Source organism: Stegodyphus dumicola, chromosome 2 (genome assembly GCF_044657685.1).
Source record: "Stegodyphus dumicola isolate Sdum_Otavi_A_Nest chromosome 2, ASM4465768v1".
Taxonomy (NCBI): domain Eukaryota; kingdom Metazoa; phylum Arthropoda; class Arachnida; order Araneae; family Eresidae; genus Stegodyphus; species Stegodyphus dumicola.
In genome coordinates, this window is record NC_140769.1 from 150,041,527 (window position 1) to 150,177,610 (window position 136,084).

Consider the following 136,084-nt stretch of genomic DNA (forward strand, 5'->3'; position numbering starts at 1 on the left):
CGTTGTTTTTTCACAATGCGAGAATTATACACACATTCATGCACATTCTTTATTGTTTGATTTCTTTAAATATAATGCAGGGCGATAGTATTGGGTGGCAGCTATTTGATAAATGATTCAACGTTTTTAGTGATTCGAAGCAAAATGCCATTTCGATACTAATAGCCCATCTGGGCTAACGCCCCTTTGGACTAAAAGAAACTAAAGAAAAAAGACACTAAAGATCTAAACTAAAAAACTACGTTCTAGTCGTCCGAAATCATTTCAGATGTATTTAGACTGTTTCCACGAATACCATGCGACATAGTATAATGTAATAATTTAACCTAAATATAAATTAATAAAAGTATAGTATTATACTTTTATTACATATATTTAATATGTATATATTTAATACTTTTGTCTACATATCCTATATTTATTTTTCGGTGCTTATTTCACTAAATTTGTTTTAAAAGTCTAACTGAAAATCCAATTTATCTTCAACGAGAAGAGTGTCACCCACATTTGGCTGACGGGATCCCCACGAAAGCATATCTGTCACCCAGATGTGGGTTGACGTGGTGACGAACATTTTATATATTCTGAATGTTATTTCCGACGATATAAAAGTCTCAGTGGCAGATGCACACTTAAAACTTAACTGTATTAGCGCTCCTGTTATGACGATGACAGGTAAGTACGAAGAGGACAAATTCTTGAGAAGAAACGTCTTATACAGTCTTATGCCGTTTCTTCGTAAACAGTTTCATACTCTAGTTTTTTTTCCGAGAAGACAAATATCGTCTATATTAAGGGATTCAAACATATTCCACTTCTATAATTATCTTCTCAGTTTCTTATGGTCAACAGTTACCCAGATGAAAAGGTTCTTTCGTATTAGTTTTCAGAGCCATTAAAACTGTCTTTCTCGCTAAATATCAAACTCAAATCCTAAATGGATGAAGTCTGCGGGAAAAGATACCCTGTGCAAAGCGCTTGTAACGCTATACCATTATATCTTTTTCAGAAAAAAACATGTGTTATGTTGCTACTTATCCTCACTTGTCTGACCAAGGCCACGAAATTCTTCGTGGCAAAGAGAGCAAGATTACACTTGCCGTTGGCAACCGCCTTGAGCACCTAGCAGATGACAGTGCGATTTGAGTCCGCCCCCAATTTTGATGGTGAGCACACCGGGGCGACAGATCTGAGGGTCTCCCACCCCTCTCCGCTTCCACCAAACCACACGAGAGGACTTTCGGCTGGCCGCATATTTAGAGTGCGTCCATGCCTCACCGACACTATACATTTACAAACATTCATGCCTTCTCCCGAATTCGAATCTGGGCTCTTCAACACGGCAGCCAGCGACGCTAACCACTATACCAGTTGGGCGGCAAAACGAGATATAGAATGGAATAAGTACAAATAAATTTGTTTTTGTTCATTTCACGAAAATGTAAATTAGAGTTAACTGATTATTTTATGAAATATTATTATCGTTATTATGGAGTATAAATAATTTTGTGCAATTATACATTTATAAAAAATTCCAACCGAGCTTAATTCTACTGTAGGGAAGAATGAACTGTTTTCCGGGGGGGGGAACAAGAAATTTAATGAGAAAATAGTCGAAAAAGAGCTATGTTTATTTTTCAAGTCCTTTAAACGCTACGCCCATTATAAATACCATAAACAATTATAAGTTTCTGTAGTTAAATAAAGCATATAATGAATTTCAACCATTTTTGAATCCCTAGAAGACTAAAGCAACCGAAATTTATTTTTGAAGAAAGTTTCTTTAAGCTTACAGAAATTCGACTGAATTGCATTTTTCTTTGACTTAATTATTCCATTTTAAATATTCGATCACATATTTTCACCCATCTTCCAAAACCGATTTATATTAACAACTTGTAACAAGGTCTTTATGCAATTATTAAGTTTATGAAATCGGGAAGTTGGTCTGTTTGTTAGATTTGAGGTAAAAGCTACGACTTGTTTAAGAGAAGGCTACTTCTTTATAAATTACTTTAACAACCTTGATTTTAATGAATCGATAGCGAAAAATAAACATATTAGGAATGCGATGAAAGCGTAGATTCGATCGCGACGTCAATACTGATAACGTTTGAAAGGGAAACTCCATATCGCCAGAGTGGTCTTGACGCAGCTTTTTGCGACATTCATTTAAGTGATAGGGTCAAATTAAAGATTTCTTTCGGTTATTGGTTAGTACACGAAATTATGAAATGCACGTTCGTCTTTTTTTTTTTTCTCCCAGCGATGAAATTTAAACACATTCCTGGGCCAAACATTAAATTCCGAGATAATAATTACTTCCTTGCACGAAGGAATTATGGAACTAATTGCTGATTTAAGTATCACAAAGCACTCATGGGTTATCTGCCTAAGAGCTTTATTTATTTTACAAATGCCAAACATTAGCGCTTAAGCCTTTAGTTCACGAGGCTCTCCAGTAATTTTTAACAATGTTCTCATACCAAGAAATACGTCTAAATAGAGCTACCGCTGTCTTTCTTGGGGGAACTGGGGATAAAACTTTCCTCTTCCCCCAGAATCCTCAATCTGCCAAAAGGTTTACATCATTTGCATATGACAAAGCACAAGAGGGCTGACTGCTTTAGAGGAGGGGTGCTTTTGTGGAGAGCCACAGCGGTAGCAGAACGGATAAAACCTCTAACTACTGGGAATTCGACCTGGGCTTGAGATTTTAGGCGAACGGGTTGGCTTCATGGTAAGTTTTAACGGCTTTCCCTATTGTAACGTGAATAGGTTATATTAGGTTAGTTGAATATGGCTAAGCACAACAGGACTGTCTGCCTAAGGATAGGGATACTTTCATGGAGTACTTTTTAAGGGAAACTAGCTCCATTTAAGTTATACACGGGGAAAACCACTGAAACTAACCCTCCACCAAGCCCATACGCCTGAATTCAAACGCGGGGCGAATTACCAGTATTCAGTGATTGTAATCACTCGACCGCTGGTGGGGCAACAGTCTAAGAAAAGGGATGCCTTCTTTCAGAACTTTCTAACTGAAATTGACTTATACTTAGAGTGCATAGGAGTATGGTGGCGTGGTGGTTATGTGCTTGGTGTATATCCTTGAATTGACATGACTCCTTTTCCTTAAACATAACCTTTATTCACACACACTATAACTTTAAACACAACTGAAATAACAGAACGAATAACAAAAACCACTAAACTAAAATTCAAACATCCTATGCTGCAGCTAAGAGCGAAGTGACCGAGTTCACTGCCGCGTTAGCAGTTTTTACATAAACCACATGACGTGGATTGGCTGCGCACGCAGTCGAACATTAGATTGCCACAGAGTATCCCCCCAGTCACACAGTCATGACACAAAAAGGGTTGGCTGTAAATTTCCAATTTAAGATATGCACATTCAAATAACAGTTATACTTTAAAATTGTACGTGCAAAAAGAAATACAAATATATGAATAGTAATAATACATTTACTATTCTGATTGGAATATATACCCATACAATGCATAACTTAGTTAAACAGAAATAATGAAAAGTTAATAAGCATTTTATATAACTCTCAATACGTATGAAAAAAAAAAGCATTCAAGCATCTATACATTGTAACATTTGCAGCTAACCACAAGAGAAAACTTTAATCATATTACAGTAATTAGTTTTTTAGGAAAATGAACACGACGTCCACTTCGGGTAACTACTTGTTTTGGAACAATTTTTGAGTCTTCGCAGACTTCCTGTGGAAACTGAGGAATTACAGGTGAATTTATACATTCTGACAACATATATGCTGGTTTTAAACAATCGATTGTAACTGTAATCTTTTTGTTATTTACCTCAATAATAAAATTTTTATCCATTCGTTCAACCACAGTATGAGGACCAGTGTAAGGTGTAGTTAGAGATGGTTTAACGGAATCGATACGCAGAAATACACGAGAACAGGTTTGAAGTGCTGGATGTACATAAATTGGTGATTGAATATGCCTAGAGGTTGGAATAGGTCTAACTAAATGCATGACTGATCGAAGTTGTGACACATAAGATTCAGTAGTCGATATAATATTTTTAGCATTCAGCATATCTGTGGCAATCTAATGTTCGACTGCGTGCGCAGCCAATCCACGTCATGTATCCACGTCATAATAGGTGTTTGACGCGCTTCCTGTCTGGTTGCTGAAAGAAGACTGACGTCTGAGCCAGTGTCGCACAAAAATATTCTATTCGATTTCCTGTCTCTAATGAAAAGGCGACGAGACTCAGAGGGTAAAGCGCATGTCCCCACTACACTTGCCCTGGTACACTTCCCTGGAATGTACATGGTGGAACACACTTTTTAGCTTTGTCACCAAATTTATGATGATACAAACAATAGGAACAATTCGAAGCAGCTTTAGCTGAAGGGCTTCGTTTCCCGTTATAGCGATTTTTGGAAATACTGCGTGACCGTCGTAGAGACAAAACCTCGCTACGCAGTTTGCACACTTCCTCCAGCAGGGAATCCAATTTAGAATACTCAGAGACATTGAGAGCTACACGAGAACTTCTCTTACCTGAGCGGGTGTAACTTCTAATATTCTATACGCGATACTGGCAGCTTTCGATGAATCGAGCGGCTCAGCCGACGCTAGAATAGATTGAACATTTGGCGGCATCTGGTGCATGAATAATTCCAGTAACAAAGAGTCAGACACATTGTATTTTATATAGTCAAATACGTAGTCATTATACGTAGAAGTTCTGATGGCTTTCTATCTCCAAGTTGCTCGCCGGTGAGTAATTATTTCATTCGTACTGCTTTCACCACAGCGTTCCGTAATAGCAGCTTTGAGGTCTTCGTAAGAAGCATCTGTACGTTCCCGGAGAATGATATCTCTAACCAACGCAGCAATTTCCGGCGGCAAATGAGCGACGCAGTAGTTAAATCCAGTAGTTAAATGTCTTCGAATCCGTAATATAGGCTTGGGTGCGGCTAAAGCAAAAGTTGCTTCACACATAGCAAACTACAATGCCGGGTCAATCGGATTGTAAATTGGAATCTTGACAGCTGCTGTTTCCTCCATGTCAGCGGCTGAAGGGAAAAAAACACAAAAGTTCTGGAACCAAACTCTTAAACGAACAACCACTATATGCTTGATGCGAGTAGCCGGATCGCCATTTTATGGTCATTGACGCCGGGTCACCATTTTATGGTGGCGTGGTGGTTATGTGCTTGGTGTATATCCTTGAATTGACATGACTCTTTTTCCTTAAACATAACCTTTATTCACACACACCATAACTTTAAACACAACTGAAATAACAGAACGAATAACAAAAAACACTAAAAATTCAAACATCCTATGCTGCAGCAAAGGGCGAAGTGAGCGAGTTCACTGCCGCGCTAGCAGTTTTTACATAAACCACATGACGTGGTTTGGCTGCGCACGCAGTCGAACATTAGATTGCCACAGGAGAAAAACCACAGATACAGGTATAAGAGAGCGGGAAACCAGAATTTCACTATTGGTCATACAGGGTGTAGTCTCGTCGCACTAGATTCTTGACACGGCTTTTGGATTGTCCTGTATTTTGAGTGCCCCCCATCCCGCGCAGACATTATACGGTTATAAATTTTCATGCCTTCTCTGGGATTCGAATCCTGCCCCATCATTATGACAGAAACCTAGAGTTAAGATCCTATCGTCGATTTTCTTTAATTGGGTGAGCGAAAGTTCCAACTTGTTTCAACCAAAAGAATAAGTCATATATTTATATAACAACCGATTTCTTGGGGGGTGGGAAGACAGCTCAGCGAAATATGCCAGAAATGCCTGGCTCCGATTATTATTTATTTTTTAAACATAATTCTCTTTGCAGAATTCAGTAATAGTCAGTAACTCCGTTATAGTTACTTAACACTAAAACTCTTCTTAAGTAGACTCTTCACTCAGACGATTTAGAAAGTGTAGGTTACTTTCTTTTCCCGGAAGTGAAATGTCATTCGAAAGGATCCATTTCAAAAATTCTGAGAAATATAATGCAAGAATGAAATATATTCCAACGTTTGGCGGTCGCAGAGTCACCCAGAAGCTAAGAACGTGCGAAGATGTACACGAGAGATGAATATAGAAAGCTAAACAGTGATAAAGCTGTTTCTTTAAACCTTGTTCTTTTATGACCTCAATCCTAAAAATTTGCAGACATCATGCATTATTATATTCCGGTACTTTGTATGAGTTCGGCTTTTATTACTGGCCTGCTTTTTAAATGCTATTTATGCATTTCGAGGCGATTTTTTAAAATTATTATATTTTGAGAAAGATCGGTGTATTTTAAATTTTATTACGTTATCAGATGACAAAAATAGCGATCTAGTTAATATTTTTTGAAATAATAAACAAAAATCATGAAAAAAATCACTCTACAATAAAGGTTCACACAAAATGCAAGATTTAAAGAAGAAAAAATATCTCCAAATCAAATTTAAAAAAAAATTTAAAAAATTCGAATGCTTTCATATATCAAATCATATTTTATATCACGCACGTCATTTACATACACATACACGTTTAGAGAGCATTTGGGCTAAAAATATTTAAAAACAGCCTATCTTTAGAATTTCCAATAGACAGTCTCGCGCGCTGGAGATAAAATGTTTTTTTTCCGTACAGTTTTGCCATTGCTCGCGTTGAAATCATGAAGTTTGTTAATCAAAAATTCGTTAAAGTTTTACAAAATATGAAACACACAATAAAACAAATTCAAAATCCGGGCTTCCAGGTGTCCATATTCGAGTGGAAGACTACGTTATTCAAAATCATGGCTCTAGGTACCGTTGTTTTTTCACAATGCGAAAAACATGCATACATTCATGCAAATTCTTTATTATTTAAATCCTTTAAATATAATACAAGGCAATATGATTTGGTGGCAACAATTTGAAAAGTGATTCAGACTAGTGATTCAACGCAAAATCCAGTTTCGAGACTAATAGTCCTTCTGAGGCTAATAAAATAGACGGAAACTTAATACAGCTACGCTCCTTTGAGCTGTAAAGAAAATTGCAGGAAAAAGGTACGAGTATTTCGAAATATGCTGATGAAATGATTTGCTGTACTTCAGTGATTATAATAAATGATTGCAGTAGATTATTTACACTACAGCAAAATACACTAGAACTATCATCTACCACAGGAGAAGTCTTCGTGGAGAAGTTTCTGTAAGAAACTGGCTCTTATTCACTTTACATATACAGAATTCCTATGCGGCCAGTCTGTCCTCCAGAATTTCAAGTCGTACCGAATTAGCAGAGTTCAGCGGGCATGTCATTCGAACACTGGTAGTTTTTGCAATAAATGAACCAAACATCAATTAAATCGTGAATGTATAACTATAGGTAATGTTTGTGCGTTGGCTTTTTTTCATCTTCCATTAGAACTACTTAGAGTAGTATCTTTCTCTGAGTAGAATATTACATTATTTTTTAGGCAAAGCAATTTTTTAATTGGAGGTTGCTTAGATTTGTCAGGAAATGATTGTGTATTGCATCGGATGGATTCACAGGGGCTATGCATCCGTTAGGCTAAATTAAATATTACGGAATCAAAGAGGGTTACTTACTATATTAAGTGGAAGGTACTTACGTATTAATTCAACAAAATTGGAGCAATTTGGCGACTTTTTACATGTGAAAAGATAAAAGTTACTTACAGGGTTTTCGCGGCTTTGTTTTAGAAAGATTCCCAAAGTATCGATATTTTTCATAAATTGGTAATTATTATCAACATATGAAAACATAGTGTAAAAATTTGAATTATTGAATAAAGGTTACCTGATGCAATAAAAAAATAAAGCATTTACATTCTTCTTGAAATCTTTCTGTAATGTTTCTGCGTTATTCTTTTCCCGAAGTACACAGCGATCAGTTTTCGCTTAAAAAAAGCATCAGAGAATTGCGAAGGCTCGGCTTCAAGCAAGCACGCGCAAAAGCGGCTTTCTAGAATATCAAGATTTGTTCATAAAAACCGGTGATGAAGGATTGTTATAAGCATGGTTGTCCGAAGAATGGTTATGCGCATGGTTGCCAGATTTTGGCACATTCTGAAAATTTGTCAACTTCTGCTATGATAATTACGTTAATACGTAAGTACCAAGTGGAATGCTTCCATTGTCTAAAAACTTCATTCAGTCACAAGGAATCAAAATTGGAAGGAACTGTCAGTGCTTGACGGATTTTTTTCACTTAGCTGCTAGTGTACGCATCGCAATTTCAGCTGTTATTTTGAAATACAGCTTGGATTAGGAATTATGGCAAAACTTTCCATGGCTATCTCCCTAAGGGCAAGGTTGCCTTAGTGGAAAACTTTTCAGGGAAATTGACTCGTATTTAGGTTACACACGAGATATAAAACAAAGCTTTCATGCAACCAACCCGATAACCGAGATGTGAACTTAAGTCGAACTATCAGTGTTCATTGGTTTTACAATTTGGTCGCTAGTGTGCTAGCAGCTATCGTTAATCATATTTCGGAACGAAAGCACGAGAGTTTTATTTCTGTGTTGCTTTATATTTCGTCTAGAAATTTTTCGGAAAATCTGACTGTCATATGTAACCTTCACATGATGGATTGAAACCTTGAGAAACTGAAATTCAAACTCTGATAGGAACTTAGTATCTTTAAGTATCTTTAATATAAATATGCGCATAACTTTTCTTGAGATAAGTGTGTAAGGTGCGCTTTAGAACTTAATTTCCTTATATAAGCTCACGTAACGTACACAAGATTCGGTTTTAGCGGCGTAATTGACGAACGGAACAGTCAAATTTGGTGATATTTTTTTACAGTGTGTAACTTGATTCAGATATCAACGAAATGTTACTTGTCGTAGGCTTGACGTATTTTTGCCGCGAGCACGTAAATTGAGTCCTCAAGTAATATGCATGTATTTGTATAATTCTGTGCAATTCGATAAGATTCAGTTTCGGTTGAGTATCTGAGTTACAAGACTGAACACCTGCTTTAAAGGATGCAGCTGTAAGCGAGCGTAATGTAAATGTAAGCTGAAAAATTCCGGTTTCTTGTTCGTTAGACTTTACCTACCGAATTGTCACTTTGTTTCATTTTTTCTCTCTCGAATAGTGTTCTCAGTACATGACTTTTCTTTATCTGAATCGACCTCTCAATGGTAGATCAGTTGCACCCCTCATCATTTTTACATGTCATTCCCAGAGTTATGAAATGGTTGTTATATAACAAACCGCTTTACGTTGCATTACATAACGCAGCCGCCGGTGCGGAAACAAATCTCGCCAAACTTGCCGCCATGAATGTCGCCAACGGCCTTCTGATTTAATACGCGATATGCCCGCTCTAAAATTGGAATTTACTTTCCTTTTCTCCCTCCGCACTCTTTAACTCTTCGGCAGTGTATCGTAGAAAGAACGAATGAATACAAAGCAAGTTTACAAACCGGTTTACTTTTCGCCAAGTTCTGATTTTTTTCTCTCCGCGCATATTTGATAGGTGGTTCCAAAACATCCTTTCGGATGGAGGTTTATGTAAAATATTGAGCTTCGAAAGTGCCATAATTTTAAATTACTTGATGCCTTTTTTTTAATAATTTACTGCCTAGGAGTACGTATTTATTGCTAAGAGATTTATAATTAATTTATTTTAGTTTTAGGCACTAGAAAGAAAAGCACAAGTGTATATATTATTTCGAAAAAAAAAAAAAAAAAAATTCTTTCATTTATCACTGAAGAAACACTAACGGAAGATTTCCGAAAGGTGAGTTCTGTCATTTATAAATATTTATAGAAAATATATAATTGAAATTTCTGAGCATGGAAATAAATAATTTTCCATTTTTTAATTAATTATTTCAAACTGTTAATTACTTATAGTTAATAGTTCTCGGCTGAAAGACTGCATGAATAATTTTTTTATTTTAAAGCCGTTTCTTCACTGTTTAAAATTTGCTGCAAGTACTTCATAGTAATTCCATATTTTATATTTATAAATTTTATGAAAAAGTTTGCAATTGTTTGAAAAAAGTGTTTGTCACAGCAAAAAACCTAATTCGGGTTGAAAGATTATAAATTAATAATAAGAGTTTATTGTTATTAAAATTATATGTGTGTTTATATTAAAAGTGTTTAAATTATATTTCTAGTTATGTTCTCTAGCTTAACTGCTAAATCTTAGAATTTTTTTAGGTGCAGCAAATAAATAAAAGTATTATTTTATTTTTTTTTATTTAATTGCTGGCAAAATTTAATAAAAATATTTTAGGCCGTTATAGGAGGTCAATTTAATACAAGGTATCTAATATAACTTATTTGGTTTAGCATAAGTATAATCAACGAGTTTTTTTTTAGTAAAAACTTTTATCAGTAAAAAGTTATCAATAAACTTTTGCCTCCTTGTACGAAATAAAGGGAATTATTGCACTCACGGAAAATTTCTAGCATCATATTTCATCAGAAATATCCATTTTGATCGTTCCCGAATCCATTTTGACTACTTTTTGCGTGACGTCTGTACGTACGGACAGACTCTTTTTACCAAAACAGATGTGAAATGGACTTTTTCGTGACATCTCTACGCACCGTACATACGTATGCATCTCGCATAACTAAAAAAAAAAAAAAAAAAAAAAAAAAAAAAAAAAAAAAAAATTAGCCTTAGAACGTGAAATTTTGCATATGGGACCGTTATAATATTTAATTATGCACCTTCGTTTTTAATTGCAATCTGCAATACCAAAATTATTTTCTTTTTTTCTAATTTCCAAAACATGGTCTTGCCAAAGTAAAATTAAAATATATATATATAATTTTGGACAAACAAAGAAATCTAACTTTTAACGTGGTTTCTCAGTTCCTATACTTATATTTCAAAGCGTTTTATACCTGTTATGAAATCATAAAATTATGAAAATTTTGACTCCCTTACGACATAAGTTGACCGAATAATTTAATTTCAAAATTTGCAATTTTTGATGTTATTTTCAACTTGTCTTGAGAAATCGGTTAATTAGAATAATTCGAGGAAATAAGTTTAAAAGAAGTGCAGCAAAAAATGTGCATCATTTAATAAGCCATACAAGGAAGTTACGTGGTCATCATCAGATTTTTTATACACAAATTAGCCGCAATTAACTTCGGAAAAATTTAACATCATCCAGTCTGTTAGACAAGTGGATGCTGGGGCAAATAGGGTTACAGCTGAAAACATCGCGGCAAAAACATCGCAGACGAAAACGTCGCGGAGAAAACAACGCAAGGCGAAAACGTCGTGCTACAAAACATCGTGGGAGTAAACATCGCAGGTCTAAAAAATTGTGGTACAAAATATCGTCGTCGGAAATAAAGCCGTTCAAAAACTTCGCAGTTTGAAAACATCGTCTTCGAAAATATCGTGGTAAAAAATAAAGTATCTACAAATCATCGCATGACGATAACATCGCCGACATGCTTTATTTTTTTCAGGCTTTTTTTAGATTATACTTTTCATGAAAAATTACCAGTAAAAGCTTAAAAAAGTAATTTATTAATGACCTTTGTTAGTTAACTATGTCGGTTTAAAATTCTGTTAAGTGCTATAAGTTGCATTACTTTTTTATGCTTAAGTTTCCTTCTTACTTTATCAGCAAAAATGTATTAGTTAATAAAAAATATGAAAGTAAAAATTATCCTTCATTCCATCTTGCGCTCAATCATTATAGGAATATCCATTTACAATTACTATTAAAGCCTGAAAAAAAGCATGTCTGCGATGTTATCGTCATGCGATGATTTTTAGATACTTTATTTTTTACCAAGATATTTTCGACGACGATGTTTTTAAATGCGAAGTTTTTGAACCGCTTTATTTTCGATGACGATATTTTGTATCACGATGTTTTAGAACTGCGATGTTTTCTCTTTGCGATGTTTTCTCCCACGATGTTTTGTGGCACGACGTTTTCGCCTTTCGCCTTGCGTTGTTTTCTCCGCGACGTTTTCGTCTGCGATGTTTTTGCCGCGATGTTATCGGCGGACACCGGCAAATAGAGATGAAGTCTTAACCCAGCTATAAATTGTGCTAATGATAATATCGATTATGCTGTTGTGATGCAATGTGTGTATTTGTCTAAAAAAATAATATTTGATAGCCGCGGTCAACCAGTAGTCAGACTCTTCTCGAGGATTTTTAGCGCCTTAGAGCAGCGTTTCTCAATCTGTGGTCTTTCTAGATCTCCAAAAAAGGGTTAAAAAAATTCAAATAAACTGCCTGTACCCCAGTATAGCTGAAAATTCAGAGTCTGGAAATAAGAAATGGCAATCGTCTAAATTAAATAATGAAGAATCTGCATAAAAGTGTCTGTGTTTTTCGCATTGTGATAAAACAACGCTACCTAGAGCCATCCAATTTTGAAAAAAAAAAAAAAAAAAAAAAAAAAGGAGTGTGCCTTCACCCAAATATGGGCGTCTGGAAGCCCGAATTTTGAATTTGTTTTATTATCTATCTCATATTTTGTAAAAGCATTTAAGAATTTTGGGTTAAGAAACTCAACGATTTCAAAACGAGCAATGACAGCACTGTACGAGAAAGAAAAATAAATTATCTATTGCAAATTCTAACGAATGCTCCTTTAAGAAACTATTTTGGGATAGTGCTGTTGAATTGAGTTTTATGGTTTAAGTGCGAATAACATGATATTTAATAACTAAAGGTAGCACACGAAACGTTAAAAACAACGCTCCTTTGGGCGTAATATAAAATCTGAAAGCTTTCAGATTTTCTTTTAATTAATTGTATTTTAGAAAATATAAGTAAATTGACAGAAACATATGCTCAAAAATGCTTTTGAAAGGGAGACTAAGTTCGTTGGCAAAATATTCTAATTTGTGAAAGTGGTCCCCGCTTGAAAAAAAAAGTGTAAGAAAAGCTGTCTGAAACGATCAATATGGTTGGCGCTCATTGTAAATAACAAACACTTATTTATTATTTAAAACGAAATGTACCTTTATTCAGTTGTTGCTTGTAAGAATCTTTTGGCTAATTTTTGGAATATGGTAACAAGTTGTTTGGCGACATTTTGGTAGGGCGATAAAAGTTACTAGTTAGGACTTTAGCAGTGTACATGGATAAAGTCAAGAGTGTGTGCAATGCCATTTTTGTGCAATTCTGGGATATTTTTTTTAAGTGAAAATAGATCGACGTGTACATGGATACCGTGTATGTGCAATTCTTAAAAACGCGGCAAGCAGTGGGCGATTCTGCACTTTCTCCCAATTTCGCACCTAATCTTCGTCATGATTAAGCACTTTTGTTCCATAAAAGTTCTAGCATAAGCGTAATTAGTCTAGCACATTGTTGAAAAAAAAATATTGAGTTAAAAAAAAAAATGCCTTTACTTCGTGAAAACAAAATGGCGTCCAAGAAAAAACTAGCAGGTTACTGTAGCAGGGTTGGTCGCCAAATTTTCGCTAAAAAATCGACAAATTACCATAATCCGAAGATTAACCAATTTTTTAAGTGATTCTGTCTGAAAATCGGCTCCCTAGGCGGCTGCTTATTTCACTTCTGTTTAGAGCTGGCCTATTGTTTGCTATCGACCTATTGGCCATATCTGAACACATATGTAACGTGAATACGAGTCAGTTTTCTTTAAAAAGATCTCTGTGAAGGCATCCCTCCCACTGAGAAGTTCATTCCCTTCCATTTGAGAGCAATTAAAATACTGTTACTTCTAACTACGTATGGTCAAATTGATAAAATTGAATAATTATAACTCAACAAGATTCAGATCTCGGCGAATGAATTAGTTGCGTAGGTTTTTCTTAATGTGCTCCATGTGTAACCTAAATACGACCGAATTTTCCTCAGAAAGTCCTCTGCGAAGGCATCCGCACCTTTGAGATATTTTGATACTTTGGTGTTTTTCCTGGCATTCAGCAGGATGATTCGTTCCTGCTCTTGCCAGTATCCTCAGAGAATTCCGACTGGGCCTGAACATATTGTGGTGCAGTGTTAATGCTTCAACGGTGTGATGTTGAACTCCAATGAAAACGCTAATGACGGAACACCGCAGGAAAATTTTATTGAACGCCCCCCCCCAAAAAAAACAAATATGGCTACATACCATACAGAAGAGAAAAACCTAAATCTTTTCCTTAAAATCAAATTCTATACATTTTACGTGCGAGAGCAATTCGTGGCTCTCGAGCTTGCGTTTTTAACATTGCCAACGATTTAATTATTTTTATAAAGACTATTTTAACAACTATTGAAAACGTATTTGTAAGTTAAAAAATAATAATTTTCAGCTTATGCTCACGAGACATTCCTTGTCCATATAAATCTTCAGTCTCTTCTTCTTTTATGTGACCTTATCACAACTCCTTCCCTCATAAAGGAATTTTTCTTGACTATGGAAGGAAAAATTCTAAATACAATTCACTGCTTTCAAAACACAAGTGGAAACCATTTAAGTGATAATAGAGAAGCCAGTTACATTACCCTGCACTTATTTCTAGACAACATAACCGCATAAATACAACAAAAATAATTTAAACTACTCCTAATGTCTGCCTTATACAAAGCATATTCCTCAAATTTTACTCAATGCTAATACTTAAGATAAAACAGTTAATTCTAAGAATTTTTTTGAAAATGAAACACACAATGCAAACAATTTTGAATCTGCACAAAAATAATTCCAAAACTCTACAAAAATCATTTTCATCCATTTTCATTACTTTTTACCTTACTTTGTATCCACTAGTGATATTCAGTCACTAGACTAGGGCACGACTTAAGCCATCTGCATTACCGTGTAATTTGTCTGGCCTATGAACAATTTCAAAGTTGTACTGTTGGAGACACAATGCCCAGCGAGTCAAACGAGAATTTGATCCCATCATTTTGTTTAAAAAAGTCAACGGATTATGATCCGTCTGGATCTTGAATTTTTGTCCGTCTAAGTAATGACTTAGTTTTTTCAGTCCATAAATAATGGCTAGTTCTCTTTCAATGGTGCTATAATTTCGCTCCGCTTTAGTAAACTTTTTGCTACAGTATAGGGTGTTCCTCCCCATCCTGAATTTGAGACAACACAATACCCGCACCATATAAGCTGGCATCTGTCTACACAATAAATTCTTTAGAAAAATCTGGTGAAAATAAAACCGGACTTTTTACTAGTTTGGTCTTCAGTTTATTGAAAGCCTCGTCGCACGCTTTTGTCCAAATAACTTTTTTTTGTTTTGTTTTTCTCCTTCAAAGCGTCTGTCAAAGGTGCCGCAATACGGGCGTAGTCTTATATGTACCTTGCATAGTAGCCCACAGTACCAAGGTAGCTACGTATCTGTGTTTTAGTAGTGGGGATCGGAAAATCTCTGATTGCTTGAATCTTGGCCTCACTAGGCGACCTTTTCCCAGACCCTACTTCATGACCCAGAAATTTCACATGGTCTTGTGCGAATTTGCATTTCGTGGGCTTAACAGTCAATTTAGCCTCCTGAAGGCGACCTAAAACCACATCCAAATCCTTCATATGTCTGTCCCAAGTCGGCGAAAAGACTGCGATGTCGTCAATATACGGTAGAACAAAATTGTCCAGCCCTCCTAAAACTTGAGCGATCAATTTACAAAAATAGAAAGGCGCATTTAAAAGCCCAAACATCATTTTCTTCGGGATGAAAGATCCAAAAGGCGTCACAAATGCGGCATACCTTCGTGCACGCTCTGTGAGTGGTATCTGGAAGTATCCTTTGGTTAGATCCGTGATCGTGATAAATGGAGCTGCGCTGACTTTTTCTACTACTTCTTCAATATTGGGAAGAGGGAAAAAATTCGGTCATAGTTTCTGAATTTAATTTTCTGTAGTCTACACAAGGACGAGGATCTTTACCTGGGACCTCTACTAAGATCATAGGCGAAGTATAATCAGATTGCCCGACTTCTATGACTCCTAACTCAAGCAACCGCCTAATTTCCTCTTTTAGGATGTCGGTTTGTTTCGCCGACATTCGATAAGGCCTGACTCTAACCGGAGTCTCGCCTACCTGCGGCCGAGCGGTAAAGTCGCTGAACACTGGTAGTTCGGTTCGAGGTTCGAAGCCCGCGAACGGGCTGGCTGCATGGGTGTTTTCGTGGTTTTCCCCATGTGTAACGTGTATACGAGCCAGTTTCCCTTAGAAAGTCCTCCACGAAGGCATCCCTCCCCTTAGGCAGATAGCCCTCGAGGCTTTGCCGTAATTAAATAACCTAACCTAACCTAACCTAACCGGAGTCTCATCCAACAATTTAATATCCGTTTCGACCAAAAACGTACAGCCGGGGTCGGACGAAAACACCGCTCCATACTTCCTTATAACTTCTTGGAATTTTCCTATTTCCTCTGCCGAAGCTCTTTCTTCTAGCTTACTAGCTCCAACTATTTTCCAAAAATCTACCTGAGTTGCATCAGCCAAGGGATAAGGAATATCCACTTCTCCCTCAATATCTTCCATGACCTCCTCCATTACAAGATTCACAAACTCGGGGCCCTGATAATAAGGTTTCATCAAATTTACGTGATAAATGGTGTCACTGCTACGCTTACCTGGAATCTCTACCGTATAATTGGTTTCGGAAATCACACTAGTTACTTTACCTGGCTCTATCCAGTTTACAGCCATTTTGTGTGGTTTAGACGTGGCTAAAACAAGCACGAGATCTCCGACCTTAAACCTTCTCGTAACAGCGTTGCGATCATACCAGAGTTTTCTTTTACTCTGACACTCTTTCATCCTCTCTACAGCCAGCTCCTGACACTTCTTTAATCTGTCTATTAAGTCTAGAACATACTCGACCACAGTGGGGTCTGAACTTTCTTCCTCTAGCCAGTTTTCATACACAATCGTTTGAGGCATTCTCAAATTTTTTCTATGTACTAATTCGCAGGGACTAAAACCTGTGCTCTCATGGCTAACAGTTCTGAGGGCGAACAAAGCACATAGCAAACATTCTTCCCAGTCCTTCCCGCTTTCCAAGCACAAAGCCTTCAATACCCTTTTCAAGATGGAATGCAACCTTTCAACAGAATTGCTTTGAGGGTGACACACAGAAGAATGATACACCTTAATTCCGAACTTACTAAAAAACTCAGATGTAAGTTCACTGGTAAACGATTTACCCAAATCACACTGAATTTCCTTAGGGTAACCTGATCTAGAAAAGATTTGTAGCAAGGCTTGAATCACACATTTAGAGTTTAAATTCTGTACAGGAATGGCATCTGGATATTTGGAAGCAACACAGATAGGCGTAATTAAGTATTTATTTTCACGCGAACTAGGGATCAGAGGTCCTACTGCATCAATATTTAATCTGCTAAACACTTCTGATATAACAGGCACAATCTTCATAGGGGCTTTCTTTTTATCCTTATTGTTACCTACACGCTGACAAATATCGCGCGTCCTCACAAATTCTTCAATTTCCTGGTACCAATTAGGCCAGAAATAGTGTGTCAAAACTCTATCCTTGGTTTTTGTTACCCCTAAATGACCAGAGATTTCCTCGTGGCGTAACTTCAAGATCCCTTTCCTAAAAACGAGAGGCACACACAGCTGACGCTTATCTTCCCCTTTTTTAGAACCTGCCACTCTGAATAGTCTTTCCTTGACTATTATAAACTCTTTCTCATTTTCACTTTCCCCTTTCTTCCACAGGGTCGCTAAACTAGCGCAAGTTTTTTGTGCTTCCAAGAATTCTGTTGGCGAAACATCCGCAAGGATAGACCTTTCTTCTAAACTGATGTCTGCAATTTTAATTGCCTCCTCCGTATTACTGGTTAACTTCCTTTCTTCTGAATGCTCATTATTGACGGCCCTTTCACTTTCTATCTCTTTCTTTTCTTCCGATCTGGAATCTAAGTCTTTTGCACTCGCTCTCTCTAGACTCCTGCGCGCATGCGCCTGACTACGAGTCTCCACAGCATTCAAGAGAACCGGTCGTTCCCTAATTTCCTCAATCAACTGTGCAGTTTTATTCCCTAACAAATAGTACTCTTTATCTAACTCTACCGGAGTAACCGCTGCCTTTGTGGTGACCACACCAAAATCACCTTCAATGGTGACTTTCGCCAAAGGTAAACATTTACATTCTGTGTCCAAAGGCTGTTTCACCCATACAGTTTCCCCTAATAAGTCACTAGTATTAATCCAAGTACTATTACATAGATCTATACCAGCTCCAGTATCTCTCAGATATTCTCTGTCTATCCCATTAATTACTGCTTTCTTGAAATACGGCTCAAAACATTTTCATAAACTCTCCGTTCCTAGATTATTCACTAGATTAGCCTTATTCTTTTCCAGCGATGGACAGTTAGGTCGGATATGTCCGTCCTTTCCACATTGGTAACACCTTATTTTCCGCTGTTTCTCGAAACCTGCTTCATTGAAAACTTGCTTTTTTTTAGGAGCCTCCCTTTTTCTATGCTCCTCTGATTTAATTTTTTGATGACCAGTACTTTTCTGATTATACGAGTAACTACAGTTAGAATTTAAATACCGCTCTCTATCTTTCTCAAATGGTTTCTTTAACCCCGCTGTCTGTTCTAACTTCCTCGTATCTCTTCGCAAAGCCTCATACTTGTCGCATTTCTCTGCTAAAATGGAAGCTGTTATAAATTCTTCCCAATTGTCTAAATAGTGCTCTTATTTCTAGAGTGACTCGCCGCTTAATTTGCTCAGTGAGCATAAGTTCCTTAAGACTTTCAAAATCTTGAACTTTACTGAATCCAACCAATTCTCTAAATACACTTTCAATTCATACACTAAATCCACCCATAGCATTCCTCTTTTCTAGAATGTTCTTAAAATTTTGTTTTTAGTGCCCAAGAACTAAGCTTGAATCTCTGCATGAGTAATTTCTTAACATGCTGATAATCATCCCCTTTATCCGCTGGTTCTCTCACTATTAACTGGGCTACATCGTGAGGTGATAAAGGAATTAATTGCGAGACCCAATCAATCTCATTAACGTTTTCTTTTTGAGCTTGTTTCTCAAATAGCATAAAGAATAATGAAATATCTATATTACTCGGTTCAAAACGCGGTACTAGATCTTTCAAATTAACCTTTTTTCCTCTATATTGTTCAACTTTCGAAACCGTGGAAGCTAGGCTAGTAGTCTGAACCACATTCATCAGTTTTAACCTTTCCAATTCAAAAACTCGCTCTCGTTCCCGTTCCGCTCTCTCTTGTTCACGTTCCCGCTCTGCTCTCTCTTGTTCACGTTCCCGCTCTGCTCTCTCTTGCTCGGCTATTTCTTCTGCTTTTCTCTGCTCAGCCGCAGCCCAAATTCTTGCCGCGTATTCTTTCGCAGCTTCTTCTTCATAGTCCTCGGCATTTAGAATAGCCTGCCTAATTTCTCTTACTCTATTTGCCTGAGACACATTTGTTTCAAAAGAAGAATTCGGTCTGAAAATGGTAAATTTTTTCTTTCATCTGATTTATCCACAAATTTAACTTTATCCGAAAAACAGTTACAGTCCCAGTCAATTGAAAAAGGGTTTTTTCATTTCCCTGGAGATCTTCGTTCAGTTTGTTCAATTTAGCAGTTAGTATATCCGTGATAAAATACACATCGGATAACCAATTATTATCGTCCAATTCTTTATAATCTTCCTTTCCGGATTCCCAAAACTGCTTTACTGGCGAAAGAAGTTCTACAAATCGTTGAAGTACTTTTCCCCTGCTGATTCATCTAAAATCGGAATGAAGCAATAAGATTCCATGTTCGCTATCACGTTCATCAGTCAGCAATAAATTGTTTTATAACGTCTTGCACGTTATCTCTTTTGACTATAAATACTTAGCATATTTTAACAATTAAGAAATATAAATGAATGGTTATTTTAAAAATATTTTTTGTTCATAATACCTAATTCGGGCTGGCGAGCACACATAAAACGATCGATGAGCACAAGGTTGAGCACCGCTGCCATAGAGCATAAAAACAATAGAAAATATTAAAATACTTTTCCGCCGAGTTCAGGGAGTCAATCTACAAGCTTTGAGAGATTTTCGAGTGATCATAAAGAACTTTAATTAGTATTCAGTAAATTTTCACGCACAAAGTTTTCGATATATAAATGCATAAATTTTGCTCTTTAAAATTCAATGGTCTAGCTATATGGATGTTTATTAGCAACGCATCCTTTAAGATCTTTAATAACTTAATGCTACTGTTAAAAATGACGCACCTTTTGTTGCTCTGTTGTCTTAATACTTGTTGATCATTAAGCCAGTTACGCGAAACCATGGGAGTTTGGGTTTATTTGATTATACACTCGAGGGCTATCTGACTAAGGAGAGTGATGCGTTCGTGGAGAACTTTCTAAGGGAAACTGGCTCATATATATGTTACACATGGGAAAACGCCCATGCAGCCAGCACGTTCGCCGGGATTCAAATCCCGGACCGAACTACCAGTGTTCAGCGCTTCAAAATCACGAAAGATACGCTCTGAATTCGATTCTTAGAGGTGGAGTGGTCTAGCTATATGCGTGTTTCCGGGGTTTATCTTATTTTAGAACTTAAATATAAACCATTTTCAATTAGATAACCTTCAGAACAGTATTTCCCGGATTTGTATGCGCTGAACTGGTTTTTGGTAAGACATAAACATTTTGTGAAATAATATTAAATAGTAAATCAAAGTTGGGACGAATACTAAACTTTTTAGGTTTGGTTTACTTAATTATGGCAAAGCCTCAGAGCTATTTGCCTAAGGGAAGAAATGCATTCGCGGAGGACTTTCTAAGGAAAATTGGCTCGTATAACAAGGGGAAAACCACGAAAACGCCCATGCAGCCAACCCGTTCGCGGGATTCGAACGTCGTACCGAACTATCAGTGTTCAGTGACTTTATTGCTCGGCTACTGGTGGTCCCTAAATATTCTAGAATCTTTCAAATAAGAAAAACGTATTTTAATTCTAAACGTTTCAAGAATAAAGCAACATTTTAAATGTGTGTTTAACGAAAAACAAATTTAAGGATAGTCGTTTTACAATACGTGCAGCTATATTTCGTAAAAATGTTTTACAGAAATCGAGAAAATTAAGTACATAATTAAAACTCTTTTATGTGAAAAAAATTGGATAACAATTCAAATTGATACTTCAGTGAACACAGAACCCCATACCTGAGTAGTTCAACTTTTTAACTTTTTGAGAAATATGTTTGATGCAGTTTTTACATACTATGGCAGATGTTTCGTGGACGATTTTCGAAAAAGTGTAGCGTGCCGATTGCAGCAGATATCTTTAGCTGCCTGATTGAAACAGAGTGACTTTAAAGGTCACCAAAAAGTTTTCCAAATGTTTCTGAAATTTCGGTCATCTCATTCTATTTTTTAATGAACACATCAATACAACGTTAATAAAACCAGCATTTCCAATATTTTCATTGAAACGTTTAATGATTTTTTATAGGTTTGAAGGAGGACTCGAGTTTTTTAATCTCGAATCCTTTTCATGAATCGCAGGATTCGAATAGTCTGTTCCTAGGTAAAATTTAGAAGTTTAATCGGAACCGTTTGAAATACATTTTCATCGAACTATATTAATACTGGGTGAAACCAATTGTTTTCATTTCAAAAATTAGGTAATAGAAACGACAAAAATCTTAAGACGAACATGTCTGTTGCACACGCAGAATTGTATGGTAGTAAGAGATAAATTCATTTGCTAAGCGTTACGAAAAGCTTCCTAAAGAATGCATATTTTCTTCCCAAAAGTCTATTCAACATCAAAATACGTATCTTCTTTTTTAAGGGCCTCTTTTGAATATGCTTATTAGAAAAAGTTGAAGGTTACTCTCTAAGAAATTATCTCAAGCTTTTGTGCATGCTCTTGGATTAAATGGTTAGCAGGTTCAGCTGGCAAGCTGGAGATCAATGGTTCGAAAGCACAACTGTTTTATACATTTCTGCTTCCAAAAACCAATTATTTCCTACCCTATATATATATATATATATATATATATATATATATATATATATATATATATATATATATATATTTAATAAATATTACGTGCTCCGTCCTTAGGCACTACACGCAGAGGCCGGGATGCCCCGTGGAGGTGTTCTTAAGCGAAACTGGTTCGTACCACTTTACACATGGGTTAAACCACAAAACGCCAATTCAGCCAGCCCGTTTGCAGAGACTCGAATTCCGGACCAGCCTACCAGTGATCAGAGGCTTTTACCGCTCAGCTGCTGGCGGGTCTCTACACTAAGGTTCAAACTAAAATTGTGGTAGAAATTAATTCGGAAACGTTCGCTGCTCCAAAAACCCGAATAGTCTACAGTTTGAGGCGATTTCTTTTGTAAAAATTTTAAAAGTAGCATCTCAAATGGAATGCAAATATGTTGAAGCCAGTTTCCAAGTATAAATCGATATGTATATGAATGTTTATATTGTTCAATAGGAAACATTGTAGGTACTTTTGCTATAGCAGTACCCAACCATATTCGGCGATTTTAGATTTGCGCCAACATCTCAGCTATAATTTAGCCAAGCTGGTGAAGCGCTAATGTAAAAATAAACAACGCAATGTATAATAATAATAATAATAATAACATATTGTTTCTAAGAATATTTTTCGATAGCCCTCAAGTGCCCTCGAGTGCTTTGGCACGATCGAATAAACCGAACCGAAACCGTATGGATTGACTAAGATGAAGAACGGCGTAGAGTTTTCTTTCGAACGCAATAATATCGATATATTTAGCTTAATTAATAGTAAAAGCAATTTTTCTAAAATGAAACTCAATCACAGGGAAAGGAATCCCAAGGAGATATGAAACGACAGGCCGTGAATTCGTAAAATCCGCAATCAGAAAGTTTGAAAACGTCTAGTTTGCGGCATTTCGTAACAAGAACACCTTGGACACCAGACCAAGGCTTTTCATCGTAAGGACAACGAGTAATACGGAGATAGACTAGTCAAGAACAGCGGGTCATTGACTTCCGCTCATAAATGACACATAAAATAATTTAACAGAACGCGGCGTATGAAGAAGATAGGACCATTTTGAAGGAAAATGAATGATATTCACAGTCTCAGTTAAAATAGGATTTAATGGAATTACCAGCAGGTTTTATGAAAATAAGGAACAATTTATGTAATGTAATAAACGAGTGTTCTGCAGCCCTCTTGGCCGATAATAATCATGGTAAACGCAGCACACCCAACACAGATTAAAACAGAAATACAGTTAAAAACATCGATTCTACCCAATATTTTAATATAAATTCCCAATATTGGAATAACGAGCCAGTTTTTCTTAGAAAGGCCTTCACAAAGGTATATCTCCGCATAGGCGGATAGCCCTCGAGAGTTTTGCCAGAATCAAATAAACCAAACCATATCGAAACTGCAACCGAAAAGTTACCAGATCATTGGCGACTTTGTGAATCGGCGAAAAGCTTTTGTTTGTAAGCTCTATGGCTTATAAGTATTGTTTTATTCATAAACAATAATAAGAAGCATTTTGTGAGAAACAAGAAATTTTATGAGGATATCAAAATTTGTATGGTGGGTATTTACATTTTATTTTGCTGAACAATATCCATGAAACGTACATATATCGATGATAAATTTTTATGGATATTGTTCAGCGAAATGACAGTTGTATATAATGGGTAGATCCACGTGTACTCAAACGCATGTTGTACACCAAAACAAAGGTTGCCTGTTGGCGCGTTTCGAAAGTAGGTCAAAAATATAGCTATGCTACCATATGCAGAAGCCGGAAGTACGGATAATCAGAAAATACTGATTTTTTTTTTTTTTTTTTTTTCTTCAGAATTTCAATTTTAAGAATATTTGCAATAAATTTCTACATTTATTTGATAATATTTCTGAGAATTTAGCAAATAAAATTTTACGAGCTTTAGATATGATAATATTAGGCAGTCATTTCGGTGCTGGAAATAATCCACAATCATCCTTACATTGCGTATTGTTATCAAGGATTATAGTACAAAAAATATCGCAATCAGTATTGTAAAAGTTTGACTTACGTTTATTATTCATTCCAAAACAGAAATTGATATCTTTCTGTAAAATTTATTTCTTTCCAATTATTTTTCTAAATTGCAAATTGTGTAATTTTTATAAAATGTTGCTTAGAAACCCAATGCTTTTTAAAATTAAGTTAGATATATAGATTTGCGATAAACAGATTTAAAATACTGAGTTATCCAGAGACTTTGAATCAAATAATATTTTTTCGAGACTTACGTTAGAAACATTTTAATTAGTAAAGAATGGAATTTTTTTTTCATTATTTCAACAACAGATTTCAGCTTAAACCTGTTTCTAATCAGGTAGTTAGTCTTATGATATTCTCTAAATATTTACTGTAGAGTTACAACATTTCCATGGGATTGTTGAAAGTTACTACTCATTGCATTGCAGTGATCATGTTTATGTCGTAGTTTTTACATTTCTGTTTTTATGTGAGAGTGATGTAAGTAGAGGTTGCATCAAAATACATTTTTACTACGTTGGCACTACACCAAACTAAGAATTTGCAAAACTGTTTTTCAAACCGTGACTGGACCTTTAAAAGCGTCATTCTAAGCAACATTTTTGTGCGTGTGTATCATTTTATTCAGATAAAAGGCTCTGAAGAGCTGTTGAGAGATTTAAGTATAATTTAGTAAATTAATAAATAGGCTTATTACTTTCTTGAACAAAATGAACATATTTAAGCGAAGTTTTGCAGAATTAAGTTACAAATTGATTTTCAAATTGTAATACTTTATGTTTTGGACTTGCACTCTCCATGATCTGATATTGGCATATTATCGATATTATTGTTAATGATCGATAAGTGAAAAGTACTGCAAGTGAAGAAAATGTGATATTCTCTAGATATGCTTAAATTCTCGCAAATCATCAAATTTCTCTCAAAATGAAAATGTTGATTCTTTTTGGAGTTCTTTTGCCTTGATTGTCCCGCTTTTAATATTTGGTAGCCTCTTTTTCAAATTCATTTTTCAATCATGACAAAATATGCAACGCTTTTTTCTTTTTAGTCCAAAGAGGCTTTGTCCTTGAGGGACTATCGTTTTCGTTTTGCGATTTTGCATCTAATCGCTCTGAATGCCCGTTTCACTTTTCAAACTGTTGCCACCAAATATTATCACCCTGTATTATACTTGAAGAAATTAAGTATGAAGAATCTGCATAAATGTATCTTTGTTTCTCGCATTGCGATAAAACAACGGTACCTAGAGCCATCGAATTTTGAATGACGTAATCCTACTGCGAATACAGGCATCTGGAAGCCCAAATTTGAAATTTGGAATTTATTTTATGATTGATTTCCTATTTTGTAACACTTTAACGAATTTTTGATTAACAAACTCAAGGATTTCAAAGCGAGCCATCGCAACATCCAGAAAAAAACATTTTTATCTCCAGCGCGCGAGACTGTATCGGAAATTCTACAGATAGGCTCAATTTAAAATTATTTTGCCATATTGCTCTTGAAGTGAATTTTATGATTTAAGTGCGAAGAACATGATATTTAATAAATAAAGATAACACACATAAAGATAATTCCCCTTTGGACGTAATTTAAAATTTGAAACTTTTCAGTTTTTTAAAAATTTTCAGTCTACTTGAATTAAATGCAACATACTTTCCTCGTGGGTTGCTAATTTTAATAGATTTCGATAAAATAGGAACATACAAATCGCATATTTGCATACTGGCGGTTTTATGAAGAGGGGCTTAAAATCAAACATCACCAGACCTTTTGAGGGTCTTAAGATATGGTGTATGTTTATAAGTTTTTAAATTAAATAGTGATCTGTGTTCCCTTTTAACACTAGGCCCCTCGCGACAGCAACTTATGCGACCCCATAAATTCATCTCTGGAACTGCACGGTATTTACACAGCTGGGAATACTGTTTTCTAACCTTCTGAAAAATATACAGGTAAATGATATGACTTCTTCTGCACTTCCTAATGAAGTGAATCGGAGCCAATTGTCGAGCGCTTAGTATTAAAAAATTAATGCCACACCGCCTTCAAATTATGAACTGTTACAGGAAATAATTGCATAAAGAGAACATCGACGAAATTTGTGTTGACTTGCACATAAGCCACATATCATGTTGTTGCTTACGCTCACTCGTCTGACGTAGTTATCCCAAGCCCTCGAAATTCCTCGTGGCGAGGACGACACCACCGAGACTTAGAAGGCCGTATCACTCCCCTCGCTACGTCATCTTACGTCACGATGAGGAGACCTCTTGCGACTCGTAGCCTTGACCTTTGACTGATATGTTCACGAGCTCTCAGTAGTCATGGTGTGACCGTTCGCCATTGCTGTATTTTTGTATCTCCTGTAGAAAACGTTTTTCTCTTCCTTTTGTTTTACGCTTACGTTTTCGATTAGACACACATCATGCCAGCTAGATGTTGCATCCCTGGATGTAAAGGAAACTAAAAAGGACAGCCCAAAGTGTCAATTTTTCGTTTCCCAAGGGATCCAGATCTTCGAAAGAAATGGATAATGGCGATCCATCGAAAAAACGTCCAGCCTACGAAAGCTTCTAGGGTAAGAAACATATGTTTTCTTGATTACTGATTACTGTCTATCATACTAAATATCAATCTGCTCATTATTTATTTTAATGTATTCTATATCATTCACTATATATTTTATCGTTCACTGTATTTATGCAACTGAATTTTTTGGTCTAGGTAAGAAATATTTTCAAAAGAATTAAGAGGGAAAAAAAATTAGCTGTATATTTTTGTATGCAAAATGTCAGATGATTTGAAAATTTCAGTTGTCACCTTTCACAACTGAATAATAAAACACTTTTTGGTTAACATAAATTTGTAATGAAAAAATTCATGATTATCCTAGTTATAATTCTAATCTTTTTACGAATCGTTAATTTTAGAAAATGTTAATTAAATGGTTAAATAATTTAAGTATTGTAACTAACAAATATTTAGAACATGCCATAGCAATCTAGAGTGATATTGACATAAGAGAACTCCAATATTAATTATAATATGTATTAAAAATGTAGCATTTTAGGCCCAAAATATTTTTAATACTTAGTTCACATAAAAACTGAACAATTGACGTCCGTTCTCAAATTCAGTAATAGTTAAAAGAGACCAATTGTAAAACATTATGAAGTACATTAGTCAAAACTGTATTTATAATTTAAAAAAAGGTAAACAAAAGAAGAAAATTTCAATTAAATATATTCTTGAACTATAATGATAAATATTTTAAAAGTATATGTTCCCTAAAATTTAGCTTCGAATTTAAGCTAATAAAGAATCTGGCAAAACCATCAAATTTTAAAATAACCATATTTTGTTTTCTTGTTATAAGAAGAAATTTTTTGAACTTACTGATTAATGAAAATTCTTGATTTTCAATTAAGCTAATATTTTTTACTTAAATACACCTATTACAACATTTTAGAAAGTTTTAAAAAAAAAGAAATTTTTTCCTTATAGAATTTTTATGAGGATTCTAATTGTCTCTTTTATTTCATTAGGTCTGTGAGCTTCATTTTGCTGCATGTGACATCGAAAGAGTTTCAGAAATCTACGATGAAAGAACTGGCAGAAAAGTGACAGCAATTTTACAGCATCCTCGTCTAGCATGCAATGCTGTTCCTGGAAAAATTGAAATCAGAAGTTTTGATACAGATAATATTGACCTCATTAATACTGACAAGAATTTTATTAGTGCCTTCTGTACGTTACAAGTAACTCCAAATGAACTGGATTCTATTAATGTAATGCCACTCATAACATATCTCACTGGATATTGCGTATATAGATTTCTGAAGACTGTGAAATGTGAGTATTGTCGGGAAACCTAACTTTAGACAAAACTTTGGAATTGGATGAAGAATATCGTTTCATACTGAATATGGACCGAGGCGGATTGCTATGTCCACAACCAGATGTAATAACTGTCGTATCATATACCTATATTGTAGTAAAAAAATTAGTATCTGAAGAACATGAAGACAATTTTTTAAAGGTACGCAATCAGCGATCTCTTGCATGGGCATTAACGTATCAAATTTTAATAGACGGTGAATGCATAACCTATGACCAATGTAATAACCTTAGAAAATATTCTAAATTTTGTTATAAAAGCATCATGCAATACTTTTCTTAAAAATTACTGTAATCAAAAGAATGATGTGCTGAGAAGTGCTTTAAGGAAACGAAAGCTTCAAACTCTAGTAAAATAGATAATTTGTGTTCAGTTTAAATAAGGCCTTAAGTTTATGTAACTGTTTGGTAAGTTTTATTTATGCTTGTATAAAATGTTTTAAATATTAATGAAACATATACATATATTTTTATGGAAATTTGAATGAATTATTTATTTTGTTGTATTATATGCAAACTTCATGATTTAATGGAAATCTAATCTTTAATTAAACATTTAGATGACTTAAATATATTTTAATTGTATTTAACGATTTCTGGTTACAATTGAAAAGAGAAAGTAGTGTTATTAGTTTTGATTAGTGTGATTAAGAATGATAGATAAAGATGTATGAGGTAGTACTTGTGTACCCATAATATTTGCAATATTAATATGCAAATGTATACATTTATTTATTATTAATTAAGTTTTAGGCGTTTTTCTAGAAAAATAAGCATAAACAATTTGCAAAGAAATATTTATAGAGTTAGTTTAATTTCAGTTCTACTAATATAAATAATATGCTATTTGCATTATGTATGATGATCAACAATACTTATGATACCATGCGAATTTATTATAGATGTGTGAAAATGAATTCTATAGAAAGGTCAAAGTAGCAGTTTATTCTTTTTATACGACATTAAGCTTTAGATTTAGCAAACCTCCTTTATATATTTTATAAAGCACGAAATGCACTACTTTTATTTCAATGCTTTATTTCTTATGTGTATATTTTTCTAAATGTAGAAACCTTAATGTTTTGCTGCATCTAATGTGCTAATATGTAATGTAATTGTTATTTCATTTATTGCAAAATCGGATTTATTTAGATGATTTTTTTAAACTCCAGGCATAAATAATGTGCAAATATACATATAAAGCTAATTGTATTGTTATTATAATTTTTGCTGCTAGCATTTAAATTTATATGGAAAGGAATTCACTTGCTACAGTGGTGCAGTAATTTGTTTGAATAATGCATAGTGTTTTTAAAATTTGAGTTTTATTTTAGCTTTTTACCTGTAATTTACTTTATATACTCAACTGAAAAGGCATTTTCATGCTTTTTTAAAGCTCTATAATGTTTTGAGCTTTGAGAAATGGGATAATGCTATTAATTGCTCATTTATTCTTGGAATTAAAAACTGCAGTAATACTAAATAAATAATTGCATTAAAATAAGAGTATTAAAGAAAAGCATGTTTATGTCACTTATCTGCTACATGGAGTTTTTTTCCTTGTGAATTTTTAATATTTTATAATCTTTGAAATGCTAATAAAAATTTGTTTTTTGACGCAAAACTTTTTGCATTCTTTTCTTTACATGGAACTAGGTTTTTTTGGATTAACGAAACTAATGGTAATTTTTGTAAATATATTTTTAGCCAGTAGTATGCTACTGAATATTACTTTGTTAACTTTGCTTTCTAGTTAGATACTAGAAGATAATTATTATATAAAGTTTTAAAATACTGAATTGAAATTTTTTGGAAAATTTAAAAAAATCTAGAAAATTAATATATTAAATTTGGGTCGACGTAAACATGACTAAACATGATATTATCCATCTGAATATAAAAATTAATAATAGTTTCCTTTTATCTATATGGTTTTCTGCAATTCTCTAGGAAAAAAATAACATTCATTATTAAAAGCACAAAATATATAAACACTAGCCAAAACGCCGCTTTCAGATCTGACGCAAAGGAAGTTGTATCTTTCTACTCAACAGCAATGATCATTTTTCCTCCCGACGCTCGAAGGTACGGGGGTCTCCTTGCCGTGACGTCACTTTTCAGTGATACGGCCTTCTTAAGTCTCGGTGGTGTCGGTAGAGCTCGTCTTTTTAACTCGCCACGTGAATATAAACATTCGCGTTTCTATATCCTTTCGAATACTTTTTTAATTCTTTTTCTGCTACTAGGTAGGGTATTTTAGGGTTACTGTGTGAGTTTCTATTAAGTGGAAAGCGTTGAATTCTTTCATGGCGAGTAAGTGATATTTATCAGGCAAATCGTAAATGAGCCAATTAGTGATATGAATGAGAGTGATGATATATTTTCGAAAGAGTTCGACTGCGATATTTGTAGTGATTCTCCTATGGATTTTTTATCAGAGAGTGAGAGTCTGCCTTCCAGTTCATGTGAAAGATTTTGCTATTATTCTTGTAAACAGTCTTTCTTGTATTTTTGTATTAATTTAAAAGTTTATTAATGTATTTTATCAATTAAAACTTCGGAATAATTTGAATAGCTCTTCCAAAAAACATTTTTTAAAGTAAGCAAATTTTTTAATATGTCATGTAAAGTAAAGAAAAAAAAAGATTATCAAACGCTAATATTAACATTTATGATAGCTTAAGTAATAATCTAAAACAGATAAAAATTTATAACATTAGAACGCGAACTTGTTTTTGCGAATAGTTTTCTGAAGTTAGGCTTAGCGGACGCAAAATCCCCGATCTGTGGGATCGACTCTCATCCGTACCGAAGGGAATGCTTAATATTCTTATATGCAAGCCTTTATTTTTATCTTAACACGTTGAGCGCCGCGTGAGCCATCTGTAGCTGATACTAGATTTTCCGTGTGGCTGACACTAGATTTTCTGTTTAGGCCGCGTCAGCCATCTGTGGCTGACACTAGAATTTCCGTTTAGGTCGCGTCAGACATCTGTGGCTGACACTAGATATTCTGTTTAGGCCGCGTCAGCTATCGTTGGTTGACACCAGATTTTCCGTTTAGGCCGCGCCAGCCATCTGTGGCTGCACTAAACTTTCCGTTTAGGTCGCGTCAGCCATTTGTGGCTGACATTAGCCCTTTTCGTTTAGGCCGCGTCGACCGCCGCTAGCTGACAGCGTGTAACATGATATATAACTATAAAATTTACACTGTTTTATGAAATAACACAAAATTTATTTAAAATTTACTTAATTTTGATTCATGATTTGATTTTGATTCATTGGATTTCATTGAAACACGGTAAACATAAAAACGCTTCTCCATTACAGCTGTTACAAAATGTGACAACAGACAACACTCTTTTAGTCTTTTTTCTGGCCATTACTCTACCAGCTTCTATTGCATTTTATCATAACATAATTTGCAATATTTTCGTACTTCAGAGGCTTTTTCCGGTTATCTTCGGAGTTTATGTTGTCGTTTTCTAGATATTCTTGCGTTTTTGTTCGACGGAATGTCTTCTTTTTCACAACTTGTTGCTATATTCTACCGCGATACGAATCACTGGCCCTACAATTCCAGCACTTTTAAGCGAAGCGCATGGCCTGAACGGGATTGCCTAAAACATAAGCGTGGCGCTCAACGTGTTAAAGTATTCCCATAACCGCATAATCATTTCATAAGGCTGTCTTACATAAAATGTTTTTAAACATTGAATAAATATACAATAAAGCCAAAAAATTAGTTTGCCATAGATTTTGAATAAAACTTAAGAAGCAAAACTTTTTGCTTCTGGAAAAGGGCATCCGTCTGTTCGATAGAGCAATAGAAATCGATATCATTCCAAATCGAAGCCAAAGTGAGGGTGCCTTTCCCCTCCCCTTTGCTTGAATTTAAATTTTGCATTAACGCGTTTCTGTTTCATTCGAAACCCTGTCAGTGGTCGATTGGTTAAGACCCCTAAATATTTGATCCAGGTTTGAGACCAGGCGAACGAGGTGGCTGCATGATTGGTTCTCGTAGTTTCCGCGTGTGTAACGTAAATACAAGCCAGTTTTTCTTAGAATGTCCCCTCCCGAATGGCGGGCAGTTGTCTATGATGACATTCGCCATTACTAAGGCGAGAAGTGGTGGCTAATTTATTGTGGAGGCACCTAATAGGCGGTCACCTTTACCTCCTATGAGGAGGACATACAACTTACATCCATGCCTTCTCGAGGATTCGAACCAGGACACTTCGGCTGGTTGCAGTAGGCTTCCGTAACTACTTATCGCAGGCACGCCGCCTCTGGACTTGTTAATTGAATGAGAGGCTGCAGTGGTTAACGTAAGCAGACTACGACACACCATGAGTCTCTGGGGACAAATTTATATCCATACTGATTATGAGCATCACATACCGCAAGATCCCTGCCACCCTGCTAAAAATTACCTTGTGGACACTATCTACTTTAATAGAACACAGAACTCGGGATTTGCAAATGGTGATTTCACTGATGGCTCTAAAACTCCAGGGGGCACGGGAAGCGGATTCTGTATACTTTCTGGAAGAGTTTTAACGTATGAGTGGAAAAGAAAGCTCGCTTCTCAAACTATCTTTCAGGCGGAGCTCATAGCAATCAGGGCAGCTCTGCATCTGAAGAATAATCTCACAGCGCCCAATATCATCTACACAGACTCAGCCGCAAGCCTCGCTGCGATAGCTGGAATTCGTTCTCGCAGTCCTATCGTGAGCAGCACATCGTGAGAGACATTCTAACCTACATGCCTGCTTCGCAAAGACTCTCACTCATCTGAGTCTCCGCTCATACGCGAATACAAGGAAATGAGAGAGCAGGTGTTGTTGCAAAAAAAAAAAAAAAAAGCAGCGGATTTATCCACTTTGCGAGAAGTCCCGACCCTTAGGCCAGTCTCGGACCTAAAGAGTCGGACATTCCATCAGCTCTTAAGAATATGGCAAGAACGTTGGGATCAAGCCTCCACAGGGAGACGTGTTTACAATCTCATTCCCAAGATCAAGACAATAATCGAAACTAATAGCAATTACATGACGTATTTCCTCACTGGTCATGGGCCTTTTCCTTCATACCTCTGCCGCTTTGGCTTGAGAGAGAATGGTAACTGTGAATGTGGGGAGGAGGGTCATTCAGATAATTTTGTGTTCTCCTGCCTACACACAGCACTTAACAGCCTCAAGCAACCAGGAGCCAGATTCTGTCCAAATTGGTTCCAGACTCTACAAAGTAAGAGTTGCCCAGCAGAAACTGAAAACAATAATTGACTACTGTACTAGCAATTACTCTTCTGGCACTGGAAGATATTAGTCGTAAAAGTCTATGTAAGCTAGCTCAATATGTCAGCAACAGAGTATGTGATATGTATGTTCAATATGTAATTTTGTATTTATGTTGTGCCAGGTTCTCATACATAAAGTTCGTACTGTATCTGAATGCTGTAATGTATCTGTACATGTTTATATCTTTTATTCATGATACGTAATTTATACTAAAGATCACGCGTACCACAATTGCATGCTTCTTGTAAACTTTAACTATCATGATAACGTATATGTATGGGTGTATATATCAATATGAGTGAGAGTATGTATACTTTTATTTGTTTCGGAATATATATGGATGTAAGTGTGTATTTATCTGTATATGAGTTTGTATTTATATGTATATACATATATTTGATTGTGCTCTTCTTCAAGCGCCTTGTATGCATATGTATATCTTTTTTTTTTTTTTTCATTTTATAAATGTCGTCTACTCAGCCGGGGCTGGCCAGGGCTGCGGCCTGGTAGTTAGTGGTTGACTCCCGCCGAGTTGGTAACCAATTCTGCATGGATATATTTATACCCGGGTCGGAAGCCAACTCAGCGGTTTACCTTCCCTAACCACTATACCTTAGAAAGTCCTTCACGAAGACATCCTTCAGGCTGGTTGCTCTGGTGTGCTTTGCTTAACCTAACCTCTTACATTTGACATATACAGTTGCCAAATAGGTTAAGCTTGCTTTTTCTATATAAAGACAAATTTTCTAAAGCAAATACAACTTTCATTAAAGAACACTTTTTAAATATTTACGAGGGTAAAAGTACAGTTGCTTGTACGAAGAATAAATGGTAAAGAAAACCATCTAAATGCAAATTTCTTCGCATTTAAAGGTTAAACGAGGTTGGAGTTATGACCTCCGTGGTCCGAAGCTTCGATTTTTTGATAAAGAAAAGTAAGGAAAAGAGCAATTTCAACATCATTCGAACAAAATTGACTTGACTAAATTGACTTGAACAAAATTGACTTTTAAAATGTTCCGCACTGGGAAACTACAGCTCTAGTTATAAAATTAGAATGTTGAATTACCGAAGTTGTGTTTTAATGCAACGTTTTTATTGATTTAACCCGGAAAAGGACGCTGCTTGCTGCTCACGTTATGAATAAATCAATCAAGATTTTTACACCACACCCTGCTACTTAAAACAACTGTGGAATCGCGTTACAAATAAAACAGTTTAAAGCTAATAATACTGAAGCATCATTGGATTCTTTTTTTTTTCTTAGCCTAAAGGCCAATTTTCCCAAAAGGGCTATTAATTTCCTTTTGGCATTTTGCGTTGGTTCATTATAAACGGCGTTTCACTTTTCAAATTGTTGCCACCCAGTATTAAAGCCCTGCATTATATTTATGAAATTAAATAATGAAGAATCTGCATAAATGTATGTATATTTCTCGCACTGTCAAAAAACAACGGTACCTAGAGACATCAAATCTTACTCGAATAGGGGCATCTGAAAGCCCAAATTTGGAATTTGTTTTATTATCTATTTTATATTTTGCAAAACTTTAGCGAATTTTTTATTAACAAACTCAACGATTTCAAAGTAACACTGTACGGGAAAAAAAAAAAAAAAAATGTTTCCTATGTTCAGCGCGCAAGACTCTGTGTCGGAAATTCTAAAGATATGCTCTTTTCATATTATTTTGTGATATTGCTGTTGAATTGAATTTCATGGTTTAACCACGAAGAACATGATGTTTAATAAATAAAGATAACACACAAAGCATTAAAAAAAACCGCTACTTTGGGCGTAATATAAAATATAAAAAGCTTTCAGATTTTTTATTTTTCCTTCTTTTTTTTAAGACGGGAAGTGTCCTTGCCGGATCTCCTTACTGCCAGCCGGATATGCTATCCAGCAACACCACCAAGCCACGTAGAAAGAAAGAAGAAAATACATTCCCTACCGCCAAATCCTGGTAATGACAAATTACCATCCATCACGTTTTAGTTCGGGAGCCACTTGTCGAATCATTATTATTTTCTTTTTTTGGAAGCAGAAAATGGGGAAAATGGGCAGTTGCCGAATCTTTTAAAACTTTCGTCTTTCTTTCTAACATAATATAAGACAGCTCTGCCTAAACGTCAGTCATCATTCTTATGCGTTACGTTAAAATGAGTCGTTAGCATGCCTTCCATTATTCGTTTATATTGATTTATGGACATCTTGGCAAATGAAATGATGTTAAGTCACCGGGACTAATACCTTATCTTAAATGCATGTATCTACTATATCAAATAAACGATTTCTGCCATGCATTAAGATATTCCGTTTTACTGTTCAATATACACCGTGAAATAACATTAACTGTTCTCTAAACGTAAGTAATTTAAATGATGGTATTGTGATATTCTAAGCAGCTTTATTAGAGTACTCCAATATAGTTATTAGAATATAGAAGTAATGTAAATTATGGTATTGTGATGTACCGGGCAGCTTTATTTATTAGCGTATTACAATTAATAATTACAGAAAATTAAAATAATCATTAACTTTAATGTTTTCTTTGATATTCCACCAAATAACAGTTATTTACTAAATAACGGCTTCCGAAGCACATTTAATTTATTTCTGGAACTTTTCTCCTTCCTGCCATGATAAAAATTATAGATATCTGAGGAGTAAATCAGTTGTCAAACTGCTAAAACGTTAGGAAATTAACATTCTAAACAGTAGTTAAAATGCTAAAACTGGCTACATATTAGCAACTGATTATCTGATGACTACGTTCTACAGTTCAGATTCCATTTAAATTCTTAAACTTATCTTGTTTACTGCGATAGTTAAAATAAAACATCAAGGCCAACCGTATAAAATAACACTCATGAACTATTTATATAACCTTGCATTATTTTTTTAACGATCTGGTTGTTTTGATTAAACAGTATTTGGAAATTAGACAGATAATCGAAATGCGTTTGTTCTCTGATTATGTTTTTATGCTAATGCATTAAATCTGTAGGGTATTAGATTTGGCTAATCCTATTACCAGTGCCAGATTAAATCTCTGCAGGCTTTTATTTTATCTGAGGAAATCGAAAACATTGGCCTTATAATATAAAATTTTAATATAATAATTAAAAAAAATCTAAAACCTTTCAATTTTTTAAGCCCAGACGGGCATTCCACCCCTTATTTCCTGACACTTGCACGTTTTGAGAGCATTTAGGCTAACGCCACATTGGACTAAAAATATTTAAAAACAGCATATCTTTAGAATTTCCGATAAATAATAATGCGCGCTGAAGATAAAAATGCTTTATTCCCTACAGTGTTGCCACTGCTCGCTTTGAAATTATTCAGTTTTTCAATCAAAAATTCGTTAAAGTTATACAAAATATGAAATAGGCAATAAAACAAATTTCAAATTTGGGTTTCCAGGTACCAGTGTTTGGTTGGAGGATTATATTATTCAAAATTTGATGACTCTAGGTACCGCTGTTTTTTCAAAATGCGAGAAACATACATTCATGTATATTGTTCATTATTTATTTTGTTTAAGTATAATACAGGGCGGTAATGTTTGGTGGCAACAATCGGAAAAGTGGATACAGCTGTTTTTAGTGATTCGACGCAAAATGCTGTTTCGTTTCTTCTGGGCTAACGGCAGTTAGGGCTTATAATTTAAAATAAAAAAAATTTATTTCTAGTAAAAGAAACAAGCACTAATACAATAATAATTGTCCAGTGAAATAATTTTTGGTATAAAAGCAAAAATATATGTAATTATGGAAATTAATAATCAGACTTAAATTTTTTCATTTCGGTTTTTCGTTTTAGTAAATTGATCAATAAATTAAGCCATTCGAGAATATCCTTTTCTACAGTAAGCATTTTTAAAGACATTAGCTTTTGTCTAAAGGCTAATGTTTCCTATTTCATTTCAAAAACAATTTTTCACTCGTTTTAAAACAGAGGAAGATCTTTCTGCGGTTGCATGACTAACAGGTGTAGTCATGTAAATTCTTAACAATGTTCCAGGTCTAAGGAAAAAAGATGCGATGTTTTTTATTTTTTTATGAACAGGTCCATATTATTCATACTTCGTAAATTTTGTTTTCTCGACATCAAAATAAATTGTGTCAGCTTATCTTCTAGTTCTTCAACATCAATGTCACTGAAGTAATTTTTTTTTTTTAAATTTCTCTTCTGTAATCTGATACGTTCTTTAAAACTTCCAACTTTGTTACAAATATTCGAAATAGTTTGTTAATTTCTTGCTAATTTTTGTATTTCGTGTCAGTTTCACTCCATAGTTTATCGCAAGTAAACACAATACGTATTTATTTCAAAATCAGCTTGACCACTGATATCTTCACTTGTTTGGTTTACACCAAAAAAAAAAAAAAAAAAAACTCTCTGATTTTATTATCTTTCTTGAGCTTTAGGCGTAAAATTTTAGGCCTTACTCATGCTTAATTTTATTTACTCCCTAGTACGAAGAAATGGACGTATTGGAATCACGAAAAATTTATATTTCAATGAAAATATCCATTTTGACCGCTCTCGAATTCATTTGAATGAATTTTTGAGTGACATCTGCACCTACGAGCAGAATAAAAGACCCTTTTTCCAAAACGGATTGTAAAATGGATTCAGAACAGAACATTTTTTCGTAGCGTCTGTATGTACATATGTAGCTCGTATCACTCATAAACAAGGAGCGGTAGAACGTTGAAATTTTGTACATATGATTAGCTATAACATAGAGTTCTGCACCACTCTTTTTTTGTTGCAATCGGTTGCACCAATATATATATATATATATATACTCATATTGTTTCAAAAGAATAAAGTGAATTTAAATACAAATATAATTAATCTTTGCCCCATTGCTGCAAGGAATGAAATTTAAATTGAAACAAACATGTAAATACGTAAAAAAGCAAATTTAAAGTTAAAATAATTAAAAAAATGTGCAAACATATAACAGAATTAATTTTCGAACTAATCTACAATATCATTTAAATTCAGATAGCATAAGTAAATCAAGTACAAAACCAAATCATGAAAAAAAATTCACCAATTTAGCAAATTAAAATTAATCTAAAAAATTTTTTAAAAATGCATAAGTGAATGATTGTTGAGCAGGCAGGAGACAGACTTATGAAGGGGAAGTTTGCCTCCAAACCTAACTCTTCAATCATTCAATTCGTGTTTCGTCATTCATGCAGGCAAGGGTAAAAGCCAAAACCAAAAGTAAATACATAGTGAAAAATGTTCAAAAAGAAATACCAATAAAGTGGTACCTTGAGAAATTAGCAATTAAAAATTAAAGGTCTAAAAGGAAAATTACCAATAATGAAGTATTTTGAGAAATAAGCAATGTAAAGTCTAGTATTAAATTAATTTTTTTTTAATGAAATTTTCCAGAAAAATTTAGAAACCAATGCATTTTAGAAACCCTTGTCTACAGAAACCTCCCCGACACGAATATGCATATAAATCAAAAAGAAACTAAAAAGGAACAAGACATAATTTATATATTTTCCATTACCCTCCAGCTAAGGTTTAAGGTAATGTTATCATACCATAAAGAGCCAAAAAATTATAAAGTTAATGCCTGCCTTTTTAATATATAAATTAATAAATTTTGGTGGTACTTGGTTATCAACTTGAACATTAATTAGCTTTATTATTTCTTCCTTTAAATCTTCTATTTCAGTACATATATTTTTTATTCTGATTATTTGGCTATGAAATGTGTTTTCTATTACTTTTCTAGAGATATTAGAGTTCCAATTAATTAGCTTAATAGTAGGAAAATGGAAATTCCTTCTTTTATCATATAATTTAATTTTGCTGTGTTTAATAATTAGCAGGTCTAGGTATTCAATAGTATCTTGATTCGTTTTCATTTTATTAAGTGTTAAACTATTTGGGTAAATTTTGAATTGCTCAAAAGCAGAATTATTATTGAAAGTTATAATATCATCTATGTATCTAAATGTATGTGCAAATAGCTTTAATTTATTCTTATTTAAACTTAGTTGGAATTTATATTCATAAGTAAAAAGAAATAGGTTACATATTTGTGTAGAATTGTTTGCGCCCATAGGAATTCCTCTCACTTGCTGAAAGATCTTATTATTGAATTTAATGTAGTTATTAAATAATGCACAGTTCAGATAAGTATTCCATCTTTCAATACAAAGGATGTCAAGTATGTCAGGAAAAAACTGTGGGAGTTGCGTTAAACTAGTAAAAATTTCTTCTAATGGTAGAGAAGTATAAAGGTCATAGCAGTTAATGTTCGTGATTTCTAAACTTTTAAATCTGCTGAGAACTGGAGCATTATTATAAATAATCCAACTATAGTTGTGTTGTTTGCTAACGAGTTGTTGGTTTAAATTACAGATTTTTTAAAATTTAATTGCAAGTATGTAATATATATTATTTTCATAATTATTTGTACCATTAGCAATAAATCTAAATTTGAGTGGTGATTTATGAAATTTTGGGAGAGCATATAGATTTGCTAATCTATTGTAGTTAGATGGTTGTGAAATTTGTAGTTTCTTATGAAATGCTTTTAGCTTTTTTGCAATAACATTCTCTTGTATATTGGTGATTGTTTTTTTATAAATTATGAATTAGTTCTATTTAGTTTCTTATTGGTTTTTATAAATTATGTCTTGTTCCTTTTTAGTTTCTTTTTGATTTATATGCATATTCGTGTCGGGGAGGTTTTCTGTAGACAAGGGTTTCTAAAATGCATTGGTTTCTAAATTTTTCTGGAAAATTTAATTTTTTTAAAAATTTAATTTAATACTAGACTTTACATTACTTATTTCTCAAAATACTTCATTATTGGTAATTTTCCTTTTAGACCTTTAATTTTTAATTGCTAATTTCTCAAGGTACCACTTTATTGGTATTTCTTTTTGAACTTTCTTCACTATGTATTTACTTTTGGTTTTGACTTTTACCCTTGCCTGCATGAATGACGAAACACGAATTGAATGATTGAAGAGTTAGGTTTGGAAGCAACTTCCCCTTGATAAGTCTGTCTCCTGCCTGCTCAACAATCATTCACTTATGCATTTTTAAAAAAATTTTTAGATTAATTTTAATTTGCTAAATTGGTGTTTTTTTTTTTTTTTTTTCATGGTTTGGTTTTGTACTTGATTTACTTATGCTATCTGAATTTAAGTGATATTGTAGATCGAAAATTTAATCTTTTATATGTTTGCACATTTTTTTAATTATTTTAACTTTAAATTTACTTTTTTACGTATTTACATATTTGTTTAAATTAAAAATATATATACTCATATATAATAATTTATTTCCTAAACAATATTTATTATTGATATTTTCCCCAAATAAAACCCCTTGTAGCAATAGTATTGTGTAACAACATTCTTGTACGGTGCCATTATGGAGTTGTTGCGTTCGAATTAACATTCATGTGGTTTAGCTCTTATTTTAAGATATTTCTTATCTCCACAGCCTTCAGCAAAAGATGTCTTAATGGAAATAAAATGGGTACGTTATCCTATCTACCGTGAATGTTGGCAAGCATCTAATTATGAAAGCTGGCGCCAATCATTCCTGCGGAATTCTGAAGGAACTGACGTGTTCTTATTTAATAAACAATCTGTATTCGACGCGCTTCCTAAAAACGCTTTCGCCGGTTTCTGCTATTCTTTAGATCAGTGCTTCGCAACCGGTGTGCCGCAATCAAATACATGTATTTGACATTTTGCAATTTTTTATCATGTATTTAATACACAATGACAATTTTTTTCCTTAATAATGTCTATTTTAAATGTTTTTATATATTTCAGTGTTGTGTGGTTGTGTGTGTGATTGTAAGTGTGTCAGCATTTGAATTTTTTCGGCACTTCCTTGATAACTCGGAACTCTTTGGTGTGCCACGAAATTCCAGAAAGATTTTTTGTGCGTCGCAGGTGAGAAAAGGTTGCGGAGCACTGCTATAGATCGTCTGAGTTTACCGAAAGCTCAGATGTATAAACTTCTCGCAGGTAATTTTTATAACTTGTTATTCTTTTGTCCGTCATTTCAGCTGACCATACCATATCGTGTCTATTATTACCCATTTTTTCGATGGCAGCAATTTCATAACTTGGAAAATAATCCACCACTTGCTGTTCTGTAGAAAGGAGGCACCAAAGTTTCAATTTTTTTTAATGCAAAAAAAAACATGAACATCTAATTTATATCCTTGTTTATAAAAAGAAAAGGTTGCTTACCGAGATGCATCGTACCGAAAGGGCAGATGTTATGAGTCTGCTGGTATGTTAAGCGTATCCATAACTGACTTTACATCAGGCTACTTGACGCCTTTTTTTACGGTCGATGGAATAATATAGAATAATACACAAGTACCAAAAAAGGTATACTACATACATAGCAACAAATCAATTTGTTTTTATTACTGTAATCCAACAATTCGCTTTCAGCTTTTTCACCGTTTGTTTTATGCAACAGAATATATTTTTTTCTTTTTTTAACAATTTGTAATTTCTCACCAGTTTCTGTAACAGTTACGTTCGAAGTATTTTAGAAATATATGCTGGATAATAGATTGATTTCAATTATGAAAATCTTGCATAACAGAAGTGAAAAATGTGCTGGTGAAACACATAAATGTATCACAATCTTGTAGATGTTTTAAAACATTGTCGCTTTTACCAGTCGCTTCACTTTTGTTTTCTTTATTCCATCCTGTCGTATGCTGTTCTAAATTTTCTTCCTTTGCGTCACTGGTAGATAATGAAATTCCTACGAATTCCATAGCAGAATGCTTTAACAATTCATTTTGTTTTCTCTCTCTCTTTTTTACTTCTGTTATACATTGATTATACTCGTAGATCTAGAACCTCAACCTTTTTTCTCCTTTATTTATTAAAACTTACATATCTGCTATAAGCTTATACGTACGCATACGTTATCTCGTGCGCATACCTTCAAATAACAATATCTGAAATTTCATTTCGATTGGTTGAGTGAATAGGCTTCTATTGGTTGTGATATATAGAGAAAGCTTGACCATTGACCATCCTTTATTTGGGAACACCTGCTAATTCGTGTAAACAAAATTCTGAGTCATTTTGAAAGTACATTATTATTATAAGTAACAGTTAACCAACCCTACATAATCACTGTTTGCATTATAGTTACATCGCTACATAGTATTTTCTTCATGTAGCATGTGTGGCGTATATATCTCAGTTGCCAGCCCACAAAACGTCTCTTCCAGCAAACAAATAAAGAAACGAGGTGTAGATTTATCTTTTGCATGCATGTTGCATACTTATCACGAATCATAATGCGGCCAAGAGAAAAATCTGATTTTTCCATCCCTGACTTCGTGACCTTGTTCATCTATTTTCGCGTTTTAAATCCTGTTGATCGCTCAGCTTTCCCTTGAATTCGCTTCTTTTTATAAAATGAAGACTAGGAATATTCTTTCAGAAGCACTCTTTCATGCTGGTAGATTACCTCTTCAGTGGTTTCCTTTAAATGTTCTGTATAGCTAATCATCACTCGACAGCCCGGATTTCGATGCACTTTATGTAAGCATTATTTATAGTATAATAGTGTAGATCTGATTAAACATAAATATAAATAATTTAAGATATGAATTCAGTTTTACTTCCTTGTTTTTGTTTGCTTTTAAAGTGATTGAATTATGTGGTTTTTATGCCTTTTGTTAATATGCATGCAAAAGTTACAGAATAATCAACAATTTAGAAGTGGCCATTTAAGCCTACTGAACCGCCATTTGTTTACATTTGAAACGCAGAACAATAGTTAATTCAGTTTCTGCACCTTCAATGTCTTTTTGCCGAGTGGAACTGAAAATAAACTTTCACTTTTGTGCACCGAAAAAATCGGCATTCTTAATCGCTGGCCGAATTGCTTGTTTTTGCGTAGAAACTAATTTTAACTGTAAAAATTGGTTTTTTTTAACTGTATTTGTTGTTTTATGCTTTTCCATATTTTGCAATTTTTAATGACGATGTTTTGAGTTTTTACGCATTTTTGCGTTGCCGCGAAGTGAGAACTGAATTAATTCAATAAGAAATGTATCTCTAATGAAATTCGAGGAAATACGGTCAAATGAAATGCAGCAAATAAACGCGTATAACTTAATAAGCCATACAAGGAAGTTATGAGGTAACCACATCGGGTTTTTATATCTACTTGATTTCAGTACTACTATGAAAGAATCGCCTGGAAATTTAGTGCTAAGCGATTATTTTAACTAAAATGATAATTTTTAATTATGCTGTTTGTTTTTATATTTTTAATTAGCAGCGAGGCATTGTAAATTACCTATAAGCAAGATTTAACTAGCATTAAATCTAAAAATAACGTATACGAAAACTAATAGGCATCATGTAAATGAAATTGAGTAGAATTCACAGAAACTGAAAGCATTAAGGGAAAGTGTTTTATGAACAACCTGTATATTTGTGGGTATTAACGTTTACTTTACATGTAATATTGTTAATGCCGAAAACTTAACCCAGGCCTCGATTAAATCAAACTATGGCCCTAGGCATAGAGCTAAGGGACCCCAGTGCCTCGTCTATTTCTCATCTGTATGAGGAAAAAACAGGGTTAGGATGATTTAAGGCGTTTCTTATACCTCATGTCTTAGGCCAGGGTCTTGTGGCCTGACAACCCATGTAAATACCATTAAATTTCGCTGCTTTCTCCTACCAGCTACATGGAAATTACCAGCTGCACGTTTGAGAAGCCGAGTAATAACGTGTATTTTCTTTTAATTGCAGAAAAGAAGTAAGTACTTCAACACTTGGGAAGAAGAATTGAAAGGCAATGCCTCCGGAATATGGATCATGCCAGCCATACGAAAGTGTAGCAAATACATTTTCATGGTCTTTGACAGGGGAACAAGAGACACCTTTGCTGAGAATACAAAGTAAGAATTAAGATGTTCTTCTTTAGTTAAATTATAATATAGTAGAACTTTCATGTATCGTTTCCACAAGTATCACTTTGTCAAATGTATCATTCGCAAATTGTCTCGAATGGAATTCTATACTTACTTACGGAAACTTACGGAAAATCCCGTCGACCATTTTTGCCTGTTAAAGAAAAGACGCCAAACTACGCGACTTTCCGCTGAAAATGGAAAAGTCTTCTTCAAACACGCTGGGTTTGGTGTAACCTTGATTACACGTGTTAGTTATTGTTCTTGAGTAAAGGACTCCTATAAAAATTATACCTCCTAAAAATATTTCGCGAGACTTAAATTTTCTCGCAAAAATTAAAACCTAGCGAAAATAATTACTTTTACATTATATCTCCTTAGTAAAAAATTAATGGAAATTTAATAATTTATTTTATGATAATAAATTTGAAAGAAAATAAGAATAGAACGTTTTTTCTTGTATTTAGTAATTTTTTTTTCTGGTCTGGCGCGATTGGCACCGTCTGCTGTCGTCGACGGGATTTTCCGTAAGTACTTTATAAGGTTAGAAGCCTACCAAGGCCGAGTGGCAAATTCGCTAACCACTGGTAGTTCGGTTCGGTACCCAAATTCCGCCAAAACGGCTGGCTACATGAGTTTTTCTCGTAATTTACCAAATCTGTAACGTGTATACTAGCCAGGTTCCCTTATTAAGTACTCCACGAAGGCATACTTCTTCCAAGGCAGATAGCTCTCCTCGAGTGTTTTGCCATAATCAAATAAGCCAATAAATAAGTAATATTATTTATTCCCGCATCCAATATTTCCTTTAATGTTTATTGTTTCTTCCATAATTCATTCGGAAATCAAATTCCAGGAGCATTATTTCCCACACCGACAGTTCAAGAAAAACTGTAAACGAAATGCTTATTAATTTTTACTTTACGTTTTCTCTAGCAGCATAGTGCTCCGCATATATTTCTTTAGGAGCACAAACGTGCTTTTAGTACCATTTACAAGTGTTATTTTCCTGCCAGTTGCAATAAGTTTATTCCTTCGTTTTCAAGATTGATTCTTCAGTTTGGCTTTACAAGAACTTTAGAGAAAGAAAATAAAGGTTAAAAAAACAACTGAAAAACTTTGAGATTTTATATTATGCCCAAATGGGCGTTTTTTTCATTTACATTCATATACACGTTTCGAAAGCATTTGGGCTAAACATATTTAAAAACAGCATATGTTTAGGATATCCGATAGACATTCTTCTGTGCTGGACATAAACATGTTCTATTCCGTACAATGTTGCCACTGCTCGCTTTCAAATAGTTGAGCTTTTGATTGAAAAATTCGTTAAAGTTTTACAAAATATGAAGTAGATAATAAAACAAATTCGAAATTCGGGCTTTCAGGTGCCCATATTCGGGTAGATTACTACGTTATTCAAATTGGATTGCCTTAGGTACCGCCATTTTTTTACAGTGCATACGTACATTTACGCAGATTCTTCATGATTTAAAATCTTAAAAAGTAAAACAGGACGATAATATTTCGTGGCAATAGTTTGGAAAGTGATTAAGACATTTAAAATGATACGCCAGATAATTAATAATAGCGCATTCGGGTTAACGCCCTTTTGGGCTTTAAGAAAAAGTGATCTAGATGGTAAGTAGCGCTTTCTTGAGATTCTAATTGATAAATTCAAAAATATAACTAGTTAATGGTTTGTTTATCTTGTGCAGCATTCTAATTATATTAGATAATTATATAACAGGTATGTAGAGTTTACATGACGTTCTCTGTAATCGCAAATACGTGCATCAATTATTTTTTTAACTTTACGTGTTTTAATAGATCTGTTAACCTTTCCTAAGTGTATAGTTTTGACTTTCCGTTTCTAATAAAAACAGCATAAATGACAAATAAACTTCAAAACTTTCATGATTATCTATGCGATTGTAGCATTGAAAGGTTTAAAATTTTCCTCTCTTGCATAAGTGCTTGGAATACGTTAAATATAATTACAAGTTTTCATTTTCGCATACTTCTCAAAAACAATTTTTTAAATTATCTTGAAACCATATGCATCTTTATTGTGTGAAATCAATGCCAATTATTTACCGGTTACAATTATTAATGTTTCCAAATTTATTACACACACACACACACACACACACACACACCACAAAAAAAAAAAAAAAAAAAAAAAAAAAATGCGCTTAAATGTAATTACAATTTTTAGGGGTTTTGTAGACTTTCGTTTTAAAATTACTGTACCTGTCGAAACGGGGACCGGAAAAATGCCCACAGGAAAAATTCTCACAGAATAATGCTCACAGGTATAAAAGCTCACAGGAAAAAAGCCCACAAGGAAATATGCCTACATAGAAAAAAGCTCACATGGAAAAATGCTCACTTAGAAATACGCTCACACGGAAAAAAGCTCACATGAAATATGCTCACATTAACCTTTTCAGGGGCGATAAATAAAAGCATGAAAACTGTAGTAAAATTTTGTATGTACTGTAATATTTTATACCACTGCCCCTGTACGACATTTTTTTCCTATTGCTAATAATTAATTTTTGTTTCTTTACTCTATTTTTGCATACTTTTGATGTGTATTTATAGAAATATATGTTTGAAGGTAGTTATTTAAGTTTGATCAAATAATTTTTGTTCAAATCGATTAATTATTGATTCAATAATGTAGGGATATTTCGACACATTTTATTTATCAGTGGGCTTATTTCCATGTGAGCATATATCTATGTGAGCTTTTTCCGTGTGAGCATACTTCTAAGTGAGCATTTTCCCATGTGAGCTTTTTTCTGTGTGGGCATATTTCTGCGTGGGCTTTTTTCCTGTGAGCATTTATACCTGTGAGCATTTTTCTGTGAGCATTATTTCTGTGGGCTTTTTTCCTAGAACCTGTCGAAACAGTATTTGCATTCCGAAAAATCTTTGAAATGTAAAGATAATTTGGTTATCTTATCATTTGGGTTATTTATACATTCTTATCATTTAAAATTGTTCTAGCTGTGAAGTCTTAGTTGCCCATTTTAACTTTGATATAAGTATCAGGTTCAATGTTCCTTCTTACCTTCTTCGGGAACATACAAGGACCTGACTCGGAACAGAGAGCTTACTAAAGCTATGTTCATTAATTGTGGTAAGTAGACAGGATACGCATGAAGGGTATACAAAACCGTTCATTTTTCTCTATATACAATAACTTCCGTACTTCGGAATACACTGACCCGCTACTTGGGGTCTAACGTAAAAGTATAAAAATAAAACTATAATTTAACTTTAAACTAATAAACGTGGAAGATTGGCCTTATATTAACAGGAAGCGTATGTAGTACAGAGAACTGTGAACACTACAATACGTTTTAAAATTTATCAAGAGAATTAAAACCTCTGGCTTGGAAGGCAAACAGCAACTGCGTAACTTCTAAGGTAAGCGGCCTGCTTTGACTCACTGCTTCCTCTCTCTCGCTTGGCAAAAAGCCACAACTTAAATACTTGGCGTTCGCCAGACAAACTTTGCATAAAAACCTTAACGCTTATAATTCTGGCCGGAAGTAGAAAATAAGAAGTGATAGTAAAGATTTAAAATAAAATAAACGTTAGTAAAACTTAAGATCCTTACATACTTCCCGCCAGAGTTAATTAGTTTGAAACTGAGGTCTAAAACGACCTTGTTGAAAACTTTTAGCTCTAGAATCTAACGCGAGGCCAATCTTTTACAAACATACTTCGCTAGAAACTAGAAATTTAAAAGAAAGAAATTTGTTTTTTTTTTTTACAATAGCAGCTCCCAGGATATACAACAATTTTTTTTCATCTGTACTGCATCTAAACAGGAGCTTTTATTCAATTCTGGTTCCTTCCAGAGATCTGGAAGGAAAACTAGTTTAATGAAATGTTACACAATGAAATGGCAAGTAACATATACAATTATACTTCTCTTAACATTCTTATTTCATTCATGACTATTTTAATTATCTCTCCCCGTGCTCTCTGACATGTGTTGTAAAAGAACACCAAACACGAATGTGTTTCTGTCTACGTGTTCCACACTTCCTCCTACAATCAAAACACTAACGTGTTAAAATTCAACATAACAAGACCTCTTAACACACCCTAATTTCAACTCTAAACCCTGAGGTACTATTCTGAAAGTGGCTAACTCTGAAGTGTAGCGTCAGAGAGCCTAACTACATCATTCAACCTTTAACACATATTCGCCATGCTTTAGTCTTTTTACAGTCACACGAATAAAAAAATTTTAACATTCACTTTTACCATATCGCGGTATTTCTTAACATTTAAAATAACAGTTCACATTGTATATAAGAACATATCAATATGCCGTTAATTTTACACATTTGAAAACATACATTAGTAGTACATTGTTAACTTCTATTCTTTTCAAAGCAAGTGCCAATTCTTTCTACATTGAAATACTACATTTCAAAAAGTCTTTCAGACTAAAACTTCTCTCTTGCTAGAATGTTTTAAATAAAATTTATACAATAACTTTTTTCAATATTTAAGTCTTTACACAACGCTATTATACATCAACTTTAGTTTTACGCGCGAGTAATTGAAAAACATAATATCAAAATCGGTAACAACTGATTTCTCGCCCTTTTGGCGATAAAGGTAGACCTCGCATGAGGTAAAACTTCTTGAAATCTGCCACTTGCAGTAAGAATGAAAGATTAACTTAAGTTTGCAAAGTAACATAAAATTTTACTTATCTTTGTGATATTCGGACATTCTTTTCTGGGCCCAGTCCTTAACGGCAGTGCAGATAGTTGTTTGATTTATCCTCCTTCTTGTACGGGCTCGCCCTTCAGTGCTTTCTTCTGGAAGCTTCCTTTTTTCACCAGTTCGGCCACCCTTGAATACCTTCTTTTTCTCCTCTGCTTGTGGTCTTGGCCGTTTGATGGCAGCTGGTGTTGGCGGAACCGGGAAACTTCTTTCGTGTTCTTGCTTGGACCTCGTTGCTGGCCGTTCAAATTTTCCTTGTACTTTTTCCTCCGCCGCTGATGGCCCTTCCGCAGTTCGGCGACATTTGCTGCGGAGAGTCCTGTCGGATGAGTAGATCTTCCGTTTTAGAGCCGGGTTATAGTTGCCGTCATATCTCCTGGTTCTCTTCACATACGTCGTCCTTCTCCCTTCTTCATTCTGGGGGTGTTCGTGAACTCTCTTTTCTGGACGGTGGAACGGCTTCTTTTTCTTGCTACCTTCAATTTTTCCGCGGGGCAATTTTCTTTTCACTTGCTCCTGCCTCTTATTGGCTTGCCCTTGTACTTGTCGTTTTCCCACCTCTGGAGCTTGTGCCTGCGGTGTCTGCCGTGCCGGATCCTGCAAAAGATCTGAAAATATTTGCATTTTATTACGATCGAAGTAGGGCTTGATTTGATTAATGTTTGCGGAACAGGTTTCACCATTTCTGGCTTTTAACACTACTACAGCGTGAGTTATTTTTTCTATAACATATGGTCCTTCAAATCGTGGAAAAAATTTGGCAGTTTTATCTTCTGGTGCTGAAGAAAGTGAATGCTTAATTTTTAAAACTTCATCCCCTACTTTATAAGTTACTCCCCGTCGTTTCAAATCATAATAGAGCTTCTGTTTTCTTTGTGCTACTTCCGTATTCTTCTTTGCTTCCTTAATTAGTTTTTCTATATCACCCATTTTAAATTCTGGGGCTCTTTGTTGCACATAAAATAATTTATCTAACGGTGTTATAATCTTTCTGCCTAGAAATAACTCAGCAGGAGTTTTGCCCGTTGTATCATGTTTTGCGGTCCTAAGGGCGAAAGCAAATTCATTGACATAGTTATCCCAGCTTTTATGAAAATTTTTAACATAACTACGGATAATTTTCACTATATTTCTATTGACCCGTTCCGCTATATTTGATTGCGGCCGATACGGGACCATTTTTAAATGACGTATGCCCAGTTTTTGGCACATGTCTTCAAATATATTACTTACAAATTGAGGACCATTATCCGATATAACTTTTAGGGGCGCCCCGTATTTTAAAATATATTTATTTAAAATAGAATCAGTAACTAATTTCGCGGAGGCTCGTTTTAAGGGAACAATTTCGGTCCATTTACTAAAATGATCAACCATAACAAGGAGATAGCGACTTTTATTTAACTGACTTTTTGGGAAAGGGCCCAATAAATCGATGCCAATTATTTCATTTGGAAATTCGGATTTAATACTATTTAGAAACCCGGCCGGGCGGAAATTAATATAATTAACTGCTTGACATGTTGGGCAGGACTGGACATACGCCCTTGTTAACTTTTGCAGTTCAGGAAAGTAGACTGCCTCGCGTACGCGTTGGATAGTTTTTCGAATACCAGCATGCGAAGCTAAAGGGCTGTCATGGAGCTCCTGCAGGATATTTAATCTAAGACTAGCTGGGATAACAGGTCGAAATTCGTTGTTGGAATTCGTAGTTTTTGTATAGAATAATAGACCATCTATTAGTTCGTAATGGGCCGCCCTATTTCTTATCGCCACAATATCTTGGCGGCTAAAATTTTCAGGATCCTTCAAATACTCATAAATGCTTCCAAACTCAGGATCCTTACCCAGTTCGGTTATTACAGTTTCTCGGGAATTTATTGTACATGCTGTAGGCATTGCCACCTTTACTGTATTACCTTGTTCGTCTATTTTAATTCTTGATAGGGCATCTGCTACGATATTTTCCTTTCCAGGGGTATGCTTGATTACCAGATTATATTCTTGCAGCTTGAGTGCCCATCTTATTAACCTTGGGGATAAATTTTTCCCTGAGTACAATCTAGTTACCGCCGCATGATCAGAGTACACTGTTATCGGCGCCTTTCGAAAATAGACTCGGAACTTTTGCACTGCTAACAGAACTGCAAGTGCCTCTCTCTCGGTCGCGGAATAGTTTCTTTGTGTTTGATTTAAAGTTCGGCTAAAAAATGCCACGGGCTGCTGATTTTGCGAAAGTACCGCTCCTACCGCATAATCCGAAGCATCCGCTGAAATTTCTAAATTCTCATCCTTTTCTGGAAATTTCAACACAGGGGCTTGCGTTAATGCTTGTTTTAATTTTTCGAAAGCACTATTGGCTTCGGCCGTCCACGAGAATCTTGCCTTTTTCCTTTTTAATTTTAATAATGGCTCAGCGATAGCCGCAAAATCTTTTATAAAGGACCTATAATATGAACAAAGTCCTAGAAAAGAAGAGAGCTTCTTCGCCGTGTTTGGAGTCGGATACTTTTGTACAGGAATTATTTTTGATTCGTCTGTCTCTATTCCTTTCTGAGATATTTTGTAACCTAAATATTTTAATTCAGGGGCTGCAAATTTGCACTTTTCGACATTAACTTTTAGACCGGCCTCATTTAATAAAGAAAACACCTGTACATGTTGGTCGAGATTATCACTAGTAATAATGATATCGTCTAAATAGATAAATGTGGACTTTCCAAGAACAGGTCTTAACACAATGTCCATGCATCGCTGAAATGTTGCCGGGGCCCCTGAAAGGCCAAACGGCATACGCAAAAATGCATAAGTGCCAGACTTGGTTATAAAAGCAGTCTTTGGCACGTCCTCATGCCTAACCCCTATTTGAAAATAACCAGTCGTTAAGTCTAAAGTCGTCATAAATTTGGTTGATTTTATGTTCCTTAGAATTTCTTCTATAATCGGTAACGGATATACCGGATATTTAGTTAAGGAGTTTAATTTACGGTAATCAATAGCGAATCTCCATCTTTTTGGATGCGTCAAAGGATAGTCATTATTTTTCTTACATAAAACCACCGGGCTAGCATAACTACTTGGGATGGGCGTTATGATCCTTTTACGTAGCATATCGGTAATATGCCATTCTATAATTTTTTCCTTATTCTTATCATACCGGTATGGTTTTTGACGAACTGGCATTGCATCTCCGGTGTCAATACTATGGTTAGTAACCTGAGTAAATCCTGGAATATCACTAAATAACGAAGCAAATTCACTTACCACTTGTCGGATTCTTCCTTGCTCGTCATTAGGGAGGTGGTCAAGTTTTAACATCGGCGGTTCAGCGTTTTCTGTACGAACTGGTTTCATTGTCAGCTTAAGGGACACTTCATTAAAATCCAGCGTAGCTTGTGCTTCTGAAAGAAAATCTATTCCTAAAATTAAATGTCCTTGCAGATTCTTTACTATAAAAAACATCACCTTTACTTGTTCGTCCTTGATACGGATATACAAAGGTACTTTACCTACGCACTTACATTTTTCTCCTTGCGCCGCTAACACTGTCGTATTATCCGCATTATATATGCTGTATTTGCGATAATACTTCCTAAAAAAATCTTCTGCCACACAGGAACACTGCGCGCCGGTATCCAGGAGTGCGGTGGCTGGGATATTATTCACCAAGACTTCAATCTTCGGAAGAGTCAAATTTTTCACCATTACTGTATTTAACTTGTAGGAAGAGGGGTTTTCGTGGCCTTCGGATTTCCGCACCCTCTCGTCAGCAGAAATCCGTTTTAGTTTAAATTATTTTTCCTTTCCGTGCTTTCCTTCTTTTTCCACTGGCCTTGAGACTTTTTTCCTGGGTTGCTATTGAACTGTCGACGTTCACCGGCTTTTCTTGAATGCTCGGGTTTCCTTGCCCACTGATTCGCTTTTTCTCCGTAGCCGTGTGCTTGAGTTTGCTGTAGTCTTGGCGTACCAAATTGGTTTCGCTGTTGATATTGACGTCTTCTTTCGACGTCCGCCGTTGTTCTACTTTCAAACTGGATTGCTAGCTCAAATAACTTTTCCAGTGTAGTCGGATTTCTTAATTCAATAAAGTCTTGCACTTGGGGCAGTAACCTCGGCAAAATCACTTGAATTATTTCAGGATCCGGACGGTTTCCATACAAGAGTTTGAAAACGTGAATTTTTCTTAAAATAAAGCTCGAGAGGTTTTCGATTCTTTGTTGATATATACTGAAATGTTCCGTTTCTAATTTCGCACGATCCCTTACAACAGGGAAGGCTCTTAGTAGGGCAGTCTTGAAATTTTCGTAAGTATAGGTGGGACATCCTGCTTGACCCAAGAGACTTCTGCCTATACATTTGAACCAGTTAAGCGCTTGGCCCCTCAAAGCGCTGGTAGCTAAGGTAACTTTTTGAAACTCGTGCACGGAGTAGAGCATGAAGTGGTCATCCAATTTTTCCAAAAAACTGGTTACCGGTGAGTTTCCATTAAATGTTGCTTCTGGTTTCATCGAAGCGCGCATGGTCTGGACGATGTAACCAAATCCTTCCAGGGCGGCAGCTGGCATTTCTGGATTCTGAGCCGTTTCTGCAGGCAGCACAGGTTCTTCTTGAAACTCGGCCATGGTTATTCTTCTTCGTTGGGCGCCACTATCAGGTTCAATGTTCCTTCTTACCTTCTTCGGGAACATACAAGGACCTGACTCGGAACAGAGAGCTTACTAAAGCTATGTTCACTAATTGTGGTAAGTAGACAGGATACGCATGAAGGGTATACAAAACCGTTCATTTTTCTCTATATACAATAACTTCCGTACTTCGGAATACACTGACCCGCTACTTGGGGTCTAACGTAAAAGTATAAAAATAAAACTATAATTTAACTTTAAACTAATAAACGTGGAAGATTGGCCTTATATTAACAGGAAGCGTATGTAGTACAGAGAACTGTGAACACTACAATACGTTTTAAAATTTATCAAGAGGATTAAAACCTCTGGCCTGGAAGGCAAACAGCAACTGCGTAACTTCTAAGGTAAGCGGCCTGCTTTGACTCACTGCTTCCTCTCTCTCGCTTGGCAAAAAGCCACAACTTAAATACTTGGCGTTCGCCAGACAAACTTTGCATAAAAACCTTAACGCTTATAATTCTGGCCGGAAGTAGAAAATAAGAAGTGATAGTAAAGATTTAAAATAAAATAAACGTTAGTAAAACTTAAGATCCTTACATAAGAACTTCTGCGAGAGAAATAAGTTAAAATGAGACAGGGAAATGACTAAAAGAAATATTATGAGGTAATAAAAAATGATAACTTTCGACAGGTGCGGGTAAAAGTAAGGGTAATACCCGACCGTCAAAATTAATTACCAGCTAATGTTCGTACTTACTAGCCGTCCGAGCAATAAAAGTCACTGAATACTGGTAGTTCGGTTTGAGGTTCGAATTCCGCGAACCGGCTGGCTGCATGGGTGTTTTCGTGATTTTCTCTATGTGTATCCGAGCTATGTGTATATTTCTCTATGTGTATACGAGCCAGTTTTAATTAGAAAGTCCTCCACGAAGGCATCCATCCCTTCAGGTAGATAGCCCTCGAGTGCCTTGCCATAAACGAATCAATCAAATGAAACCAAACCCTACTCACTAGCCTTCTGTAAGAGTTCTTATAAGAGGAATGACGGCGTCGAACATTTTTGATTTAAAAGCTGTGTTTGTTCCACGCCGCAAAATCAGCTTCGCTATCATCAGCTGTCCATCATGCGCTTCCCAAGCAAAGATATCTTGGTATTTTGTACAAGTGAATTTTATATATGCATTACAAGAGTATAACAGTGCCATATATCGATGATGTTGCAAATGCCATAACTTGAAAATGAATTATCAATAATTTCATTGAAGTTTTAAAGTAAATTTCAATTTAAATATTGCGTCTGAAGGCAAAAGCCAACGATTACACACTAAAAGTTCTAAAAATAATTTGAAATGCCATGGATTCGAGTTTTTTGACGCTGATGTGCAATTGCTTGGAACAGACTAGATTCTAAAGGAGCTTTGGTACAATTAAAAGGAATACATTCTTCTTAAATATTAATTTATTTCCCGATCTGCCTGACGTATATTCGTTTTTGGTTAGTTCAAACTTCTGTGTTACTTAATAATTCCATCCTTAAAAAAATTACTTCTTTGCTTCAAACCACCAAAAAATGTAATATATTTTTTTTTCAAACGTATATTGTTATTATTATATCAGATTTTATATGTTCGTGTGTACTTAATTATGCTGATTCAAAATGGCTCTTATAAAATAATGTTTCTTTTCCTAACATCAGAAGGCTCAAGAAGAGCATGAAAGCTTTAAAAAAACTTCCACTTTTGCTTAAAATCTCCATTCATGCGTTTTAGTTTTTCCAACAGACAGTCATTTTTGGAAAAAAACGATTTCCTAGGCTTATCTTTTGTCTCGGTGCTAAGAATGTAGAGTAGGGTGTTTGCGTTTCCTTTGTTTAATTGACTACAGGAGAACATACGAAGGTTATCTGGTAATGAAAGATATTTCTTTTGTTGTTTATTGGTTTGATTTATTTAATTATGGCAAAACACTCGAGGGCATTCTGCCTAAGGAGAGGGATCTGCCTTTGTGGAGATCTTTCTAACCGAAACTGCCTCGTATACAGGTTACGAATGGAGAAAACAACGGAAACGCGCATGAAGCCAACCCGTTCTCCGGGTTTCGTACCCCGGACCGAACTAAAGTATTCAGCGACGTTACTGCCCGACGGCTGGTGGGCCTGTGTCTTTTGTGGACAAATTACTGCTGTTGTTGTTGTGACATACCTCACTTCTCTTACGATAACATTCAGCCCAACGTGCGTCATATTGCAGCCCAACAACAGCATGCACATCAGACGGTGAAGAATATTATTTCACCTGCATGGGGAGGGGAGGGAGAATCTTTCACAAACATCTTAGCCATACAAATTGTACATAAATATATTCTTTTTTTAGATCAACATATATATAAGTACATGAGTAAAAAGACTCGTTCTTTTGTGTCCTGTTGCATAAACTGCTTACATATTATTATTTTTTTCCATTGGCGGGCATTTAAGCCGACTTGGGCTTGACTTCTGCTAAGGCAGGAAGTGGTAGCCACTTTATTCTGGAAGCATATAAAAGGTGGGCCACCTTTACTTCCTGCGAAAGGGGCTGTGAGTTACAACCATGCCTTCTACGGGATTCGAACCCGGGCCCTTCGGTATCACAGTAGGCTCCCCTATCCACTTGGTGAGAAAACGTTACAAGGCTATATATGGAGGTCACAAAAAGTTCCTAGAATGCTTTGCACCTAGAGTCTCGTACATTACTGTTTTGCTCAATAGCAGCTATAATCAGCAAACCCTCGATTAAGCGTATGATCAACTCATCCAGACGATTGACGTAGCTTGTCGTACAGCTTACAAAACCAAAGCGTATAAGAGCAACCCTAGAACACACTGGTGGACACAAGACCTACAAAAAGAACGAAGCCGTCTAAGAGCTTTATGAAGGCGTGCGCAAGTCACCCAAGAACAAGCTCTTAAAAACTTACGTATGCAGGACTTTAGGAGGGCGTGTGCCATCTATAAAAAACACATATACCTTCATGGAGAACTTTTTGTACCGAAACTACGCATTCTTATGGACAAGCTTACAAAATCTCGATGAATAAAGTGTTCAGGCTACCTTACTTCCACGGAGTATCCGTCCCACTGCCAATTCAACAGCAGAGGTAGCCAAATTTCTCCTTGACAGTATCTTTTCTGATGACAATCCGGATGAAGACCCGGAAAAGCATCGTTCCCTACGACATAATTTTGAGCATTACTCTACATTTGGTATGCAAGACACTGAACCACCTCCGTCCAGAGCAAAGGTTGACCGCGTCATAAAAGCACTCTCACCTCGTAAAGCACCAGTTCCGGATGGGGTAGATAATCAAGTGATTAAAACCATCTTCCAAAAATTCCCAGTCTTAATCTTGTCTTTTCTGACTGCATGCTGGCGTCTCCGGTATTTTCCCCTGGTACTAAGACGGCCGAACTGGCCCTTTTTCTAAAGTCAGGAAAAGACTCTTTCCTTCCATCCTCATGTAGGCCAGTTTGTCTCCTGCCTCCTCTGGGTAAATTACTTGAGCGAGTTGTACTCGGCAGACTCGTGTACTTCATTGAGCGACCTAAAAGCATTCATCAAAATCAATTCGGTTTCAAGCCAGGTATGTCCACGGAGCACGCATTGAGTCAGCTGTCGGATATAATACTCACTAACAAAATGGAAGATAGGCACACAGCAGTCGTATCCCTCGATATTCAAGGAGCTTTCGACTCGCTGTGGTGGCCCGACATCATGAACAGTTTGGATGCCCTCAAATGATCTGCTTCCATAAGACACCTGATTCGCAGCTATCTTGACAAAAGACAAGTTTTAATGACGTTAGACAGAGAATTGGTAAGGAAGTGTCTTAAGAGGGGATATCCGCAAGGTTCGTGTCTTGGACCCATTCTTTGGAACATAGTTGCTAATTCAGTTTTTGCAGTCTTTGAAAACAAAGAAGGAGTAAGGCTTTTAGCATACGCAGACGACTTTTACTCATTGTAGCAGGTCTAAGCGACCTTGAAACGCATACTCAGGATAGCCTAAATTTATTTGCTGACTGGATGAGAGAGCATAAACTGAAACTCTCGGTGCCTAAAACACAAGCACTCATAATTAGTGGAGGCTCTCCATTACGTAGAAACCCCTGTCTTAAACTCTTGGGGTCCTCCATTAAATGTGTTAAACAACTTAAGTACCTAGGAGTAGTAATAGATAATAGACTTTCCAAGCAACCACACATCTCTTCTTTAAATTTAAGAATCAATAGACTGACTACTTCCATGCGATCAACAACCTCGTTAAGATGATGTATCCCATGCCACTTGCTTAGAATATGGTACAAAACAGTGGTGGAAAGAATTATTCTGTATGCCGCTGCTATTTGGGGAACTAACATCTCTTCCCAAATGAGACATTCACTACTCTCTATACAGCGACACCAGCTTCTTCTCATTTGCAAGGCTTATCGTACCACGTCCACGGCAGCCTTACAAATATCACAGGCACGCCGCCTCTAGACTTGTTAGCTGAACGAGAGGCTGCAGTAGTTAACGTAAGTACGACACACTATGAGTCTCTGGGGACAAATCCATATCCATACTAATTATGAGCATCACATACCGCAAGCTCCCTGCCACCATGCTAAAAATAACCTTCTGGCCACTATCTACTTTAATAGAACACAGTACGCGGGATTTGAAAATCGTGTTTTCACTGATGGCTCTAAAACTCCAGGGGACACGGGAAGCGGATACTGTATACTTTCTGGAGGAGCTTTAACGTATGAGTGGAAAAGAAAGCTCGCTTCTGAAAACTCTGTCTTTCAGGCGGAGCTCATAGCAATCAAGGCAGCTCTTCTGCATCTGAAGAATAATCTCACAGTGCCCAATATCATCTACACAGACTCAGCTTCAAGCCTCGCTGCGATAGCTGGAATTCGTTCTCGCAGTCCTATCGTGAGCAGCATTAGAGACATTCTAACCCACATGCCTGCTTCGCAAAGACTCTCACTCATCTGGGTCCCCGCTCATACGCGAATACAAGGAAATGAGAGAGCAGGTGTTGTTGCAAAAAAAGCAGCGGATTCATCCACTTTGCGAGAAGTCCCGACCCTTAGGCCAGTCTCGGACCTAAAGAGTCGGACATTCCATCAGCTCTTAAGAATATGGCAAGAACGTTGGGATCAAGCCTCCACAGGGAGACGTGTTTACAATCTCATTCCCAAGATCAAGACAATAATCGAAACTAATAGCAATTACATGACGTATTTCCTCACTGGTCATGGGCCTTTTCCTTCATACCTCTGCCGCTTTGGCTTGAGAGAGAATGGTAACTGTGAATGTGGGGAGGAGGGTCATTCAGATAATTTTGTGTTCTCCTGCCTACACACAGCACTTAACAGCCTCAAGCAACCAGGAGCCAGATTCTGTCCAAATTGGTTCCAGACTCTACAAAGTAAGAGTTGCCCAGCAGAAACTGAAAACAATAATTGACTACTGTACTAGCAATTACTCTTCTGGCACTGGAAGATATTAGTCGTAAAAGTCTATGTAAGCTAGCTCAATATGTCAGCAACAGAGTATGTGATATGTATGTTCAATATGTAATTTTGTATTTATGTTGTGCCAGGTTCTCATACATAAAGTTCGTACTGTATCTGAATGCTGTAATGTATCTGTACATGTTTATATCTTTTATTCATGATACGTAATTTATACTAAAGATCACGCGTACCACAATTGCATGCTTCTTGTAAACTTTAACTATCATGATAACGTATGTGTATGGGTGTATATATCAATATGAGTGAGAGTATGTATACTTTTATTTGTTTCGAAATACTTATGTGTGTAAGTAGGTATATATCTGTATATGTGTTTGTATTTATATGTATATACATATATTTTGATTGTACTCTTCTTCAAGTGCCTTGTATGCATATGTATATATTTCTTTCTACATTGTTGTACTCTTCTTCAAGTACCTTGTATGCATATGTATATCTCTTTTTTGAATTTTATGAATGTCGTCTGCTCAGCCGGGAGCTAGTGGTTGACTCCCGCCGAGTTGGTAAGCAATTCTGCATGGGTATCTTTACCTGGGTTGGAAGCCAACTTAGCGGTTTACCTCCCCTATCCACTATACCGTCTGGGCGGCTGCTTACATATGTATATTAAACGTTCTTGTAAATGAATACATCCTTCAATAAGACTTTAATGCCTACGAAGTATTTTTACAAAAACAAGCCAAAAGTTCTAAACTTTTTAGTCGTTAAATGTTTTAAATCTAATAAAATTCCTAATATACGATATATCAGGATATCATTTCAACACATCATGTTTTCTAATTCGGCAAGAAATTGATCAACAATTAAAAAGAAAGTGTCAGTTCGGTAGTTATCCTTTGCTCCTCGTAATTTATATTAGAAAGAAATCTTTCTTCGCGCCTGTCTGAGTAAAGTTTTAACTGCAGGAAGTCCTCTCTATGAGAATCACAAACGGTTCCAAGCGATTTTGGTTGTCTCTGGAGGTGCATCTCTTAAAAAAGACAAATATTGGTGATAACAAGCTATCGATTTGTTGGTTTAACTTATTCAGAACTCTTTGAGTCTCTAAAAGAAAAATACGATCGCAGAATGGCGGAATGTCGGCTTATTAATGTAATATTAATCCAATTTTAATGAATCATAAAGAATAATATGGCAGATGGAAAGAAATTATTTTAACTATTTTAATACTTAATTTTCTCAATTATTTTATATAGAGCATTTAGAATTTTTAGGGACAGGAAACGTGAAAAAATCACCAGTACTCTCGCTGTGTTCGGAACTTTCGATTACCAGCGCCGGACATGCTAAGGCATGTAGAAAGGGAAAAAAATATATTATATTATAAGTAAATAATACTTTAGAATACGGAAAGCTGATCTGATATTGCCGCCCAACTATGATAATGGTTAGCGACGCTGACTGCCGTAACGAAGGGCCCGAGTTTGAATATCGGAGAAGGCAGGGATTTTATGTAAATGTATAGTGTCTATATGGCATAGGGACACTCTAAATATGCTGCGAACTGAAAGTCATCTCGAGTGGTTGGTGGTAGGAAAAGAGGGGTGAAAAATCCTAGGAGCCGTACGCCCGGCTTGCTCTCCTTCAAAATTGGAGGGGGGGAAACTAAGCAAAGTCACCTGTATAGTGCACAAGGCTCTTGCCAACGACAGGTGCAATCTTGCACTACTTGCCACGATGAATTTTGTAAACTTATTCTGATATTATTATCAGATAAATGAGATAAATCACAACAACCACGGATCTGATAATTTAAATCTCCCCTAAAAAAAAACTACAAAAACCTTACCCTGTAAATTTTGTTTAGTAATTTCAAAAGCACTCGTTATTCACATATTGAAAATTACATACTTGATTTTTCTTATGGTTAATCACTTTTATTTCCTGAAACTTCAGAAATCAATCGATCATCTTATTATTTTCTAAATTAGGTTGCACAGTAGGAAACATGGTAAGCCCCGAAGGGGAGAAACCGAGATGTAAGTGAAATAACAAAATCCTTAATTTGGTGTATTCCTTGAACTTAATAGAACATATGAATAGGTCTTTTCAATCTATAACACATGATAAAAGCATAAGATGGATAACAGGTGATACTCTGACAACGATTACTTTGTGCCATATCAGTCGGGTCTACTTGGCATTTCATTAGCTCATTAGGCACTTGACTATAAAAATCGATAGCAGATACTGTCCAGGACTTGAATCTCAAAATTTGCTGGATTCCTGCTGGATTCAAACTCTGCTGGATGTCAGGGTTTCGTGCATCATATTGCAGCACCGCGCTGGAGACAACCACTGCTACTGGGATAGGCCACAAGGACGACATGCAACCTGGGATTCTACTGGGGGGGGGTTATACAGCATCGCACGTTTCCTCCTCATCAGCACTGAGCAGGCGTAAGAAGGAATGCAAATTTCCTAATAGTTTGAACACTTCAGCGGAATTTGGAGCAGAGAATACCCAACTCGTAGCTTGGAGCCATACGTGGCTCTCGCAATGTTTTGATGTGGCTCGCGTCGCACGTTATGTCCTTTCTCAGAATTGTGAAATCAGTTGCCAAAAGGGAGGAAAGTCGAATTCCAGCAACGCCACGCACTCAAAGGCGCAGCCAACCTCTTTTTTTATGTTAGACCTTGCGCGGCAACATTGCTCTCAATGATCCAAGCGTCATCATTGACGTCAATAGGTTGTGTCAAATTGAATTGAATTGAATGTTGCATTTCATTCGTATAAAATTCACGAGAAACTGGGTTACCCAACTACGTGCCATTTATAATTTTATGACACACGATTTTTATTTAAGCCTCGGGAAAAATAACAATAGCATTATCTCAGTGTGTAATTTCTAAATTCATAGCCCTTCTCGGCTATCGTTCCTTTAGGCTAAAAATCTTCAGTATTCTTATTAACAGAAGGACAAAAACAAACTTGTTTTGTGAAGATAAAAATATACTGAATCAAAACAAGTAATTAAAATTACGTCCAAAGCGGCGTTTTTAGTCCTCTACGAGGAATCCCGCTTCTTAAGCTAACGCCATAGTGTGCTCTGTCATAGTCAACTAAACCAAAATAAGAATACCGTTCTTTTGCTGTCTGTAACTATTGCAAAATATAAATGGTGTGTATGGGATAAATTCAAAGAAAAATTAACAAAATTGGCATTGCATCATATTTAACGATTTTACTTTCATTAATGATGATTTATCGCATTTTTATCAGCTAAAAAATAATCGAACTCAGCAATGAACTCTTTTGTCACTAAGAAATAATTATTTGCTGGGAGAAAAATATTTCATTATTACCCTATAGAAGAAATTTTCATCTACATTAACTATTTTATTACTTCTAACAGCGTTTCTTAAACTTTTTCCAGTAATTAATATTTTTAATCAGTTTACGAAATATGACATTTTAATACTTTTCCTCTTTTATATCCTCTAACTTTTATAGTCAATATTCAAGATTTATGAAATCCTCGGCACTCGCGTTATTCAGCTTGGATTTTTATAATTTCATTCATCAAATCCTATAATTCCAAATTAATTATCTTCTTGAAATAATCGTCACGTGGCACTACAAAGTTTTTCCAGTGCGTTTTGATTAAATATTTTATGGTCATTGCTTTTTTTCAGTACTTATTAATTTTAATATAATATAAATATGTCAACCCTCGATATAGTGTTTGATTATTAGTTCATTTTATGTCTTTATTTGGGTCTAATACATGAACGAGAAAGTAATCGATACAGGAACCGTTTATAACCCATTTGACTGGACTTTCATCGGAAGTATCATAACCTTTATCGAAGTATTTATCGTGATAATTTGATCGCGAGATACTCATGTTAACATTCTAGATTTGCCAACTATCCCACCCCCGCTTTACCAAACTTTAATTAGAATGAACTTCGTTGAGTCATCTCGTGGCTGTTGACGTCAACCATTCGAATTCATTCTGTACTTGTTTCCCTTTGGTGCCATCATTAGATATAATTTGATAGCAAAATTGAATCAAGTTCACAGATGTTTTAACAGCTTCTTTTCTTTCGCGAGTTTGTTTGCCCTCTGTCCTACTTTTTCAGTGATAGCCACTGAAACATTTTTTTCCGTCAGAAACTATTGAAGGAAAAATTGCTAACATAATTTTAGGCGTTTAAAAAATTTATAGAACTTTTAAGTAAGGTTTTTAAATGTTTACCTAATTTGGTTTAAACAAATCCCGCTATACAAAGGGTGTTCACACATTTGTGTAGTGAGTTTTTGCAAAGATTTATATATAAACAAACCTTTGAATTTTATTTTCTAATTTGTTCAGTTTGATAGCTCTTTTTCTGAACTATCATATTACATCTTGAATTTTAAGATAAATGTCCTTTACTTGAAATATCAAGGTTGATTTTATTCCACTCCTCCTTCACAATCGTCCAGAGTCCATCCACTGTTTGGAGATACCGCTTATAAAAAGCTTGTTTTAAAAGTCCAGATGCACAGTAATCCGTAGGATACACACCAGGGAACTTGGGATGCATTTAAAGGGAATAGCTTCAATTCCGCTTTCATTTCTCACTTTTTCAAGAAATAGACCAGTAGATTTAGAGATATGGCTTGGAGCCTTATCCCGATGAAACTTGACACAGTGAAGATTGCTTGGATAAAGAGATGGAATTTCTTCTTTGAAAATAGGTATTAAAATATATTTTTGATAGTAATCTGAATTCATTTTGACACTTTTTTCTACTTTCTTTAAGTTTTCCGTTATAAGAGAATCTAGTAATAACAATAAAACCTGTAGAAAAACTTTCCTGAACGAACATATTTAAGTCTTTTTTTTCTCCTCTTTTTCGGTAGTAAATCGATCTTTTTCTATTGCAGTCAAATGAGTATAACCAAGCCTCACCAACTGCAACTTTATATTTCCATTTTCTCCCTGCCAAGTAATTTTAACAGCAATCTGCACATAGTTTTACGCTGAGAAACATGTTTCGGCGTTAAACGATGAACATCGTGTTTTTTTTTTTTTTTTTTTTTTTTTTTTTTTTTTTTTTTTTGTTTTTGTTTTTGTTTCGATTAGCTTTAAATTAGATTTTATAATTTTGTTCACAGTTCCTACAGAGATATTTAAAGATTTTGTAATAGCTCTTTGGGGGTTTGGATTTTCCTTTAAAACGTGAGATGCGACTTTAGATTTAATAAGCGCTATGCGTACCTTTGTTAGGCATACATTTTTTGCCTTTTTCCCAGTCAGATATGAACTATGACGTTTCTTTTCTTTCATTTAATTATATCACTTATTTTGCGTGTAGAAATATTAAAAACCATGCTTTTCACATCTTTTTTTAATAACTGAATAAGATTATTTCTCTTCAGACAGCGCAAAAATATAGCCTTCTATCCATTGTTTATTTCTCAGCGACATTTTAAAGAAAAAAGTGTTTTTAATATTGCAGACGATAATTAAACCTTTTTGCAATTAGATGCTAGTCATGTTTACATTTTAAAATTAATATTTAAATTCATGGAGGAAATCAAAATCGTTTCAAAAATATCTGAACACCCTCTGTAGTATTTTCATGCTCTTGACAATCAGTACACTTTATGATTCATATAAATTAAGCAGATTAGTAATTTAAAGCAAAATATACCTTCCAGTTTTTTTTTTGTGGTTTATGAAAACAACTTAACCCCTGACTCCCCCCCTGAAACGCGGCGTCCAAAAGGGCTACTTATTATCGCCTAAGCTTGAAATAAGCCCTGTTTACTTCATTACAGTAAAAAGAACTCTCCTAATTAGGTTTCAAAATTACTTCAACGGAGAAGTTACGAAATAGGCCAAAAAAAGAAAAAAACAACTAAACTTGATAAAACACTTTTTCTTTGTATGCGCAACAAAGCCGCCCACTAGTTGCAGTCAAGTGGCTATTATATCATTTATATATAATTAATATTTCACCATCAATAAATCTGATAGCGGAAGACGAAACGATATCAAATAATTTTAAAATGTCTGTATAATCTTTTAAAATACATTTATATTTTCTTTTTTCTGCCATCGTTAATTCTTCAAATTCGTTGAAATTTACAGCTCCATATTGGGCTACCGTAAGCTTTTAGCCTGTTCAGCTTATACAGGTTGGTTCAAAACTATATGTCAAAAATGTAAAGGTAGGTAAGGGGACCTAAATAAGCAGATTTCGTATAGGAATGTGTGTGCGGTAATGCTGCGTTGAATCGGTTGAGAGCGCTGATGAGTACGACGTATAAAAGCGCTGCGCTAGCTGGCCTAAGGGGACTCATTCAGGAATCTGGAAAGAGCAGGAGTAGTGCATCTCCCGCTGCATACCAGAATAACCAACAAAATGTCAAAGTATCAATTTTTCATTTTCCTCACGGATCTCGAGCAGCATACATCGTTACACCAATGCGGAGCTTGCCGACATGTATTTCATGTATGGGGCTGCACAAGCAAATGGATTAGCTGCACAAAGAATGTATAAGGAGCAATTCTATATTACCTGAAATTTTGGTCGATGTTCCTCTAGCTGTTCGCGGACGAATGTCGTTCCAGCACGATGGAGCCCTAGCTCTCTTCAGCCGGAACGTAAGGAATCGCCTGGACGCTGTCTACGGCCAGCATTGGATAGAACGGGGAGGGCCACCGCGTTCTCCTGATTTAGCTTGCTTGGATTTCTTCTTTTGGGGTCATATTAAAGGTCTCGTGTACCCGGGAGTCCCGTCATACCTACAGAAGATCTTTTTGCCCGCTTGTCTATTGCTGCTTGAAATGCCTCACGTCTTTTCTAATGTACGCCGATCCATGAGCCGTTACGGTGAATCTTGTATCGCTGTTGGTGGCCGTTCTTTCGAGCACCTAAATTATAAACTGTTATAATTTTTTTTTCTTTTGTCTTTACTTGTCTTTTCAGTTTCCTGTGATTCATACTGCTTTACATGCTAGCGCTTTAATGTGGCACTACCGCACACACATTCATATACGAAATCTACTTATTCATGTCCCCTCTACCCGCCTTTACATTTTTGACATACAGTTTTGAATCACCCTGTATATAGACACTTCAGCTTATATATAGGTGGCGAACTTTTCTATAAATATGACCGACATTTTTCTTAAAAATGTGTGGCGATCTGTCTTCGAAAATCTGTACATTTAACACATTCAGACTTATGTATTGAAAAGTACCAATAGTGGAGGGGGTATTAAACCAACATGATATTTTATGAATAATAGTTATTAAAACATAGGCACAGAAAAATACAAATTAAATTTGATTTTATAGCATTATTATTAATGAAGAGTTGCGTCTGCATGTCTCGAAACAAGCATTCATAATGTGGTGTGCATCCAAACAAAGACAATGATAATGAACGTTCAGTACATCAGTTAGTAAGTTGAAAACGATGTTAATCTTCGTCATGTTTAAATATAAAAAATCTGATTCACATAAGAATGCAGATCCAAGAGCAAGAGTAGATACATTCCCTACATTTGGTGATACTGAATTACTTCCTGGATTAGAAGTATTTCCAGAAACATTCCTCAAGTTCCTGGCTTGTAAGGTTAGATCAGCTAGTAGAGTTATGATTTCGTTTTCGAACGCCTTTTGTCCGTATCTGCATATTTATCACCATCTACGAGAATAATCGTAAATGGCTAAACTGAGTTTACTTTCCAGTTACGAAATAACTCGTTATTAATCGCCTTGCTAAAATCACCGAGTTATTGCCGAAGCAAATGCATGCAATTGTTTGGCTTATAGGGTATCCGCCGAAAACGTCGCGACAAAAATATCGCGGACGTAAACGTCGTCGTACAAAACATCGTAGGAGAAAACATCACAAAGAGAAAACATCGCAGTTCTAAAACATCGTGGTACAAAATATCGTGGTCGAAAATAAAGCGGTTATAAAACTTCGCAGTTTAAAATCATCGTCGTCAAAAATATCGTGGTAAAAAAGTAAAGTACCTACAAATCATCGCATGACGATAACATCGCACATATGCGTTTTCAGGATCTGAAAGTTATAAATGCATGTTCGTATAAAGATCGTAGAGCACAAGAAAGAAAGAAGGATTCTTTTACTCCTATATTTCATATATTTGAATGAATTAATAAATTTTGCTGAAAAAAAGAAGGAAAATTAAGCCTTTAGAAAATTAATGAAACTTCAAAAAGCTTAATAGAATTTTGAATTTATATAGTTAATTAACAAAGGTCATTAATAAATTACGCTTTTTTTATAAACTGATAATTTTTCATGAAAAATACAGTCTAAAAATGCTTAAAAAAAGGAAGATAAATAACTGCATTGTACCTCTATAAAAATTCCTTAGTTAATGATCAAATTATTTTCTTTCACATTTGTTAATCTGATATTGTTTTAATGAAAATTATATATTGTTTTGTTTCCGTTCATTCTTAAAATGTCGTTAACATTTTTATGTATAGCGTGCAATCAATTTTTTGGATGTCGATTTGTTAGTTATAACGAAAGTCAGTTACATAATATGTTACTATGCGATTTGAAAAACGTATGTGTGCGATGTTATCGTCATGCGATGATTTTTAGGTACTTACCACGCAACTTCTTCAATTTTTACCACGATATTTTCCACGACATGTTTTTAAACTTCGAAGTTTTTGAACCGCTTTATTTTCGACCACGATATTTTGTACCACGATATTTTAGAACTGCGATATTTTCTCTCACGGTATTTTGTACGGCGACGTTTTCTTCTTGCGTTGTTTTCTCCGCGACGTTTTTGCCACGATATTTTCGGCTGTAACCGGCTTACAGAGACTAAATGATATACTCAATTATTTCTCAAAACGTAGATACAATAATTAGATGTTTAGAACTCGTAAAAATTTTTTTATTTAGTTTATTCACTTGTGGAATATTATCAACAACCTATCCTAATTCTTTGGGCTTCGTGTAAAGTAGAACTATGCATGCGCAGAACGGGTTGAGTACTGAAAACAGAAGAGAAACACGCCAGGTGAAACATAAAATTAGTAACACAACAACCTTCAGATTGGCATAGATTCATGTCAAGATCTCAATCGATTTCGAAGGCAAACAGGTCTCTTCATCAGGAGCAAAGAAATCTGCAAGACTGATAATTAGATGTTTAGAACCCAAAACAACTTTTTATTTAGTTTATTCACTTGTGAAATTCTATATACAAACTATTCAAATACTACGTACTTCGTGTAAGACTAATGTAAAGTAATGGTAGAGTTTGCGTGCAAGCGCAAAACGGGTTGAATATTGAAAACAGAAGAGAAGCATAAAATTCGTAACACAACAAACTTGAGTTTCGTGTGCAGATTTCTTTGCTCCTGACGAAGAGGGACTTGTACTTGTTTGCCCTCGAAACCCACTGAGATCTTTACGTGGATGTACACAAAACTCAAGGTTGTTGTGTTACTAATTTTATGTGTTCAGTATCGTTTATTCAGTTGCGAGTTATCCAGTAAATGGCGCAGAGAGCAAAAATATTATTTCATATGCCAACTACGAGTGTAGTCGTTTGAATTTATTTATTGCTAAAGGTAATCTGTTATATTTATATTTAAATAATAAAACTACAGAAAATTATAATGAAAGTAAGATCTTGGCGCCATATCGGCTTTGGCAGCAAGTGTGTTAAATGTGTCAGAAATTTTTGCGGCAATGCGTTTTACATTTAAATCCTGTTTAAAAGGAAAAGAACAAATAATAAACAATAACTTTTTGACGTTTTCAAAATCATGAAATCTGACATCAGAGTCTTTAATCTCCTTTTTACTTTCAACACTGTATATTCCAATGTTAAAATTTTAATTTTGATATTTTTGTTGGTGATCGGACATATCTTGAAAGGGATTCAAACTGGTTTGTTAAAGGTATCTTATTAGCATAATAAATGTTGTTTTGTAAGCATTAATGCAACTGATCGTTTCAGTTATTGTCTTGTTTCTCTTGCAATTCTAAATTCATTTTTAACCTAGTAACAGGACTAGACTAAAGGTTTGTTCGTTATATCCGGAGGTTCGCTATAAATCGGCTTCATCGTTGTGGTGGAGTTCGACTGTATTTACTTTTTCACAGCAGGTGGTGAGTGTATACCAAAATGATGGTTAAACCTCTCCGGCACGCTACCTTTTAAAGTTGGAGTTTTGATATAAAAAAAAAGTAGGCAGTCTAATTAGGCTAGAGGAGTACACAAGTAAAATTTTGTGAAGATAGCACTTATCTTTTAATTCTGTGGATGTGCCCAAAGTGGGCACACTGATTGAATAGAGCTTCGAAAAGAGTGCTGAAACGAGCATTGTTGTTAATGAACTGACCGATGAGATGCGACGAAACAAAGAATACAGACTCTCAGTTGTCTTATATTATCGGTGAGCCCGCTCTGGGCACACCTAGGGTTCGCCGTTTGATTTTAGGCAAGATTTCACGGTAAAAATTTAAAACTAATATAGAATAAGGAGATTAGCATACAGCAAAAAAATAACATAGAAATTTCTTTTCAAACAATTCCTTTTTTTACCCTAAAAATATCTGGAAGATTCCTTTGAAAAATGAGGGTATTAAGAAACTAAATATGGCTAAAGTATATGGACTGGTTTGTGTTGAGCTGCCATCTACTATAAATAAAGAAGGTTCAGAGTAACCTATAAATCCTTTTTCATTCAATTTTTCTGTGCGTACAGAAGGAAATTTTTAGGTGTTTCCAGAACGGACACACTGTGCCGCAAAGGGTTAAATAATAAAGAGTGTGAATACACTAAAAATATACTGAATAAATGTCGCGTGTGTTTAATGCACTCAAACACGAAACACGTCGGTTGGCTAATAAAGCTTATTTATTCGAAAAAGCATAAAAAACGTAAAAACGTTCAAAAAAATATTGATACCATAATAATCAGAAAATTGACGCCGATAACCAGAAACACCATTTTAAGTCCGATCGAATGCTAAATTTCGATAATGCTTTCTTCGTTTCTCATTTGCAAGAATGAGTGCAAACTGGAAAACCTAACTCTGCTTAATGAAAGAAATTAATCTATTAATTCTCTCTAGCAAAATGAATATGAATAAGCCAATAAAATAAATGTTATATTGTAATAAAGCTAACAGAGAAATGACAAAATTTTATCTTGAATTCTTTAACCTTCATTACTTAGATTCGACTCTGGTTATAAATTACCCGTGGAACTCCTGGAAGTTGTTGAATATTATGATGAGATAGGATCTGAGATACTTCGGTAAGCAGAACTCATTTCCATTTTGAAATTTCACACCAGCAATCTACCCACTTGAAAATGTGGAACTGGATCTTTTAAAATAGTCCGACAATATTTCGGGTTTCACATTATCTTCTTTTTTACCAGTGTAACATGGTACAAGAACTTGATACCTGCCATCACACAGAAATATTTGCATGTAAAAGATGTATGTGCTTCTCGTTTAAAGAAAGATTTTATTCCTATCATTTACAAGATCATTCCAAGACATCCTTTTTAGCCCCTCCCCCCCGAAAAAAATAGAATGTTCAAACACTAAATTTATTCTCATCTGTATTCGTGAAAATTCTTACCTGTATTTAAACATTAATTATAAATAAGTTTCCAGTTCATATTTTTCTGGAAGTTACTGTTATTCGAAACATTTCTTTAATTATAGAAATAAAATGCTGACGCACATTCTGTGTGTTATATAATTGGTAGGTTTTCTATATTCGTACGCAAGATAAAATCAGATTTTGGATCTTGAGATCTGATATGTCAGATTTTATCCTGCAGCTAAATATGACCATTATCCTAAGGATCATATGGATGATTTTACAGAAACAGTCTGTACTGGCTTAATGCAGAAATATCTAATCAAGACCACGTCTTACGACAAGTCATAGTATTAATAACTGATTTCAACGTAAGCCTTTATATTTAGCTGATTTCAGGCACTGATTCATTACAAATGTCTAGTTCTTTGCATTCTTTCATATATATTAACAATTGTTTTCACTTTTTATGTGTTTGTAATTATCGCAAATTTTATCTTGCAGAAACAAATTATTTCATTCCTAAGCGCTACATCTTCTCCATCTTGTCATTCACTGCCTGCTGTCTTGCTGTATCTTACAATATAAATCTCAGTATCGCTATCATTTCAATGGTCAAACATCATGTGGAATATAATCACACAACAGAGAGCAATGCATCACAGCTACCGTTAAGAGATGTACAGGTAAGCAGTACTGACGTTTTCTTTTCCAAATTTCGAAAAGAAATCCATCTCATGGCCGACGTTTTAAAAAAAATTGTTTTAGATATTGTGATAGTTTTTTATTCAAGTTAACAATATGAATAAAAAGTTTCCTTTTTCGAGTTCATGATATTTAATTTTTTAAAATAGAACCATAGAAAATATCAAGTGTTAAGACAATTTTGCGTTTTCCTTCGGAAATGACAATATCATAACAATTGAATATTCGCTAATTAGATAGAAATTGTTTTGGTACTTTCGTATTAACCCTACCCCCTTGGAACAATTTGGCGATTTGTTTACAGATGAAAAGATAAAAGTTATTTATATGGGTACAAGTTGGTAGTTTTCGCGACTTTTGCTTTAAAAAAAGTTCCCCAGACTATCGATATTTATTCTAAGTTGGCCAACACTATCAACCTATGAAAAGCAAACGTACTTTAGTAATTTAAGATACAAATTTTAATTATTAAATAAGTATTACTTGATGCTTTAAAAAATAAAACACTTACATTTTTCTCCAAGGTCTTTCCATAATTTTTTGTGCTGTTCTGCTTCCAAGTACACAGCGATCTGTTTACACTTCAAGAAACATCAGAGAATCGCAAAAATATAACATCGCGTAGTTTTCGGTAAGCAGTAACACTGTTTATCTACCGAATGCATCTCTTCAGTCTTCCCTTTAGAGATTTTACGTCAGTATTCTGTATTCTTGATGAAATTTTACCGCAGTTTCTTCCATCCTGAAAAATTCCATAAGCGCATGTTTTAAAATTAAGCTTAAGGCATAAAATATCACGATTTGTTTATAAAAGCCGTTGATATATAACAAAAAGAAAGCATGCGAAAATGATGACGTTGCTTGATTGAGGGTTTATTATGAGCTTAGTTGCCGGAAGAATCGTTATGTGCTTGGATGCCAGATTTTGGCACATTCTGAAAATTTGGGGAAACACATAAGCACCATTTCTTTTTTCTGAGCTATGTAGAAGCATATCTTCAAATTTTGGTTATATTTATAGATTTAAAATCGAAAATTTATTTTTCTAACCGCGCATTATTTTTGTCTTCTTGACAATCGATTGGAATTTATTTTTTAATAATCATTAAAATGAATTTATGAAAACAAATAAAAGAATAAAAAACAGCACATTTTAAGCGGTTTGTTTACAGAATTGGGCTCGCACATATGAACTCTTACCTTTATTAAGGACTTTAGCTAATCAGAAAATCAAAGTTAAGCATTATTTTTTAATATTTTATTACGAACGGTAATCAACATAAAAGCTTATATTTTCTTCTTTGAAGTTTGACGCAGTTTTGAATGAAAGCGACCATTATTGGACGTACAAAATATGAAGTTGATAAAATAATAAAGAAAAAAAAAACATTTGACTTAATCGCTTTCTCATTTTATAGACATTCGTGTCTAATATATGTGATATCAGACGACTCAATTCTTTTATCCACGCAAAAACTTTTACTGAGCTTCAGCAGGAGTACAATGCAATACACAGTGCCATGAATCGTCTGTGCTTGCATTTCTGTCACCCAAGGTAATAGAAATAAAACTAGACTGTCGTCTCGAAACAACAAAAGATAGGTCGTAAAGAACTAACTTTGCCGAGTATGCAGTTAGGATTGTAAATCAACTACATTAAAAACTAAATCTAGTTTAAATGCTGTAAAATAAGTTTAAATACATAAGATTCTGAGATTGAAGCTTGAATTGGCTTATCTATGAGATACTGTCATATTCAAGATGATGATTTCGAAAAGTGTTTCATTTAAATTATAACATATTGCAACGAAAACAGCCTGCGATATTAAAAGAACTGCACTTGATACCAGTTTTAAGATACAAAAATATTCTTTAATATAAAGTACTAAAAATGATAACTTATTGTGTTATTTACAATTTTAAGTGATTATAATATTGATCTTTCGTTAATAAGTTTTACATTCTTTATAGGTTACGACAATATTATTAAAACGGTAACTACAGAATTGTATTATTTTGCAGATTCGTAAGAAGAGTAAAAGGATGAGACAGTTCTTTTGGTGTTTACATTTAATATTTTGTATATGACCACTAACTTATTTCTTTGTGGCTTAGGACTATTGAAAGTGGCTCGGGAATTGTTAAAAGAATAACACTCTGTTCGTCAAAATTAAACGACAGTGTCGGGAATAAAATTGAACAGTTCATAAAAGAACATTATTAAACCTAAATTACCATTTTTTCCATGGATTAATCTAAAAATACTGAAAGTCAGATTTGTAGAAATTTAAAAATGATGGTCACCTGTTTTACAAAAGCACGTCAAGTTAGATCTTTTTCCGGATTCCGAATCACTGCAAGTGCTTTTCGGATTTATCAAGTTCCTGTCTTCAAAAATTCTAAATGTCTAGTGATAATAATAATTCGCCACGACCAGGATCTGGCGACTGGGGCAGTCGCTCTTTAACTGAGGGAATATGTAAGATATTTTCTCCCTCTTTTGAGCATATCTTCTTCCCTCTCTAAAGCATATCTTACCCTTTGCACTCGAGCGGTGCCTCTCAGGCACCACTGCATGTGATCCGATAACTCGAGCGGTGCGTGAGAGGCACCATTCGAATCGATGTGTTTATTTGTGTTTGACCTAAGGAATATCGCTTGAGAGATCTACTTGGCCTTTTGTAGATCATATTACGAGGTGTTTGAATAGCTATAAGGATGTCTTATCTCAAATAAAGGTTGTCTTTGCAATGCTTATGCGATTAAATGTCTTAGCTCAAAAATGCTTGCGACCGCGGCTAGGACTCTGTCTTCGACATCAGTTCGAACTCAACCTTCTTGCCGATCGCAGTATTTCTTTCAAAGTTACTGAGCCCAATAAGTATGGAACACGACGAAGAAGTTACTTCTAGCGAAGATGAGTTTAATTTTTCGGCAATAACGAACGAAATTACATCACTACATAGACAACTTGCCCATGAGAACGAAGACGGAAGTGATAAAGATAGTGACGACGTTAGAGGAGCAAGAAGACGAAAAATACGAATAATCGATAGTGAATCTGGAAGCCAAAGTGATTGTACAGAAGAGACTGAACCTTCAGAATGGACAGTGTGCACAGAAAAGCGCCTCGAGCGCAAAGGGTTAATTCGAAACGCGTCCTACTGGTAATCGGGAGGTCCAGAGTTCGAAGACCGACTAAGGTACTGCAAATTGTTCACGTTCCTGACTTTGAAAATTCTAAAGATCTTTGCAGCCTAACATCTTGATTTCATAGAACTTGTCAAATATTTCGCATAACTGAAAAACCATTAGCAGTAGATTTTATAACATCTATTTGTACACCTTCTTTTTTTGTTGCAGTCCGCTACAACAAACGTTTTTGTAGAATTATCGACAATTTAAAAGTGTGGTTTCGCTAGGCCTAACGTGGCGGTTATATGTCTACATTTGGTACTCAAAGTAGTGTAGTGAATTAAGTCAGTTTGTGCATGACATTCAGTGGATTTTTACCCAGAGGAATCAAAAGTTAACTTGAAATTTTTGTGCATCAAAAATTTTATTTTGACTGCCCGTAGGCGGAATTGCTTGTTTTAGTGTTTTAGGTTTTTCTGTACTTCACTGTTCTTAATGAAGCTGTTTTGAGTTTTTATGTGTTTTTGCCTTGCCACGAAGTAAGAACTTGATTGACTGAATGAGAAATATATCTCTAATGAAATTCGGAGAAATAAGTTTCAACGAAATGCAGCCAAAAAATATGTATAATGTAATATATGCTGTACAAGGAAATCATGTGTTGTCCACATCAGAATTTTAAGTTGAAACATTCTTCAAAAATTTATTTCGATATCTACTCTTATTTTTATTCGTTTAAGCAAGACGAAATTTTACTCCATGCTATTAAATAAATATCTAATATTTGGTATTTTTACAGGATGGACAATTGCAATGGAGCGCAGACATTGAAGGAGTGGCTTTGGGTGCAGTCTACTATGGCCAGCTGGTGTCGTTTATTCCCGGGGGTCGAATGGCCGAATTATACGGAGGGAAAAAAATGCTTATTCTTTGTACCTTGGTTAGCTCCTTAGCGACAATCATGTCACCAATCTCCGCAGTTTGGAGCCCATATGTTTTCATCGTCGTCAGAATTTTGGTGGGCATTGGAACTGTAAGTACTGATTTCTTCTCTTCGATAGATCGCAAGTGCTGAACTCGATAAACGTGTGAGACATTTCAGAATGTTATTTTCTGACACGTAAAACAAATTAAAATATCATATATACAAATTTAAATAATAATTAAAGAAATTTTTATAAATAAAGCTTTTATTTAAAATTCACTAAAGAATTAATGAACTAAGAAAAATAATTTATCGTATAGTTAAAGGAAACAAGAGGTTAAAGTATTTTCTTTACAAAATTCATCTGTACTTTTATATCACAATGAATAAAAGCTGGGCGCCTTGACAAATTTATACAATTAAGGGCTCATATGTTTGACAATGCCATTCGATTATTAGATTTCATGATTTAAGCGTCCACTCTTTTAATATTCGTGACATAAAATTGTAGATGAATTTTATTAAGAAATTATTTAATCTCTTGTTCCCGTTAAATTGCATGGTAAATTATTTTTATACTTTTAGTTATTATTTTATGATTTTTAAACAAAAGCTAATTTTATATAAAAAAAACTTTAAAAAATATTTTACATTCTTTTAAGTTTGGGTTTTTTAGTTTGAATATCATGTTATCAATCCATTTATTCAATTTAAAAATTACTCTTCAACGTTGAATGATCCCGCTTACATTACTAACAATTTTGCTGCGTCAAATGATAGAAATATTCCTGCGATTTTGCTTCAAATCAGAAAATCAGAAATTAGCCAAATCAGAAATTAACACATTGCTGACTGGCAGTTTTTCTCAGAGTATATCTCATGTCAACGGCTGTTATTTCGGAATTGGACGTAGAAGTAAAACAATGTAAATAAACTTTTTATAATAGCTTAATATATGAATGAATTGTATATAATATTTCATTTTTAATATTTCTTTTTGGCATTATAAACGGTTAGCAATCACTTGCGTGTAACCTACGTACACAACAGAACACTACGCAGCGTAGCAAATATACCTTGCTACGTTGCGTTTTCCATATAAAGAGCACATTCTACACGATCTAGTTGGATTTTTTTTTTTTTTTTTTTTTTTTTCTCCGTAAGTTTTGAATGTTTTGAGCAAAGTGCAGTTTGTGAGAAAGAATGCTAATTGTTTTCCCACTTTAAACGTTTTCGCATGATACGCCAACGATTCCTTTCATGTGTTTATTGTAGTGTAATATGCATGTAGGTTTAACCGTATCATCCATAGAATTTCTTTTTCGCTTGCCACTTGAGTTCAGAGAAGCATCATGAATGGTTGCCATTATGCGCACTATGTCTCTTCATCCTTCCACGCGATAAGAACAATAGATTCTTTCCGTACAAAAGTCGTTTCTACTTTGCTTACACTTTTGGTCTTTTTTGCTGGAATGTTTTTCTCGTATGGTATCACAAACTAGTGTTTTCATTTTTAGTAATACTTCGGCTATATAAACGCTGTTATAATAATATTGTTGGTATATTTGATCGCAATGACCAAGGTATCACTCCACAGGCAGTACGGTTTCTTGCAGCTTTTTTACCTTTCCCGAATAGACTTCCAAGTTGCACGTACCCATTCTCACTTCGAAAAAGCTATCTAACTAAAATTGCATATTATGTTATCTTTGCTGGATTATACTTTCTGAAGCTAAGGCGCCGTCTGTAAGGTACCATTACTTCGTCTAGAGCTAACTCCTTTTTCGATATGTACAGGGATTGAAATTTCGGAATAATCTAATACAAAAGTGGTCTAATTTTGAAAAGCCTGTTTTCAGTAGATGTGTTTCGTGTATTGTCGTTCAGATGAAAAACCAAGAATTTGGTCAAATCTCATTCTGAATTTGTCATATATATGTATGAAATATAGGTGTTTCAACCAAAGGATCCGTTAACCCAGAATCTCTCCAATGGGGGTTTTTGGTTTGGCCCGTCAGTATCAATAATCTGAAAAATTTTTATTTCGTTAGTAGTAACACCTACCCATGGTAAAGTATTCACAAAGTTTATATGGAATTCTTTCATTTGAGAGCGGCACAAATCGGTTTGCATAAAAATTAAAGAAAAAAAAAAACTACAAAAAGATAAAGCCCAATTGATACTCAGCGTATCATCAGTTTTTAACAGTTACTCCAGGAATGTTTGAATAAGCTAAGGTTGATGTTATATTATCCTCGATCCACTCTTCTTTCAAATAATTGCCACTATCAGATTCCATTGCATTTCTTCTTCGTCGTTTCGGTGGCCTAATATCAGATTCATCACTGTCTTCCGATAAAGTATCATTTCTTTCAAAATCACTGGGTCAATCATATAAATCATCCACACATCATTTATTGAAGGATTCTTCATCTTTGCGTTCCATCGTGGTAGGAATTTCTTTTTTTATAGCAGAGAGACACAACTCGACGGGTTTTATTAGCTAACTATTAATTAAAGAAGCTCCCGGTACGCTCTGATCTACAACAATTACACTCTGATTTCCAAGAATGTACTTACCGAACGAGGCTAACGCGAAACGAAGACTCACCAATCACGAGTTTACTCGTGGCCGGTCAGCAACGTTTTGACATGACATCATCAGTTTACTTGTGGCCACAAGTCAGCAACATTTTGGCATGACGACACCTTCTTCAAACGCTAAAATGCGAACACTATGTATATCAAATCTGTAAACTATAAATAGCGTTTTACTAACACATATCCACACAATGAGAGAAAGTCGATCTGTTTCGTGTAACTAAAGTCATGTTAAATATGCTGCATATTTTGATATTTAACACTAGAAAGACTGAAACTTTGTATATACCTATATTGCTCAAAAAGCAGTCAAAATGACTGCGTTGTGAAAGAATAACTAATGTGTAAAGAAATTTGTTTAAAATTAATTTTTAATATTTCTTATATTATTTACAGTTATGTAACAAGTTATTAGTAAATATTAACAATAAAAAATTTACTTCACTTTGGAAAAAAAGTAATTTATGCATTATTATTTGAACATTTTTTGCAAAGGAAAGTGGAAATCTTTTTATGTGTACATCTTCCGCAAACATACTTTTGACATTTTTCACATATATTATTTGTTTTGTTGTTGTGGCAAAGTCGTACTTGACAAATTTGCATAGCCTGTTGGCCCTTTCACACCCTTGAAAATAGAAGTAGATGGTAACCTTCCGGAAATACTGTCAATTTTTTGTCAAATTTTGACCACACACTACCATCGGCATGCAGCAGTTTATGTCTCCTGAAAGATGTTTTCAGTTTCTTCATAAGATTCTCTGATCTATTTAGCACTCTACACCTTTTTCTGGGCATATTGATGACCCTTTCATTTTCATCATTGGTGATCAACTCTTCATCGCTATCTTCAGTGTCAGATGTTTCACTTTGAATATAATCCGCTTCATCTTCAGATGATAGTTCAGAATTTGCTGCATCTGATTATATATAGGGGCACTCTTCACTTATGTTCATTAGCTCTTTCAATAACTCACTTCTATTCGAGATTTCTTTCGTGAATTTAGGGCGCAAAAGAAGTAAAATAAACAACTTTTTAGAACAAGTAATCATTGCATAAAGATTCGAATAACAAGTACTACTTTAGCTTATTGAGAAATTGAAACTCATCAAGTATAACCCTAAATCGTCAATTTATTATGTACTTGTATGTTACCATGTGACTGTAATCGAAAAAAAATGAAAACTGTTATTTCAATACAGAGCCGAAGTGGTCATATAAGAAATTTACTCAATTCATAATAAGAGTCATTTTATTTTTTAAAATTTCCCAAGTAGTCAAAATGACTGCTTTGGGGCAATATAGGTATAACATATATATATATACCGGAAATTAAAGAGGGGGAGGTAACTACAATTATTAATAAACGCATTTATATGTTGTACAAAATTCTAAGAAATTGTGTCATCATATACATAATTGTTTTTCTAACTGAAATTAAAAAGCAATCAAAATGACTTCCTTGGGCAATCTAGTGTTAATTCGTATAGCACATACCTATTATAAGTTATTGTAGTGTATCTACAAAAGAAATACTGCAAAGCTGAAATGAAGAATGTTGTTTTCTTACAATTCGTCCTTTTACTGACGCCAAAGGAAGGGGACTTCTTTTGTCAAGACCACTAATTTTAAATTAAAGAAAATAATTTTTCAGTATTTGCAATAGTAATCGCAGCTTTTTAGGAATATTTTCCTCTACAAGAGGCCTGTCACCGTTATCATGTAAAAAAATAGTACATTCCTAATGCAAATTTTCAGATTCATCGCCCAGGCCTGAATTTTTCTTTCCCGAAGAATATTCACAAACAAAGTGATCAATATCTCCTGTATAGATATTTGTAAAATATCGTAGGAACTGTTTTTTGTTTTCTGATTTTAAAATAATATCGTTATTTTCATAGGGCCCCATCATTCCCATTGTGTTCTTCATGCTAGCCCGTTGGATTCCTCAAACGGAAAGAAGTTTCCATGCTTCATTCATTTTGTCTGGCTACGGAGTTGGTTCCTTCTTGGCTGTCATAGTCTCTGGAGCTCTTTGCGGGACGACATTCTTGAATGGTTGGCCGTCAGTCTTTTACACTGGTGGTAAGTTCCTTAACGTGCTGTTCATCAATTTTTTTAAAATACAAATATATTAACTGTTAGGGGTGATACGAAAGATTACTTAGATTTGGTAACTTATCAACATTAGAAATACCAAAGCAAATTTCTGTACTTTACGAACGATACATAAAGTTCGTACACAGTGTACCGCTTTCTTATTTCTACTGCCCATTGCAACTCTGTTCTTCATTTCACGTTTCATTGTGTCATAGGCCTATTAACAGGAAAGTATTGAATGTTCTTATTAGTGTGATGCATAACCAATTTTGCTGTGATTATTAATGCTTGGAAGTTATTGTTACGAATTTTGTACCTAAGTTAAAAATTTTAGCAAAATTATAGACATTTAGCATTTTTTTGCATACTGTAACGTGGAAATCTAAAGGGGCGATGCTTTTTCGAGGAGCAAGTCAATTTAACGTTCAGTAAATGGCTGTCTCGTTGGTCTGGAGAGATATCGCCAAGCTGGTGACGGTTTGTTTTGCGCGAAATTTGGCGACGAATCGCCAAAAGTTGCCATAACCATTTGGCGACATTTCGGTCCGATCCCTGTATCACCGTAATGTGTATTGTAATTGAATTATTGTACTTGATTCCATATGCAACTGTAACCATTCCGGCCCTCATATGCCTTCCAGTAATTTTGAGAAGTACTAGAGATTTCTGGGCGGCCGGGTGAAAATTATATAAGACCGAAGACAGCATTTGCTATCAGTTCTTAGTCCAGAGTCGATTACGGAGTATTGAGAGATCTCCTTGTTAGCGTCGCTTTTTGGATGCGCCTTCCATTGCGCTGTGTCTAACGTTCTTAGCAATTTGGGGTTTAGTTACTGATTGTACTCTGTGATATTGTGAAGAGCTGTACTAGTATTTTCGTGAAAAGTTCCAGAGGAGGTTTTTTTTTTGTTTTTGTTTTTTTTTTTTTTTGTTTTTTGTAAAGTAAATTTTATCAACCTATCACCAATTCTTTGCACATTCAATCAGTTAGGAATCCGTGCGTGCGCAATATTATGTTAATAAACATAAAGATTTATAAATGATTCCTTAATTATAAATGCGTGAGAACAAATATCCATTTCATTAGTTAAATTAAAAAGAAAAGGAGTTTTTAACCATTTGGCGGCCGTGATATTAAGAAATTCTTTCATTCCAAATACGCTCGATACCTTCTAGTTGTAAATTTGTATTGCGAGTTGTACTCCTTTGCGCTCAATGCGGTGCGTAACTGGAATGCGAGCTGAGGTCATTGATGACCATCAGAACGTTAATAAAAGTGAATTTCTATACTTGTTTGTTTTTCGTGTTGTTGGAAATTATTGGAAATAACCGGTTTGTAACTTTCTTTTCCTTCAGGCTTCTTTGGTATCTTGTGGTGTTTTGTATGTGCGTACATGATGTCGGAAACTCCCACAAGACATCCGAATATAAGCATTGAAGAAATATCTTATATTCGTAATGGGCTTGAGACGGCGAAGAGAGAAAAGGTAGGTAAAAATACTATTTCTTGGCTTGTAATAATTAATTAATTAATTAATTTTTGATTCCTTAATTTCATGTGGTATAGCTCAGATGCATCAATAACACAACAGCATAGCATAACAAAAGATCAATACAAGGTCTGCTGTATAAGTACTAGATATTCTGATTATAGTCTTTGGAACAAACAATTTATTTCATTTTTCTGTCAGTTTTGAGGGCTTAAAAATAAACATTAAAAATTAAAATAGAAGAAGGGTCATTAAATTAATTATGTCAAAGGTTAAAAAAAATCTGATGTGTACACCACATGACTTCCTTGTACGGAATATTAAATTATACGCATTTCTTTCTTGCATTTCTTTTAAACTTATTGGATTTAATTAAATCTACTTCGCTGACAGCGCATAAACCACAATAGAATAAAGGTATTCTTTAAAATTTACTCTATTTATTGTGTCTTAATTCACTCTATTTGTTTAACATAGCGACACTCTGGCACTAGGTTCACTTAACAGTATTATATTTCATTCATATTATAACTCAGAATGCACAAAATGTATATCATTTAAAGAATTATCTAATCGTTGCCACATGTTCTTTTCAAATACTATAATAAAGTTAGAACGATGTAAAAAAGAAATTAAGCAAACAAAACAAAAAAGAAAAAGTTTTTCACAGACGACTGAGTATTTCTCATTCAATTAATTCAGTTTTCACTTCGCAACAAGACAAAAATACATAAAAGCTCAAAATATCTGTATTAAAAATTACTAATTATTAAAAATTAAATTACTAATTATTAAAAATTAAATTACTAATTATTAAAAATTAAGTAAATCTTAAACGCTTATTTCCTCGAAAAAATTCCAGAAAGGATTTAGCATTATTTAATTCGCAATAATAAATGAAGGCGTTATTTTTGTTGTTGCGAAGCTTAGTCTCTCTAAATTGGCAACAAATCTACAATTCTGCTGTTTCAAATGTAAACAAATATGTCCGCCATGTTATTTAAAACTTAACCGCACTTAAACAGCTTTTAAATTGTTGATAATTGTACAAATATTGCTTCCAGAATTACGAAAGGCATAAAAACCTTAACCGGAAGATAAAAACAACATAATTCAATAATTTTTAAAGCAAAAAATGTACAATTTACAAACATATAAGAGTAAAGAAATTGAGATCACTGTGCCGAGTAACAGAGTGGATATATATATATATAAATATAGTATTTATATACGTTTGGTGCGGCCGATTGCAACCAAAATACGAGGTGCACATCTACATGTTATAGCAGTCCTATATACAAAATTTCAACATTCTGAGGCTACTCGTTTTTGAGTTATGCGAGATACGTACGTACATACGTTCGTACAGACGCCACGAAAAATTCTCTTTAGAATTAATTTTAAAGCAGTTTTATTATTTTTTTGGAGGAAACGAGTCTTTTATTCTGTCCTTACGTACAGATATCACGCAAAAACATAGTTAAATTGCATTCGATAGCGGTCAAAATGGATATTTTCGTTGAAATATGCTGCTTGAAACTTTTCGCGATTGCAATACTTCCTTTTTACTTCGTACAAGGAAGCAACAAAAAGATAGAACATAAAATTGTGAGGTAAAATTTTTTAATACTTTCAGAAGGACTAGCCTTGAATTAAATTATGAAGCGAAACTGATGAATGTGAAAGGTTTAAAGATCTAATCCACCGGTTCAAGAAATTTTTCTGCACTGGTAGAAGAATAAAAATTTTACATGTATTCAAATATCTTGCAATGATTAGAAATAAAAGATGTCTCACGTTTTCATTCATTTTTATTTTGAGCATAAACATAAAATGTCATTCATTTCTTATGTATTGTAAATTTGTACTGGTATTTATGGTATAGATAAGCTTTTACATCGATTCAAACTTCCATAGGAAAATTCGATGGATGTGCTTAAATTTAATGTAATTGTACATTTATTGTAATATTATTTACCACAGTCTCGTTTCCGTTCTCCAGTTTACAGATTTTTCAACTTTATTCCAATCAGAAAGCAGAATACAACTAACCTCAAACAATAAACTCATTTAGAGCCGCCCAGACGGTTTAGGGTAGACGACTGCAATACCGACGGGCCCGGGTTCAAATCCCGTTGAAGGCATGGATGTAAATTGCCTGTCCCCTCAAGGTAACGGTGGCCACCAGTAGCCTAAAAATTGGGGGTTTTGCGCCAGGAGGAGCTGAGCGCCTGGCCAATGAAGTCACACAGAGGGCGGGGCCAAGGACAACGTCATCCATGATATCACACTGGTCTAGAGTTGAGGTGAGTTGTTTTTAGATTGCTGGTGTAGTTATAGACCTCCTGCTTTTCATTTAAAGTTAGTTTTTTAAAAATTGGCAACGGGAAATATTTTCTGCATCTTAATTTTGATGATATGGCGATGCTGCCCACTATGGATGAAAAAGTGAATTATATGTTTTCGAAATATATTTTTAAGTCTGGTGTTAAAATTATTCAACGCGCGACTCTGAAAACAATGTAAAAGAAACAAATATAAAAAAGAATTGATGACATGATGAACATGATGAACATTTTCATGACATGATGAACTATCCTTTAATGACAGTTCATCATGTCATGAAAATGAAACTACAAGATAATTTGTTTTTATTACTCAATTTTATTCTGATACTTTTATCCTTTCTAGTTTTCCATGAAAATTTAACTTATTTCGTAGGTTTTCTGTTCATAATAACATATTCATTTACTGTCATATTTCTTTTAATACTTAACGTTTCTAATTTGTAATATTTTATTTAATTTCAACATACTATTTTTTCATACCTTTCATAAATTTCAGCACATCCTGATTTTTAACTTATATGTTATATTTCACAAATGTTCCCGCACATGCTGTTTATTTGTTACATTACTTAATTTTAGATTCAATTTCACACTTTTTTTAACGTTATAATGTTCAATATATTCTGAATTTTAACTTCATTTACTTTTTTTAAACCATTCTAGTATTATATACACACTTTAACTTAGTGGTTTGAAACTCTATTTAAAAAGAAACGTTTATTTTTCGTGATCATAGTTCTTTTACTAAATTTTCTACAGAATTTTTATATCTTTCACATGTTCAAGAATATCTTCCTTACATTACCGAATATTTTTTTAAAAAACTTAAGTCTATAACTGTTAATTGCTTTTCTTACGTTCATGATTTCCTTTCTGTGTTTATATTTCTTAATTCTAGTTTAACTTATTTATTATAATGTTTCTATTTCTGTCTCAGAGCCCACCAGCGGCCGAGCGGTAAAGTCGCTGAACACTGGTAGTTTGGTCCGAGGTTCAAATCCCGCGAACGGGCTGGCTGCATGGGCGTTTTCGTGGTTTTCCCCATGTGTAACGTGTATACGAGCCAGTTTCCCTTGGAAAGTCCTCCACGAAAGGCATCCCTCCCCTTAGGCAGATAGCCCTCGAGGCTTTGCCATAATCACACATACACATACACACTATTTCTGTCTCATCACTCGTAATTCCAACATTTTATTCAATTTTATTCATTTTAACGATATGGATTGTTTTCATTTACTCCATATTCAAATATTTCCTTACAATTTTTTAAATACTTGTTTTATTCTCCGATCATAATAGATCATCTACAGGTTTTACTCAGAAATTTCCAATCACAACTTTACAGTTTAGTACCATTTATATCTAAATGTATTTCTTTCTCATATAGTTTTATGGTCTTCAAAGTTTCTAACATCATGTTTAGTTTTAAATCCCGATTACCTTTAAGTGTGTTGATAATTTTCATTTCTAATTTTACATCCACGTTCAGTGTTTCATCCACGTATACCAAAATATTTCTTACATCTTCTGATATTTAGTGTATGTAATATGTCAGTACTTCAAATGAATTTACACTGCTCACACTATTATTTTTTCATGTTTTAGAGACACTGACTATACTAATTTTACCTTTTTCCTACACTAATTGCATCTATGTCTGCACTCATGAAAAAATAGCAATTGTTTTGCATCACGTGCATAAAGAAATTCTTAAAAACAACTTTTTCAATATCGTACTCAAATTACTATTTTTCATGTAAAAAGAATTTAGAGAGACATATGAAGACATATGATAATTTAAAACGACATGAAACTTTACATGTTAGACATTGCACTGAATGTTTGGACGTCTTTTCAAGTAAGAAGGATTTGAACATATGAAATCCCATAAAACATATTTCAAATGTAGTAGCTGTCCAAAACGATTTACTGATGATAATGCTTTGAAACAGCATGAAACTTATCATCTTAGAAACTGTACTCATTGTTCACAAGTGTTTAAAAGAAAAAGTGATCTGCTACATCACATTCGAGTAGAACATGATGTGACACGAGCCCTGCAAATACGAAGAAAAGTTGACCCTGTTAATGCATGTAAGTCTACTAAAATCACGTCTTAATGGTGTGTTCTCAACTGAGTCGATTTTCTCTAATACAGACAATGATCATGACTTAAATGTGTTTCTTGAATAAAATTGCAACCTGTAGAAAAATTGATTTCTGATGTAGACACATATCGATGTCTGAAATGGTATTTAGTAGTTACCGTTAAAATGAGTCGCGAGAATAAAAATGGAGACACTGAATACATTTATCCGCATTTTCGAAGCAACTGCTTGCAATTATTTATACGACATGATATAGAAAGAGAGATTGACGAAGCCTTCCGAAAAAATAAAAAAGAGCTTTGATAAATTTAATGAACGTGGCTCAATGTGAGTCTTGGAAAAAGTTATTCAATGCGAACTAAATATTGTAAGATATGGACCTCTTTCTTCCAGTATTTAGTTATTCAACTATCAATATCATGAATGAAATTCATGTCTTACATCGGATTAAAAAGAAATATTCTGAATCTAAATGCTTATGCCTGTTTAAGTAAACAGGCCTCTTAAACTTTACCAGCATCTATGACATTACCAAGTGAACCGAAGAAAGGTAGAATAAGAGATATTTTACCCCAATCTATATTATATTTCTAAAATATTTAAACTTTTATGCATCCCCGAATACAGACGAAAACTACATAGACTGTAGAATTAGCGTGAAAAATTTGCAAAGCCTTTGCCGGAATTCGAACTCTAGACCTCTCCAATAGCATTGAATTTGCTTCCAGTTCCACGAAGGCATACGAGGAGGAGGAAGAAAATACCTTATAAGATATTATTCTGTTTGCATGTATTAGATAAACCATTCATGAATGATACTTGTAGTAATGCTTAGAACTTCAAAAAAGTGAGAATTCACTATGTTAATACATGTATCATCAGTTCTTTACATTAATCAATGTAATATCATCATTCAATACATGTATATGTATTAAATTTTAATAGTCTTACTTTTAATTAAGACACAATAACACGCCGAATAAATACAAATTCAGAAGTTGAATAACTAAATACTGGAAGAAAGAGGTCCATATCTTACAATATTTAGTTCGCATTGAATAACTTTTTCCAAGACTCACATTGAGCCACGTTCATTAAATTTATCAAAGCTCTTTTTTATTTTTTCGGAAGGCTTCGTCAATCTCTCTTTCTATATCATGTCGTATAAATAATTGCAAGCAGTTGCTTCGAAAATGCGGATAAATGTATTCAGTGTCTCCATTTTTATTCTCGCGACTCATTTTAACGGTAACTACTAAATACCATTTCAGACATCGATATGTGTCTACATCAGAAATCAATTTTTCTACAGGTTGCAATTTTATTCAAGAAACACATTTAAGTCATGATCATTGTCTGTATTAGAGAAAATCGACTCAGTTGAGAACACACCATTAAGACGTGATTTTAGTAGACTTACATGCATTAACAGGGTCAACTTTTCTTCGTATTTGCAGGGCTCGTGTCACTTCATGTTCTACTCGAATGTGATGTAGCAGATCACTTTTTCTTTTAAACACTTGTGAACAATGAGTACAGTTTCTAAGATGATAAGTTTCATGCTGTTTCAAAGCATTATCATCAGTAAATCGTTTTGGACAGCTACTACATTTGAAATATGTTTTATGGGATTTCATATGTTCAACGCCCAAACATTCAGTGCAATGTCTAACATGTAAAGTTTCATGTCGTTTTAAATTATCATATGTCTTCATATGTTTCTCTAAATCCTTTTTACATGAAAAATAGCAATTTGAGTACGATATTGAAAAAGTTGTTTTTAAGAATTTCTTTATGCACGTGATGCAAAACAATTGCTATTTTTTCATGAGTGCAGACATAGATGCAATTAGTGTAGGAAAAAGGTAAAATTAGTATAGTCAGTGTCTCTAAAACATGAAAAAATAATAGTGTGAGCAGTGTAAATTCATTTGAAGTACTGACATATTACATATACTAAATATCAGAAGATGTAAGAAATATTTTGGTATACGTGGATGAAACACTGAACGTGGATGTAAAATTAGAAATGAAAATTATCAACACACTTAAAGGTAATCAGGATTTAAAACTAAACATGACGTTAGAAACTTTGAAGACCATAAAACTATATGAGAAAGAAATACATTTAGATATAAATGGTACTAAACTGTAAAGTTGTGATTGGAAATTTCTGAGTAAAACCTGTAGATGATCTATTATGATCGGAGAATAAAACAAGTATTTAAAAAATTGTAAGGAAATATTTGAATATGGAGTAAATGAAAACAATCCATATCGTTAAAATGAATGAAATTGGATAAAATGTTGGAATTACGAGTGATGAGACAGAAATAGAAACATTATAATAAATAAGTTAAACTAGAATTAAGAAATATAAACACAGAAGGGAAATCATGAACGTAAGAAAAGCAATTAACAGTTATAGACTTAAGTTTTTAAAATAATATTCGGTAATGTAAGGAAGATATTGTTGAACATGTGAAAGATATTAGAAAATCTGTAGAAAATTTAGTAAAAGAACTAAGATTACGAAAAATAAACGTTTCTTTTTAAATAGAATTTCAAACCACTAAGTTAAAGTGTGTATAGAATACTAGAATGGTTTAAAAAAAGTAAATGAAGTTAAAATTCAGAATATATTGAGCATTATAACGTTAAAAAAAGTGTGAAATTGCATCTAAAATTAAGTAATGTAACAAATAAACAGCATGTGCGGGAACATTTGTGAAATATAACATATAAGTTAAAAATCAGGGTATGCTGAAATTTATGAAAGGTATGAAAAAATAGTATGTTGAAATTAAATAAAATATTACAAATTAGAAACGTTAAGTATTAAAAAAATATGACAGTAAATGAATATGTTATTATGAACAGAAAGCATACGAAATAAGTTAAATTTTCATGAAAAACTAGAAAGAATAAAAGTATCAGAATAAAATTGAGTAATAAAAACAAATTATCTTGTAGTTTCATTTTCATGACATGATGAACTATCATTAAAGGAAAGTCTTTTTTATATTTGTTTCTTTTACATTGTTTTCAGAGTCGCGCGTTGTATAATTTTAACACCAGACTCAAAAATATATTTCGAAAACATATAATTCACTTTTTCATCCATAGTGGGCAGCATCGCCATATCATCAAAATTAAGATGCAGAAAATATTTCCCGTTGCCAATTTTTAAAAAACTAACTTAAAATGAAAAACAGGAGGTCTACAACTCAATCAGCAATCTAAAAACAACTCACCTCAACTCGAGACCACGCCCCTAGTGTGATGTCATGGAAGACGTTGTGCTTGGCCCCGCCCTCTGTGTGACGTCATTGGCCACGCCCTCAGCCTCAAAATTACACAAATTTAGCTTTGTGTAATTTTGAAAATAAATATCATTTTATTTTATTTATACCTTCATCATATAAAAATAATAAAATTAAAGTGCCTGAAATAATGAATGTAATAGTTTTATTTTCAAACTTTTGCATAACACGTCTCGGCCCAAAGCTGTATCTCATTTCGATCGCCCTGGACTTCTTTGAAAATAAAGGTTTGGTTTGGTTTCTTTAATTATGGTAAAGCATTCTCGGGCTACCTGCCTAAAGGAAGGAATGTCTTCGGGAAGCACTTTTTAAGGAAAAACTGGCTCTTATACACGTTGCACATTTGATAAAAGGGGAATGGCAGTCTGTCTCTGAATAGCTCAATTGGTTAAGTTCCTGGTCCTTAAAGTTCCTGGTCAAACTTGGTTAAATTGAAGATCTTGAAGTCTCTGGTCAAGCTTGGGTTTCGACTATGCTTGAATTCTTGATAGTACAATGATCAGTGTCACCGTTTGTCACACAGAAAACCAGAATTCGAAGGTTCGAATCCCTTCGAACGGGCTGGTTGCATGAGCGTTCTCGTGGTTTTTCCTAAGTGTAATGTGTATACGAGCAAGTTTCCTTAGAAAGTCCTCCACGAAGATATCCCTCTCCTTAGACAAATAGCCCTTGAGTACTTTGCCATAAAACCAAACCAAACCAGAACTAACCAGAATTCCATTCACCACTGAAGAAACCGTTTTCCTTTCCCTCCCTTTCCCTGCAGTTCCAAACATGTCTGTATTAAATACATAAATATTACTGACACACTTTATTTCATTTCTCTTTTTTTAGAAATTGAAGCTTTATGGCAGAGTTGCACTCAGTAACTCCATTATTCTCATTTTACCAGCCGTATTTCTTTCATCCATTCCTATATGTCACTGCCTGGTAAATCTTGCAATATCTCCAATAGTTGTGTCTAATAACGGCAGAACAAAAAAAAAAAAAAAAAAAAAAAAAAAAAACCTTAACTATGTGACTGTTACTAACTTTATTTTCTAAATTTTCCAATATTTTCTGACGAAAGATTTTAATTTACTAAAATGTCACGATCGACTTGAATTTTTTAAATTAAAATGTAGTTTTTGAAAATCTGAAAAGAGAGTAAAAAATTTGTTTTGTGAAATTTACTTTCAAAATATTAGTCTATTTATGTAAAATGAATGTTTTTAATATGTTATAATGTTGATTCTCACACTATTTCGAGTTTCTAAGTAGCAATGCATTGAAATTAGAGTAAATGGAAAGAAAGTGATTTTTAAGTGTAAAACGAACAAAATTATGGTATTTGTATTCAAAAACTTGAAGTAATAATACTTAAAACCAGAAATAAATTATATTCAAAAACCAGTAGTACCTTACATCTTAAAGAAGATGAGGTGTTGAATGCTAACATAAGCTGAAAACCAAATTTTTGCGTCAAATAAATGCCCTAACACTAGATGTAAAGAAAATGTTTTTAATAAAATACTAATTAAATTAAAATGCTAATTAAATTAAAATTAAAAATACTATAAGGTATTTCTCCCGCCTTCCTAGCTTGCCTTGGTGGTGTAGTGGTTCTGCACGCTGGGCCGGTGTTCCAGAGGTCCGTGGTTCGATTCCCGGCGAAGGCATTTGCTCATTTTTCATCTCTCCGGCTTTTCCAATTAACCTAATGTCTCTATAGTACCATTCCAGAGAATACACGAACGAAAATCATGAGAGCCTTAACTACTTAAATTAGATTACGTTATTTCAATTTGTTTAGCTCATTTTTTTGTTTCAGATACTAAGGATACCTTGGAAAGAAATGGCTCTTTCAGTTCCTTTGTGGGCATTGGCAATTGGATTTTTCGGTCAGTTCTGGTTACTAGGATTCTTTTCTACAGTGCACGCTCTGTACATGGGAACCGTGCTGCAGTTACCCATAGCTAAGGTATCTCTTTTTATTTTAAAATATACGTGTTTTAGAAAAGACATTTTATAATATGACAATAAAAAACAAAATAAAAAAATGTACTTTTCCATTGACATATTTTAGTGTAATTGTCTCAGGTTTATCATGAATTCCATATCAAAACATGTTTCTCTAGAGTATCGGAATGAAAGGCATTCGAAATAGGAAAGTTACATCGCCAGAAAATATTTATTATACGAGCGTTTCTGTAATGAGTGTTGCAATGTTTGATTGATAGCTGGTGATGTTATTGTAACATGAAACTAGTTTATAGTTTTGTAACATGCAAGATTCTCATACTGTGAAATATTAAATCCGAAATTGCTCTAATCTTGCAACTTTTCATTTTTTGATTAGCGAACAATTTTACTCAGCTTATAGATATATAGAGTATTTCATCACCGTTTAAAGAACCTCAAAGCATGTATTTTTGTCAGAATAAGGAAATACGAAAACCAAAATTGCAATCCGTAACCTTTAAATCACAATTTAACATCTTGAAAAGTTTCTCATAAAAGTAACAGAAAAGTTTCTCATAAAAGTCTCATAAAAGTAAATAGTCTTTTAATAACTTTTCTTGATTCTGGTATTACAGAATTCTTTTTTTCTCTGTGTTTTTTTTTCCTTCACAGTGTATATGCTATTAATTTTTATTTATGGTAATCTTGTACTTCGATAGGATTTAATGTGAAACGAAAGATCATTGGCTATGCATATGATTTATTTTTAAGATGCAGCAATTCACTTTTTAACGGATGACTTAACATTCCTTATATATTCTGAATTACATTTTACGTACTATTGAACTAATACTATCATAGCTATTAGACCATAAATTTTCCTTCTTGTGTTTTCTGTAGACATGCTGATGAACGGGGAGGGTAACTTAATATCATGCCGCAATACATATATTTAAACAAAGTCTAATTAATCAGTAAAACGGTTAATATGCGTCCGAATAATCGGTAATAGAGTATAAAACTTTATATTTAGAATTTACTATGTAAAATGGTGAAGTGATATGATAATAGAAAAATTTCGATAATTTTTTTTATCGTAAATTAACTCACATGGGGATTTGAGCACTTATTTAAGAAATAAAATATTTAATTTTTTCGAGACGTAACTATGAATTAATTTCACTGCATTGTTAACGCATGATGCTTTCAACAGGTATTTCAGTCAAGCGCAAGTTTCTGCTCAGATGCGAAATCAGAGACCTGAAATAATAATTACTTGAAAGATAATTCATTTGACGTACTTAAAAAAATTATGAAAAATAGTCGGAACTAAACAGAATTGACTGTTCTACAGTGTGGGATGTTATAAAAATAAAGAGCATATGACATTTAAAATCTGTCAGGCATTTTAAAGAAATCTTTCTACATTTATTAATAGATATCTCTTATTTATTAAGATAAACATGTTTACTATCTGTTTCCTTTACAAAAAGAATGGTGTTTTATCCTGTCTACCTCATCTCCTGAGAGCTTTTGCCACTTGTATTGCCAGTTATCCCGTTGATATTTTACTAAAAAAAGAACTGGTCAGCGTTGGATTCGTCCGAAAAGGAGCTACAATAATAAGTAAGTATTGCATGTGAAACAATTCAAGCTCTACTGAAAATTTCTTTAATATTTTCATCTCAGCTGCATAAAATCTGGCAAATTTGAATCACTATAATTCTCATTGTATTTCGTTGGACTGTAAAGCATTTTTATGATTTAATGATTTGATCAATAAAATATACTACTGATAACAATTTTAATTAAAGCAACCGGCTCATAATTTAATGTCAGACGAAAAAAGACGTGAAATTTTAATTAAAGCAAAACCTTGCAGAAAACGTACATTTCTTATCATAAGCTTGACATTAGTGGCATCAATAGCTATCCAAATCGCGGATCTCCAATTGCAGCCTGTTAATACATCTTGCATCGTATAACTGGAAAAGAATGAAAGAATAAGCCCGTGTGGCGTTGAAATTCGAAATGAGAACTGCTTTCTTAAATTTACTAAATGCGACTCTTTAAGAATAGATACAGTTAATCAATGATGTTTCAAAGAATTGAAAATGTTTGAAAACGCGTTCCGAATTAAACTGAAATTTCAGAAATCTCATATTGAGTAACAGCTTAAATTCATTTCTGTGGAATAAATTTAGCTTTTTAAAATTAAATCCAAGTACAATGATACCAGTCAAGGCTATTGTTCAGTAGTGATCTGTGGATCTTTAAGATTCAACCCATAGGTCACCAAAGTTGAGTGGTGGAGTAAATTTAAACAAAAGTATAAATTAAAATTGAATCGAAGCACAATAATATCTGTTAAGACTGTTGGTCATCGATGATCTACAGCTTGATGGTCAATGGAGGCGAACAAATAAGTCGCTGGAGTAAATTTATTTTAAGATAAAAATATTAAAATGAAGGACAACGGTACCTTTCAGTATTTCACTTCTCTTCGAATTAACAAATCTGTGACCGAAGTGATGCAGTAAATTAACATATATTTTAAAATTAAAACGAAATCACAGCACGCTTATAACCCGTGAAACCATGGGTGATTACATTGGGGCTAGTGCAGTAAATTTAGATATACAGGGTGTTTATAAAGTCCCGGACCCATTTTGATGTTTAATAACTCATAAAATAATAAAGATAGATTAAAATTAATAACATAAATGCTTAGATAGACTCAAAAAGTTTCATGACCCTTGTCAATAAACTTCTACGTGTGCCTCTTTCGTCGCACGGAGAATAGCAAGTCGATATTCAATTTCACGTCAGGTACCGGCAAGCATGTCGGCATCCACAGAGGCTATTGCGGTTGTAATTCTGGCTTTTAGGTCATCCATGTTCGACACTCTCCTCCTTTAAACGTTATCCTTTACAAATCCCCAAAGGAAAAAGTCCATAACATTGCAATAGTTGCCAAAAACAAAAGAGAGAAAAATGCAATTATTAAGCAGACGATATTTAGAAAAGTATAGATATTTAGACTGGAAAATGAAATTATCTGAAATTAACCACACGCGCAGACGATATTTACAAACGTAAAGATATTCAAACCTGAAAAAGAAAATATATAAGTCATTCCATAAATAAATGCCATAAGTTTGTTTATATCTTCATTATTTTAAGAGTTATTAAACATCAAAATAGGTCCGGGACTTTATAAACACCCTGTATAAACAAATTCGAACTAAACTGAAACACTGATGTTCGTCAAGCCGTTTGATTGATTCAGTCAGTACCCTTTAAAGTCATCTATGACTTGCGGGTTTAGGGTCACTTGGGACCAACTCATAAATTAGTGATTTAGTGAAACAATGTAGTAAGTTTATATAAATATCTAAAATAGATGCTGATCGATGCGATTCATGGGTGTTGGTTATTTGTGACGACAGGTTGAGAATCATTTGGGGATTCAACGCACAGGCCACCATTATGAGGTAGAGCAATAAATTTGGTTAGATAATAAAATTAAATCGAAGCTCGCCAAAAGTGCACATCAATGCAAGTAACCGATGAGTTACAGACTTTACGCCTTTATGGTAGATGTTTACAAACATAAGCCCTCATGTGCTGTCACCCATTTACATAGTATGCCTTGTTTGGCAACATGACAGTATCAAATCTTCAGATACGTTTTCTCTAGAAGAAAGAATTGTGTACATAAGAGATCATTTGCGTCGGTGAAAGAAACACAAACACATTAACAGATCTATGATACGTAATAAAATGCATGACATATCAGTAGAAAGAAAGTAAAATATGCAGATTCAAGTCTGGGTTAGAAAACAATGACCAGAATAGTAGTGAAAACAGTTGGTAGGTAATTTGAAAATATTTTTAATCCAGTGAGGAAAAAACATTTTATCACGTAAGCAGCCACAGAAAATGTAACTAAACATTTGCTGAAGCTACGTGGGTAAATGACACGTAACCTGTTTAAAAGTTAGTTTCCATTTAGGAATAGAGGTGCAAGTCATGAGACTCCCTGACAAGTTCACGTAAGAGTTCATAAAGTAACTGAAACATAGACTTTACATAAGTTACAAAATAATTCCTGAAAATACTATGTTTCTGAGAGAACAAATTCATTATTCACAAAATCTATTGATGAGAGTTCCTGTGAAAATTAAGAGAACCAATTTATGCAAATTATTTGCGATTTATGCAAAAGTCTAGGCAAGATACTAGCTCAAACAGGAGATGCATAACTTATAATTGCACGGTTAATAGTCAAGTAGATTAGCCGTTTTTGCGTTAAATTTAAATTAGATCCACATCCCAGAAATGGGCATAACTTGCGAATTTTCATTTTTGTCTTTCGAACTTCATTGCTAAATGTGTATAGTTCCTAGAGGAGTTCTTGATCGAGCATAACTTCTAGGTATCTCGCATAAGTGGCATTTCTTTACATGTTTTCTTGCCTGTCTACGATGAATAGTTGAGATTTATAGCCTTTTATTAGGATTCTGCACTTTGTACACCAGGTTCTGATGCTGGAGTTTTTTTATTGCTAAATTTGGTGTTGGATCATTTTGTGTTCATGGAAAATATATCACTTAGATCACGAAGAAAAGATATAGTAAAGGTCTTAATATGGAACCTTGTAGCACCTCAGCTGCGATCTTCTTGGTTGTGGAGAAGACTTGATCATGAGTATAATTTCTCTATTTATGCCAATAGTCACAAGCTTGTAAGAGGTGTATTATGCCAGATGTGACTTACGTTCTTTTATTTTTAAAAATGAGCTACCCAATATGGTACAATGCAGTAGCACTTTATAGTTAAAAAGTTATACGGATAACATTGGTACCAGGCAAACTGTTCTTCATTAGTAGCATACAGGCTGACGATCAGTGTCTAGTGACCTAAGGGTTGATAATCGTTGTTCGTATTTAATAAAGTTAGATATATAATATTAATAAATATGGATATGTATGGGGTAATGCAGTGAATTTAGGTAGATTTTTGTGATGCAGTAAATTTAGGTAGATTTTTAAATTAAAATGAATGTGAAGCTCACCACTGCCTGACAATACTCTTCAGAATTGATCTTTTCATTTTACAGTTTAACTAACAGTTAATTTATTGAGCTTACTTAAATGATGAAAGAATTTAATGGAATAATTAATTTATGTTGTGTATATGTAATTTAATTAATCTCGCATCTCCATTTGCAGATACAGTTGTATCTTGTGGAGCTTTCTTGGGCATCACTATCGTCGGGCGCAACGTCACAGCAACTACCCTTCTGTTTATTCTAGGTGGAGTTCTTGGAGAATTCGTTACTTTCGGGGTTTGCATGGCCTGCATAGATATAGCACCTTCACTTTCAGGTAAAGTTCCAGTTCCCACGAATTCGCTTATTTTGTATTTGAAGTATGTTTTAATCAGAAATGGTGTTATTTGTTACATTCTATTACGAAATACAACATATTTATATTACAAAGGAAGCTAACAGGTTATTTATTTGCTCGTAACTTAGTGCAGTCTCTGTCGTCTTACTCAGAAAAGTCGATTCGATTCTGTCAACTCAAGAACAACCGCAATATTGTAACCATTTGTATGCTATTTGTCCGCCGTATGCCGCTAAACAGCGGCTACCCGAGACAATATGACAGCTACAAAGTTTTTAAAGATATTCTTCAGTACCTGACACTTTCACATTATTAACTGATCCTTTCAGCTTATTTAAATTACGTGATTGAAATAGCGGTACATTAGATTTACTGTTTTGTCATGTCTCATTGTTCCTTTGGATTTACGCTCGTTTGCAAACTAAGGCACGATTCGGAACACTTTTTTAACTTCTATGAACTATCCTGAAAATTCTGAGCGGTTTGCAGTGATGCATTGGAGCTTTGAATTGGTTAAAAGATATCCAATGTCACTGCACATCTGTAAGTGGTTTGCTCAGAAGATACTGCCCAAGACTACGCCTTTATTGCTCTGATTTGTGTTTGCCTAATAATTCACTCTCATTTCAAAACGCTCACGGGTACACTGTATGGCCGTCTGCTACAGGCAGCAGAAAATGGTTTGAGTAATTTGTCTCCAGTTGTTTTCAAGATCTAGTTTCGAAGTTCTTGTCGAGATGTGGACGCCACTGATAGTTAACAGAAGTTAGTATAGATTCTTAGATCGGCTTTAGCTTATGCAACTTTACTATCAACAAGTTTTGATGGAGTATGCCCTGTGACAGATTATTTTTGCTATCATCTTTAAATTCCTTGACTTTTCACCCCACTGTGTGAGTTCCGACTTTTTACCTCCACTATGTGAGAGAGGATAGATTTTGTTTCCTTTAAAATTGATGTTACTTAAAATAGCTACCCTTTTTCTGTGGTTAAATATTTCTCTTTCTTTAGCACACTTCTGACGATACTATTCTGAAGAAGGCTTACTGTGATTTTTTTCACAAACCTCTCAAAGAAATTGAATGATCACCCCTATCGGACCTTATGTAACATAAAAAAAATCAGATAGTCCTTTGCCTTTTCCATCTGAGAAACAAGAACAATATTCACCAACAGAAGTCATGTTTTTTATTTGACCTGCACCGACGTTTACAAACAGTTACTTGTATTTTTTATTACTTGTATTACTTGTTAAATTATTACCATACTTTTACAAAGTCGTACCAAAATATTTTAAATCTTTGCTTTACATTTGCGCATTTTTCCGAATGTATAACATTGATGTAAGCCTGTGAATTCATAGAAATGTCTGCATGAAAACTTCATTTTAAGCAAAGAGATTTCATCAGCTTTGATGTAATAAATTAATTAGCATTTAATTCTTCAAATTATTCTCTGAATGATTGTTCAAAAATATTTATGCTGATAAGAAGATAAAAACAAGTCATTATTAGATACTAAAAATTGCTGAATAGAATATATTATTATTACAAAATTTTGTCTTATTCAACTAACGAAAATCTCTTGAAAACTTTGAATTTAGAGGAAGTACAAGGAGGTCAGATCTGTTTCCGATAATCTGTAGTTTTGATGAGATGAACTTCTGTCATAACAGATATTTCTCTTTTTATCAAAGCCAGATTCTGCTTGAATTCCTGGTGTTATTGATTTGTAGCTGTTATTTATTTTAATACTTAAAATCTTGGTCTTCATTATAATTCAGATCACAACGAAGTCAATTCGTGTTTAAGGTTTCCATCTAACATAATAATATTTTGAAAAATCCATTATTGGGAAAGTTCCATATTTTTTATTGGATATTGGGAAAGATTTTTGCATGGATAAAATTAATCCATAAGTGTAACTAATTTTTGAAAGTTTTATAATTTATTACTGAGTCCGAATCTAAATTTTATTGAACTTAGAGATGATTATTACAAGAATGATCAGCATATTATAAAAGTGTTCTTAAAAACAAGAAAATGAAAATAATGCACGGTTAAGCCCACTGTTTAAATTACATTCTAAGAACACATGTTTTCAGAACTCGCGTACTAAATATTGAATCAATGAATATATAAAATATTTAACCAAAATTAAAGGCACTGAAAAGAATTCCTAGTGATAATCTTCAGAAAAGTAATCATAAATATTTAATTTATATTGGTAATAAATGCATGAAAATACTGATAAGCTTAGTTAACAGAAAAGTCTCACTTAAATATTTACATATAAATTAATATGCTGCCATTTAGGAGAAGTATATTGGAAAGTATTTTAGAAGTACAAAGAGATGAAGTTTGTTAGATGTAGAGAAATATGAATATTTTCATCGAAATGAATTTAAAATGCTTAACAGAAGAGGTGATTCACTTCCAATGATTTTATTACTGCTAGTGTGCATAACAATATAGCAATCATTTTGACCTAACAAGATTAAGGAAAGTTCTCTTGGGCTTTCATCTTCGAGGAAGAATGTCACTGGAATAACAGTTTTTCTGATGGTCACAAGCAAAATAAGTATTACTTATTACTTGAACTGTTCTGCAGATCATCATGGAAGAGGAAACAGAAAACAAAGTAAATTAGTTTAAAATGCTAGCTTTGAAGTCTTGGTTTAGTCTGCAAAATAGACTAATGCGCTAAGTATGAATGTAAGGTAAATCCGGCTCGATTTCGCAGTCCTAACTTTGCAGTCTCAGCCCATTACCTATGCATTCAAGCTATGCAGTCCAATACTTAATACGTTCAAGGAGTGCAGTCCAGTACTAGTACCTATACGCAGTCTCAGTTCAGAACCTATGCATTCACCAGTACGTATTCGCAGTCTCGTACCAGTAACTATTCGCAGTATCAGTCGAATACCTATGCATTTAAGCAACATTAGTTATATCAGCTTATTTCATTTCTTGACTAAAAATATTCGTTTCTGAAACAATAAAAGCACGATAAGATTAGTCAATGCTAAGTGCTTTGAATCTTCAGAAGCCAAAGTGGTGTACTCGGTGCTTGCGTGTTTAAGAGGGAAGACAGTTGAAAGCTTATTTCATTTCTTGACTAAAAATATTCGTTTCTGAAACAATAAAAGCACGGTAAGATTAGTCAATGCTAAGTGCTTTGAATCTTCAGAAGCCAAAGTGGTGTACTCGGTGCTTGCGTGTTTAAGAGGGAAGACAGTTAAAAGCTTATTTCATTTCTTGGCTAAAAATATTCGTTTCTCAAACAATAAAAGCACGATAAGATTAGTCAATGCTAAGTGCTTTGAATCTTCAGAAGCCAAAGTGGTGTACTCGGTGCTTGTGTGTTTAAGAGGGAAGAAAGTTAAAAGTTGGAGTCAGCGTATGTTTAGTATTTTTTTGTTACCAAACGAATTACTAGTGTGTCTTTGCAACAATAGATGGCGCTGCTGCCTGATGATTCAATTCTGGTTGCTATGGTAACGAACTTTCAATTCATAACTTACACTGGTGTGCAAAAACTAAGGACGAAGTCGAAAAATTAGCATATCAGCTGAACGAAGGGACAGAGCGGACAGAAAGACCAATCAGGAGATTAAGTAAGGTGATGTACGGTAGCACATGCGCAGATATGCAGGTAGACGTAATGGGGGAGTGTCTGAGTAGTATGAAGCATGTTGTCGGTGTAAGATCGGTATTTCTGGCAAAGAGATTGCACGCCGTATAGCAGTTAAAATCACACCGAGTTGCTGCCTCAGCGAGAAATGGCGAATAATCAATCTGTTAGACGACATCTGGATGCTTTTACTCGAGGTCGACTCATTGGGAAGTTGGAGAAAGGCCGCAGTGTGACAAGTGTGGCTGCAGAGTTCGGAATTGCTCACAGCATCGTTTCACGACTTTGGAGACAATTTCAAACTACAGGAACAGCTATTCGGGGGTTTAGTAGTGGTCGTCCACGAGGAACCACACCCGCAGATGACCGGTATATTGCCTTACAGGCCAGAAGAAACAGGCGGCAGACAGCGGGAGAAATCGCTAGACACACGACACAGGCGACTGGACGACCGATATCGCGTTTTACCGTGGCCAGAAGACTGCACGGTGGTGGTCTGTTTGCACGACGCCCTGTACGGTGTGTACCTCTAACGCCTGCCCATCGGAGAAGGCGTTCTCTGTGGTGCCGGGAACACCGGAATTGGAGAGACACTGAATGAGGACGAGTACTCTTTACAGATGAGAGCAGATTCAGTCTGAGTAGCGATTCTCATCGCATACTCATCTGGAGAGAGCGGGGAAGCCGCAATCATCCCTGCAACATCATTGAAAGGGACAGGTATGGAGGTGGCGGTGTTCTCGTTTGGGGAGGCATCATGCTTGGTAGTCGTACAGACCATAGAGCTGTAATGTACTAGAGAGAGAAACGGCAACCCTGAAGGGGAACAGGAATGCGAACCACGTGACATTTGGAACATTTCCCAAATCGTATTTCCCGCGGATCTTTCTTGCCATTACAGTTCTATGGAGAATTTGTGAGAAGCAAGTGTTTTGCGTGTAAGCGCATTGTTTCGGACTTCAAAAATGATACTTTCGTGCTCCGCATATGGATGTAATTCCAGATATGTGAAAGATGGAGGAGTAACATTTCACAACTGAGCTTTTTCTAATGTTTTAAAACCTAATTTTATAAAATGTAGAGGTTTTTTTTATCCACTCTACTTGCCTTTTTCTAATAAAAAATAGATTTTCTAATTTTATATAATATATGCATACTTGAAATAACATTTAAATAAAAGTATTTTAATAAAAGTATTTAATATGTATGTTTCTAATAACTGTTTTCTGAAAAAAATGTTAAAATTTTAGTAATACAATATAATTTTAATTAGTCTAGTATTCTGCTTTGGCGACATTTTTTATACGCCAACAGACTGCTTTGAATGCGTTTGTTTATATATTCTTTGTATGCGTTTGCTCATGCGGACATGTGCGAAGTAGTAATGTATGTATTTAATACTTGGTAATGTTGATGTAACACTGTGTAAGAACTGCATAAAATTATGTTTTTTTTTGGAGGGGGACATGAATGACTTTATTTTATCCCCTTTTCTTGCATCCAAATATAACAAATTTGTTTACCTTCAGTCACGTATTTTCTTTCTTATATCATGTTTCTGGCATTTATTCAAATATTAAGAATTTGTTAAGTATTAAGAAAATAGCAATTATATAGCAGTTAAATTTCAAAACTTTAATAGTTTTAAGTTTCGTTTTAAAAATAATGAACATTATTTAAATTTTACCTTCTAAAATTATTTAAAATAAGTGCGACTACATTGTGCAACGTGCATAATATATATATATATTTGCTAGTAAAAGGAAGTCTTAATTTACCACGTTTTAGTTTCATAATTTAATTATTTACTCTCTCTCTTCCTTTTAACTTAGATCTGCTATATTGACATTCATTTTTAGTTCATTTTATTTAATATCTTTCTCACATTGTTTTGCCTACTCTGTAGTTCTCTGTAATACACCGTATTAACATTAAATTTCCTTTTCGTATTAACATTAAATTTCCTTTTCGTATTAATATTAAATTTCCTTTTCGTATTAATATTAAATTTTCTTTTTTGTACTATTTTCTGTTTTCACTCATTCTTCTTATGTTATCTATTTTTTTATTTTTTATTCTGTCCTAAATACTAAAAATGCCTTCTTTTTTATTTATTTATTTTACTTATTTATTTTTTAGTTTGCTATTAGTTTATTATTTATTATTTAGTTTATTATTTAGTTATTAGTTTATTATTTAGTTTGTTCTCTCCAGTTTTTTTTATTTTATTTTAAATTTTGTAGACGCCGATGGACATATTGCAAAATATTATTCTACAGCATGAAAATTATTTAAATTTTAAAAATTAAAATTTAAAATAAAGTTAAATTTTAAAATAAAGTCCAATTTTAGGGAAATTATTAATTTTGGCTGGTGTTTATCGATCTAACCTCTTCTGCAAATTCAACGGCAGCTTCTGCGAAATGACGTCTTTCCAAGTTCGCATTTCGAACTGAGAGAAAAGAGAGGAAAAAAATCGCCAGCCATGGCGATAGTACGCCAAAGTCTGGATTCAGTTCCATTTCATGCCCAAACACCTGCAGCTCATTCCTGTGCCACTTTTTCACACGGTTTTGAATGGCGATGCTCCGTCTAGTATATAACAGGTCTATGGTACAGACCTTCACATCTTCGACGCAGGTTCAGTCAACGGGACCCGTTATTGTAACGAGATTCTTCTTCCATATGTGCGTCTTTTTAGAGGCGCTATGGGTCCGCAGTTCCTTTTCATGGACGACAATGCACCATGTCATCGCACAGTAGCTGCCGAACAGCTCTTAGAGAGTGAGGATATGGAACGTATGGATTGGCCGGCACGATCTCCGGATCTCAATCCCATCGAGCATGTATGGGATTTTCTTAGGCAGACGCTTGGCAGCTCGTACCTTACCACCAGTAACGATTCCGGAGCTTCGAATGGCGCTGGAAGACGAATGGGCAGCAATGACTCAACAACTCATCGACACCCTCATTCTCAGCATGGGCAGACGCTGTGAAAACTGCCTAGCAGTCAGGAGAGATCATATCCCCTATTAAAGACCGGATGTTTCTTGCTGGACACCCATCACAGGGATGTTTCGGCCTTCAGTCGCATTGCGCTCCATGCTACTTTTTCAATAAAGCTTCTTTTTATCCCTCTGCTTTCTCTTTTAGTAAGTGTTGCTTACATTACTCATGTCCTTACGTATTGGGGATCTTAAGGTATTAAATGTGTTGATTTGGAAAGCTTTTGTACAAAGTTATATTGAAAAAACCGTCTCGTCCTTAATTTTTGCACACCAGTGTATGTGATTTGTATTCTATTCCTTTTTGTTTTTTAATTGCTACGGTGCTAAGAGTGACGTGTGCTGTGTCGTCACGGAGACGGCATTTCTTTTTTTTAAAAGTGTTATGTAAAATAAACAAGTGATATTACAGTCCGCTAACCCTTTTTTTTTTTTTTTTTTTTTTTTTTTTGTGAACATATTCTTAACAGCGTAGTTTACGAAAGACAATTTTTTTCTGCTGCACTGGCATCTAGAAATGATACGTATTCAGGAGAAAATAGTACTGTGTACATGCAAGCAAAATTTATGAACCAGAACAGCTATTTATTCTAAAATTAATTTACTAATTTAATATATGTAATCATTGGTTGGCGAACTGCATGTTGCTTTCTGTTTCTGAAGATCTTTTTATTAAAACCGTCTGTCATAGATGACAGCGTATGCACTTTTTTCTCTCAGTCATACGACGAGACTGTACATTTCCTTTGCATATGTGTTTATGTTGATTCAAGTATTTTTTTTTTTAGATTAACTCGTATTTCTTATTTTTGTTAGCTTACCAAAAAGAATTGCTTACTATTATGAGTTAATTGTTGTGGAATAATATCTGATCTTTATGAGATTTAAAGTATCTGTAATATTTACATGTATAATTAGGTGTAGATATCGAAATGCTATTTTTTTAAACAGGGAATATCATTTCATCTTCGCACAGCTAGTTAAACTCAACAAAGCTAAATAAAAATCATTGACAAACTGAACTAAGATTAAATTTTAAGATGATTTCGGTATTTTTAATCTAAAATGTAAGAGGATTCGGAGGGAATGATTAACATAAATGTTGTAATTATTCATTTAGTTTTTATTAGATCCGGAATGAAAGTGAAGATTTTCAAGTATATGCATTTAAAGAATTCGTAGCTTGTATTTTCAGACTGACATTATTGTCTTGTTTATTTTCAAAACTTTAGTATATATTTTTTTCTTTTTGAATATATATTTATCTGTGTAATTATAAGAAAAATTTGTTTTATTCAATTACTTATTTTTTAGGTACCGTCAGCGGGATCATTAATATTGTTGGGGTATTTCCTTTCTTTATGATACCAGCATTAGTCGGATATATGACAAATTATGAGGTACGATTCATCTTTTCTGCTTATTTTATTTGCATTATATTTTACACTATGTACACTGGTGTCCAAAATTACTTTACATAACACAAAAGCACATATTTCTAAAACTACCTGTTCAATAAAATTTAACGGATTTATTTAAATAATTTAATAATTATATTTATTCAATAATAAATTTAAATAATTAAATTTATTTAAATCACAACACATAAGTACAAACTGGAAAATTGAATATGAATGTATATAACAAAAAATTAATTATTTCGTAAGGTCTTTTTCCCTGCTTACCGCGTGCCTTCGTGGTGTAACTGCAAAACATATCCGGCTAGCATCGGAGGGTATAGAGTTCGAATCCCGGCTAGGGCATTACTCATTTTTCATGTTTCCAGCTTCGATAAACATACTGACTAAACAATATTATGAAATAAGTGTGAAAGTATATGAGACAGTGAAATTTTAAGAAAATTGTGTACTTCAAAAGCAACTGCGGACAGTTGAAATTACTAAGGAATGTGATTTTCTGCCACCGGTAGGCTCTTTAAATCGCTGAAATACGTTGGAAACATTTCGATGCTTTTTAATTCATATCGCTGATACAAAAAGATCTTATAGTGGATTTTTCAGTAGTTATACTATTTGTGCTCAAATAAGGTGATCTGTTGGGCCAATTTATTCATTCATTTCCTCCAACTTCTAGAAACTTTGGAAAACGGATGACTGGACTTTGTAAAACGATTCAAGAAGAGTGGGCGAAAATTGACATAATGGTGTTAAGATAAAGTTAGCTTTATAGAAAATTCGGCAGTGAAAAATCAAGGCTATTAGAAGGAAGAAAATCGCTACAAGAAATACGCCATTTATGCATGAAAATTAACTATCAAAATCGTATCCGAAAAGTGCTGGATACCCTCTGTGTCACAAAAAAAAAAAGCATTAAGTCGAGAAATGGCAAATCTTAAATTGAAAATTTAAAACAGACCAGACCTTTTAGGATTCGAAAAATAATCTGTATATAATACAGAATTAAATTCATATAGATTATTTTACTGAGAAATAATTTTACATAAAGAAAAATTGCGTGCTTCCTTATTATAGCGGTCTTGAGGTTTAATCACTAAGCAACCGAGATATCTCGCCCAAATCTCGCTACATGTTCTTGCATAAACATCATGCATTTTTTGAAAGGATTTCTAATTAGCATTGGTTTTCTGAAAATATCTTTTGCTTGTTTTGTGAATATGCTGTTAACAGTCTTTAGTTTACCAAATAAAGAGCTGGATGACGTATCATTTTTTCAAGAAAGAGGTCATTAACCTGACAAACGAGTATGCAAAAATGACCACAACATGAAACTGTCTTTTAATAACGAAACCATTTCGAGGTTCAGTGTTAAAAGTGTAAAATACAGAAGAGCCTCCGTATTGCATATTAGTTCAATAGTTCCAGAATATCGTTTGTCACTGTTATTAGATTTATGTATTCTTGGGCAGAGGAGATGATGTCCATCAAATGGTGTGATAAACAGCTTAATATGTGATGTGATGTGATGTGAGGATCCCAGCCCGACACTCCTGGCAGACTTACATCGCCCTATGGCCTTTTTTCAGGCTGCGTCAGACCAAGCCAGAAACAACAACAGCTCCAACAAAACAATATCAAAATAGTTACTAAAAGGCAACCAAGGAAAATAATACAAGTACATTCGAAAATATATACTATAATAATCTTTTCTTACTTTTCGAATTAACAGCTTAATATGTGTGAAAATACTGCAACTAATTGAAGCAATTACATGCGGGAAGTGTATTCCGCACATCTGATGCAAAGATTCAATGGACAAATAGGTGGTCCTCATAAAATGTTTGAAACTGATAAAAGTTTGTCTGTCTAAAAAAAGAACAACAACGCAGAGTACTCCCAGAACATTGGATTTTTGGAGGAGTATGCCGAGAAGATGGCGAGTGCTTTATCGTTCAAATTTCGAATGCTGGTACACTTATGAAGAAAATTATTCAACATTTGCAAGATCAATCAACGATCTATTCAGACTGTTGGAAGACATGTAAAATGGAGCAGCTTGAAGAAGCTGGTCACAGTCACATTTTTATAAACCATAAGTACAGTTTCGTAGACCGAATTATGAGTGATCACACTTAAAATGTGGAAAGATTGTGGGTTTTAGCCAAGTGACTCGGTATCACCTCGTAAAGTAGCTTTCGGAATTTTTATGGTAAAAAATGACGTTTTTGATGAATTGTTGAAAGCAGTTTCGGAAATAACGATTATTAGAAATATTCTTGGGAAACAATATGTGAATATTTATTGTTATTATTATATATTTTGTCTTTTATTTATGCATTCGCGCTTCGTGACCTTGATGAAATCACAGCTGGGATCTTGGCGTAATTCTAAGGTCGCCAAATAAGGTCGGAGGCCGTTATAATAACGAAGTACCATGGAAGTTAATCATGGAAAAGATTTAAAAACTTGCTTTGGTTTTATATTTCCCTAATGATTAAACTACTAATTAAGACACAATAACACGCCGAATAAATACTGATTCAGAAGTCAAACAACAAAAATCAGCGTTAATTCTTAAAATTTTCACAGGACTAGTTTCGATGGTTTTACCGAACCATCATCTTCAGCTGCAAAACCGCAAATGAACAAGATAGGAAATAATGTTTAGATAAGATAAGAAAGCCTGGACAAGAATAAGCAAGTGGCGCCATCTGTTGGCGAAACCAGAACTAAAACATAATTTCTTTAAAAGCCGAAGGCAAATTTGGATTGGAATTAGGATCGTTAACTAGAACAGAAAGATTTTTATGAATGTGAAATGCCTCTAGAAAATCCAGTTCTCCAATGGAAGATGTTTTTTGAATAATTTTGGCAGCAGAAAAATTGAAAGTGTGATTTTCGGACCAACAATGTTGAGCAACAGAAGACTTCTGTGTTTCCTTTTTTCTAACATATGCCTCATGTTCTTTGACGCGAAATTTTAAGGCTCTCTTAGTTTGGCCAATGTTTAGTTTGGCACTGGCAAGGAATCCTATAAATACCCCAGGAATTCATATCCGGAATGGGGTCCTTGAGTATAGAAGTTGGAATTTTATTGATGGGAGAGTAAACAACCCGAAAGTTAAATTTCTGCAAAATATGTGCAACTTTATAGCTAATTGATGGAAAGAAGGGAATGACAACAGAATTTTTATAATCTCCTAAAATAAGAGTGTGGCTTTTAGTGTGTTGAGATGAGAATTTTTTAACTGCTTGATTAATAATGTTGGGTGAAAAGCCCCTGTCAATAGCTATTGCTTTTAAATAATTATTATGAATCAAAATTGTTTGAAACTTTAAACTTCCCGGCATGGTTCCGCTACGTAGACGATACTTTTACCCTGTTTGAAGGTAATAAAGATGATTTAAATAGAGTTCTTTCAACAATGAATTCTATTGATCCTGCTATTCAGTTCACTTTTGAACTTGAGACTTGCAATTCTCTTCCGTTTCTCGACATTCTGGTCACACGTAACACATCCAACTTCAATATTACAGTTTACCGTAAACCTTCATCGGTTTGCCTTCCACCACACTTTAAATCATCTCATCCGACTAAACAAAAGTTAGCTTCATTTTATTCCTATGTTTTCCGTGCTCTTCAAGTTTGCTCCTCCAAACTAGCCCTTGATGAAGAACTAAATTATTTAAAAGCAATAGCTATTGACAGGGGCTTTTCACCCAACATTATTAATCAAGCAGTTAAAAAATTCTCATCTCAACACACTAAAAGCCACACTCTTATTTTAGGAGATTATAAAAATTCTGTTGTCATTCCCTTCTTTCCATCAATTAGCTATAAAGTTGCACATATTTTGCAGAAATTTAACTTTCGGGTTGTTTATTCTCCCATCAATAAAATTCCAACTTCTATACTCAAGGACCCCATTCCGGATATGAATTCCTGGGGTATTTATAGGATTCCTTGCCAGTGCCAAACTAAACATTGGCCAAACTAAGAGAGCCTTAAAATTTCGCGTCAAAGAACATGAGGCATATGTTAGAAAAAAGGAAACACAGAAGTCTTCTGTTGCTCAACATTGTTGGTCCGAAAATCACACTTTCAATTTTTCTGCTGCCAAAATTATTCAAAAAACATCTTCCATTGGAGAACTGGATTTTCTAGAGGCATTTCACATTCATAAAAATCTTTCTGTTCTAGTTAACGATCCTAATTCCAATCCAAATTTGCCTTCGGCTTTTAAAGAAATTATGTTTTAGTTCTGGTTTCGCCAACAGATGGCGCCACTTGCTTATTCTTCTCCAGGCTTTCTTATCTTATCTAAACATTATTTCCTATCTTGTTCATTTGCGGTTTTGCAGCTGAAGATGATGGTTCGGTAAAACCATCGAAACTAGTCCTGTGAAAATTTTGTGAATTAACGCTGATTTTTGTTGTTTGACTTCTGAATCAGATTAAACTACTATTTCATTTGTTTTTCATTTTCAGTTGTTAATTATAACTAATTTATGCTTTATCTTTACAGAATTCCAACGAACAGTGGAAAAAAGTTTTCTACATGACGATATCTATCGTTTCTGTGTCAACTTTGCTTTTTGTTATTTTTGGTGACCTGAAGCCACAGTCATGGGGTATAGCTCCACAGTCCGAAAATAAACGCAAGAAGAAAGAGGATGTTGCCGAATCCGATGACCTGACAGAATCGAAGCATTTCCTTCACTCGATATAAATGTTACATTTTACATATTTTTTCCGTTTGTTTTAGACTTTGGCCAGAGCCTCTATTTTAACTATTTGATTATTCTAAACATAGTTGTTGTTGACACATTTATGTATATATTTCGAAGGATTTTCTATATTTATTTTTTAAATAAATTCTGAATAGATTTTTTACATCGGAATGATAGTTCCATTTTGGTCTCATTTAAGCTTTCGTAAATGTTCGTTTCACGAGACATTAACTTCCTGGTATAGGATTGTTAACATTATTTTTAATCAATAATACAATATTTGACTGTTACATTGTTTGTTATCAGTAACACAATATTCATGATTCAGTCATGCAATGGTGTTTGCACTGGAATTCCTTCTGAACATTGTTATAAAACAGCTTTTTCATGGAACTCTCATCTATTAGAAAACACACAATGTGAAATAATGATATTATAGTATTGTGATGTTTAGAATACTCGGATAAAAATGATACATAGTGCCACTATTTCGAGATAAATATAATATAAATCACTGTCACTCTCACTGCATTGTAATATATCACATTTCATGATGGTACAGTTTTATATTAGTTTTTATAGATCAATGTATAGATTGCCTTTCAAAAATTAAGCTTGCTGAGATAGATTTAGCATAACACACTGATTGAAAGACTCATTGACAATGCAATTCAGTGTAGTTACATGGGTATAATAATATAATTAAAGAAAATATTTATTAGTTAACTGATCACTTTATAATATCAGATTATGTCGCATAGCAAAGAGCAATAACTTCCAGTCATATAAAAGAAGAGCAAATTGCAGCTATTAAAGAATATTTAAAGCAGCAGATATATCTCCTCCAAAACGTTATCTTGAAGGCTATGACCTAGACTTTTTGCCTCCTGGTGCAGCATCTGCGGCACCTATATTCTGCCCCCATTACCTCCTTCAATTTTAAAATCTACCGCTCATTGCAGTTATACCAGTTGCACCAGCTGTACTGAAGCCATTCGAATAGACTGGCTGCCCCATGCAAAGCAGTATGCACTGGCAATACAGAGCACACTGGATGCTACGTGCAAGGCATAAAGAAAGGACTCAATGATCTAATCACTGTACTCAACCATCGTTGCAACAACCTTTATGAATACGTGCAGGTAGGTGTGGTATCGTTAAGAAAATCTGGCTTCTGCCATCGGCTGCTACGCTAAACGGTGCTGTTAAAATTGCTTATTTTAAATTTGATATTTTAAATGCATTTTAACATGATTCTAAGACAAATCTTGTTTTAACCACAGAGAATACACTGGATCATTGCATAACGTTTCCGTTGCATGTCGACACTAGTTTAATTTTGTACCGGACATTAGCTCTCAAAGGAACAGAATTCAGGGTGCTAGACCAAACATTACTACTCTTTGTTATGCGCCTTTGCTCAGTGTTTTAGCAAATATCGCCTTTCCTATTATTTTGATAGCCACTGCTCGGAAAGTCGGTGCGATTATTCAACAATGACGTTTAGGCAGAAATGCATTTGTCATCAGAGGATGTAGCTCTTTGACAATTTGAACCTGATTATTTGGATAATTGTCCCATTCATCTGGATTTATTTCCGTCAAAAAATGACAAAATCACCCACAGCAAGAAAATAAAAAGTTGTGGATTGAACGAAGGTGTTGAGCAAATTACACTTTTCGTTGTTTCCAGAACCTTTGGTTTTTCAGATATGTTTTGTCAGTTTGAATGCTAAGGCTAAAAAGTAAAATTAAACTGGTGATATCATGCGACTTGGACAGAAATTTAATAATGGTCCAATGTATTCTTTACAAATGAATCAAAATTTGCCCTAAAATTTGGCAATGTTTAAAGCTACAGAAGGAAAAAGTATTCACAACTAGTTGAATAAAATCGTTGAATATTATGTTTACAACTGTTCTACCTCAAGCCTATCTTAATGCGTCAACATTCAGAATCTTCCGATGCATTTTTTGAGTCACAAGAAAGCTAATCTAAACCAAATACACCGTTAATATTCTGTGAGAAATTTTCTTTGGATTCAGACTCATGGGCTCAAATGAGTCATTTTCAGTCCACTCCAAATTTCCTTATTGTCTGGGGAGCTAATCACTTGTAGCGCAACATTTGATATTTATGTATCCTATCGGCAACAAAGCAAATTTCGCCCAAAATTGCCCGAGAGCTTTTCTCTGTAAGAATTTGCATCACAATATCTGATTTTTCACCCACATATGACGTGAGATACTCGTTCCGATGACTACTGAACGGCGCTGCATGTTATTTTCTGGTATACACAGCTATCGTATGACCCCTTTTCAGCCAGTCTTGCGTTCAGCTTTATATAGAAAGTATCAGAAGTTCCAAACCTTTTTTTTTTGGTTCGATAAAGAATTTAAAACAAAACCATTTTGCGCATGTTTAAAAATAAAATCCGCCGAAAGTATTATGTTTTAATAAAAGTTTTCTAAGTAAAGTTTTCGAGCCTTATCCCCCAACTACAATTCTTTTACACTGATGTGCAAAATTCAGGACGAGGCAGAGAAATTAGCATAAAAGCGGAACAAGGCAATAGAGCAGACCGAAAGATCGAGTTTCTATTACCATGTGATTCGGCCAACAAGCAATCTAGGAGATATCATCAGGATGACTTAATCTGGGGTGGCATCATTGGGAAGCTGGAAGAAGGTCGAAGTATGACATGTGTAGCAGAGGAGTTAGGTATCGCACAAAGTATCGTTTCTCGAGCTTAAAGAGCATTTGAGACAACAAAAACAGCTGTTCGAGAGTTCAGCAGTAGTCGTCCACGAGTAACAAGGCCGACGGACAACCGGTATATTGTTCTACTGGCGAGAAGAGACCGGCAGCAGACAAGTGAACGTCCGATATCACGTTTTAACGCGACCAAGGAGACTGCATCAATGTGGTCTATATTTACGACAACCAATACGGTGTGTGTAAGTAACACCTGATCATCGGAAACGCCGGTTTCTGTGGTGCCGGGAACACAAATGGAGAAGAGTGGAGGCCATGTCATCCTGAAATGCAATCACTGTTGTGCGAGATGGTCATATATATAGGAGTTCAAAGTTAAATTTCAAAGGTCTGCGCTCAGGCATGAGCCATGAAGGCTTCTCTTTTGTGGCTGTCTTTTTATGGAGGTGTTACTATACTGGATGAAGTTACCTCCATTTTTGAAATAATCTTTCATTAGATGGAGTAGGATGAATGAGCATTTTACTTTCCTGAATGCTTTTAAAACTCCTGGCCAACCACAGCAGGTAAAATGCATTCTGCAAGTCTAAGCAAAGGACTGTGGACAGGAGTTTAGTTATCTTTGTTCTTTTTAACAGTTTTTTTAGAAGGTGGAATATGTGCAAGGTGGAATAACTTGGACGAAAGCCGAAATAATTCGAGCTAATAGTGTATGCCTTATGATTATAATAGTTTACTCTTGTTCTAACGTTTTCAACTGGTTTGCATATTGGTGTAGAGGATAATGGGACGATAAGCTTTCGGGTTGGAAGGATCTCTGTTCCTCTATGCGAAAAGCACTATTTGGCTGACTTTTAGACAATCTGGAAATGTAGAAAATTGTAAGCATTTGTTGAAGAATTTTTTGAAGAATGATGGAAAAGCTTTGTGCATCAGTTTGATGATTCTATTATCGATCGGTCTGCACTTGATGCCTTTCTTTCGTTTAAGTTGCCATATTTACCTTAATCTGTTTCCTTTTTTACAATACTCCTGGTATTGTTAATGGCATTTACCCACTTTCGGAGGCATAATCGACGAGGATGATATTCCATAGTTTGTTATCCCCTGGTTTAGAAGTAAACTTTTGGCACACAGAGTCAGTATCAGAAAGTATTCGCAGTGTGGCGGAGCGGCATTTTCTAGCAAAATGCCGCTCCGCTAAAAAACATTGACAGCAGCTATTCTCTGCAATTATATAACTTATTACAGGTATTCCTAAATTTTGGGAATAGTAGACCTGATATTAAAAAAATGTAAACTGAAGTTGTTAAGTTTTGATAAACTGGTTATTGATCATTGGTCATGATGAACACTCAAGCTCCTGCGCTGACAAGAATGCCTTTATTTATTCGTGATAATTCCTTTTCCATAGGAATAAATGCTGCTTAAAATTATTAAAGCGCAACGTGCTGTTTAGAGCTTCAAGCTGGCATTTACCATGTCTAGTTGTGAAAAACCTGTCCTTACTCTATAGAGTTATTAGGATTTTTGGAAGCCGTAGAGATGAAAAATTAGCAACCGCCTTCGCTGGGAATCGAACCACGGACCTCTGGAATACCGGCCCAGCGTGCTACCGTTACACCACGAAGGCACGCTAGGGAAGTGGGAGAAATACCTTATAACTCTCTTAGATTTTTTAATTTTTGATAGTATCATAATTACTTAGGTTACGAATTAACTCAAACTGAAATTTGTCCACTGACAAAAAGAAGTTATGTACAGTCCTTAAGATAAAGATGACCAGCGTTTCGGGCTTGAATTGTGCAAGTATCTGGTTTCAAACTGTGGTAAACTCTAAAACCCTAAATTGCGCAATTGAAACACCAGAGTTATTTTGTTTTAGTTAGTGCTTCTGGTATTAGCTTAGGTGTTTATCATCAAAAGCGTGTAATTGTCCCCAATTATCTAAATCGTGGTCAATTACTGTCACAGAAGCTCAAAAGATCAAGAACCGGGTTAGAAATTTTCTATCTTATTTGAACCGAACTCACGATTGTGTTTTACTAACAAACTATGGGGTATTAAGGATTAAGCAGAGGAGGACCTTCTTTTTAAAAGTTTATAATCTTTTTCTACGTAGTCTTGATGAATATTTAGATACTTCAAGGAAAACAAATTCCCTTATATTCCCCAAGCATTTTAGCCTTGGGACCCACATTCGTATATACAGTACACGCCACTTAATGTGACCAAGTTTGTCCACAGCTATTTTGAAAACAGTATAATAACAAATTAAACAATGATAAAAATATCCTTCAAAACGGCAATGCACTTTAATTAATTTAGTATAAATATAACTAGAAATATACAAACACTTACATTTACAGCATTTTAATTAGAAAAAAATGTAGTTGCTAGGAAATTGCCTGCAAGTGTCACGCAAAAGTCAATTTAAGAATTCTTCATAATGTTTTTGAAATTATGTGACAGATAATGTTCCTTTTATCTTAATACTCAGAAAGTATTTCTCATCACAGTATTCGTAGGGAGTTCACAAATTTCATCTTCATCTCCTTCAGAAGATTTATCACATGATATGTTTGAATTTGTTTAAAAAAGCAGCTGATAATATCTTCTTCTGTCATTAGTATCACAACTTGAATTTTTTTACTAGTATCCGGCCATGCGTTAAATTTCTTACAATTCATGTTAATTGGTATGTTACTTTTTATTCTTCAACTTTCTGTAATTCATCATATCGATAGGAAAGCAATTGCTGCTAAAATCTTCTAGAATTAAATTAGTCGTTACGGTGTACTAACTTCTGATTAATTCCGTAGTGCTGCCATCTATTGACTGAGACTTAACAATTAAATGAATTTATTTTTCTTCTATTCCAAAACATTTTCAACAAAATTGTACAGTTTTGAAACCTCTAAAAGGTTGAAATAATAGCGGGCAAGAAGGCAGATTTTTCGGTACTCAAAACTGAAAGTTTACTCTTGGTCTCACTCGCAAATACCCACTGAAGGTTCAGAAACTGACCTCATTCACTATTCTGCTAAGTTTCAAATATAAACAAATATGGCTTCTATGGTTAAAAACTTGGTTTAGCCACACTTAAACAATTTTTAAATTGTTTCTACAACCATTGCATGCAGATTAATTAAAGGCATAAAACCCTTAACCGGAAGATAAGAACAACATAATCCAATCATTTTGAAATCAAAAAATGCACAATTTACCAACATATAAGACTAAAACAAGCTGAGCTCACTGATCCGAGTAACACAGTGGGTATATTTATATGCTTTCGGTGCGGCCGATTGCAGCCAAAAAGGGAGGTGAACAACTATATCTCACAGTAGTCCTATGTACCAAATTTCAACGTTCTGAGGCTACTCGTTTTTGAGTTATGATAGATAAATACATACGTACGAACGCACAGATGTCACAAAAAGATCTCTTCTGAATCTATTTTAAACCCTTTCTGCAACTCGCTTTGAAGAAAAGAGTCCTTTATTCTGTCCTTAACTTACAGATGTCACGCAAAAACATCGTTAAATTGCATTCGATAGCGGTCAAAATGGATATTTTGTTCGAAATACGATACCCGAAAATTTTCGCGATTACAATACTTCTACTTCGTACAAGGAAAGAAAAACAATGCTTGAATACATTAGTATAATGTCTTTGTACATTTAACTATATTACAATTTACGTTATTTCAATTTTATTTGTTATTTATCTAAAAGGCATTTTTACAGATTCTCTACAAATATATCTAAAAGGCATTTTTAGAGATTTATTTTATTATACATTATTTGCTGAGTATATAAAGCTATGATTAAAAATATTATAACAGGTCAATGATTTAATATAGTTATTTCTGATGAATGTAAAAAATATAATGGGTAATTTATCTTTGCGTAAAGGCGCGAACAGTGGCTTGGCAAATGCGGCCAAGAGCAGGAGACTGACGTTAATTACGGAAGGGGAAAGTAAACAGCTGGGTCAGGGATCATAAGAGGAGATATATTTTTTTTTAAATAGTGTTTTTAGGTCTCATTCAGTATCAGTATATCAGTATATTATTAACGTAATTAATGAAAGCTATTTGAAACCAAAATAGGATTTGCATTAGTAAATTATAGTTAAGAATAATGGCCCCCATTGTTCTGATTATTACTGGAATAATTTAAAGATTAAATCCGATAGTATCTTAAGATGTTTTTGCAGTTGGGAAAACAAGAATATAACTCATTTCGATTCACCTTTCTTTTCTTTATGAATGACGAATATCTGTTTGCCATACACGTGATCAAATAGGGAATAAGTGTTTAATCCCTAAGATTATAAGTATTGATTAACATTTCCTATAACTACTTCTAATTGAGGCTTTCTAAGAGCAACCCCCTTAATTTTGACTCGCAGCTTTTAATTTTAGACTAAAATATGAGCATAGAATCTACCTTTAAACAATGGGATATTTTTTAAACACTGTGGCATGAAAGTGCCTAGTAATAAGCGTCGCTAAGAATCATTTTTTTAGCGTCGCTAAGAATCATCTTCTGGATTCTCATATTGATTTTTTTCCAAAAAATATTAAAAGCTGCAATTGACGAGTATGAGCAATGCATAATACATACATATAAAACGTAAGCATACCATAAAGAAAAATGAACCCCCAACAAAAGCTGATCGACTGCTATTGAACTCTAAAGAGGGGTTTATCAGAGGGAAAATGACAATTAAAATCAATTAAAATTCCATTTAATTGATTTTAATTATTTATTTACTGTATCGATTTATTACTTATTATAATGGATTGGAATATTTGAATATGAATTAGCTGAATATTTAAGAAAAATATTATGACTGCGAGAATAGGAAAAAAAATCATTTCTTGAATATTTACTTTTTATAGAATGCAGATGAATTTATTTTTACTCAAAATCAAAATTTAGTAGCTAATTAATCTGTCCTCTATCGAGCACTTTAGTTCAGTGATCCGTATTAATGTGCGCTTTTTTTAAAAAAATTTAAATGCTTCAAGAATAATTAGAAAAGGTCATAATTCTCTTCTTACCCTTAAATTCTTCAATAAAAAAACTGCATTTTCAGCTATAACCATGTGAAATAATTTTCTAAATATAATTCAAAGCATGAAAAATAAGGTACATAAACAGCTTGGAAATGGAACTAGCACTGAGATTCTCTTTAAGAAATATGGTGAAGCTTAACAAAAAGTCTACGAAGTGAGTGAAGTAATTCCGTAGAATATTTTCTAACTCTTTATGATTAAATTGCACTCAATTATACTTTATAAACGACATGTAAATACTATTTAATGTATATGTGGGGATGTGTGTGTGTGTGTGTGTGTGTGGCTCACTAGCGGCTGAGCTGTAAAGTCGTTGAACTCTGGCAGGTCGATCCGGGGTTCGAATCCTGATCGACGGGGATGGCTGTATTGGCGTTTTCGAGGTTTTCCCCACGTGTAACGTGCATAAGAGTCAGTTTTGCTTAGAAAGTTCTCCGCGAGGCACCCTTAACCTTAGGCAAATAACCGTCGAATGCTTTGCTATAATCAAACAAACCAGACCAAACAATAGATATATAAATAAGTAGCTTAAAAAACTGCTATATTTTATGTATACTTATCAAGTAGTATTTCAATATATATAATGATTAAAAGAAAGGAAAAGTCGGATCCTAACTGATTGTATATAATGTAATCCCTATGAAGGCCCTAACAATTCTTTCTCACTTAAAGTCGTAACCCAAAAAGAGAACAAATTAAACTTCAGATGCGTATACAATACTGAATCTAATACAAAGAATACAAAATATAAAAATAAATTATATATGTACGAAACCTAACTAACTATTTATATTGATATTACGTAAATATACGCATGGTAATGAACATTGTATAATAAAGATATTTTATACCTTGTTCTATATTTGGTTCCATTTATATATACCTATACATAGATATATATATAATTTAAGAATTCCATTTAAGGATTATAGTAGTAGTTAATACTACTAGATATAAAACACAAAAGTGCATCAATAATGTATTTTTCAGTATTATTTAACTTCATTCTTAAGAATTTTCTGCAGTCTAGTTTGCGTTATTTTATTCATAAGTCTCAAATAAAAACAATTATTGTTTATATGCCATTAGAAAATTAACCAAAAAGCAGCGACCACAATGTAATTGAGAAACAGTCCTTAGCCGTTAAAAGGTTGAAAGCCATTCGGTTATGACTATTATCTCACATACTCAGCTACTTCGCATACATGGAACATAGCATTTGAAATGAAAAACTCAATATTTACTACAAATTCATTCGTGTAACAAATATCTGTCTTTCTACACCTATGGCTTTAAAAAAAGATGTTATTTATCTTACAGTTTATCGTTAAGTAATACATTTTCATTGTACAAAATTGTATTCATTCGAAGAATTCAATTTGTATTTTCCTCTGTATAAAACTGAATGTAGAGAAGTTAGATGTTTAAACGACCCTCACATTTTCTCAAGACCACGAGCAAGATTATCCCCTACTTGTCAGCCCCCCTGTGAAAAAAGGGGTTCTAAATTTACGACCTGACCGCATATGAGGGTATTTCGCGTGAACTTAGGTCTTTGCCTCGGGTGAAAAAATATCTATACAGGGCTTTGCTTCTTACTACAAATATTATTATGAAATTATTTGTGTTCTATTGAACATACGTGTTATTTGCCCCTAATAATTTTCCATTCTGCTTATCCTTCCGTAAAAGTTGTCTTAATGGAAAAGAATGGTACTCTCCTATTTTCGGAACCGCGTTCAGAAATGTATATATGTACGTACATATATACATGTATACATGAACAAATATATCGATACATACATATGCCGAACATACATATGCGGATGTGCATGTATGTGTGTATACACCCACACATACATGCACATCCACACAAACACAACGTGCACACATACTGTAACGGACTCAGATAGGTAATTTTAGTAGAATTGTAAGTAAAATTGTTGTATTTCTTTTGTAAGGTGAAAACTCTGAAGCGAAGCTATGCCATTGAAGTAAGAGTACAGGTGAGAGTGCATTTAACATTGAGTAAATAGGTATCTCGGTTATTTGGCGAGATATTGCCAAGCTGACAACGGTCTTAGCGACTTATTTTGTCACCCCATTTGGCGTGGAAACGGTTTCGGAGTCTTATAAGATAATTTTCATTCGCCAAATTTGGCGACATTTTGGTCCGGTCCCTGTATTATTGCAAAATGTATTGAAACTGAATTAATATAATTGATCATTGTATTAGCTGTAACCGTAATTCGACCCTCACATCGCTTTTTAGTAATTTCGAGAAGCAAAAAGTACTAGAAATATCTCAGCGGCCGGTTGAAAACTATTTAGGGCCGAAGAGAGAGCATTTGCTCTCAGTTGCTTACGTATTCTTCAAATATCTGTTAAATATACGTATGTAGTATCCGTTAGTTCAACACAGCCACCAGAGGGCATCACGTATGAGCCGACAGCGAGAGCAAAAGATAGATAGATGTTGATTGGTGGGAACAAAAGAGCTCTGTTAAAATAGCAAGCGCGAGTAGGCGCTGTGTAGCTATTTAAATAAAGTCATGCAGAACTGTATTTGTATATAACAAGCGCGAGAACGCGCAACGGTACTGTTATTTAATTCAAATCTGTAGCTTATCAATTATTATTCATTAAATGTCTGTGGTGTGGAAGTGTTATTTACTTGAGGGTATGATCTTCAACTCCCCACCCACATGTATGAAAGCGGTTTCTCTTGAATTAAAAAAAATTGAATTATTGAAATTAAAATAACAATTAATATAATATTGCGCAATGTTCGTTAGATACAGAAAGAGATAACCGTAATACAGATAACTTAAATGAGCAATTAAAAATACATTATAAAATAGAAGAGTCCGTCATTCATAATTACAATATCCTCTATATTGTATAGATTTAGCAGTTAAGAAACAAATTATATGTACAAGAGAAAGTAATCATTATTAACCTCGTTAGAAGGTTTTTTTTCCAAAATGTTTGTTATATTTCATATTAGATTGCACTCACACTTGAATATAATCACTATACAAATTTTGAAAAAATGGTTATTTTCTGTTATTTATGAAAAAAAAACTGAAAATTTTAGATAGAAATTAAAAAATCATCCCTCACTGACAAGGAAACAATAATAGTAAAAGCATATTTTTGATTTTATGTTATATATACTAAACATAACCAAACAGTGAAGTAGAATAGTTGGAAAATATTCTATTTGTAGTAATATATGGTTAAATATGTTAGCCAACACTAAAAAAATTTAAACAAAAATACACTATTCAAGGAAAAATGGTATAATACAAATTCTATGAGACTAATTTTTTAAACTCTTACTCTACATCACGCGTAATAATGCACAAACTCTGCATACAAAATTTCAAGTGATTCTATAACGAACATTTAGAGTTATCATGGTTGCTGTAAACATAAAGAATTAAAAGAGCCCTTAAAGTTTTCAGACTAACGTTCCACGATAAACATACAGAACTCTCCAAGTTGCCAAACGAAAATGAGAAAACACATAATAAAAATACTTTGCCAGGTTCTCCAGACATATTGAAATACTCAAAATTATTTTATTAAAAAATAACATAAAAAAGAGTGAAAATTGCATCTTTAATTTGCAATTTAAACTTAGACTTCCAGTGCGGCAGACAGCAACTTCGGGGTTGTTGCCTGTCAGAAAAACTGATATATCTCCACTTCTAATCAACATATCAAGAACCAAAAAAAAAAGCTGTTTTTGATAGGTAAGAATATGACCTTTAAAAAATGTTAAATAACAAAAATTGAGATATTTTAGCCAAAATCAGTCTTTTGAATGAAGTTGAGTCTAAAATCCTAGACTATAAAACCCTTGAATTAAAAAATGAAGACTTTGATATTAAAAAATGAAATAACATTCGAAAATAACTCTACAACTTAGCATTCTATAGTAAAGTAAAAAACAAATAATTATACCTGATATCTGCTGGGCAAAACTGTACTTTTAATTTACCACCTTTTTATTCATAACTGAATGAATTATTAAGTTATAAAATTTAGTTCAAGTCAAGATTTTCATATGAATGTGGAGAGTAAAGCTGAGAATTGGTTAAAAATAGAACTAGGAAATTGTTTTATCCTTCTGTCTGTAGCATTGTCAACAGCTAAATTAATCTAAAGCAACGAATTTTAAATGATATATTTTGAAAAGCTTAATTGTTAGGGATTTTAATACCAGTAAATTGCGAAAAATAAAATAATAATCTGAAATGCTTACCAGTAAATTTGCAATTTTGTAAAAAGATATGTATCATTAATGTAAGCTTTTTTCCCCTTCCGCTGACAATACATGCAATGTTTTTACAATATGTTACTTTAAAGGTTTGGTTTGGTTTATGTGATTACGGCAACGCCTCGAGGGCTATCTGCCTAAGGGAAGGGATGGCTTCGTGGAGGGGAAGGATGGCTTTTCTAAAGGAAACTGGCTCGTATACACGTTACAAATGGAGAAAACTACGTAAATGCCTATGAAGCCAGCCCGTTTCCAGGATTCGAACTTCGGTTCGAACTACCAATGTTCAGCGACTTTATCGCTGGCCGGCTGGTGGTCCCATGTTGCTCTAAAGAGAACATGAAAGTAAATTAGACTAAATTCAACTTGATTTTCGTAGGAAAGAGAACTCGGAAATTTTTTAGTCGTTAGTAAATTTCGTTTTAGTATTCAATATATTCTCAGTGTATGTATTTGTTCTTTGACAAATAAAAATCCTTTATTTCGTACCTGGCAGTTAGTTTATTATGATTAAAAATTTATGTAATTAAAAATTGGGTTAGAAAAAAAAATCTCGTAGAATTTAGTTTTTGTTGTTGAGACTAATCTCGCTTGTCTAATATCAAAACAAGCCCACGAAATTCATCGTGGCAAGGACACAAAATTGCGCCTGTTGTTGGGAAGAGCTTGACTTTGCTCAGTCCCCCCAATTTTGAAATTTTACTCCTTGATTTTGCATTTTATGGAATATGAACTTACATTGTTTTCAGAAAAATTATTAGCTTTACATCCGATTTTGCTGTTGAGATATTTTAGAGGCAAAAACTATAATTTATATCAATGATGTTACACTGAAATTCAACTTGACGTTCTAATACATCAAAGCACACTTTCAAGTACTGAATTCAAGACACTGTCGTATAAAAATTGCGCATTCGTTTCCGTAATATTTGTAAAATCCTGATTTCAAAAACTGGAATGATAATAATTACGGAATTTTTACGAAAAGGTATTTTCTGCCTCCTTCCAGCATGCCTTCGTGGTGTGCCACTCGGCGCGTATTCGAGAGTTCCAGAGTTCAAGTCCCCGCGAGGGCATTGCACATTTTTCACTTCTCCTGCTTCAAAATAACTGAAGACTCTACAAGTAATGTTCGAACGAAAAGGTGGTTGACAATAATTCGACACCACCAGGATTTGGCGATTGGGTCTCCTAATTCCCAGTATGCAAAAATTATGAATCAATACTAATAAAAAATACTGGCAATCATAACTGTCAAATAGAATACTCTACAAAAGGCCCAGTACAGTGCATCATAATGTAAACTGGTAATTTAATACCATTTATGTGTATAATGCAAACATTCTAAATTACTTAGTACTCTCAAGTTTTATTCTGCACATTACTTAGTATTTAACCAAGTTTCTACTCAAGAATGTTAGTTTTTAGTTTTTTATGTGGTCCAAAGATTGCGCCACATTCTTGGCCTTTATTCATTTTCTTCCTCCTCTTCGCATGCCTTCGTGGTGTAATTGGAAGCAAATTCGACGATTGAAAAAAATAATAATGACTCCGCAATATATATAAAAAACATACCAGATACCATTGACTTGCGTAAGGTTCTGGTTCAGAGAATTGCCCAAGTCCTTGACATCTAATATGAATGATGAAAAACGAATTTGTAATAAAGACCCAAACTGAAGTTTAATATAAGTAGTTATGTCTTATCAAAAACAAAAGTAAAAATTTAATTTATTAAAAAAAAGTAGAGTTTTCCGCAAGGAAAATGGAGGAGGAAATATATTCTAGCATGTATCGCGTGTTCCTAATAACTACCAGACGGATAAATGAAAGTCTGAAACAATTTTGTCAGCAGTTATCTTATTTTACAAAAACTTTTGCTGTGAATTAGGACATCAGAGTTCGGATAAATTATATTTTGATGCGTTAGTTACACATTTAAATGAACGGTTTTCTCAATATTTTCCAGGTAAAGACTAGTATATGACCAATAATTTTATTATAATTAATTATATTTATTATTAATTTTATTATAATTAATATTTAACATATCACAAACTGCTTTGAAATATATTTTATGTTTATGCTGCACCATCTATATTTTATGTTAAGAAAACATATATTTTCAGCAATCTAAATATTAATAATTGTTGAATAACTTAGCTATTTTTCGGACTATTTGGGCCTACATTAGAACAGTTTTCTTGCAGACACAATTTCCAGCTAATTACCGGTACATCGATTTTAAATTTATTAAATTACTGTTAATTGAAAAAGATCAATAAATTTACAGTCTTATACAAATACAATAAATTGATCGTCAAATTAGAGCTAATTTCATAGAAAACAGTATGCATTTTACAAGAACGTAGTTCAAATCTCTATTTATCGAGAAGCAAATTGTGCTACTCCATTTTTGCTAGAATCCATTGCATATGCAAATAAAGTAAAGATAAATAAAAAATGAAAACGAAAACAAAAACCTGCGATGACATCTCTTAATTCAAAGAAAGGGACGAACAAAACAGTACGACAACAAAGCTTTTAAAAATTTTCATTGGTTACATTGCTTTCACAACCAAACTCATTATTCAGTTTGCAAGGTATATTTTAATTTTAAACCAGTTATATTAATTTCAATGTACTTTCCTATCGATTCTTGTTTCCACATACAACTGTCTACCAGAATGAGGTTTTAGAATCGCTTTGAATGCAAATGAGTTGGGAGTAGTATTTAAATGAAGGTTCAACTTTCTTCGCGAGACAGTATTGATAGGAATATCGACCAGAAGATATCGCACTGTGAACGCCGTTTTCTTGCAACAGCACCCTCAGAGAGCCAGAGTACCAGAGTTTCGACTCGAACTGTTCAAAACCGATTCCACCATGTGGATATCTATGCTCGCAGACCTATGGTTTGCGTTTCGTTGACACAGGAGCCCCGTGCTGCCCGTAGAAGGTGAACACAGGAGCATCTCCAGATGGGGACGAGATGGGTAGAGCAACGTGCTCTTCAGGAGTCTCGTTTTAGTGTAAAAAAAAAAAAAAAAAAAAAAAAAAAAAATAGCGGATTCTTATCTGGAGAGAACCTGGTGTGCGGAATACTTCTGCATTTGTGCATGAAAACAGTCGATTTTGGCGAAGGCAGAATAATGGTCTGGGTCGGTATTTCTATCAATGGCCGCATCGACTTGCATATTATCAAGAAGGAAGCACTAACGGCTCAATGATATAGAGATGATATCCTCAGACCTATTTTCGTCTTTTACGCTGCAGCAATCGAGGATGAATTCATTTTCATGGATGATAACGCCGGGCCACATCGTGAGCAGCTAGTAAATAATTTTCGACAAAGGAATCCTTCGAATGAATTGGCCACCATGCTGCCCAGGTGTAAACGGAATAAAGTATATTTGGGACATTTTAGAGGGAAGGGTTGCTAGTCGCGTATCACTCTCAGAAACAATTTAGCCAATTGAAAGCTATATTCTACAAGAGTGGGAGAGAATCCTCCTACTCCCTCACTTATTTTTAGCAATATTGTATGCTACAATGTAACTTGCATGTGTAGCTGCTTCTTGAATACTGTTTACCTTCTTGAAAACATTTTGCTGGCCTGATAATTTTTTACAAAGATTTTTTTTTCCATATTCGGACATTGCTTCGTAATTGGAATTCTTATGCTTGGATGTGAAATGACGGGAAATGTTATATTCTTTGAAGACTGCTACAGCTTCATTGCAGATAAGACACACTGGTTTATCTTTTACAACTGAAAAAAAATATTTCCATGTCCATTCATCATTAAAAGCGCGGCACTCTGAATCAACTTTACGTTTTTTAGTAGCCATTTTGGGGCTATAAATATTTTACGAATAACCCAAACAAGCACTAGCTACGCTATACTTTCACCACTGTTCACTATAATTTCACCACTATTCACAATGACGCTATATGTCCACAATCTTTCAACACGCAATCAATAATATTAGAACTCGCGCCAAAAGAAAAAGCTGCTAGATGGAGCTTAAAATGTGCAGTCTGCCACATGTGAGGTCTAATTCACCCATATTGAATTCCCATATGTCTGCTCCACAAGAAAAAGATAACGCTTGTTGGCACTAATCTACAGCTATAACTAACAAATAACTACCGCTTTTAACACTTTACCGATTGAAAACTGCCTGTGTTTGTTATTTCCTTCGATTTATGTTTTGTAGAACAGAAATAGAGAATGTAAACAGATTACCAGCTCTCTGAAAAAAAGGAAGAAAAAATATAATATTTAAACAAAGTAGAAAAGAAGATGGATACATAATATATGAATATTTCTTTTAATTTGCCTCTGACCGGCAAATTAAAATTATATTCGCGGGCCAGATAGAACCTTCCTGCGGGCCGGAGTTGGCCTATCCCTGGTCTAAGGGAAACTGGATCGTATTGACGAAGTTTTCTGTAAAGCTCAACGAAGAGGGCGCTCACATCCCGTACGCCCAGGAAGCTTCCGTTTCCGGTATTGCTGTGTTTGTTTACGGTGCTGTTGTGAATTTATTTTAGAAGTGTTTAATATTTTGTTTTATTCTGATAAATAGAGGAGTATGAATAAAAGGAAATCGAGTCAGTGTTGTGTGGCCGTGGGCTGTAGCATGAAAGCTAGAACTAATTTATTATCTAAAATAAAAATGTTTTATTTTCCTAGAAATCCATCACGTAGGCGCCTGTGGGAAACTGCCTTTCGTAGAGAAAACTGGACTGCGAGTAATTCATCTACTCTCTGCAGTAATCATTTTATTATGGGTAGGTACATATTTATAAACATTATATATCATACTAATGGATATGTAAACATATATCATTTTGACAAAAATTATAAAGAATGTATCAGCTGTGTTTGGCGATGCTTTGGCGACGATTTTCTCCTGTTGAGGCTATGTTATTATTACCGGGATACTAATGATTCGTTATGTTTTAAGAATTCACGTATTGTTTTAGAATAACGTATTAACTGGATAAGATATAGAATAACGTATTGTTTGAATAGAATTTTTTTCAGGTTTTAAGCATCTAAGAATTTTTAAATATATTAAAATCTTAAAAAGCTTTACATTCATGTTACCAATTTTAAGAGAAAATATTATTTGCTAATGCATTTTTTCCTGTGTTATATTGGTTTATTTTTGGAATTCAAATGAGTTTCAGTACACAAATTGAAATTTACTGAGCATTTGTGTAATATATTTTAACTGTAATTTTTATTCTTAGTTTGCACATAGTATTGTTTATGAAAAATGCAATATTTTAAGAGAGTACATAGAAATGTATTAGTATATGAAGTATCAAAATAGAAGTTAATACTATTTTTTATTCAGTTTCCAATACTATACATATTTTTTCAGGTAAACCATCTAATGATCCTAATCATCCAGATTATGTGCCTTCAATTTTTAAGCACAAAGTTCAGGACAGACAAACAGAAAAAGAAAAAGTTGCTCGTTTTCAGAAGTTAGCAGAACGTAATAAAATAATTCATCAATCATCTGTTACAGGAAATGAAGGTAAATAAATAAAGGCTTAATTCAAAGCATGGTTATATTCAGTCTAATGTTTTAAATCAGAGTTTCTTAAACTCATACAACCAGCAGCAGTAAGGGGTCGCCAAAAATTTTAGCAGTTTTGATATTTCTTTAACTTATAACTAATAATTTTACAATTACCATATATTTCTACTATAAAATAATGTATTTGAATATATAGATAAAGATAAGACAATACAGAGAAAGAAAACGCATTCTTTTTATAATATCATTTTACTACTTGCTTTGCACGTCATTTCATCTGTTACTTATTTAAAATTTTCACAATGTTCTATGTCTTAAAATTAGAAATTAAAGTTAATGACCTGAAACTGCAATAGTATAATACAGTGCAAGTGAAAACTTTTGACGGTTTTACTCACGCATGTGTCAGATTTGCGCAACGCTTATGGGGTCCCACAAAATGTTTGTAAATATTATAGGGTACAGAGGTCGCGACTGAAAAAAGTTTAAGATGCACTGTATTAAATCAAAAACATCTAATTTTTCAGAATTTTGTAGCTGTATAAGCCTAAAAGCGAAGGGTTATGCTATTTAACAAAGATATATCAAGACCTATGCACAGAATTTAATTTTTCTAAAATCCATTATTGACATTAATTTAACATGTAATTACTAAATCACATTGGTTGACAACAATGTATGCATGTTAATAGTATTTTAAGCTCTATAATGGTATTACGAAATCCCGCATTTTTTCAATTTTTCAGGAGAAAAGTGCTTCTAAAATTCTCAAATATTTTGTTTACTGTACATATAACAATGTTCTATGTCTAATGCTTGTCTAACGAATACTTTTCAATTAAGTCAACAGAAGCCCACTTAAATTTTCTTTCCATTTAATATGTAATTTTAGCTTAATATTTGTAATCTCATAAGTAAGTGATGTATTAATAGAGATAGAATAGCAAATGCACTGAAGCTGAAGTACTTCGAAGTAAATTTACAAATTTTTCAAATAAAGATAAAGATCACTAAAATATTGATTACATAGTAGAAGATGTGGGAAACCTTTTAAGAACTATAAAATTACTTCATAATCCAAACATATCTTTATTGCTTGTCGAATACCCACGATAATTGTTGTCGATTATCCACAATTTGATTAAGACATATTACATTTATAATAGTGAATAGAAGCAGCCAAGCAATTTAATTTGGTAATAATTTTTTCTTCATATTTTTATGTTTTATATATATTAATGTGGTCTTTATATTTTTCTTCCTTATAAAATCTAGGAATATCAAGTATTGAAGCATTTGCAGTGGATCATTGTTGCCAGTTTAAAGATGTAATCACAATGACAGATCTTACAAAAGATGATATTGACAAGTTGGAATCATCGAATAAAGCTTTTGCGGCACATCTTGAAATGCTACGGAAAAATGAAAAGTCTTTTTCATCTGTAATTTTGAATTCACAAAAAATGTGTAATTTTTATACAAAATTTCCAAGCACTCAGTTTTTTCTTAGGCTTTTAACATACATCATGTCTGGCTGGATACCTAAAACAAGAACAGTTTTAGAACATCATGAGCAGCTTTTACTCATGATTATGAAATTACGGTTGGGTTTGCTAAATGAAGATTTAGCATATAGATTCAATATAGGCACTTCAACTGCTAGCCGTATATTTCAAGAATGGATTACGAGAATGGCAGTTGTCTTACTTCCTTTCATTCACTGGCCATCAATGAAAACTGTGAAAAAAAATATGCCAAAATGCTTTATTGAAGGAAATCTTGGACAAGTGTCTTGTATTTTGGATTGCACCGAGATATTTATTGATAAAGCTTTTAATTTGGACGTAAGATCCCAAACATTTTCAAACTATAAACACCACAATACTGTAAAATTTATGATTGCATGTTCTCCAACAGGCTGCGTAACTTTCATTTCCAAATTATATGGAGGAAGAATTTCTGACAAAGAAATAACAAAATTAAGTGGTTTTTTAGATAAGGTAGAAAATGGTACTGTTATTTTAACTGATAGAGGTTTCCAGATCGATGAACTTGTTGCTTCAAAAGGGGCAACAGTAATTATGCCTTCCTCAACAAAAGGCAAGCAACAGTTAGGAGCAGCAGAAGTGAACTCCAGAAAAATATCCAGAGTACGAGTACATATCGAAAGATGTATTGGACGATTAAAAACATACAGAATTTTAAAATGTACTTGGCCTATTTCACTTTTAAAAAATTCAACAGCTGACAAAGTGCTTACTGTAATAAGTGCATTGTGCAATATATCTAGGCCTGAATTAATAAAAATTTAGTCTGCTTATTCTTTTGGTCATTATTTATGAAGTAAAGTACATACTTTAGTTTCCATTAAAATATGATTCTTATATGTTATTTGCTTAACTATATTGCAAAAAAATTGACAGACCCATAAAAACAAAGTAAAATTGAATTATTAAATTCTACTTTGGTTTTATGGATATTCAAGTGCAGTTAACAAGATGGCGGGTATCATGATCTTATTGCTACTTCATACAACATCATTTTTTTTTATTCCATGATTATCTTTTCAAACCAATCAGGATCACTTAGAATTACGCTTCTGCTTATTTAGGAAATGCAATCAAAATATTTAGGCACGGACTGAAAGCTTTCACTTACAGTGCACCATAGAAATAAGTCTACATTAATTCAACATTTGAAAAAGCCTTAAATAGAAAGAAATTAAAGCTAGATTTCTGGTGAATTAGAATGGCAATCATGAGTAACTGCAGACTCCTTTGAAGACTGATTTACTATGGCTTTTGTACCACAGGTACACAAAGGAACACATACTTTTAAAAATTGTATTTTAAAATGTTACACACTTGATATTTAAAAAAAGTTAATGAACACGTTACAAATAACAACAAATGGCATGAAATGTATGCTAATTAACTGCAATATTTCCAAAGCATGTATATAAATCTGCTGAAATTCAGTATAATGTAATCACATTATTTAGATACACCAGGCATCATTTATCATCATGGCATGAGCAACATTACCACTAATCAGAATACAGACAGTAATGAATAAAAAATGTCTCACTTATAGTGCTTCTTTAGAAATAAGTATACATTAATTCATCCTTTGAAAATAAAGCAATTAAAGCTACACTTCTGGTGAATTATAGTTGGAATACTGAGCATAAATAACCACAGGCTTCTTTTTATAGACACAAAATTTTATTTTAAAATGTAATACATTTACATTATAAAAAAGTTCAAAAATACACGTTACAAATAACAAGCACTATGAAATGTATTGTTTGCAATGCTAATTAACTGAAGCGATAACAGTATTTCAAATATCAGCTCTACAATATGAGAATAACTTTTTTTTTTCCTACGCATTGCAAATACATTCAGTTCTTACACAACAAAAACTAAAACTGTCATGAAAACTTGCTGTAACAAATACATCCACTCTTTAGCAACAAAACTGAAGATGGTTATAAAGAAACACTAATCAGAAAGTTAAATTTCAAAAGTGAAAATACACATATATATAATCTTATGAAATTTTACATTTTTATATATATATATGAACATCTAGTAATTACATAAAAGGCTGAGTAGGATATAAAATACCCACTTAGATGTAAATACAAAAATGAATGAGTATCACTAGAGAGACTGCTCGTCATACTTGCAAAAATGATATCTGAAAAGAAGAATCGTAATAATCATTTAATAAAAAAACAATAATCACTCAACATATTTGCAAGAAATACAACAGTTCTTTATTTACATATGAAGTATAACACAGTTATATTCCTATGTGCACTTGCAATGTTTTAAAAGTAAAACTGAAACTACGTAATTTAACAAAACAGTAAGTCTTAAAAGAAATGTGAATGCAAAAAGGCTTATGATGATGCAATGACAAAACTGCCACTAAACTTATTCTGATGCCAAGCATTAAACTTGTGTCATATTTACCAGTGTTTAATGGTTTCATTCTCATTATTATTTGTTGGCTAAATTAAATCAAACTAAAAAATCCCAACATTGAGTTCCAAAAACAGAATGTTGTTAACTGCAAAAAAAAAAAGAAAAAAAAAAAAAAAAAAAAAGAAAACAAAAATCTAAAATTGTTCAACTATCACTCAAAAATTATAAGACTGACTCCCAAACAACAGTACAGGTGACAAAATCCTTTAAAAACAACTTAACCTGAAATAAAAATAACACATTCATAGAATAAGTGAATTCAATTAAACAGCATGGAACTGAAATACTGTTTCTTCAAAACACAACATATTAAGAAAGCATTTATGTCTTCATATAGGACGAATAAAACTAACACATTAACAGAATAAATTAAACTTATCTGTAATAAAACTAACACATAACAGAATAAATTAAACTTAGCTGTAATAAAACTAACACATTCATAGAATAAATGAATTTCAATAAACAGCATGGAATAGAAATATTTATTCGACGCATACTATTTAAAAAAGGCATTTATGTACTCATATAGAAAGAATTATAGGAGAGCATACCAGGAAGATTTATTTTAATTCCTAAAACTTGTTTAATAATACTACGATAAAAACTATGGATGTCGGAAATCAAAATGTCGCCAAAGTAGCGATAACAAAACAAATATGGCATTTGGTGTATGTAATTATGGCAAAGCACACTAGGGCTATCTGCCTAAGAGGAGGGTTGCCTTCGTGGAGGACTTTCTAAGGGAAACTGGCTCGTATACACGTTATACATGGGGAAAACCACGAAAACGCCCATGCAGCCAGCCCGTTCGCGGGATTCGAACCTCGGACCGAACTACCAGTGTTCAGCGACTTTACCGCTCGGCCGCTGGTGGGCCTAATATGGCATTTGTTGCATTAAAATTATTCTTTATTATTAAATATAGTAATATTCTCCGCTACTAAAAAACAAGAGATTTAATTATAAATAAAACAAAGATGCAAAAACAAAGATAAAGTTAAGCAAAAAATATGGGGCTGAAATGAAAACTTAAAATTAGAAAATATAGCCTGAAAAACTGCAAAACTCCGTAGAGAATCATTATACCGGAAGTGGAATTCACAGTTCCGGTTGAAAGCTTGTTTGTTGTTGTTTACATCGAAAACTTGGTCAATACACGTTAGACATAGGGAAAACCAGGAAAACGCTCATGTAGTCAGGCATTCATCGAGATTTGAACCCCAGACCAAATTACCAGTATTCAGCGACTTTACCGCTTGGCCGGTAGCAAGCATGTTTTCAAATTCAGTCTGAAAAAAAGGACTATACAAAATTTTAATTTAAGCAAGTTAGTTAAAATTTGTGAGACTTGCCTTGTATGTTTCTAGGTATCATGAAAAAATATGACAAAATAAAAATGTTTATAAAAAATTTAATGTAATATTACTTTTGATTCTGTCATTCCTTACGAAATACATATCAGGAAATCTTCCTTGTTGTTTTTGTTTCGAATGCAATGTGTGTTACACAACGACACGAAATAATGATCAAATTACAATAGTTAGTAAAGTTAAAATAATTTACGAAGACAAAAGTTTTAATTCATATATAAATACTAATACAACGCGAGTAAATATAATAAAACAATGCAAGGGAAAAAAACACCTTGACCGATGAAAAAGTTACGAAGCATCTATTTCTATATCATTGAAAAACAGATAAACTTGTTATTGTTCATAGCAAATATAACTCAACATTGAAATAACTGATATCATATGTAAGACAGACACTTTACAATAAGCCCGGAAGAACGTTCGAAATCGTATTTCCTTTCGATTCTAAGTAAGATTGAATATCACGTGAGGAAGGATATATTCGTCCTTGAAGGCTATCAAGGACAATTCGCTTTTTAAGAGACAGAAAACCCACGAAATATTTTTACTCGATATATGTGTTCTAATTACTTGAGATTCCATTTCTCTCATCCTCATGTAAATGTTATCATTGCAGGTAAACGAGAATCACAGGATAGGAAAAAAATACTGTATTTCTAAACCGATTAAATGCTTCGTTAAGTCCAAGAATGCAATACATTTATGTTTTGGAAATGTTTCTTTACAATGACCTCTAACTTTAGTTAATATTACTTAGATATTTCCAATGGCGAAAGATATAACGAAATCTCATCTCATTAGTTTTTCTTAAATTCTTTTGCGCTGTTGCCATTTTGTAGAAATGAATGATATAAAAAGGGCTTGTGCTTATTTTACCTAATTAATTTTCTGAAAGATTACAAACACTAAAATTAACACAATAATACTATAGTATGTCACAGAAAAAGCGTTCAATTATACTCCAGAATGTAGTCTCATTTCAGCAAATTGTTCTGTTCTTGATAACTAATATGAATGATTTTTTGTTCCCGTAGAATCAGGAGAATTCTTACAGAGATATTATGTCTAAATTTTTTTAATTCTTTCTATTATTATAGCATAAAAAACTGAAGTATGAACTGTTCCCTCCAATTACTCATCAAAGATATAAACTGGATTTTTTGACACATTGTCGTAAATGTTTAGGATGTTTTTACCCCAGTTAATGTTGTTTTCGAAGGGATAATTATCCACATCGGCAATAGAGATCATTCAAAGAGAATTTTAAAGAGAAATATTCGTCACTGATCCTCACCCAGTGAACATATTTTCTATTTCTGGTAGTATTAAAGTGTATATTGAAATTTAAAATATTCAAATCGTTTCAAGATATACATTATAATGAATTTCTTGAAACGAATTGGAAGACTTTCTCGATCATTTCATTAAGCAAATAAACTTCATTTTAATTTAAATATGTTTACACAATAGATTTGTCTTTAAGTTTTCTAAAATTGTAAAATATACAGAATTTTTTTTTTTTAATAAAAATAAATTGAAACTTTGTTATGTTTTTTCTTGCAAATAAGATTTTTCTAATCTTAAACAGGCAAAATAAAATGGATGTTCTTCATTTCACTTACAGTGAATTTATCAGAAATCTGAGATAAAGCTTTTAGATCTCTTTGGGAAAGGCAAAAATCTTAATGAAATTGAAGACCGCTCCCCGTCCTCGCACGCAAAACAAAAAAAAATCTAAAAGCTTTCAGATTTTATATTACGCCCAAAAGGCCGTTTTTTTTTTTTTTTTTTTTTTTTTTTTTTTTTTTTTTTTTTTTAATTTACACACATGTACACGTTTCGAGAGCATTTGGGCTAAAATTATTTAAAACCAGCCTATCTTTAGAATTTTCGATAGACAGTCTTGAACGCAAGCGATAAAAATATTTTTCCTGTTCAGTATTGCTGTATACTTTGAAGTCGTTGAGTTAGTTAACCAAACCTTCTTTAAGAGTTTTACAAAATATGAAATATGTAACGAAACAAATTCGAAATTCAAAATTGATTTCTAAGTGCCCATGTTCGGGTGGAGGACTACGTTATTCAAAACTGTATGGCTCTAGGTATCGTAGTTTTTTCACAATGTCAGAAACATACATACATTCATGCAAATTCTTCATTATTTAATTTCTTGAAATAGAATACTGAGCTATAATATTTGGTTGCAACAAATTGAAAAGTGTTTCAACGTTTTTAGTGATTGGACGTAAAATGTTGTTTCGAGACCAGTAGCCCTTCTAGATAGCTCTTCTTTGGAGTAAAAAAAACCATGACCTATTGCTTTAGTTATCCAAAATCACATCAAATGTGTTTAGACAGTGTTAACGAATACCATAGGACATAGTAGTATAATGTAGTATTTTATCCTAAATATAAATTGATAAAAAGTATAGTATAATGCTTATATTTTAATATATAGAGAAAGTATAGTATAATGTATATATGTAAAGCCCCTTTGCGTTAAAAAAAATGTAAAAAAAAAAAAAAAGAAAGAAAGAAGCAAATGACAGTCGATAGTTGCTTGTAAAAATGACTATTATTTTGTACGATACTAAAAGGAATCATTTATAACCTTTAACGACGAAAATTTTCTATATCTTAAATTATGTATATACAAATAGGGAGACGGCAGTCAGTTTCGTATTACGCACGCTCTGGTTATGGAACGCATACCACTTCGTTTCAGAAGATTTTGAAATATAGTACGACACCATTGTTTTCAGATGATTACTAAATGAAAAAGGGTTTTGTAGTGAAAAAGTGGGAAGCCAAGATATCACACAACACACAATCATTTCGAAGCCCACATGGGAACACATAGCGCAACATTATAAAGGCAATTAAGTACAAGAACGTAATTTTTCCTGTCAGTTTGTAAGGTTTATATTTATTTTAACTAACATTTATTTTAAGTTATCTTTCCTGTCAAGCCTTTACTTTCCCCTAGAATTGCCAATGCCAGACTATGTAAATTGTAGTAGAGCGCGCAGTATATTCAAATTTAGCAGAAGTAAGTTGAATTTAAATAGAAGGAAAACGAGATTGTAAGTGTTCATCTTGAATCGCGAACGGGAAGGTTGCTAGGTAGAAATTTAAGAACCGCGCGTGTCGGCCTTTCTCGACAGATTTTGTTGGATCTCTCAACTGCTTAATTAGTAAGCTCGCTGAATCTCAGCGGTATTGTAGAACGCGGTTAGGTTAGTTTAAGATCTCAGAGCCTTGTGGATAGTGACCTCGTTATTTATTCATCTAGTCATTATTTTTCAGTTTTACATTCTGCTTCAGTTAAACCGTCCGGTCGGCGTAGTTTGTGAGCGTCAAGTGGACGCAGCTGTTATTTTTAAAGTTGAATAAAAAGGGCTTTAAACCCTTCTTACTTGTCTGTGTAAGTTCAAACTTCGTAGCAGTCACTACCACAGTTGCTGAC

The 136,084-nt window shown here is 34.0% G+C and overlaps 3 protein-coding genes across 4 annotated transcripts; all 3 read left to right on the forward strand.

Moving 5' to 3' along the window:
* Positions 1 to 9,375: 9,375 nt before the first annotated feature.
* Positions 9,376 to 109,777, forward strand: LOC118205698 (sodium-dependent phosphate transport protein 3-like). Of its 2 annotated transcripts, none has more exons than XM_085811256.1 (11): positions 9,376 to 9,783; positions 44,050 to 44,198; positions 71,236 to 71,417; positions 75,371 to 75,604; positions 80,000 to 80,183; positions 81,555 to 81,685; positions 91,278 to 91,427; positions 92,902 to 93,034; positions 96,643 to 96,798; positions 104,772 to 104,857; positions 109,402 to 109,777. In XM_085811256.1, exons 2-11 carry the CDS (start codon positions 44,096 to 44,098, stop codon positions 109,603 to 109,605), a joined length of 1,563 nt encoding a protein of 520 aa, XP_085667382.1. In that variant the 5' UTR covers positions 9,376 to 9,783; positions 44,050 to 44,095; the 3' UTR covers positions 109,606 to 109,777. The 2 variants fall into 2 exon arrangements, with proteins under 2 accessions (XP_085667382.1, XP_085667383.1); XM_085811257.1 differs by lacking the exon at positions 9,376 to 9,783 and adding an exon at positions 42,676 to 42,825.
* Positions 26,035 to 29,564, forward strand: LOC146998606 (uncharacterized). Its single transcript, XM_085811255.1, has 2 exons — positions 26,035 to 26,621; positions 27,589 to 29,564. The coding sequence occupies exons 1-2, from the start codon at positions 26,577 to 26,579 to the stop codon at positions 27,916 to 27,918; spliced, it is 375 nt and encodes a 124-aa protein (XP_085667381.1). The 5' UTR covers positions 26,035 to 26,576; the 3' UTR covers positions 27,919 to 29,564.
* A 14,176-nt stretch (positions 109,778 to 123,953) lies between the features above and the next one.
* LOC118204694 (uncharacterized) lies at positions 123,954 to 129,570 on the forward strand. Its single transcript, XM_035376994.2, has 3 exons — positions 123,954 to 126,489; positions 127,089 to 127,247; positions 128,526 to 129,570. The coding sequence occupies exons 1-3, from the start codon at positions 126,291 to 126,293 to the stop codon at positions 129,560 to 129,562; spliced, it is 1,395 nt and encodes a 464-aa protein (XP_035232885.2). The 5' UTR covers positions 123,954 to 126,290; the 3' UTR covers positions 129,563 to 129,570.
* The last annotated feature ends 6,514 nt before the right edge of the window (positions 129,571 to 136,084 follow it).

Excerpts from the sequence above, each read along its gene's own strand:
- LOC146998606 (XM_085811255.1), top strand. The coding sequence starts at position 26,577 with ATGGCGATCCATCGAAAAAACGTCCAGCCTACGAAAGCTTCTAGG. Across the intron at positions 26,622-27,588 it reads AGCCTACGAAAGCTTCTAGG|GTCTGTGAGCTTCATTTTGC; the intron begins GTAAGAAACATA and ends TTATTTCATTAG.
- LOC118205698 (XM_085811256.1), top strand. The coding sequence starts at position 44,096 with ATGCCTCCGGAATATGGATCATGCCAGCCATACGAAAGTGTAGCAAAT. Across the intron at positions 80,184-81,554 it reads GTCAGTCTTTTACACTGGTG|GCTTCTTTGGTATCTTGTGG; the intron begins GTAAGTTCCTTA and ends CTTTTCCTTCAG. Across the intron at positions 91,428-92,901 it reads TGCAGTTACCCATAGCTAAG|AATGGTGTTTTATCCTGTCT; the intron begins GTATCTCTTTTT and ends CTTTACAAAAAG.
- LOC118204694 (XM_035376994.2), top strand. The coding sequence starts at position 126,291 with ATGAATAAAAGGAAATCGAGTCAGTGTTGTGTGGCCGTGGGCTGTAGC. Across the intron at positions 126,490-127,088 it reads CAGTAATCATTTTATTATGG|GTAAACCATCTAATGATCCT; the intron begins GTAGGTACATAT and ends ATATTTTTTCAG. Across the intron at positions 127,248-128,525 it reads ATCTGTTACAGGAAATGAAG|GAATATCAAGTATTGAAGCA; the intron begins GTAAATAAATAA and ends TATAAAATCTAG.